We start from the raw sequence: 144,179 nt of genomic DNA on the forward strand, positions 1-144,179 counted from the left end.
GCCACAATTTTCACTAAAGGCAGTAAAATAGTTCACAAATTAGTTCACAGATTCTTACCTGGGTATAAGCTCAGAGTTTCAGGGGAGTGTGTCATGCCTCAGTACATCAACTGATTAAAATGGAAGAGCAGTTCCAAAGGGCAAAAAATAATGAAAAATAATAGTGCGTCATCTTGTTCCTTTGGGTACGTTCAGCAGCCACAGGTCAAGCAAAAGACCTTAAGAAAGCTGGCAATATTCAGGAATGTTTTAATGAAGAAGAAAAGGAAAATCAATGTCTGCCATCAGATGCCCTGGATAGCTCCCAAGGACTTGCATGGCACACCTGTGCATTAGAGAACAAAAGCTGACCCTAAAGTGCCAGTGGAGACTGTGTATCAGCATTCAAAGGGCAAGAAAAGCCATTCGCTCTGCCCTGCTGAGAGCCTTTGCTTGAGAACTGAGCCCTGCGCTTTTTGTTCTACAGTACCAATCTACTGTCTTGCCTAGAAGCTTTCATCAGATCAAATTTATCAGCTTATTCAGCACATTTTCTCCAGTCTGTATCAGAGATGAAGTTTGTCCTGTAGGATCTGTCTGTAATAAAAATTTTAGTGAAATCACAATACGGAATTACACATACCTTCGGTCTTCTTTTAGGAACACTTTTATTTTTTTTTCAAAATAAGAAATCATTCTTTAAAAATAGAAACAAGCAAAAATTGAAATGTCCTAAATTTTAGATCACATTTTATGGTTAAACTTCCACAGCATAACACTGGAAAGAACTTTCAAATAGGATTACATTTCAATGTCTTACAAAAAATGTAGAAATATTTTAACTGAAGAAAATGCTTGATGGAAAATGAAATAGACTATTATTATTGTTTTCAACATAACTTATTTTTAACTAAGTTATTTTATCAAGTGAATTTTGATAGTGTGTATTTTCCAGGATTACATTACAGCAACAAAGAAATCCTAACAAGTCTAAGACATTGGAGGCTTAGTTTACTAATCATAGGGTAATCCTAAGTAGGTAAATATAAAATTTGAACTGTTTGTGCCACAAGAAATTATGAAAACTCATTTCAGAAATTCCATCATATCTTTGACAGTAATGTAAAAAGTTTGTAAGACGAAAATCCAGTTGTAGATACATATGAGAAACTAGATCTTTACAATGACAGCTCCCATTGATTCCACTGGGATCTGGATTAATGCCAAAGTTCATCATAAATAGGTGTATTTAAAGTTTATTAGGCTTTGGCTCCCAATATGAGATATCCTAAAGAACCTATTTTGGAGAAAGGTCATCTTCAGCTCTGCATCAGGTCTCTTTAGAAGGAATGCATCATGCTGGGCATGCCAAACTGAGGCACCAAAAATTAGGAGGTGCTTTTGGAAATATAAATTCAAACTTCTACCTGTAAAAAAAATTTTTTTTGACTTTAAACTCAAAATAATAATTAAAACTTTAAATAATAAATTCTGAATATCTATTTCTGACAGTAGGATGACTCATACTGGAATAATACAACCAGATTTCTTGTGATTCTTTCCTCCTAGAGGTTCATGTTACCAGCACTGCTCTTCTCTAAAAATGACAAAATAAACCTAAAGTCTTCTTCTTCATCATCCTTTTCCATCTCATTATTCTGTGGTAATGCTGTTCCTGACATACAGTAAATATTTCAGGTATGTACGTAGTGTACTGGTAAAGGCTTAACCTGCCTTTACCTTCTGCCTTGAGAAAATCAACATGACCCGGCAGTGTGCATTCACAGCCCAGAAAGCCAACCGTATCCTGGGCTGCATCAAGAGAAGCGTGGCCAGCAGGTTGAGGGAGGTGATTCTGCCCCCCTGCTGCTCTCTGGTGAGACCCCACCTGGAGTCCTGCATCCAGCTCTGGAGCCCTCAGCACAGGAAAGACATGGACCTGTTGGAGTGGGTCCAGAGGAGGGACACAAATATGATCAGAGGGCTGGAACACCTCTCCCATGAGGACAGGCTGAGAGAGTTGGGGCTGTTCAGCCTGGAGAAGAGAAGGCTGTAGGGAGACCTTGTTGTACCCTTTCAATACTTAAATGGGCGTATAAGGAAGTTGGAGAGAGACCTGTTGTGACAGGACAAGGGCTAATGGTTTTAAACTGAAAGAGGGAAGATTTAGATTAGATATAAGGAAGAAATTCTTTACTATGAGGGTGGTGAGGCACTGGAACAGGTTGCCCAGAGAAGCTGTGGCTGCCCCACGTCTGGAAGTGTTCAAGGCCAGGTCTGACAGGGCTTTGAGCAACCTGGTGTGGTGGAAGGTGTCCTGCCCATGGCAGGGGGGTTGGAACTAGATGCTCTGTAAGGTCCTTTACAACCCAAAACGTTCTATGATTCTGTAATAACCTAGATCTCAGCTTGTGTGGGCAGGTACACTTCTGTGAAAGCATCTGTTGTGCTTCAACAGCACCTACTCCCTGTGCAGGTACTGCTTGGGAATTTTTTTTTAAATTGTGTGAGGGAAGCAAGATGACTGGACCTTTGGGAGGTAGGAGAGCTACAAACATACCCACTGTTAGGTAAGAAACTCATACACTGCTGAGTGTGCACAAAGTCTCTTTGTCTGTCAAAGCCAAACTTAGTCTTGTCCTGGATTTCTGTTGCCTTCGACAGTTAATCAGCTTGGACTAACTGCACCAGCTGAGTATTCTTCATTATCAGAATGTGTTAAGATCCACACTTTACCCCAATATGATTTCTGACAAAGCTGACCATTTCCTGGAAAGTACTGAAACAGGTAACAGGCCACTAGTATGAAAAGAGTTAATCACAGTAATAAAAAATTCAACAAACCCTAGCTGCACCTCAAGCAGAAACAGAATAGACAGGATAACAAACAAGACATTTATGAAAAAAATACTAAAATTTAATTCCACCAAGCAGAATTTAGTGAAATGACTACAAAATATTAGAAACAACTCAATGTTTATTGTAAGTATTTTAATAGTACTGTAGGTAAGAAAGACAAGCTTGCAGAGCAGGATCAGTTTAACCAGAGAACTACTTACAAAGGACCTACTTGTGCTCCCACAAATATCAAAAGCATTATACAGGCAGACTTCAAAGAAAACCAAATTTGAGCCTTTGAACTGTTATTGTATTTTTACAAAAGTATGTATCTCAAAGAAGTAATAAAGGACAAAAAAAAGTACCTCCATTCTATGCCTTTTAGGTGTATTCCTACGGAGGATGTCTCTCAGAGTTGCAACAGTCTTCACTTTGTACATTGGTAATCTTTTAAAACTAATGGTCCCCTTGGAATTAATAACAACTGATATAAAGTAAAACAACATAGCCCAAAAAACAGTTTATTGTATAGGCCTCAAAGAAAAGTAGACTGTCAGAAATGCCATAAAAAAATGTCACTCCTACTAAATTTAGGAAAATGCAGTTACCCTCAGTCCTCAACTGTTGCTGTAAATATACAAAAGGGGCCAATATTACATTGGATTTTTACTCTCCTTTGTTGCCTTTTTCAGAATAAAACCATGGTAATGTGCTATTAAAAACGATGTAACTAACTCTTTCATATGTAATTATTTAGTACCTATACTATGTTTGTACCCTCTCAATATATCATGGAATATTTACTTAAGGATATTGTTTTATCAGATACACTGGCTAAATAGTTTTAAATAACATTATTACTGCAATTTCAGACTATGTCAGCTAAGTTCAAGTAATTTTTCATGAGATCTTTTTATTTTAGTATTTTCTGAGATCAAAAGGTAGAAGCAATTTTGGCTTAACAGGTGAATCAGTCCCTCTCTTTGCTGAGATAGGAGCAGTAAATTCATAAGATTAGAGAGACAAAACAAAAACAAAAATTGCAGTTACAACTCCAGTCCTGGCATAGATGAGAAAAATGGTTAAAATCATTCACAATATTTGGGCATACAGACCTGCAAATCTGCATGTATCAAAATATGAGTCTATGACCTAAAAAGCCTAGCTTATAAAAGACTTGTTTGTATCAATATAAAAAGGGAAATTCACCATGTGCTTTACTACAACCTTAAAGCTTTTAAAATGTTATGCCTAATGCCACTCGTAATAGAGCCAATGGTCTTTAGGTAGAGACAAAGTAACTAGATATACTGTGCTTACAGAAAATGCATTTCTGTCACAACCATGACTACGTGATGGTGCATTTCAGTTATTATATCTACTTAAATTTGCATATATCAAAAAAAGATGGCAAAAGTTATTTAGTCCAATCAACACAGTTAGACTCGTAATTTTTAATTTTACACATATATTCTCAAAAAGATTATTTTATGCAGCCTGTAAGAAAACTAAATATTAGTAGCTGATATACTGCTGTTTTTCAGGTTAAGTGAAAGTTTCTGGTCCTGATCACTTTATAGCCTGTAAGAGACTGACCACGCTGGCCCTGCTCCAGTAAAGAAGCATAAGCACATGCTGAATAAAACCCCTGAATTCATTCCATTCCACCACATTTGGCAGATGGCACCTTCCACAACACATTTCTCCTTGTTCTCTGCTAGAACAGGGGAGTACACCACCTACTGAAAAAACACAGGTCTCCCACACAAATCCTGATACAGGAGGGACTACATGCATACACTCACATGCTTTTCTAGAGGAAACCACAATGTACTTTGCAGTGTCATGCCCTTAGAAATAAAAACGTCCACGTACCTTCCTGAAAAGTAAGCTCCTGAACTATCCTTCAGCACCTGATTTCCACAACAGTTTCTAATATCCTTTTCATAATTTAATAGATGCTCTTTCACTTTCATCTGAAAATACCACGTAAGGCAGCAAGTATGGAATGACTGCTGAACTGGCTGCAGTTTGGTACCGTAACTCAGCAATCTATATATAGAATAACCATAAAGTGCTCTAGAATTGTTTCACATGAAAGGTGCAAATAAATATTGTGTCCTCTTACGTGATCTCCCTGGAGACACATAGTCCTGATGAGCCCACACTTGAGAGTATCCTCAAGTTGTTACAGCAATTCAATAATTACACTGATTTCTTACACTGAAGACTGCTTTCTGCAGTATTTACTGGGGTTAGTGTCTCACAGCATCATAGCCAGCAAGCCTGCTGCTTGCCCTCCATTAGCTGTCTCGATGGATCCAAACACACTTATCTGGATGGGTAACAAAAGGTACAGTGCTACTCTGGAGATCTGCACAAAAATGGTCCCTTTAACGTGCAGAGCTTGGGGTTGTTAGCTGATTCCTTCTCATTGCCATTTGCTGAAAAGATGAACTGTCAGCACACTGTGTGTCATCATTTCCCTTTAATAGGCTCAAAATTTCAGGCACTGAGTACAGCACATCTCCACAGTAGAATGCTGATAGGTCTATCTATTGTCAAAATTATCCAGGATTTGGATTATACCATTAAAATATTTCTGACCTATGTCTATATAATGCATGGTGCAGCACTGTAGTGCTTATAATCCCCTGTTCCCAAAAGATCTAACTATAAATGGGAAGCAACTTTATTGCTTTTATATATGAGAAATTGAAGCACCAATGAGCAAGCAAAGTGTGTCAACATAGAGTCGAACCCCTAAATGACTCTACAGATTAGATTCTGTTGCAGTACACAGAACAAGCAGTATGCTATATTTCTACAGAGAAGTTATTTTATACATTAGAGGTAAATCCTTTTCCCACCAAAATCAAGGGAAAACGCCCACTGAATGGAGTATGATCTGGATTTCACATTGTATTTCGAACTAAACTCAAGTACTTTTTCACACATAGCAGAAGTACTAAATAGCCTCACAGCATGCTTGATGCAGTCTATTACAATTCTGAATGATAAAAATGCAATATCAAACACACATTTTGCCTTCTTCAGGTTTTTTCTCTTCACTTTCTTGTGGTTCACATGACTGCTGTTTTCCTTAACCGTGACTACTACAGACTAAAAAGGGAAAAAGAAATAACAAAGAAAACAGAACACAATAAATCCTATTACCCAGTTGACTGAATAAATGTAGATTATCACCATGTCCATATCAAACCACCATCCATGGCTATCATCCTCAAAGTCCACGTAGTCCATCCTGTGAGCAGCATGTGGGAAATGCCTTCTTGTTACAGTATCTGAGCGTCTTTGAAAACCTGCTGAAAAACAAACTAGGAGATAAAAGTCTTCATAAAAGCAACCAGACTGTGTAAAAAGAAAAAAAATGTAACCGCTCTTCTGCCAGTTATTTACAGGATGTACGGAAGCAGGAAATCTGACACCTCACTGTCAGCTATCCTCACTTTGCTGGACAAGCAGCTCTCTGTGGACTTAGATTTTGAGAGATTTAAAAAGTAACCCTGTTTTCCATGTCTTGAAAATAACACATGTGATTGGAAGTGGCACTCTCTAGTATAGTAAAGTAACGCTATCTGCTTATGTTATCCAGACCTGTGAACACCTTTCCCTTGGTGACTTCTTCCACTGAATTTGATTCAGTGATCTAGAAATGAAAGGCTCCATATATTGTAACTAATCTCTTTAGTAACTAATCTCTGGATTCTTTAAGTCTACTCATCTGAATTCTTCAGTAATCGACACACATCTGTGTGTGTACTAATAGTTCAACAGCTCAAATACAACTGAATACCTATTTTTAGTATTTGATTTTTTTTTTCAAAACACTCTTCTAAATAAATCCTGCTTGCTTTAGTATTATGTCTCTATACGATACACACCAGGTTAAAATTAATTTTTTAAATTACTGTTTGTATGCTGATAATACCTTAAAAACATACAGACAGATGCAAACACAGCCTTTCAACTGGAATTAAAAATCCTGTGACTCCAAGAATGGCCTGAGTGTGGGGTCCTGCCAAAAGGTGCTTCCTCTTCATCCGTTCCCTGACTTCTATAGAAGTACTATAGGAGCATAGTTCCTGCATATATCAAGATGCGAGGTTAGAGAAGCATTCGTGCAGCTGTGTTGGACAGCAGGTTGTGGCACAGGAAGAAGGCTGGGAGCAGTGCCGCAAAGGCAGAATATCTGTCCCATTCTGACGAAGGACAAGGAAGGAATGCTGTCGTACTGGTCTGGATTTTTGTTCCATTTTCAGGTAACTTTCAATCTTTATGAAGCATTCTTGGGTTTTGGAAAAGAGGTCCCTGCTGAGCTGCCTAGACTCTTCTCCTCTGCACTGACATCTTGGGTTTTGGTGGGTAGGAAGCGTCCCCTTCACTGTGCACCACTGCACACCAGTGTGCCTTAGTGTGCGTTCCTCAGTTGTAATCTATTACTGTGCTGCCTTACAGTCCAGCTTAATTAAGCTTCCTTAAAGTTCCTCAGTCTTCTGGCTTTGACTAATATAAATAACTGTGAATAACTGGTGTTCACATGCCAGTAATTTCATCTTAACATTCTCAGACCTTATTCAAGATAACCGAGAAACACATTTTTTAAAAAGTCCTAATACAGAACTTTGCTGGTATTTCAGTATTTTTCCTTTTCAGCGGTGGATATTGACTGTTTCTTTGCATTTTTTTCTGAATTAATATTTTGCCCAGAACTTTTGTAGCATAATTGTTTCCATACCTTCCAAAGAAAAGTATTTTCTTTCTTTGCTATCTTTTTTAAGACAGTACATCAGAGACCTTTTGAATGCAAATTACGTAAGTAAACTGGTCCTCCTGTATTCGTTCAATGACTGGCTGATTTAGAAATTTGACTAGACTACTGAGACACAGAAATTCTTCCCCTAGAGAATCACCCATGGTTAGACATTATGATATTATTGCACTTCTTTTTACTTTTAATTTTTAATGACAATTTGGATCAGTTTGTCATGTACAAAGTTTCCAGATCTGTAGACAATAGAATCTCTCTAACATTATTTGTCTTATTTTGTAGACTGTACATGAAATCTTCATACTAGTCCAGAGAGTGATGACCTTTTATGATGGTTTTCAATGACTTCAAGTGGGCTAAGATTTGCCCTACACTAAATAGGCTATACTGACTGTAGGAAAAAAAGAAATTAAAATATTTGAGGGATTTTTATACCACAAAATTTTATGCAAGTGCATGAGCTAAGAATCTGCTTAAAGATGTTGAAGATCTATTTAAAGTATGATGTGGACCCCCTTTTCTTTATGTTATGCTTTAGATTATGTTAATTTAAAATTATGTTAATTTAAAACAGTGACTTTCATTACTGAAAAATAAAATGAGTAATTCTGTAACAAAATTCTGGAAAACGTTAGTCTTCCTTAAATATCTTTCTGCCAAGATGTAATTTACTTGAAAAATGCTCATTTAAAAACTTACCTCAATTTCAGATGCATATTTTTCTTACTTTCTTTTCTAACTCTTTTTAAATATTGTCAGCTAGAAACCTGGATTTATGTTGCTAGGTTCTACTTTTAAAATTTAATTTGCAAATGGCATTAATTTAATCACTAATGCTATATCATTCACTTCACCTTTTACACATGACTTTTAGTATATATTATCCTCTCTGGAGGGTCTTAGTCAAGACTGCTACCCATGCTTTCTTTTTATTTATTTCTATACTTAAAGTAAATACAACATAAAATGCTAGAGGCTGGTTTTGGATCAACAGGGATAATCAAGGAATTACGCAAACATGTAGCTACATTAGGTCTGATTTGGTAGTCCTTGCCTTCTAGAGGATTTGGAGAAATGTTATCCTTGATTTGTATGTTTGTGCAACTCACCTTAAGCAAACCTGCATTGAGTTTATCACAGATTAGACTTTGTAACGTAATCATTTCACACTCAAGCAGAGCAGTTTCAGTATAGGAAACTGACTATTCTCTAATTGCTCTTCCTATAGAAAGCCACAGAAAAATTGTTGGCGCTGTATTAAAAGTACGTATACAATCAGGAACTGCTTACTATACACACGCATAATCCCCGTGGCTTCCTGAATGTGAGTAAAGCTCTTCAAAGTTGACAGACAGTTTTGAGGAATAGATCTCAGTTCTGTTGCTGAAGTAGTCTCTTTTTTACCAACTATAAATTGATTAAGCTTCAGCTGAAAATGTCAACAGTAGGACTATTACATAAACTGAATTCTATGACTGAACAGGATAACCAAGAATGAGAACTCTTTCTTTTTCCTGAAGTATATTGCCAAATAAACTTGGGCACAGTACTGAAACCAAGGATCAGATTTAGAAACCCTGTATGATCATGCACAAAGGTTACTGCAGACTCTATTACTACCATCTTTAATAATTTCTGACATGAAAAATACCTTCAGATGTCTCTCTCTCCTCAGGTAGATTGGAATAAGCCATGCCTCTGCGTTTGATTCTAGCCATCTGTAGATAAAAACTGAGAGCTGTAGAGTTCCTAAAAAACTGTACAGCAACATGGAGCATGGGTCTGAATTACAAAACAGAATAGCTGAGGGAGCTTCAAATCACTTCTAATGTATTCGCTCCTTTTTTAAAAAGAAACCCTATCTTATCTGATCAATACAGTTCCTTAATAATTTCTACACAGGCATGGATTTGTTAAAATATCTATTTTACATCACTTTTTTTGTGGATGCCTGTGTTGCTATATTCTGAACAAGAACTTGCACTCAAATCACATGAATATGCATGCACAGCGCCAGCGGAGTCTGGCAGACTGTTAAGTGGAAACCTGTTACTAGATAACAAAAACAATGTTACGTGCAAATCACACTTTTATACTCACCAAAGCGTGCAAATCAAAAAGGATTTTCACCAGAGCATCAACAGGCACACCTGTTGCATGTGTCTGTGCCAAAGTTTTTGGAAGCTCCTGTTGCGGTACTAGCAATACACAAAATAGGACTACAAACAATTTAAAATATTCTCCCAATTTTATAAATTGACTGACCTCATTTTGCTATGACTAAAGAATATTAGATATGAGATGGAAAATTTTACTCTAAAAATGTGCCCAAATGAGTAATCACAGAATCACAGAATCACAGAATCACAGAATAGTAGGGGTTGGAAGGGACCTCTGTCGGTCATCTAGTCCAACCCTCCTGCCGAAGCAGGGTCACCTACAGCAGGCTGCACAGGACCTTGTCCAGGCGGGTCTTGAATATCTCTAGAGAAGGAGACTCCACAACCTCCCTGGGCAGCCTGTTCCAGTGCTCCGTCACCCTCAGAGGGAAGAAGTTCTTCCTCATGTTCAGACGGAACTTCCTGTGCTTCAGTTTGTGCCCATTGCCCCTTGTCCTGTCACTGGGCACCACTGAAAAGAGCTTGGCCCCATCCTCCTGACACCCACCCTTGAGATATTTATAAGCATTTATGCAAGCTGTAATAACCATTTACATTACTAGTGCTCATGTAAAATTAAATTACCTATGAACAAGTGTTCTTAGGTAATCAGATGTACCAAGATCATTTTGACGCAGTCTCTTCTTTCTGATTGAGCTGCAGCAGGTAGATAGAGCTACTGAAAGACTGTAATAAAAAAGCCAAGTAGAGACCGACACCTTCCCACATCTGCCCTTCCACCAACTTAGGACCCTAGTGCTTTGGAAGCTGTACTCAGAACAATGCCTTAAAATGGTATTGATAGGACTTTCTTTCCTTACTAGTGTCTGTCCATACTTTAGAACCAGATCTCATATTGCCTCCACTTACTGCGCTGTGCGTCCCTTGGTGGAGGAGTCTTACAGCAAATAAATTGATTTCCCTTCAGATGAAACCAAACCAGAAGAGGAGCTCCAAGAGCTCTGATGTGTTCCAGTAATATGCTTCAACCACTAATGGGCCTTTAGCCCTTGGGATTGGAAGTAAGTTGCCCCTGTTCCCTAAAATGCAAACATGGACATCTGGCCCTTGGTGCCAATTGGTTTGCCCTATCTATTACAGCTAACATAACTGCTAATGCAAGAATGCCTCTGAGAGACAGTGAACAATCTTTCCTAAAACATCTTTATGCCATTCATAATTTTATAGACCTCTTGTATCTGTCTTCTGTAATATTCTTTCCAAACAGAAAACCTGTAAATTTCCTTTGTATGGAAAAGCTTCCATACCTCAGATCATAATTTCCGTATTATTTTTCACTGTGCTTTATCCTTCTTTGAGATGATGTAATCTAAAATTATATGCAAAATTGGAGATGTGGGATCACCAGAAATCTAGACAATGACATAATGTTTCCCATTTTGTTATATTCTTAATAATAATTCCTGTTTACCTTTTGACTATAGCTGTGCATTGAATGTTTTCAGAAAACTAATCACAGTATTACCCAGATCTCTTTCTTTAAGTGGCAACAGCTAATTTACATTATTATTATGTAGATTGCATAGCCTCTGTGGGCAACTGCTCTACCACTTGTCTTCCTCATGATGAAAGTGTTCTCTTTACTTGCAGTCTGAACGTCTCATATCCATTATCACTTATCCTCCTAACAATGCACCACTGTGAACAGCTGGTCTGTCCTCTTGATGGTCTCCTTATAGGTATGGTAAGGCTGCCTGGAGATGCTACCAAAGCCTAACCTTCTCCAGACTGAACAAGCCAGTTCCCTCAGCCTCTGTTCACATGACTGGTGCCCCAGGCCCCTGAGCATCCTGATGTCCCTCTGCTAAACCTGCTACAATTTACTGCTGTCTTTGTTGTATTGGGGTAGGGGGAGGGCAAAACTGCAGTATTTTAGATGTGGTCTCCTGAGTAGCAGGGGACAAAAACTTCCCTCATCTACTGCTGTTCATACATTATCCTCCTGTTTATAATGCCCAGGATGCTGTTGGCCTTCTCTGTTGCCAGGGCACACTGGCAGCTCATGTTCAGCTTGCTCTCCATCAGTATGCCCAGGTCCTTTCCAGAGAGCTGCTCCCTAGGGCGTCAGTGCCCAGGTTGTCTCATTGCCAGGGGCTCTTCCTTCCCAGGTGCAGGACTCAGCATTTGTCCTTGTTGAATTTCACAAGGTTCCTTTCAGCACATTTCTCCAGCCTGTCTAGGTTGTCTGAATGGCAGCCCTGCTGCTGAGTCCATCAACCTGTCCTCCCAATTTGTTGTCCTCCACAGATCTGATGAAAGTGCATTCTGTAGCCTCCTTGATGTTGCTGATCAAGAGAACTGTTAGCTATCAAGTTCATATTTACTATCATCAGTGAACTGAATAATTTAGTATCACTAATAAACTTTATCCGATGTATATGTATCACTTTTCCAAATAACATATGAACATTCTGAACTACACAGACTGCTGTGGGATTCCAACAACAATCCAATGTAGTTTGCTAGATGCTCTTTCATATCATATTTTCCATGTTCTAGCTTGTTCTGATTTTCTTTATACATGCCCTGCTGAAAAGGATTTTATCTGCGGAAGCATCTGCTTTGCTATTTCAGCCCATTTCTCCAGCCTGTCTTGATCTCTCTGAATAGCAGTCTCGTCACCTAGTCTACCAACCGCTCCTTCAATTTGTTGTCATCTGGAGACCTGATGACAGGGTGGAGAAATTTTCCAGCATTCTGTACTTTTTTCAAGGATACAGTGTTTTCATACTGCTTTCACAAACAAGGTATCATCCCGAACTTCTTGCGTAAACACCAGCCTTCTCCCATAGGCACATCAGGCAGCCTCATATTCTGGTTACACTAATACAATAGCTAAATTGAAAGATTTGCTCGTTAAAATGAGCTATGAGATCTCTAATTCCAACAAAGAAAAAAGCATATATTGCTAGAGAGGTTTATGTGATGATGGCACTTATCCTAAGTGAATGCCTGCAGCCATGTCCCATTAACTCCCCATCTCATGTCCCAAGCTTTAACTGTGTCTCAAGCTCTCCACCAAACTCCAATGCCAAAAGCATCCAGTTCCTTCCCCAAACTAAGGCCACTCAACTCAATCACCAATGAGATTTTTAGCTTTTCTCCTCCTGCACGAAAAGCTTGAACTTTCCTACCCTCCTGGTTCAGATATTTCAGCTCCACACACCTATTGTCTCCGAACTCAAAGTCTCCTTCTTTTTGCTAGAGAGAGCCCTCGAATTCCAGACTTCTCTTGCCCCAGGATGCTCACCAGAACCTCCAGCTCTCCTATGCTAAAACGTCCATGATCACTTTTCAAGGCCTTTCTCACTACAAAGTCCAATCATCTTCCCACACCTCCCCTGCTGCTCTGCTCCTACCTTCCTCTCACTTTCCCTCCGCTTTCTTTGAATATTTCTCTGCTGTTGTCCTTCTGATTTTACCCATGGGCTCTCATTGGCTGCCAGCAGCTTACATCCATGGATGACTAAACTTACTTGATGGCCTAAACGTCTCTCCAATCCTCTTCCATCACCAAAATCCAAGTCCTACTTTCTGCTAGCAGGTGGGCTTTAGAAAACCTGAACGTAAAATATGCTTAAGTTGGACATAATCCTTATCTGGAACCATTTTTATATTGACTATGATGTCTGTCTTACTAGCTATAAGATTTTTGCAGGACTTTTGGTTTAAATGTTGAAATCTGTGACAGTCCCGGAGAGGTAAACTGTGTGTAAACAGTTATTTGCACAAGCATAAAATGCCATTTATTGTACTCACTATGCATACAATACAGAGCCCTTCTGCACACGAATAATCAGTAGCACGCAGGCAATTTAGCCTGGAATACACAGTAACTGTTTTTCAAGATACAAAAGCATGTTGCCTGCAAAGGATCTAGAAAAGGAACTGATTACTGTGAAAATCTGAAAAAGCCTTGTTCTGAAACCTTTCACATGTGACACAAGATTTGACTACATAAGGGGCACTCCTTTTTATAAGGCAGAGTGGTTAGGAACCACTGTTCTCCACTGTTACAACTAGCATTTTGATTTGTGACTTTCATAAGGCATTTGACATAAGAAAAAGAACATCATGCTACAGACAAAACTATGCAGAAATCCCAAAATGTGGTAATGCCACTAACTGACATACATTCAATCTGTTGAAGCACAAAGCTTATAAAAACTGCAGTCCTACAGAATCAATCACCAGGCAAAAAATGCTTCCTGCTGATCAGTGTCAGCATAACTATTGGTGCTTATCATCTCTACTCTCTTAAAATTTTATAAATCCTACATGGATCTGTGAAAAGAATATGAACAAATGAACCAGAAATCACTTAGCAATTAAAAGAAGAAGAAAAAAAACCCCAAAATCATTCACAGCAGTTCTTGTAGCAGTTAAAGTTCTTACAAATGTTTATTTCATACTGCTCTAACTTTCCACATTATTTTCACAATTATAAATATGGCCATCTATTTCTTTATTTGTGGCTATTCTCTGACTTTTTCTACAGAGATATGTAACCAAAATAAGCCCAGGATTTAAGGTTATATACTACATACATAAAAGCCGTACTTGAGTTCAGCATTTCTTTGGAATGTTTATTGTTAATCACCGAAATTAACACCCCTCAGGCCTTCAGGACAGAGAGGAGGCAAGTTATAATTTGAAGATTTTTTCTTCTCTGAAATACCGTAATTTTGCTTCAATCAGAATTACAAATTTTTATGCTTGACAAAGAGATCTGAGAGTTTTACTCTGAATAGAAATAAAGATGAGATTTTTTTTCCATTCACATACAGTTCATTGAATTTTAGTGAGGATTATTTATAATTGAAGTTTCTGCATGTTCCTACCATTGGTTTGAATTTTAAGACATAAATATACAGTCTCTGCCATAAATTAACAGTAACATTCTGAATATTAAGTAAACAACCAAACAAAAACTTGTGAAGGCAGCTACCTCTTGCTATTTTACAGACTAATAAATCAGCTTTTACCAATAAAAACACAAACCACACAGCTAGCTAGTATATCTTATTAAAGAATCAGGTTATCGGAAAAGTAAACAAGAGAAAGCTTTAAAAATGAATGATAAAATCCAAAAAAGCCATATTAAATGCATGCATACACATTTTACTTCAAATATTTTGCACAACTAACATTTTCACTGATTTATTAAATATGAAATCTATTTACCAATTTTATGAGAAATATTCAACAACTGCCATGCCTGGTCCCTCCCATAAATTCAAAGCAAAACCAGAAGAACGCATGTTTTCTATCTTGGGCTGTTTATTTCCCTGGAAGTAAATGCATCAAGAAGCAAGAGGACTGTGGGAGGGCAGAATGAGCGTAGAAAACATACTCTGTCCAAACATCTGTGATTATTCTATAATTATCAATACTCACAAATACAAGCTAACTGACTAGTTTATGTGCTGGGATGAATACTAAAAGAGGAGTAACTGATCTCACATTTCACAGTGCAAAAAGTCATTTGATTGTGGAAGTCATGAAGGAAATTTGATAGTCAGTCTGCAAGCATATTTTTTTAAGTAATTAAGTGAATTATTTGTTTGTTTTTTCTTTCTTCCCCTAAACCATAACACACTAAGTACCAAATGGGCAGGACACCATATAACAGCTTTTTAAAATGATTTATTGCAAAATCTACTCTCCTACTTTAAAACTAATTTATTTCAAAATTGAATGAAATAAAAATAATATACAGATGAAATAAAAATAATACACAGTAATTGAAATGCATGTCCTTGTTTTTCAGGGTGCAAACTACCTCTATGAATAAATAAAACCCTGGCTTAACTAGCCTCCCTTTGACCATACCTTGTTCTGACTGCAATAGCTGTGATGACTGATACCAAGAAATGAAGCTGCATGGTACCCTGTGAGATCGCGTCATGGATTTAAACACACAGTTTGCACACATTCTAGACCATGAGATGTTTTTCTTTTAAGTTTTCTACATGTATATTGATGACACACGTATCATACAACGGAGAATGGACTGAGAGCAGCCCTGTGGAAACAGACTTGGAGGTGCTGGTTGATGAGAAGCATATTGAGACTCAGCAACGTATGCTGGCAGCCCAGCAGGCCAGCCGTATCCTGGGCTGCATCAAAAGCAGAGTGGCCAGCAGGTCGAGGGAGGGGATTCTGCCCCTCTGCTCTGCTCTGGAGTCCTGCGTCCAGCTCTGGAGCCCTTGGCACAGGAAAGACATGGAGCTGTTGGAGCGGGTCTGGAGGAGGGCCACCAAAATGATCAGAAGGATGGAGCACCTCTCCTCTAATGAAAGGCTGAGAGAGTTGGGGCTGTTCAGCCTGGGGAAGAGCAGGCTGCAGGGAGACCTGATTGTGGCCTTTCTTTCATTACTTAAAAGGAGCCTACAAGAAAGATGGAGAGGGACTTTTTAGAAGGATATGTAGTTATAGGACATGGGGTAATGGCTTTAAACTGAAAGCGGGTAGGTTTAGATTTGATATAAGGAAGAAATTCTTCCCTATGAAGGTGGTGAGGCACTGGCACAGGCTGCCCAGAGAAGCTGTGGCTGCCCCCTCCCTGGCAGCGTTCAAGGCCAGGCTGGATACAGCTTTGAGTAACCTGGTCTGGTGGAAGGTGTCCCTGCCCATGCCAGGCAGTTGGAACGAGATGATCTTTAAGGTCCCTTTAAACCCAAACCATTGTATGATTCACTCTATGATTCTCTAATTACAGTAATTTTCATACATTTGCCTTTAAGATGGGGATTTCTAAATGCTTTTGTTCAGATTTGCATGTAGATAAACTGTATTTTAACAGTGAATTTAACTTGTGGACAACCTCTCTCCTTGTCATGACAGTGGAGACAATGAAAACTAGGGAATCTCAAAGAGCAACCTGAAGTATTTAACTTTCGGTGGTATCTGCACCAATAATCAATATGAAAAGTGAATTTTAAGAAGTATTCAGAATATTCTGACTCTATGAATTTTCTTATTGATTTTTATCTATTTTCCATTTCTATTCCACTGTCTCTGTACTAAATCTCTTACTCATCATGGTCTTGAACCCTGTTTATCACTTACAACCTCTTCTGTTGTTCTTACTTTTTATCACTGAACATTTCTAAAACTCCTGTGGCAATTTTTTGTTTTCTTTATATTTGTCATCTCCCCAGCTCATGAAATACTATATTTCAGCTATCAGCAACTCTTGCTAAATTATTATCATAAATGCCTTCACTCTATTATATTGCTGTAATGGCATCACCTCCCTCTAGCTCCATGCTTCCCTACAACTCCTCTCCAACTACTTACATGGCTTCAGGCTCCATTTGGTTGGACTGTTATGGTACAAAATATGTGGAGGCAAAATCTATTGATGTTTATATGTAAGCTTAATATAATAGCTCAAGATGACTGAATAAGTTTAAAATAGCATTTAAAAGTTTCTCATACCGATGCTTGTCTCTAGCATGCCTGGCACACTGTTCGATTCTTTTTAGATGCTTATTTCATGACTTGCATGATTGCTATATTTTGTTAAACATAATAATATTGATTAAATACTAAAGATCACTTAACAACCACTTTGCAGTTTTGTTATACACTGCTGTCCACAAGCCTTTCAGTGCTTAAGGCTTTAATTTTTGAAGCCGATTTTAGTGGAACACTGTCAGATAACAGTAATGCAAATAATTTCTTAAAAATAAATTCATGAATTGGCTCTACTTGTCTGAAGACAGGCTCAGTCCAACAGCAAAGGACACAGGGAATACACAAGATAGGCATGACAGGGCCTCGCCACATCCCTCTGTAAGACAAGACTGTGTATATCTACACAAAGCATTTAGTTTATTTATAAATCTTGCTGTCTGGCAACGTGCTTCCCTTAATTCCTCCAGGGAAACTGGTGAATGACCTACCTTGGAGCCATGCCATTGTCTTTGAACAAATTCATATTCAGCTTTATCTAATGTCAACCCCAGAAAATCCTATTTCCCATCTAAGCAAACAAAATAAATATTAGTTCCTCCAGAGAATGAAAAACACACAGCACAAGACCGTATTCTGAAAAAGCTGGCATAGTTTTTTCTGAACTTAACCAGTTTTTAGGAAGCTGACCAAGGTTTTAAGGAAAGAGCTGTCTGAAAAGCGTTCACATATATTCAACAGAAAACTAAAAATAAATTTTCACAATGAAAAGTTAGTTAAAATGTTATCAAGAAGAAGATATTTAAAATTAAAAACATATGTTTATGAACTGTTAAAAAAATCCTTCCTTTAATCCGTCATTAAATGTGTAATGGTGGTTATCTGTGACTTTTTCTGGTGCCATTTCAAACACCCATCTTCATCTCTAAGATGATGGGCAAGAACATTCCATCATCTCAGCTAAGACATTCACAAAAGTCTCACGACTTCACTCTGCTGTTTGCTCATTTCTTGCTTCTTTGAGAAGGTATGCTTAATCTGGCTCTGATCTAATAAAAATGCAGTCATGTTTTCTTGCTCATTGTTCTCACACATCACCTTGAGTGCTTTCATACTTCTTCTCTTGCCCCTCATCAAATTCAAATTTCAGCTTTTGCTTTCACTTTTAAAGGTCTCCAAAACTCTGCCTTGCCCAAAAAATGTTGCCTCACTTTTTATGATTACACTATGCAAGCACCACATTCCTGCAGAAATCTTAGCAGTTTTCTAACCAATAAGTGCTCTACGATAAAACTGATCTCGTGTTATTGTCCAAATTTTGCAATGGCGTGGATCTATCTGTGCCCTTGGTACAGATGTATGAAATGGAAATCACGGGCAGAAACCATGTACTTGTTTGTCCTACTTTCCTCTCTGTTAACTCCTTGATAGTGATGAAGCCAACTGATACCTCTACAATCTGTCCTCAGCCAAAAATTCTTTGTTATTCTTACAGTAAATGGGATTTCTATGAGACATCGAACCTAAGGACTGAACACCAGGCAAACTTAACTTTCAAGGTAAGATGTGTTTACACAAGCAGAGTCGAGACTTTTTCGGGGCTAGTCCAGTACAAACCGCTCTCCTACGCAGTGCATTTCAGCGCTAAGTGGATCGGGGGAGTGCGCTGGGGAAGTATATCTGACATGACCTTTACAAAACATAATTAGTTCACAGCTATTTAGGAATACAACCAATTTTACTGCTAATTGCTCAGTGGCCATGATCTCTCTTTTTGTCATTGTATTTGGCATAGCTGGCAAGAATCATTCCCCACTTCCACTAAAATGCATGGAATTAGTACTTGCTAATTCCTGACAGTGATGAAGACAGAAGGCATATTTCCTTCCGAATGTTCACAGAGATTGGTCATAATCTCAACTAGTCTCAGCAGAATCTTACACAAAACATAAGAAAAATCAGACCAAGACATATTTTATACTTTAAACAGATTCTGTGATGAAAGACTATCATGTCAACAAGCTAGTAATTCAAAGTTTACCTAGAGTGGTTTAACCAGGATTATGTATTGCTCTCAATTATCTTTATAGGGCAAATAAATACTTATATAATCTTCTTTGATAAATACATAAAATCCTTTTACAATGCCTACGTTAAAATTGTAATGGAAGACACCATGGTCATCAAATTGTAGGGTAGAACAGGCACACTAAGAGTAGACTAAAGGACTTCCTACCCTATCATTCTTTCTCTGACAAGGTCAAACAATCAGGAATTGGTGAATGGTGAGGAAAGAACATAAGAACAGGGCAAGCATATTGCAATACTTTGCTGGTATTCTCTCTCAGCTCCCAGGGACTTGCAGCTCAAGGATCTCTGCAGGCAAATGTGGTATCTTTGACTTTAATACACTTCACTCCATTTTTCTTCCAAAAATCTGTCATTGTTTGAACCCGTGCTCTGGGGTAATGATAACTTTATTTAATGTCCTCTAGTTCTTTTATTATGAGACTGTGCATAACAGCAGCCCATTCACTTCTGCCATGCCTCTCATGATTTTAATTACTTCTATCATCCTCCCTCTTTAATCATCTCTTGTTCTGGCTGAAGCATTCTAGTCTCTTTACATATTCCTCATCAGGAAGTAATTTAAAACTGACATTCTTATTTATCTTCTCCGCACCATTCCAGTTTACTACCTCCTTTTGGGATGAAAGAACACAATGTAAACATTGCTGAAGATCACTCAGTACTCTGACAGTCTTCTGCTACTGCTTGCACTTGGCTTTCATTTTTATTATGCTGAATATTTCAGTACTGTAAGCAAATGTTATCACCTCCATCTCTAGCAACAAATATAGTACAAACTGTACTGGATAGTACAAACTGTACCATATACCCATCCAGGACCAGACTGCTAATGTCCCTCCAGTGAGAAAAATTAATCACTTTGTTTGATATCTTTTAACCAGCTATTAACAGATGAGAGGACTTTCCCTCTTATCCATAACACTGCTATGTTTTTTCAAGTATCTTCAGAAAAGAACCTTCTTAAAAGACTTTTGGAATTTCTAAGATGCAGGGTGAAAAGCAGAATACTCCTAATACCACTACAAGTTCATTTGGGTCCCTCTGGTACAGCTGTGGGACCATGGCTGCGTAAGAGGTCTAAAATGTTCTTCATTTGTCTTACCAGCCAGTATGAACACTTGGTTGCCTAAGCAGAACTAAAGACACCAATCCAACATCCATTTAGGGACGTGCCAAGAAATATACAGGGAAAAGCTACAGTATGCTTTCTGGCCATGGTCATTCTATCACAATCCTTGGTGTTGCATAATTATAGCTATCAATATTGCTGGTACAGCAGTCTTCTAATATCACAGTTAAATGGAAGCAAGCAATCCTGATGACACATACAGATTAGCTAGAATTTGATTCTCTTCAATGCACCAATGAACCAATAGAGATGACTGAGCAGCCATAATTTCTGAGAGTTATATCACTCTCCTACACAGGCTAGCTCAGGATGCAGTCTCCAGGACTGCAAAAAGGCTACGAAATATATTTTGCAATGGGACTGCAGCTCTGAAGAAGTCTCTAAAGAACAGCCTCTGCAAAACAGCTTAAAAGATAAAGCTACTGATACACAATGCATTGTACTAACACTGTTGGCAAAACAGCAGGGACAGAAAGCGGCAGTGCTAACAGGGCTGAAGCTTAAGACATCTCTGTGGCACTGACCTTTGTACCTTAAAGTTCCCCTTCCATTTTATTTTGTTTTTCTTTCAGATTCACTTCTGCTTGGTGAGGTGCACAAGTGAAGGCTTGAAGGCTAGTCAGAGCACAGCTGCTCCGTGGGACCCAAGAGGGACCTTGGAATCAAGAAATCAGTCTTGTGTTTCTTACCAGTGACCTGCTGGAGTTGAAAGGACTTGTGGGGAAGGAAAATGGTGCAAATGTCAGTGACTGCTGACAAATCAGCAAAATGACAAAGTTCAGTGCAGCTGATCTAAGACACACTCAACCAGCAGTGCTTGGATTCTGTACTTTCTGTCTTGGTGTGCTATAGCCACAACAGATGCTCAAAGACAACACTTCCCAGTAATGTGTGCTTCCTTGAGGTAGGAAAATCACTTACTGTGAAGACTGCAGACTGTAAATGCATCTTGTGAGAAATGCCTATGTGCAAATTAGCTTTTTGTGATTCCACAAGCTATACTGAAGAATGTGATGGATCCTGGCTAAAAAAGCAAAGCTTTCTGGTGAAGAAGCATTGCATGGTCCCACAACTGCAGTCTTGAGTAGTATGATGAGTAGTATGACAAGGGAACAAGCAACTTAAAAGAAAGACATGAGGAAGTAAGGACACTAGATGAAAGAAAAAAGTACAGTAAGGAAGGATGTAAGGGTTATTCTGAGACACTGCTTATACTCCAGCATTACTGTTTACAGATAAAACCAGTGTTGCACCTTCTATTTTCAGTAACGTCTATCTTGTTTCTCTTCTCAGTAGATCACAGCATCAGAAACCTGAAAACCAGTATCACTTTTTTCTTCTTTCTAAACAGAGAAGTATGCACTTAAAACCTAGCTGAGATAATTTTATAGATGCAAATATTCACAGTTGTTAACATTCTTCCTTTATTGTCTGTCTAACTGAAGTCATGATAACAAGAATCTCAAATCAAGAAAGGAGATTTTGAAGTGTTATGCCCAAATGTTAAAGACAGAGAGATACAAAAATGTATCAATAGGTATCACTAAAAGCTTTCATAACATTTCTTCGTTTTTAAAATACATAGGAAATTGCACACCCTTTTCTCTAGAGAATAATTACATAAAAAGACAAGGTAGATGTGACCTACTGAGGTGGTGGGAATTGCCACTGGTATTAGCAGGCATTGAAAACATTGCATCTCGCAATCCTTGACTGATGCAGAAGTTAATAGCTTTTTATTAAGTCACTAAACTGATGACATCAATAAAGAACAAGCACAGATTTCATTGTATGCAACGCTGAGGGAATGTCATCTAGATTAGGCATTTAAAAAAAAGGAGATAAAAAGAATTGCTCTATTTCTAAATAGGCTTTCCCACTTTCAATTTAATAATAATATTTTAAATAAAAACATTAGCATAAAAACAGTTGGAGGGAATTTCCTATTAGCCTAAGAATAATTACATGTTGAAATAGTCACCAACAACTGTCACTCATAGGTTTCATAACCCCCTCTCTAATTCTGAACACCTAGCTATGTACCTGTCTTCAGGGATACGTACAGTCTTTCTCTACACGCAGACAGCCAGCACCTTTTTACAATGTTACCATCACTATCTTGTATTTCTGGTCTCTTCAATGTAGTTCTGTCTCAGATTTATGCAACAGCTTTTGAAGTAATCTTTTTAGGCCCAGTGCACTAACTGTCTCAGTCTGTTTTTTTAATTCTTGCACTTGACTATACCAAAGTCACTGTCAAATTAAGTATCATATTTTCAGTTTAAATGATCCTTCTCACTTCTTTTAGTCCACACTTCTGGTATCAAATTACTTTTGGAGACTTACCCTTAGTTTGTGAACTTTCTGTGACTGTACAGTGTTTATAGAATGTAACTCCAATTTAGTGGCATGCAAAGGCTACACTTCTGATGTTATTAAACTATAAATTGATGATAACAGGATCCAATCGAGCATATTTGCTATTAACTATTCTATTCAAAATACACTATTTATCTATTTTAAAATCTTTTTAAGGAAACTGTTATCTGAGATGTTCTTTTCACTGTGCAATTATATTTTTCAAAAGCTATCAATACTCAAAACAATAGCTAATGTAATATTTTTGTTTATCTGATAAACAGAAGACATTTTAGTAGAATATTTAAAATTAGCTTGTTAACTTTCACATATATTAAAAATCGGACTGGTAAAAGTAGATTGGCTTTCATTCTTGAATAGCATTTCCATTTTATCATTAACCTATCCTTGACCAAATGAAGCACACCATATGCAAAGCAATACCATATGTAAAGTTTATGAAACAAATCGGAATTCTGATAATGATTTCAATTGGAAAAAACCCACAATGCAGTACAAGGACAAACTACTCTGAACCAATTTTCATCAGCTTCAAAGCACAAAACTGCTTCAGTGCTGAGGTTTCTTACTTCTTGTATAAAAACTCAAAAGCTACAGATGTTCAGGGGTTTTTTTTAGTTAGAAGATAATTTTACTCTCCTCGTGGAAATTCTCATATGAAAGAAGACTCACATATTGATTACAAAATCTGTTTGGCTCAGTGAATCAGTTCAAGAAAAAATGTAAGGCAAAAGAAAAGACACTTGATTTTACCTAGCAGTCCTACAATGTTCAGAAAGTCTAAATTGTTCTAACTGTTGAATTTTTTGTGTAATCTAGGCTTCTCAACAGCCATCTTTCCCCCCTTGCATCCCAATCTAATTCTGAGGTCTGATTTTATCAGGTCTAGCATCTCTAATGAGCAGTTTACTATTCAAAGTTTACCATTTTTATGCCTGGAGTATTGAAACGATCTTGTGGAAGAGGTTTTGTCATATGGAAAACTGGAATCATGCAAAGTTTAAAAAGAGCTGTTGGATTCTCAGTGACCACTGAACCTGCTGGATATGAACTAGACAAAAGACCATATGCATTTCTAACAGGGACACAGAATTTCTTCTTTGACAATGGAGTACTGTTTTATAAAAAGGCAGTTATTCTCTCACTCAAAACTATATGTTTTCATTTCTTTCTAAGCACTGTAATGGTATCCCTTTTCACTCCAGTCACTCTACTCATGTATCCACTCTCTTTTTCTTCCCATTCTTTGTATTTTGCCTTCTGCAGCTCTAAGATCTTAGTAGGCTGTTACCATCCTAATTAAACAAAAATTAATCCAAGTAGTCTCTTTTCCCCTACCACTCTCAGTGATATTAGGGCTTGTGGTTGCGAAGGGCATCTATTACTGTGTTAGAAGTCTTTTGCTGCCAGCATGCTCAGACTTCTATGCCCGTAAAGTCCCTGAGAGCCTCCTGAGGTAGGGAACATCAGCAAAGTTAAGAAAACCAAATATCGATCTTTACAGCTGTCAAGCACAATCTGGATGTAAGCCCAAAAAAGCAGTCCAGGAAGAAAATAGTATACACTTGTGTTTTGAACTGACACAAACACTGCAGCAGCTTTTATTTCGATAAAGTCAGAAGAAAGAGACACGGCAGCAACACTTGTATTTAAGACAGCAAAGACAAAGTTTCAGACAGCTATGTGGTCTGGGTTTCCTTGTAACTAGATCTAATTGTGTTCCCACTTAGTGTGGGACTTTCAGGCTATCCTTTGGAGACATGTAAATCCAGCATTCTGAATTACCTTTGTGGAATGACACACTCAGTTTTCAGGTAGCACAGTACTGTACGCAGGAAGTTGTATGACCTCTCCAGATCTTCCTTTTATTTTTAATTATTTATGTTTTGTACAAAGCTCAGCATGGTAGCTTTTCCTATTTGTGAATGACATAATTCGTATGACACTACGGAATATATATGAATTATGTCACATACATAAAGTAATGCATTACAATAAACCAGTAAGCTTGGCACCAACATCCATGCTACATTAACTGCTGTTGGAGAAAACAAATACTTTGTTTTTCCTGCAAACAGCTTCCCCTCTGAGTAATATCAAAGATGATCTACCAGTCCCCAAACTTCTAAAGTCTCCTCATCTTCTATAGAGAGAAGCATTTATGGTTACTTTCAGTACCAAATTGTGACCTTGTGTGACACAGTTTTATAAGTGGAGGACCAGAATTTATCAAATTCGACCTGCAGAAAGGCCTGGGTTGACTCACAAAAGGAATATAAAAAAGATGTCCTGTTTTATTTCTTCCACATACTTTTAGAAGCAATCTGTATTGTTCTTACAAACAGGAAAAATATATCTGCTGGAAAGATCCAGCACTACAGAAGGTAACTGTGTAATTAAGATGAGCCTGGTGAAGAAGGCCATTAGACTGAAAACAAGGAAACATGCATAAACACTGAATCCCACATTTCAGTGGTCTAACTTAAATGTTTTTCAGTTAACAACCAGTTAATAACCACGAAAATGTTTAAGTGTGGAAGTAGCAACAAGAGGACTAAGCTTTCTTCATATAAAAAGCTAACACATGCACACCCTTTACTCCCATTTCACATGTATAAACCAAGCAACACAGAATAATACATATGATATTACTCCAACTTTTTTATATAACTTCTTTCATAAAAGACTGATCCTGATTTTTTTTTTTTGATCGGTTTTTATTTACCACACTCAGAACCAGCAACTTTTTTCCCAGAGTAATTTTAGTTATTCCACTATGCAGACACAAATTTTTCCAAACAGGACACTATATACAATTCTCCTAATAATGTGCACAATGTTAAAGATTTCAGAATAAATAAAACGGTACTCACAGAACTTGTCTTCTTACAATTTGCGGTTTATCTTTATAGTCAGAGCACTGTTTGTGTCTCATCCAAGAGAATTTAACTCCGCTCTACTTTAATAATCACCCATATCTGATTTACTATGGCATGTATTAGCTAGACACTTGTTTTCAACTATTATACTCAAGACTGTGTGAAGTTTAGGGAAAAATTAAAAAAACTTACCTTCAAAAACTCTGAAGGCTTTCTTGCAGCTTGGTAGGGGCCATTTTGCAGAATTTGATTTTTGAAAATTTTCTTTCAACTTCAAATATTCCATAGGGAAAAAAGATTTGGTAGAGTTGTTCAGTTCTACAATAATTAATGAGAAAGAATGTATACATCAACACTGCAAATATAGCAATAATTTGCATAGGTCTACACTACAAAATAAAAATGTCCTATCTACTGTGTAATCCTCTGATTATAACATCTCCTAAATTGTTTTAAAATCACATAAACCCAAGCATTTCCAGATATAGCAAATACAAGTCTTAAACATGCTGTTTTGACTGTGTTCCTCTAAAAAACGCCTTTAGGAAAGACGACGACAAATTCTACCAAAATGAAGTACATAATAAATCAGGCTCTTTAACTGACAAAACAATGATGACCTCTATGAATGAAAATGACATCTACCAAACTGACTGTGGTATTAACTCTCAGTTCATATTGGTTTTCATTTAATATAATAGTCAGTAATATAAAGAGAGGGGAAGAGTCTGAAAATTCTTTTGGAGATTTTTTTAAATGTTGCAGATTAATAGGAATTAAGAACACATTTGCAGGATGATTAATGACACATTGCAAGAGTTGACATAATTTACTAATCTCAGGAAACCACCAGCTTCTCAGGATACAGTTTCGGGAAATACCTACATGGACTGCAACTCAAAACTGTCCAAACTAACCTGTACATGGCAAAACAACAATGGAAGGCAATTTAAAAATAACCATATTTTCTTACCACAGAAGAAAAGTGATGTGCTGAAAACAGAGTTGCAAAGCTAGTAATTAACAGGGAAAACTTCAAAACTCCCCTTTTAGACCCTTCAAACAACCATGGCTCCAGATAAATGCTAGTAATAGCCGCCGCTACCATCATTCTTAAAAGAAAGAAAAGGCCCTCCACAGGTCTTTGAACAAGCTTATGTATTATTACTTTACCTGGTTCATTGCAACTGTGCATACTTTCTCAATAATCAATATTTTATGAAGGATCAAATCATTTTCTCTGGCAAATTTGATAAAGCTAAGTTGTTTGTGAGCACTAGCTTTTTCTACATAAGAGGAAGGCATTAGTGGATTGGAAGCTAAAAAAGTATGCTGGTGTCACTCTAAAAATTCTCTGTATTTCACCGTGTCAGAATGCAGGTAGAGTGAGGCTACACAACACATGCAGAGTACAGAAATCTCTAAATCCTTCCATCTCATTATGTGAGAACATCACTACTGCACGCATAAACCTCTGTCAGCGAAGAGAAAGAGGCTATTTGCTCTCCTAAATATAAAAGGAACAAACTGTGTACTTTTCACTAGCGTTTTTTTATTTTTATGTAAGAGTTTTATATGCTACTGAACATCTTTGGATTAAGTACTATTCGGATTCAGAGAAATAGCCTCTGATCAGACTCTGCTTGCCCCTCACAGCACCAACAGAGAATATTTTGGTTTCCTTCCACAGGCCGTAAAAATCAACTCAATTTCTTTCAATTTTATTGTCCAAATTTAAACACTGAAGCCTCTGGTGAGGCATTTAATTTCTGTTTTTCAGAAAAGGCAGTGGTGACAACTCTTACTGGCTTTTAGCAGGTTGCTTGGTTATGGTTTAAACGAAAGATCCTTTCAGGTTGGCCAGGCCATCTGCCTTTCTGTATGTATGTGATGTGACCCTTTCCCTGCTGCGTGCCTGGACCTCCCGTGCACAACCACGACACTGAAATCTGCGTTTCTGCAAAGTGGTGGATTTATTGCACAAGTGCCTGATCTGCCCCTTCTTGGAAACACTTTACACAAATGAAACTTTGTAGAATGGAAGTACACAAGCCAATCCCTGGCTCACCCCTGCCCCTGACAGAAGAGACATTTAGAAGACAGAGTTACTTGCAGTGGGTTGCTGCAATCAGAGCAAAAGCTGTTGTCTTAGGTGTATCCTGGGCACCCTACCATCTGACCAGATGTGAGTTTACCCTGATGGGAGAAAGGCTTTTAAGAAAGCCTTCAAAAAAGATGGGAATGCATGGTGGACACCACCAGAACAACATATCCAGACTGGAACTCACTTTCAAAGGAACTGATGGAAAAGACTTATTTAATCAGGGCTACAGGCCTGAAGTATCCTCGTGGGTCACATCTGGCTTTGTAGCTCTGGGTTAAACACTCATTCGCTTTGTCATTGGTGGATAATTGACCTTTTAGTCTTCATCATTTTTTTGACGTTACATGCATCCTCCTGTCACAGTTACGTTCAGCTTGCAAAACTGTACAAGCTAAAAAGTGAACTTCTGAATATATCTTTAAATGCTTCCTTTTTGAGATATCCCTCTCAAATAAACTGCAGTTATACAAAAGTAAAGCTGCAGAAAGTATCCAGAATAAATTACTGAGGGAAATAAGACATCATGGCTGTAGCAAGAGAGAAATATGCAAAGAACGCTTGCAACGTTTATTCACTGGCTGCACAAATCTACAGCAGCAGTGACTTTAGCATAACTTTTAAAAGGCTTAATAAATGTCCTGAGTAAAAAAAAAAATATTTATTACCCTTTACACTGGTCTAGCACCATCCATCTTCCTTAATGTGTTCATTTTACTAATTTCGTTACAAATATGATATCATCATCAATATTTCTTGGCTGACTTAAAAGCTGCCTAATGTGTTATGCACTCGGAAACTACAAAATATTTTTCTTGATGTATGTATAATAAGACAAAGTAAATGTAGTGTGTCTATTTTCAAATATCTTGCTAAGTCAAGCATATATTGCTATATACTGAATAGCAACATACAAATAGCTGCTGTAAGGCCATACGGATTTCTCTCATCTGAAGCTGTTCGTACTAAACACATCTCATGTACTGTTATGGCTCTCTATTTACAGTAGACTCTATTTACATATTTATGACACTGTATTTACATTTTAGCCACAAAAATCCTTTTCCTCAAAAAAACTACATACCTTTTCAATATTTCCACAGAATGGGTTAGGTTGGAAGGGATGTCTTGAGATCAACTAGTCCACCCCACTGTGCAAGCAGGGTCAGCTAAAGCAGGTTGCCCAGGAGCATGTCTGGTTGGGTTTTGATTGTCTCCACAGACGGAGACACCAAAGCCTCTCTGGGCAACTTGTTTGACCACCCTCACAGGACTAAAGTGATTTCTTGTGTTCAGATGGCATTTCATGTGTTTCAATTTGTGCCCACTGTCAGCAGGCACCACTGAGAAAAGTCTGGCTCCCTCTTCTTCTTACCCTCCTGTCAGGTATTCATACACGTTGTATACTCAATAAGTACAAATATTACTCCTGGTAATATTTCACTTAAATGACAGTACTTTAAATGTGTTGAAGAGTTTTGCAAATACATTTTGCCAAGCATTTATCTTCTTTCTTTATGCTCCCCCAAAAGTATTTTACTGCAACAAATCTGTTAAATAGCTTTCTAAAAATTTAAATAGCCCTAAAAACACTAGAAGTAATTCTCTATTGGTGAAACACACTTGATCTGTACATCAAATCCAAAGGAGCATCAAACACTAAGCAAGTGAAATGAGAACAGCTTGAAACCTCTATACACCAGCCAGGCAGGGTGCCAGGAGTGCTCAGGCTGCAGCTTTCCACACATTTTCTCTGCCACAGTGCTGACATAGTCAGTCCCTATCCCTGGCCACCAGCAGCTCCTCAGTGAACGATCCTGCAGCAATTAGTTTGTCTAAAAAATACCTCCTTCCCACCCAAATGAGTTCTTATTTAGCCCAGTCAGTTCCTTGAACTGGTCTGCCACCAAATTATACAAGGTTGTACCTATGCAGAGGACTGGTGCACAACCAGAAATAGAAGCTGGGCAGCTCTGCTGATCAATGTGAAATCACACTTTAATCTGCATCCCCAACCTGTCATCATTGCAGCACTCTCCCAGTTTAAAGGGGATCGCTGCAAGATCTCTACAGCTTGCAAAAATAAACAAACACTCCTGCATAGCTGAGTCATTTCCATTACTTTGTAACCTGTCTATGCACAGTTTTAACTGCTGTAATCGGCCTAGGACCATATATCATAGTGCAATTTTATCCATGGTGATTGAATTTACCTTTTTAAGCTCCAGGCATAAAAGACTGACTCCTGCTGTTCCAGGTATCTCATCTGCAGCACTGCTTACCCTCTTCTATCCCTGTACCTGTTCTGACATCAAACACCCCTTACACACCATGTTTTCCTAGTGCTAAAAGTCAGGAACACTAGAGATGAGGGTCTAAGAGGCCAGGAAGGGAGAATTTAAAAATCAGATTAGCTAGGGGGATTATATAGTTCTGCCAGCCTTTATTTTCACTTGTAGCTAAATTAAAGCCATAAAACCAAAATAAGAGATTTCTTTTTGTGTGTATCATTAAGCTCGAAATTTTAAAAACGCTTTTATGGTAGTATATTTTGGGAAAATGTTTATAATGTTTGGAATTTGTGATTACTTGGGAAGCAGAAACCAAAGAAATGTAAAGTATCAAAACCTCATTACTGAAGAAAGCCTGCGTGGAATAGTTCTAGGAAGAGTTAAATGTAAAGAAAACCTCACAGTGGATTAACACCACCAAATTTTGTTCTGCATGCATTTTGGATGTGGTTCCTTCCTTCCTTCCTTCCTTCCTTCCTTCCTTCCTTCCTTCCTTCCTTCCTTCCTTCCTTCCTTCCTTCCTTCCTTCCTTCCTTCCCTCCTTCCTTCCCTCCCTCCTCCCCTCCTCCCTGTCATCTCCCTGTTGTCTCCCGTCTCCCTGTCTCACTGTCTCCCTGTCTTTGTCTCTTTCTCTCTTTCTCTCTTTCTTCTTTTTATGACTACATTTGGTGAGCACGGTTTTACTACACAGTTAACTACATATTTATTCTAGCCAGAAATACAGGAAGGAAAGCTACAAATATTTTTCTGAATTGTAAAAGCTTTCATTTTCATACCTGTTTGGAAAAAGACTCTGGCAATTGTAGTGCGACACAGTGGACATGGAGTGTGGGCTGGATTGTCTTTGGCAAGCATCCTTAAGCAAGGTTCACAAAAGATGTGGTGGCATGGATAGCACATGTAAGGATTGAAATAAACATCCAGGCACACTGCACAGAGATAGCTTTCTTTATCTCCTCTGAGTTCATGCTCATCATCTGTATGCAGGTTATCATTCGCAGTCTGCAAGAAGAAAAAGAAGAAGAAAATATCTTTTCACAGCTCAGCTCGTAACTATTTTGGATAAACCAATCAGCAAGAAGGTGACTTTAAATAACGCTTAAGAAGTTGGTACACACTGGTGATATTCTTAATTTTTAATACAAGTTACTTTTAGCAAGATGATGAAACATACTGATAAGACACAAATGTCACAACAAGCACTCTGTGGGAAAGGAGAACAAACATCATATGAGACAGTAGAAGAAGGATATAACAAAACCAAAAAGGCCGAGTAAAACTGTACTATGACCAGATTTCCTCTTTTAAAACAAATTTTAACTATCTGCAACTTTATTACCAAAATACCTGTTACTTTGCCAAGAACAGCAAAACAAAATAACCTGTGGATTTTTCTGCCTTTGAGAGGTAATTTGTGAAGGGCATGCTTCAGCAACAATAATGGCCCACAGTTTGAAAAAAGTCACAATTTTATTACTACAATGCAGAATCTACAGCTTTGGAGTAGACAGTCTAGGAACCCCTAACGTCTTTGGTAACTGCTTGGTCTTGCTAGCACATACGCTCTGAATTTCCTTGGATTGATGTATTTGTAGGGAGACACAGCTGGACTTCCCAAATGATGTACCTACCATAAGAGTGTAATAAGTTGTGTACATTACCAGGTTCCTGCTTTGCTCTTGTAAGATGACTAAACCTTTCCATGTAATCTGACGATCTTATACTAATGGCATCCAAGGTTTTTGGCTTAAAAAGTTTTTTTTTTCAATCCCTGTGGAAGCCATACAAGATACATTGACTTTGCTATAGCTCCTCAATCTATCCTCTCTGTTTCACAGCTAACAGAACCCAACATAGCCCAATATCCAAGACACATACAACTCTGCTAAAGCAGATGCTAGATTTGCATCTAATTTGCATACCTACTAGCTGTATATTACACAGGACACTTTTGACACTCGTAGGCCATGGCAGACAACCACTGCCTGATACTGGTATATCAAATATTAACGACAATTGTTCTTTTGTGCCTGCTGTAGAGGTGGGAGTATCTAGATCTGTTTCAGAGACAATTACATGCATGGCTTACTGGTTTGGATTTCTGTTGTCTCTCATTATAGCCAGTCCTCTTGTACTTGGCATACTAAATACTACAAATAATGTATAAGCACTAACAAGATGGGTAGTGTGGAATGCATTTAAAAATACAGAGCAGAAGGATTTATCCAGAATTTATCAGTTCTGGATAAGCACTCGTCCTGCCAGTCTGGCTCAGCCTTCACATCACACTTTCCAGAATACCAAGTGCCAAGAGGGCTTATAAATCCTGGCCGGTTGTGACACAAATGCACGGCGACAGTTTGGGTTTAGCACTGTGTTCAAATGTACACTCTTGTGCAACCTTAAGCATCAATAACTGTGTGGCTCCTGCAGCACTTACCTCAGCACTTATTACTCCAGCTTGATCTCCTCCGTGCCAGACTTGAGATGGGCCCAGAAAACTTCAATGTGTGGTGAAACTTACTGCAGAGGCGACTAGGCTGTACTGACAAGCAGCCAGTGTAGGTCTGGCTGGGACCAGCTCTTTAGCATCTATAGAAGCTAGTCCCAGACAGTAACAACTGGTGCTATTACTTGTAGCTCCTTGCTGTAGGAAAAAGCATTAGAGCAGCACTGAATTACAGCTAATCAATAACACTGTTTAACCTAGACTGTCTCGATACTTACAGCGCAGACAACCTGCACCAGAACAGAATGGCAAAAGGTAATTCAGAGTTGATTACAGCTAGGCAATTTTAGAATGAAGGAAGCCTCACAATACCACTTCTTTAACAAAAGGTGGAAACCAGTTTGGCACAGAAAGCAGTCTGATCTTCATACATGACAGAGATGACTTCAGCAGAAATTAGGAAACACTAATACATTGTGACGACAACAACCCCCTCCAACCCTGCCACGCGGACTTGGCAGTGTTAGCGCAACGGTTGGACTCGATGATCTTAAAGGTCTTTTCCAACCTAAATGATTCCATGATTCCATGTAAGGACAAAATCATAGTTAAAAGCTAGCACAAAATCAAAAGATGGGGAGAGGGGGAAGCAAGCTTTTGCTGACTGGTTTTGAGGAGCACTGATATGTGTATAGTGGAGCTGCATGCCTCACTGGCTGCAAGTCAAACATCTTGCATGAGCCAATTAAGTAGATGAGGGAGCTAGAGGCAAAAAGGCTGAGGACTCAAGGGTAACAGCTGGTTCTGAGACAGGTTTGTAATTACGGTAAGAGGCACAGACAGGAGAATCTCAGAGCCAACTGCAGTTAGAAAGAAGATCAAAATTATTCTAATGTGCAAACTAGACTCTAATTAAGAGTAATTTCCTTAGTGGATCAGAAGAAAAGCTTTTCTACAGCTTTGCACCCCTTCTCAAAAGACCTGTTTAGGCACATGGCATCATTTAGTACTACAAAGCTAAAATCAGAGCAACTTCCTATGTAAAAAGCTAATGCACAATAATTTAAACATGCATTATTTTTCATTTGCAATTAAGCAATGCCCGTATGTTCCAACTAGAGCCAGGGCTCTGCTGTTTGAGAGCTTTCCAAGCATAAAACAGAGTGTTGTTCTTGCAGAATTATAGTGCAGACGAAACTGGGAAAGTCCATGCAGACATGAACAACAGTAACGGGAGTAAAATGTTGCCAAATACTAACAGGAAAACCTTGAAAGCAAAACTATTACTCCTAACAAATGGAAGAACGGTAAGAGCCTTCAAAAGTTTCCACCTTCCCAAGTCACTTGGGAACTGTTAATACTGACTGTATCAGATGATGGTAATCCCTGACATTTCACTGGTTGGATGGCAGAAGGATGTTAACAAAACAGAAAGAGGAACAGAGGATCAACTTCTTTTGAAAAGCCTATAAAGAAGTCTAATGAGGAGTCTAACATAGTTTTGCTGGACTACACGGAAGTATTTGATTCAGCCCCACATTCAGAGAGAACACATGCACCAATGGATAACATGATATTTAATGTAAAGTTTACCCGTAATCATGCGAAAGACCCAGAACTAGTGGATGTAGACATTAACAAGAAAAGATTCTACATGTAGGCTGCCAGCAAAAGGAGCTTCAGAGTAAAACCTGAGAGTATGATCAGAACAGTGACAAAACTAAATAACGCACATATAACATGTGCCCCAAGATGCCAAACTATGAAAAAACCTTGCAAAACTCTTCATTTTAAATCGACCAATTTAGAATGCTTTGTAAGCTCAAAAATGCCCACAGTTAATGATGACCAAGGAAAAAAACAGTTTTATACTTCACATTACTATCTTGCAAAGATGACTGCCTGGAATAAAACTTGGAAAAAATACATACAACTGTATTTCACAGAAAATATTAATGCAGCAAAAATTAACAAAGGTGGAATTTTTTAAAAGGCCTTGAAGTTCAGTAAACATTAGAGGAAGTTTCCCATGTATTTCACTTCTTAAGCAAAAGAATGAGATCCTAAAGTTACCTGTGGATGCTTTGTCAATGCAAATACAACTGCAAGTTAATTAGTAGTTGACTTACTATTAGTGCACAATAATTGTGCCAATAAATTGCCCTGAAATGACAGCAGAAGAAGAATCTAAATGCCTCATAGGGCTACATTCTTCTAGTAACCAAGTGTTAAAATGGGAGAATGCCATGAACTTCCTTTCCCCATCTAAATTAAATTAGTGTGAAAGCAGAGTCAGGGATAAATGATTCAGCATGGACATGACATTTTCAGTGGAATGCTCTGCAGTGTTGTAGTACTAAAAATGAGAAATCATCTGTGTAGTCTGGGATTGGATGTGCTAAGCAGAACAAGTGTGGTGTAACATGCAGGACTAGATAAACACCTAGCAGCATGAGATACTGGCCTGAGTAGCAATGTGCACTGTGAAATGGCTGGGCATTAAATAGCACAAGACGGTGCAGAAAATTGTGTAAGAATGATGGAGAGCCCAGTGGAACAGAGACTGGGAAACAATACAGACGCATTATTAGTATGTGGCCCACCAAATACATCTAAAAGCTGTCCTAAAATGAGGCAGGTTATTCATCCTTGCCACAAAACTGTGAAGAACCCATTCCAGACTGCACTTGTAACATAATGGTGACTACATGCTCCACTGGACAATTCTAATATTTTCAGTAATACCTTACTGAAATACACTGATATATGTGGTGATCAGAATATATATTCCGTCAGATGTTACACAGACTCTTCAGGAGGCGAAGAAGTTTCTTTCTATCCTTGTATACTTACAGTAAAGGTAGATAAAACTGTAGTCTCTTTGCAGAGGCAACTCCTTCACTGTTCTTTTACACAAACAGTACCTCAAAAGGGGAACAGTGGTGTGGGAGGCTCAAGCCACTTTTTCAACCTCACCAACCAGGAGGAAGACCTGATTCGCTGCACATTCATATGTCTCACATTTTGAAAGAGCACAGTATGCATATTCTCCTTTGTTCATTTGGAAGTTGCTTCTCAGTGATCTGTTCCACGCTATTCGTAAGCTGTACATAAATAAATTTACAATCATTTGCAGCTCTAAAATAGACTTCAAGCCTTCAGCTCTACTAAATAACCAGAATCATACACCCCAGGTCTGAAAAAGTTTGAAAGAATGAATATAGATTCTGTTTTGTACAGAAATGGATCAAAAAGAAATAATTACTTCCTGGTTGTTGCTGGGAAAAAAAAAATCATCAGTGAGTTTAGCCTGATTTCCAACATAAATGCAGCTTATGGGAGTGCCATGTCTATCCATCTGTCAGGTCATCCCACAACAGCTTTTGAACTCAATAGTCAATTGTAACCAAATCTGACACACGGGTTGTGACCTTAGGTATACCGGCTTCCTGAAAATGTCATAAAAATTGTACAACTAGATTGAGTAGAGAGACTGAAATGAGTGCCATCGCTATGGGGAAGTCTGCAGGTGCTCTGTTGCCTGGAACAGAACTTATCTAGCCTAATTTCTGCAGACTAAATTGGTGACTTATTATGAAATTTCAAAAGCAAACTCAGGAAACAAATTCAAGTCCAATTTTAAAATGTAGGAAAAACCCTACCAAACGTCATTATTAGCTAAACTAAGTTTTTCCAAATTGGGCCATCAGGTCCACCAGGGTTTATATGCCTTTGAGCACTCTGTTTTGGTTGACTGGTACAATGAATGCAAAAGAACATCTTTTCCGGTGTCTGGCAAACCTAAGCTTCAAACATACAAATAATAATAGGGCAGAGGTGCCAATGCCGATGGCTTATATATCTGTACAAATCAATAAATCAGCCTGAACTCCCTGCATTCTAAATTTCTCCCTATACAACATTTCAGAAAAATTCAAAGGCAAGCCAAAAACTTCAAAGCAGAGCAAAGCAGCTTAAGCAGCTCTCTGGAGCTACCTACTGCGCTGTCCTCCATTGAGACCCTCTCAGCTGCATTTGGATTGGATAAGTTACTCAACAGGAAACAACTGAAAGACATTTTCTTCATTCTTCTTCTAGAGAAGCTTTGTTTAAAGCTAACAGTGTATTTTTTTTTTTATTCTGTATCATTTAGAAGTAGCTTTAGGTAGTGGAGTTGGTCATCTTGTGTGATTAACTGCTTTGCAGACCAAGGCTTCTAAGGCAGCTACTGACAGGACACCTATACTCTTTTTTATATGGTCCTCTAAAGAGACAATAATAAAAGAATAAACAGTAAAAGTGAAAATCACAATATTCTTAACAGATATTTGCACTCTAAGCTCTAGTTAGTCTCTTCCATGTTCCAGAGAAAATAAATCACCTGTCTTCCTGCTTCTCAGAGAAGATATGCTCCTTAACACTCTAATTCCCTTTCCCTCTCTATTTGAGTTACCAAAGGTTGTTCTGAGGTCATGTTTCTTCATGAGGACTACTGCTTTTCAGACCTGAAAGACTTTTTGACCTCCAAACTTTGTTTTTTCCACACTATAGTAGTTTGCCTAATCAAATTTGCTTTATATATTTAATCAAATATATGTACACATACTAATTTCTCTCTATCAATCTCCAATCATTTCTACCTTTAGCTAATGATGGCTACAACAGTATTACTTTCTTAATCCTGAATAATCTCATAGTGAACAACACAGGCAGGTAAATTTCTTATCTAGTTAATTTTTACTAATTATTATGCATAGGCCATAGCTGAGAAAATTAAGTATCAGGTTTTTAATGTTCACTGTACCCACCTATTACATACGCTACAAACAGATCTAGGTCAATAACTCTATGAGTTTATCCCACTGTTGCCTAAGGTAATTATCCAGTCTATTATTTTAGTATCTGAGCACTTCATGAGTGCAACTCATCACAACTTGTTTGGTTTGCTGATTTCACTTGTTCTAATATGCATTAAATTTATTGTATTTGCCTACTGTGACTTTGTACTATTGCCAGCCTACTCAGCTATGATAAACTCATGAAGTTCTGCACAGTGCTGTTTGGACTTGACTAGGTAACTGCCTTTGCACAAATCACTGGTGAGTCATTAGAAGGTCCAAGTCTGTTAGCCACAAATTAAAATGCACACGGAAAAATTGGATAGTGTACAGAAAAGATACTAGAGATTAAAACAGTGAGCCAATAGCCTGAAGATGAGATGCTCACAGAGAGCAAATGATGCTTGTTAGTTATGCACCCTAATGCATGAGCTGGCACTAGTACTGTTTTGTTTTGTTCAGGTGCAATAAGACGCAGCTCGGAGGAAGGATCAAAGGGGCTGACAAGGCTGCACATAGTCAACAGATCTTTGAGAATTCTTCTGACTGCTCTTCCCAAGAGTTAAAAAATGTGTTGTGCACCCTGAAATACAATTTATTCTTCTCATATGCTGGCCTGGAAAAGTTAGCTTGAAGATACTGTTGAAGCATAAAGAAGGAGATAGGAAAGGAGACAATTTTTTTTGTCTCAGACGGAAACACTTGGCATGACTGGCAACTAGGAGCTGAGCAACTGATATACGTGGACACAGGGCCTTGCTTCAGTGCTTACAAACACCATCTGCAGCAGCTGTACTGGAAACTATTCCTTACGACTGGTAAGCAAGAAGTCAAGTGTCCAGAGCCAAGCAATTACGTATTTCATTTAATTCATGTGATGTTGCCCTTTGAGGAGGCCATTCACATCGTGGGCAGAGCAGAGACCTCACTAATGGAAGATGTAGAGAAATAAAATACCTGCCAATTCTGTGAAGCCTTGTGAGGCCAAAAAATTCTTCAAGTATTGAATGCCAGGACACCTTCATAACCACAGGATAAACTTAGATGTAGTAAACCATTGCCAGAATATAGCCTGTGCTTGCCCAAAAGGAATTTCTTCTTTTGCTGCCCACAATGACTGCTTTTAAAGGCTCTCCTGAAGTTCTGTACAGGTTGTTACTGAGATTTTTTTCTAGAATGGCATACCCAAGTTTAAACATCTACAATCTAAAATCGACATTGAAAACCAGAGAGGGCAGAACAAAAACATTCAAAAGCCTCAAACACATCCTACAACAGAAGGCAAAGGAATTCAATGAACCTGATTTTTTAAAATCTACCATAAAAAGGAATAGTAAGATGCCACATCTTGCAGATGCAATTAACACTTCAAACAAGGCATTTCTTTTAAATGAGAACAGTAACAATTTCAATGGGTTATAAATGTGATAAACACTCTACCATTTACAGCCTATATATTTGGACTATTTTTTCCAAAATAGCTAATCTCACAGCCTGTAAGATACAGGGATAGGTACAAGACACTGAGTGCAAAACCTATGTGAGGCTATTCATATTACAGCCCAGCTGCAGGCAGAAGTTAACTAAGAGACAGTACCAGCACTGAAATGGCTGGATTAATTCAGCACTCTATGGAACATAAAGCGGATCTTCATACATGGGCACTTCACTGGAGTCTAAGTAGGTTCAGTCTGCATTTTTCTTCTCTGTAGAAGCAGTTACATTCAAAAAAAATCAAGGTAATCTGACAATATCTGACTTTCATAGGTCTAGATTACAAAGAAACAATAAAAACCATGACTTACTCAGAATGCATTTAAAGTTTTACAGAGTATTTAATCTGATTATTCAAGGAACCATGCCCTTTTCACACACTTCATTTGTTACCAAATTAATTAATGAACATTTAGAGCTTTTTTTAAACTTCTGGTTAGACATTCATTGAGAGTTACAGAACTGTAACAACCTCAATAGCCTGTTAATAACAAACATTCTTTAATATTAGTTAAATGCACTGCTAATATGATTTAAGTAAAAGGACAATTTGAGGACATAACTAGAGTACTTTAAGAAAAATAAATTTATAAAATGCCTTGCTACATGGCAAGTTAACCAATTTGTCTCTCTGAAATATTTTTGTGGAAGAAGTGAAAAATAGAAAAACAGATAAAGAAGAAGAAAATGATCTAATACCTTTTCTTTTTATTCCTGTATACAATTGACAGAATGAGAATAATTACTATTTTATTGTATTATCAATTCATACTATTTTAATCAGGTTGAAACAGGCCACACAGAACTGAATAGCCCTTTTGCTAGATGTTGTACATGGGTATGATGCACTTACCCCTTTTCTTTCCAAGCATCTTGTATAACACATTTTAGATTGTTATGATGGATTTTCAATTATTTAAGCATTTTTTGTTATGCAATTTGGTTAATCTCTGCAGTTCCTTGTATGGAGCAATTGAGCCTTTAAGCTTTTAGAAGCCATATCTAAACTGGCAGCTCTAGATATTCTTACCCTCTTGGATATTTCTCTTAGGAGAAGCATATTTATTGTTTAAGGCACATCTGTAAACACAGCATTTATGCAGATCTCTTGAAGATCATGGCAATTACTTCATTGACTTAACATAAAGTATTATTTCTATTAAAATTGATTATCAAGAGGAATTCAGAGACAGGCCACTGGAATAAGTATTACTCAAAGTACCTGTATCGCAATCAACTTAATGCTTTAATATTTATAGCCACCCCAAAACTACTATATAGGAAATAACTGCCAAATTACAAGCTTATCTTCGTTTTTATTTTGATTTTGTTTTTAATAAAACACACACGTTCTTTATTCAGGCATTTAAGAGAATGATGTGAGCATTATAATTAAGTTGGCAAATCAAGCTTCATGCCAATAATAAATATGCAGAATAGAACATCCAGGCACAGCTATTAGTGTCACTGCACCTAAGAATAAAGCAAATATTAATAATCATTCATCTTTATTGTAACCAGTATTTCAAACATAGAGAAGGAAGATTCATTCGCAGAGGCCTACAGAAATTTCTATGAACTGCCTTGATGCAATGCCTAAATAACAGATATAAGGCTGTGTCGGCACTTCTGGTGTGAACTTCATGCAGTGAAAACATTTACTTTTTACAGCTTCTTTCTTTTACTGAAGCTTGCCTGCAGTTAGTTAGATCAAAGCAGTTGCTATCTAGATCTGAAGAGCCCTCATCTTTAGTACAACAAGAATACAACTGCTCTCTAGCACAACCTAGTAGTTGTTCTGGTACATGGTAAAAAGACAGTGTCTTGTCAATTCACATACATATAAAGCTAGAGAATCAATAACATGTATCTCTTGAAATATTAATTTTATACCTGTAGAAATAGCATAACTTTAATTTTAACAAAGAGACTTGCAGCACTGAAATAACATAATTGTATGCATTTATTTTTCCATTCTATGTCTACATGTTGCGTGAATGTATATACTATCACACTGTCAGGGAAAATACTCATAACAAAATGTCTGTAAAAGAATGTCTAGAACAGTGCTGCTATATTTTGGCAGCTTTGCATAAATATAGTCACAGTATATCAAACAACGCAGCTGAAATTCTTCTTGTCATTCAGCATAAATCTAAAGCAAGTTACAGTGATGCGTGACACAATCTGAGTTAATAGACAGCATACAAAAGGCCCTTTTTTGCAGAACACCTACTCTTCTTGAAATAGGTCTCTTCCCCAGCACTATGCGGCAGAAAGTGGAGTAGACAACATGGGAAAAGTGGTGGGTAGAGATGGAGGTCCACTCCTGTTCTGAACAGCATTTACAAACTGTTTATAACTCAATGTATCTCTACTTCTGGAACACAGCTTTATAAATAACAACATCAGTCTACAGAGTTTAAGTTTCCTACCAAAGCTTCATTGCTCCTGGGATTTGCCAGGCAGCCATTGAATCTGACATCCTTCTCTCTGGGCTGGGTGCCCACAGTGTCCTTTCCATTGGGCTAGGACATGGCTACCTCTCATCCCAAAACAAATATACAAACAGGACACCCTAGGTTTATGGACCTCCAAGTACCCTCTGTTTCCATAACTGAGGCATAGTCTGTGACATATTAGAGTAAAAGAAGGATTCACCTAGTGAGATGAATTGCTTTAAAATAAGCCACCCCAAAGTTAGGAACCTAAAACTGTATTTAGATATTTAAATAATTGTCCCATTTTTCAAAAGTTTCCTTTATCTGGATGGAGCAACTGGGTGATCATCTTGCTCGGAACAATTAGGCCATCTATTTAAAGTGTCTTGGCTGAATTTCTTAAACTCAGTTTCATTTATTTATTACATAAACAGACTCCATCTATAACCAGCATTTAAAAGGGTTTCAAAGAAAAATACATCTGAGAAACTTAGGGGAATGGTAATCAGGTGTCATCACTATTGCTTAATTTTTTATACCTAGTAAGATCACTACTGAATAATCCTGACTTCATCAGAATCAAATCTTTGAATTCATATCATATACATTTTTTCCTTAAGATGCAAACAAACAAATCACCGAAATACATATGTTTTTAATTCAAAAAAACCAGGAAAATGATGATACATTTTCTATTTCTACAGATTTGCAACAAGTCCAAATCTATTTTATTTCCTACAGGACTTGTATTGCTTTTTGGGAGATTTTCTCTAAGTTGAAAAGTAAAAACAAAAACAATAGGCAGGATATTTTTCTCCATTTTGATTACATAGTTACTCTGACTCAGTAAAACCTGCAGTTTGTAATCCATCTGTAGCAGACATTGTAATGCAGAATTGAAACAATAAACCACCAAATTACAAAAGTGTTTCAGATGTCTTTGTGTAGCAATAGAAAAAAAAAGTCCCTTTTGTTTCTCCTTTGCATGCAACCTTTGGAGAGTGACATTGAAATGTGATCCTGTGCTGTTCAAAAAAAAAAAAATCCAGGAGGATCTGTAGTAACAAAATGCAATCCAATTGTTCCATATATTGCTTTTCTCACAAATAATATCTAGATATTCAATTTGATTAACCAATCTCCCCTTAACTCTTATTCTCTATGATATTTTATGAGAAAATTTATCAGAAATTTTATTGTAAACTATGCTTCTGTGATGGCAGCTGTCAGCAACAAGCATTATATTCCTTCCTTGGTATTTTATTCAGTCATATCCAAAGTCATTCAAGCTGTGTAAAAGCTTGTTTTCCTCAGTTTAACCATTACATGCCTCAGTTTGGAAGTGCTGAACATGGATGGCTTCAAAGGGGTCAGCTGTCAGTACACTGATACCTAAACAAATTCTCTTTCCAGAAACTTGATTTAAGTTGCTGTTACCCAAACCTCTCATCTGATAAATACAGCAGAGATTATTGCTTCTTTTTTATTTCTCAGTATAAGTGAAAAATCTTGTATGCACGCACGCAGATTTCTGTAATAATCAGTAATGTCTGAGCATACTACATTCACTGAACAGGTATGACAACATTCAGACTTTATTTTATGCAAGACATGAATTTTCTGTGTTGCATAAGCAACATATTGCATCTTACTTCATTCTGCTCAGAAGTCATTTATGCAGATGGTAGGGCCATTTTAAATTTTAGGGTGGCAATGTTTCTCATAAGCCTTCCTACAAAATCCTTGAGGGGACTGAATAATGACCTCTGATGTATTTAAACTTTTTTTTCTCTCTGTTATAGTTTAATACTGCAGATTTCCCTTCTAGCGAAGTCTTTCACAAAGCTTCTCAGAAACTGAATACGAAAATCCACTCCCCCCCCCAAAAAAAACCCCACCCAAAACAGAGAGGTTAAAGCTTTCTTCTGGCATGACAGGATGCTGAAATAGAAAAATCGAGCTGAACATCTGCTATTTCACATTTCTCGAAAAAAAAAAAAAGCAGGATGCAACTATTAATGTTCGTGCAACATACTCACCAACAGAAAGATTTAAGTATTACTGTGCTGAAGTCTATAACTGACTATAAACAGGATTAGAGGAGAAAGAAAACAACCTCAATATAATTGGTGACTGTGTAATAGAGAAAACAAATGGATAAAAAAATCCCAGACCATTTATCCTTGACCATCACTTCTCAAACATTGTTTCCTTCGCAATAACTTGCTTAAAACATAATCATTACAAATGGTCTAGACATTCCACAGATTGAAGCTTTCTGAATTTTAAGCAGCAGACTGATAACAAGATCTTTTGACAAGCCCTGCCAGCTGTCCCCCTCTCTAGTACAGAAATCTCTTCACTTGTTAGCAGTGGGCTAAGCATGATATGCGGCACCTCTTTAACTGGGAAAAACTTGTTATACACAGTTTAATTTATAATACACATGCTACTAAGCTCATTATTATGCCATAAGTTTCTGTTTAAACAACATGTGGCTACGAGACTAGACTTCTGGATTAAACAAATCAAAAGAACAGCGATGCTGTAAAATTTTTTTTCTACCTGCATTGCTGTTGGAATTTTATTAGGAAAGGAAACAAGCACTTGACTACATTTGCACAGGAATTTAATTCAAAATCTCTCGTCTTTGTATAAAGGGAACATAGCCCTGTGAATGAGATAGAAGGGGTAGAAAAAGTTTTGCAAAGAATGAGCTGGATAAGGAAATAACAAAACCTGTCTTCTGCTCAGCATTTCAGGGTACTCTGATACAGGCGATATTTAGGAGGTAGAATTAGACGTCTGCTTGCGCAGGACATCTTGGACAACAACCTCCCAGAGGAAGCCTCACTGCCAGCTACTAAGCTGTAATCCATTGCTTGTAACATTGCAGTTTCACTCTTGACAAGATCCACTGCTACAAGCTGATGTCGACTGAACCTAATTCACCTCCTGTGACTCACAGAGCATGGGACAAGAGATCTGCCTCAAGACAGGCTCCAACGTCTCTCTCTTCAGAGAGGATGTGAAATGCAAAGACAAGTCAGAGGAAGGGCCACCATGGAGCACTGCTGTTGCAATGCTCAACAAAAAAAATTACTTTTTTGGTGGGAAGGTGGAGCTGAATTGGTTGTCTTGTTCTAACCAAAATAATTCAGATTCTAATTAGCTGTTTAAAACAGTGGAAACAAATGATTCTTTATTTTTGAGACAACATGTCTACCAGTAAGTTATGATTCTGCTACTGTGGGTGCTCTTTCATTCAGGTGTATTTTGTGTATTTCTTGTAACATTTACATTCATACTGCAGACTAACCTGGAATTTATCTTTCCATTATTAGCAAAATATAAACCAGCAATATATTTCATTAATGAAGGGATATGCATAGAAATGTTCTTTGTGTCCTCATTTTCACCTACAAATTGTTCTCTTGATAAAATAATGTCTTTGTAAAAAAAAAAATGTGCTTAAAACCTTGTGAATTGATTACATTGCAACAGAAATTTTAATACAGTGCTTTAATCACATCATCTCCAGAAACTGAAGCTACTCCAACACATTCTGTTATAATAGAAGAATTCCAATTTCTTGGTAATTTTATGTGGCAAATACGTTTCATCTATATTCATCTCCAAACAGAGCTCCAACTAACTTTCTTCCTTCCCATTTTATTTACAGGCACAAATAATTAAAATGATAAATCTTCCTTACAAAAAGAACAAAAATGCTTTGGTAAATGACAGTGAGTAATAAAAGATCACCTACAAAAAGGTTAGAAAAAACTCAATGGACAAATTCAGTCCTAAAACAGTGACAAACTCTATAGCTAATTAAATTGCCATCTTCATCAGCCTTTGCTGAAGCTATCGTACAGACTGGTTAGGTCAGTCTTCTCAAAGTTCCTTTACAAAGGTGTTCCAGGGATTCCACTTCATGTACTGACCTCCTTAAGAGTTAAAGAAAATTACAGTCAACTAGAACATACAGGGAACACAAATTTCTAATTAAGAATAAAGAAAACAACAAATTCTTAATTTAGCTATCTGGAACTGCTAAAAAAAGAATAAGAAGAAAATGCTCAAACATAATTTTAGCACTCCAAGAAAATACAGCTGATACAAAATAGTAATAAATAGAATTTGAAAACAATGCTCATACTTCTGGCTACAACACTGAGCACACAGAGACACAGAATAATAGCAAATAATTTTGATATTCAACTAACCAATTAGTCAGTGTCTGGAGAACTCTCTAGTTAAACAGAACCAGCAGACAAATAAAGGCTAAGTTAAAAAAACAAGTATACCTGGAAGAGTGGAATAAGCTTTGAGGAAAAAACCAAACCCTCCACTTTACAGCAGTTAGTTAAATTTAACAGACTCTCCTCCTTCCCTCTCCTCTTCAAAGCCCACGAAAGAAAGAAGAGAAAAGTTTCTTTTCAACAGAGTGACCTAATTTGGACTTCCACATAGAAATTGTAATTGAGGAACCTTAAGCAGTAATGCATGTTAGTGCACTGCTCTGCACAAGCTAATAAACTTTTCCTCTCAATGGGGTAATTACTGTGGGCATAAGGCAGCCTTATTAGTGTGGACAGAATAATTCCTGTTCCATAGATAACTTGAGTATACCCACACTCCACTCTACCTTGCATTGCAGGCATAGTCAATGCCATTTACTTGTAGTAGCTCCATTAACTTTTTTCAAGAATCGCATAATACAGAAAAATCTGTGCTGAAGCAGGCAAACAGGAATTTAGCACAGAAATGTGTATTCAGGCTACATCAACAGAGGAAGCTAGAGAAAGCTTCCTTCATACTTTGTAAACTGAAAAGATGAGAAATACATCAGGCATAATCTTCCTGTTGTTGCTGACATCAATACAGCTTCAACAGAGGTAGAAACTTCATGAAAATTAGTGTAACTGGCCAGATAAAGTCAAGATCAAGGCTGATTATAACTGCCCTGGTAAAGAGCTGTGACACTGATTTAGACATTCATCACTGTCCATCCCTCACATACCCTGGGCACTTTGTGTGTCAACATCTGTAAAGATACAGGACACACAAAACAATAGGAGTTTGGCCAGACTTTCTATAATGCTGAAATGCTCAGATGAAAATGCTGCAGAAGGGTAACTGTGGACATACAGAACTGTGTGTGCACCAAACTGCTGGAGAAAGATACCATCTGGTGTTAAAAAAAACACACTTAAAATTACTCCTGCTCTTTCATGGGAGTTTAGCCTGCATCACAACAGAAAGGAGTCAATGAAGAGACACTGCCCTTTGAAAGGGATACGATTCATTCTACTACTCCTCATTTCTGACATTTATTTCACACAGGTTCTTTTTGTTACTGAATTTACTGGTAATACACCACTTCAGTCAAACAGTATTTTTCAATCAAAAAAATCGTAATCAGATGTTAGTACAACCTCTTATTGGAAAAATCCACTTCAAAGCTGTGTTACATACGAACACTGTCATAGTTAAGAGGCAGAGACAATTTCCATTGGGATCCTTCACCACTTTCAAAAGCTTGCTGGGCCCTATCTTTCAAGACCCAAGAGAACATGCAGGAAGTAAGTTAATGGGCCAGAATTAATTTCTTTTATTGAAAAACTGCAATACAATACAGGATGAGACTACAGGAAACAAAGCGATTTAATTCTATCAAACAGCAAGTATACATTTATAAAATGCACAAAATCTTCTGCAGTTACAGCCATGTGTTTTAAAGCCACAGTACTTTTGGCACATTAGGGTAAACAATAGCGTGAAACTGATGTCCCATTAAAGGCACCTGAACAGGCGTAGGATTTTGTTCTGCAGCATTAGATAAGAAGAGTAAGCAAGCTGGTAGGAATTGATTACAGCATTATAGCATGCATTCGTTAAGAACTACTACACAAAAAAACTACTTTTATAAATGTATAGGTTGTAGCTACCAATTTTGTGATATAAATGGAGGTTCACAGTAATTATTAGCAGTTATTAATCTTTAAACAAAAGCAATGTTACCACAAAATATTATTTGTGATCCTTAGATGCAGGCAGGATTCTTACTTCAGAGTTGAAATTTTTCAAAAAGTAGTCCAGAAAAAAAAACCTTAAACATTGTCATCTTCTCATATCTAAAATGGCTCTCAAGCTTTTGAATTTATCTTGGCACTGGTACACCTTATCCGAAAAGCTTAACTCCTCATGCAGCAAAACCACCATATGCATTCATTAAAAGTCTCAAGATACCTGGATTCACACAAGTGAATACACTGTCCTGTACTTCACGCATTTGACTCAACTTAGATATCTCTCAAAACGAATACTCAGATCTGACTATGGTAGCCAACATACAAAAAAATGCATCATTAGTAGTCAAAGCATCTCAAAAATTTCACTGCTGACGGCCTGAAACTCCTTGCAAGACTGACACCAAGAAGGTGTAACAGTTTGGAAATGTGTGAAAATATAAGCAAAACTGGAACACATAGCTTACAATGTTTCCATGTGAAGAACAGTTCAAAATACACTCAAGGAAAAAAGAAACATCAGAAAGGGTTATTTCAGACCCATTGCTCTAAATGATGCAAAATGGACTGTAAATTATTTTTGTGGCAAAGCACTGTGTTCTAGTTGCTATCAGAATATATATCCCCTTTTTGAAAAATTCAATAGATTTCTAATACGGTCCACTACTATTAACACATTAAAGCTGGTTTAACTTTCAATTATCTGTGCTGACAGTAAGAAAGGACACTACTTCCTACTTCGCATCTAGTAAAACAGTGGGTGAAAAAAAGGAGAAACAATCAAAATAATCTTACTAGACTTCAGCAAAGGACAGATCTTGCAGAAGAAGATCCCTTATAATTCAGGACTGTCAAGTGAGGTCTTGAGAACTTTCTGATGTTAGCTACTAATTATAATTTCCTTAATGTGGGCAGTATCCTATGTCCTAGTTTAGCAGAACAGAAAGCACCTTTTCTGATGAGGAAACATAACAGATAAAGACAAAAGACCCAATACAGTGAAGCACACAAAGCGAATCAGCGCCATTTAGTTTGACTGTGCTGGACTGGTTGCCGTCTTAATGGAAGTTTGTAGCTGATAAACTGTGATCATTTTTAGGTGGATTATTTGTATTAGTTCTTCAGGCAAAAGCAGGGCATATATACAGCAATAAAGCTCACTTTTTAATTGTTTGAAGACCTGCCTATCTTCAAAAGAAATAAAACTTGTTAGGTTACATACTTCTCATTTTATGGCTTTCACAGTGCATTCAGTGGGAGGCTAGGACTTTATTTTGGCTCTTAAAGGCTGCAAGCTAAAGCCCTCAAGCAGAACATCTGACATAAAGCCTTTGTGAAGGGTACAACCAGCACAAATACTCAGAGCACACATGACAAAATCAAATCCTCTAGCACCCAACATTTTGCTGCTGAAAAGAAGTTCTGAGCCCTCATTCTGCAGATAAACCTTCAAAAGTAATAAAATTTAACTGGTGGAGACAACCTGAAAGAAAAACCCAGTGATGCGAACTCTGCCCTTCTTAAGCCTGAATGCAGTCTTAGCTCTGAAGTCCATCACTGTCAACTTTAGTCACTTAACTACAGATCATTTAGTGGATACATGGGGTATGAAATGGCAATGAAATGGACTCAGCTGGAAACTGGAGATATTGCTGGGAAGAAAACACAGTGAAAAGCACAAAGGTGTGGCAACAAACAACCACCAACGAGAGAAACAAGAAAATCTCTTCATAGCAGTCCATATGTGTCTGTGCTTTGCATTTGTGGCCCAAACAGTGCTGATAACACACCAGTGTTTTGGCTGTTGCTGAACAGTGCTTGTGCAGTGTCAATGCTTCTTTTCTTCTCATCCACTGCAAGTAGGCTGGGGGTGGACTGGAGGCTGGGAGTGGATATAGCCAAGAGAGTTGACTCATACCACAGGATGTCGCACTCTGCAATAAATCCTCAGGGAGACGAGAAGGAAGATGGGACATCTGTGGTTATGACATTTCTCTGTGCAAGCAACCATTATTGTGCTGAGGCCCTGCTTCCCAGGAAGCAGCTGGACATCTGCCTGCTGACAGGAAGGGGTGAATAAATTCATTTTTGATTTGCTTGTGCACATAGCTTTTACTTTCCCTATTAAACTGTCACTATGTCGATCCATGAGTCTTCTTGCCTTCCTTCTATTTCCTCTCCCTCTGCAGGAGAAAGGAGTGAGCGAGAAGCTGAGTGGGTGTTTGGCTTCTGGATGGGGTCAGCCCACCACAGCTCTGAAGGTACTGAGCAGATATTACTACATAAGTTTAATGAAGCTTCCAAAGACTGTACCTTGTCAGGAATAGAAAGGCAAACAGATCACAAAATAAATTTCTTTGAAAAAGAAAAAAAAATAAATCAAACAAAAACCAGTTCACCTGTTGCATAACTATGGAGGAGAATTATACAATTAAAGAATATACGAAAGCATAAATTTTGCTCTGTGAGCTAAAGTAAATGATGTACACAAGTTTTTAACAGTTCTCCAGTCTGCAGTCACAGTGCATTCACACATCACTGTAAAATTTGAGTTTCAACAGCTATATTTTAAATGCCAGAAAGCCAACCATGATTCTGAGTGGTGATTCTGCCCCTCTACTCCGCTCTGGTGAGAGCCCACCTGGAGTCCTGCATCCAGCTCTGGAGACCTCAGCGCATGAAAGACATGCAGCTGTTGAAGCAGGTCCAGAGGAGGGCCACCAAAATGATTCAAGGGCTGGAGCACCTCTGCTGTAAGGAAAGGCTGAGAGAGTTGGGGCTTTTCAGCCGGGAGAAGAGAAGGCTGTGGGGAGACCTGATTGCAGCCTTTCAGTACTTAAAATGGGCCTAGAAGAAAGTTGGAGACAAACTTTTTACAAGAGCTTTAAACTAAAAGAGGTGAGATTTAGATGACATAGAAGGAAGAAATTCTTCACCATCACGATGGTGAGGCACAGGCACAGGTTGCCCAGAGAAGCTATGGATGCCCCCTCCCTGGCAGCGTTCAAGGCCAGGCTGGATGGGGCTTTGAGCAACCTGGTCTGGTGGAAGGTGTCCCTGCCCATGGCACGGGGGTTGGAATGAGGTGATCTTTAAGGCCCCTTACAACCCAAACCATTCTATGATTCTATAAAATGATATTGTATCTTACACATGTGACAAGTGCTTAGAAGCACTGCATTCTAAATACATGTATTAATTTTGCCATAATTAGCTTACAGATAGGAGAACAATTTGTAATCAAGAGTAGTTAAGAAAAAAAAAATATTTTTGCAGGAGAAACTGTGGCATAAGGGAAAGGGGAGAACAACACATATTCCTTTATACAACTTTGGGTCCCTAGTATCATCCCATATGCTCAGGCAATACTCTCAGACATGCAAAACCTACTCATAGTTCCATGTAGTAAAAATCACCACGCTGGTATGCTGTAGCATACATAGCCACTTTGACCTGACAAAGGAGACATCCAAGATCTGACTACATCTTCAGACTGCAGGGCACCATCTGGGGCTCTGACACAGAGCCAAGTGATTTGCAGGATGGACACAACTAGTATGTTCTGGGGAGAGTGAGCTCTAAGCAGAGTGACAGGACCAGGGCCACCAGGCTTTAGGTTAGAGGATGACTGCTTGGCCCTCCTTCAGCAATCTGACCAGTAGGTCTAAATGTCTGACCTAGATCTATATGAACTAGTGCAGGGTGGAAAGATGGTCTGCAGTGGGTAGCAGGTCTTAGAATTACATAAAATACAGCCGAAAGACTCTCTGGATCACGAGTCCGGTATTCTAAAATTGTGAGTAATAAGACAGGAGGTCCACAGACTGCCTCCCCCACAGCCACAGATCCTAAACTCCATTCCAATATCCTGAAACAAGTTCTAGATTTGTACTGAAAGGCAAAAGCAAAAATGACAACCTAGCAAATTAAGAGGAATGAAATCAATGAAAGATAATATTGGGAAGGAAACTATGAACTTGTCCAGAGGTCTGTACTACGTACCTGCTTTCATCAGTTCAACCTGCCTGAAAAATATCATCCTGGCACCAAACCTAGTCATTAGCTTACTCCTGAGAGTGCAAAGATGACCCATCAACACAGAATCTGAGAAATTAATGTTGAAACATTCTGCCTGCCACATCTCTAGGTGTGGCAGATTTCCAGTGCTTGGTGACTTTCTAAGTGCCCAAGTGCAGTACAAACAAAAACTCCAATCCAATGGTATAAAAAATAAATCTCTCCTACGCCTGCCATGACACTTTGAAAAGACTTCACACACTGCCTTCCACAAAAGGTTTCTTTAGAGTATGACTTGCTCTTTTTTTTCACAAAAAGAACATTTAATTTTCTGCATTTACAAGAAATGCACATAATCTGACTATCTGAATGATACACTTTATGAAGTCTGTATTTCAAAAGCAATTTGCAAGTATTAGCCAGCAAACAACTCATCTCTTAAAACTTGAAATCTATTATCTGAACTAGAGCCTCTTAAGTACCTCTCATTTTTATAATTATTTTCACAGAATAGACCTTTTGTCAAGTTTCAGATTACACTTTCTTTTCGAATGTACTAATTTACGCATACTCAACATTAAATATTCATTAATATATTTAAAATGCAGATAATAGCTATGTGAAAGCATGTATCATCTCCTATAACATAACCAATTAAAAACTATTTTACCTGCCAAGTGAAACTAAATTAATAATTCAGACTGCTCCATAATACCACAATCAATGCAGCAGCTTTTAACCCCACTGAGAAAAATACTTTGTAAGATTACGATCTTTCAAATCAGAGATGATTTGTGGTTTGCACCAGGCATATACTTACATATATATATACATATTTATATATAAAAGAAAATAACCACAATTCGGCAAGATGGTCATGTAAGAAAACAAGAATACCCCAAATGCCTTGCAAAGCAAACATATCATTGCTTCTTGAAATTTAACCTTCTGTAACATGGATAACACTGGAAATATGTGAAAAATCACTAGCCACTGTCCGCTGCCACTCTGACACAGACTAGTCTTGCAATCTGCATGGGCAGCTATCTGTTTCTGGGATGTCTGTTCAGGTTGTGATTAACTCATCCACACAAAGACAATTGGATTTTTGCAGTCATTTATATCCAGCAGGTCTCATACGACAGAACCAGAATCACATGAAGGCTGATCTTAAGCTTTCAGCTTGAGCTGCATAAATGAGCAGTCTAGCCACTTTCATACTGTGTGAAGAAATAAATTTAGCACATCAGAGACACTTCTGTGCAATGTTAGCTCAAATACTTCTGCATGATGAACTCAGAAATGGGAATGTATGGTGAAGACATCTGAGTGATCCTGCCTGGATTCAGGCTGATTCATACAGAAGCACTCAGATGGTCCTGCATCATGCTCTTTCTAGACACTGCAAACCGCGGAATCAGCTTGTATGTAGCCTCCAGCACACTCATGCTAATCACAGAATGGTTTGGCTTGAAGGGACCTTAAAGCTCATCTGGTTCCAACCCCCCTGCCACGGGCAGGGACACCTTCCACTAGACCAGGTTGCTCAAAGCCCCATCCAACCTTGAACACTTCCAGGGAGGGGGCAGCCACAGCTTCTCTGGGCAGCCTGGGCAAGTGCCTCGCCACCCTCATAGTAAAGAATTTCTTCCCAATATCTAACCTAAATCTACCCTCTTTTTGCCTAAAGTCATTACTCCTTGACCTATCACTACACACCCTTGTAAAAAGTTCCTCTCCAACTTTCTTGTAGGGTCCTTCTAAGTACTCAAATAAAGGCCGCAGTCAGGCCTCCCTGCAGCCTTCTCCAGGCTGAACAGCCCCAGCTCTCTCAGCCTTTCCTCACAAGGAGGGGTGTTCCAGCCCTTTGATGATTATTGTCGCCCTCCTCTGGACCCACTCCAAGAGGTCCATGTCTTTCGTGCGCTGAGGTCTCCAGAGCTGGATGCAGGACTCCAGGTGGGCTCTCACCAGAGCGGAGCAGCGAGGCAACCTGCTGGCCATGCTGCTTCTGATTCAGCCGGGATACGGCTGGCCTTCGGGGCTGCGAGCGCACATTGCTGGGTCATGTTAAGCTTCTCATCAACTAGTACCCCCAAGTCCCTCTCCTCAGGGCTGCCCTCAATCCCTTCTCTGCCCAGCCTGTATTTGTGCTTGGGATTGCCCCAACCCATGTGCAGGACCTTGCACTTTGTTCTTGCACCAATTGTCCTGTGATGCTGTAGAGGACAGCAAAGGAACGCAGCAACACCTGCAAAATTCTCCTTGCTCCCCGACAGCTTTCTCGGACCTCAGTTCAGCACTGGCCATGCCAGATCCAGAATGATTACATGCACAACAACTGAAATGCCTTTTCAGCATGGCTGAAGAATCCATTTTACTTCAGTTTTTTATTATTTCCATTCTTTGAAATACCCCAGGATTCCTAGTGCTCCACATCAAGTACCTATGCTGTGCTCAGTATTCTCAAAGACAAATGTCTGCCTGGAAAACGTGATACACTTAGTTTTGCATCAGATCAAATTTAAATTTGAATTAGCATACCTAATCTATCCTATCACACTGTCAGTGTTTCTAGCCCAAACACAGTTGTCTTTTTTCTCCCACAAGTTTCTGAAAACTTCTTCTCCCACTGTAACCTCCCTGAACTGTCTAATCATTAGTCTCCATAGCACTTACTCCAGCCACAATGAGCAAAGAATACACCATGTATTTCTAATTTTTCTAACTAAATTCAGTTGGTCCTGTGCCACTTCATACACAAGGTGTTACTGAGCATTTAATTTAATTTCTCCAATTTTTATTCTTCACTTCAGCTGATCTTCACCCTTCTATTTGGCTGTTCTGTTAAGCTGAATCATTACTTAAAGTAAACTGTATGCCCTTGAGGTAGCGACTATTGAGTTTACCTACACTGAAAAGCATCTAACACTTCTAAAGTTGTCTAAAACAAATAAAGATGCTAGGATACTCTGCCTCCTAAAGCTTTCATTGAAAATGCTACAAATCACTTCTACAGAAAAGCTACACTCTAAACAAAATATTGCTTACAAATCAAATGGTTTTGCATGAACTTAGCATTAAAAAAAAGGTAAAGCAGTTTTTATGGGGAGCTCTTAAAGTTCTATGCTCTCAGCCACCATCACTGTGTATTTAGTGTGACTGCACACTGTATACTGGTACATTTCTACATTTAGCTTCTTCTCCGTCCTTCCAGAATGTGATGTCCTTTCTTCCAATTTGTGACTAGCATAAGCAAGATCAAGAAGTAATATAACTTATGGGCTATAAATCATCTGTGACAACGGCTATTGTTTAGATATACAGCAGTCTTCTCCAAAACAACTCTATAGGAAAAAAGAATTTGAAATAATTTTTATAGGCTTTGGAAGGAATGTCTAATGCAGTATGATGAAGCTAGGCTAAGCCAAGTACAGCATCCTACTGTGTAATACAATTGTTATTAATGAGGTAGTGCAATAGCTAAAGCTATGCTAGTATTCCCAATACACATTCTCTTTCAGAGCATATTTTCAGAAATTCCTACATAGCATTAAAAATTTTCTACAGAGATAAAATTAAAATGCCACTGACTGAAGTTCTCTAAAATATGGCTGGACATTTTTTCTGCTATCAAATGATAAAAATATAATAACTTCCATAGTTTCAGATTAGTTTTAAAAGTACTTGTAGAGAGCAGTTAATTGTAACTATCTTTATGATGTACTGCCATGTCCACTCAGGCTACATTTAGCACAAAGTAAGGAGCCAAACATGAGAGTGAAAATCTGTCTTTCCTAGAATCAACTGAAGACTAAGTTTGACCTCAGGATACATCTTCAGACTTTGGTTATCCAATGTTATCAAGCACATAGGTCACCCAAGTACAATTACTAGGTAGGATGCTCCTGTACATTGTTCTTGCACTACCTGATCTAGTTAGTGGTGTCCCTGCTCGCTGCGGGGGGGTTGGACTAGATGACCTCTAGGGGTCCCTTCCCACCCAAAACTTTCTATGATTCTATGATTCTATGATTTACATGTAACAGTCATAGCCTCTGGAGAGCCTGCTCCACTTCACCTCACTCTCCTTTCTTCCTTATAATCCAGCTTCAAAACAAAGCCCCATAGAAGCAAGAAAGGTACATGCATTTGCACTCCAGCTCCACTACCTTTTGATCTTCTCTGTTCATCTCCAGGTGCAATCCTATCCAACGCAGCAGGAGCATGCCAAGAGACAGCTCAAGAAAAAAACCCTGTATTTCCTCTACTCTCTTAGGCTAAGCAGTCTCACTTTTGGACACAAGACTCACAGTTTGTCACTGAACTTCCAGTCAGCTCCATCTGTGCCAGGTCTCTTCCCTCTCCACAGACAAAGGACCCCTTACAAACCAGTATCTGGGGCACAAATGAGTAGAGAAGGTGACATGTGAGCTACATTTGGGCCATAGTTTACTAGTTGAAGGGTTTTGCTGCAGAGATTTCAATACCCATGGCACTAAAATGTGCCATTTTAGTGCACATTCTGTACATCATCTATTCAGCTAGGAAAATACTGAGAAACATTTTTTACAGTATCCATTTTGATGTTTAAGAATTGGTTTTCTCCACTGTGCTCAAAATCACACTTTCTGATTGCTTTTCATGAAGAACTATTTGAACAATTGAACTCTACCTGTAATAAATTATAATAAAAAGCACACTGCACGCAAAAATACAGCAAGTCTGTTCCCACAAAACATGCACACCCATGTACGAAAAATGACAGAATACTGATGTAAGACAAGTAGAAAAAACCCAACTTGTCTTAAAGTGCAAATAAGAATTGAAGATAAGATGATGAGAAAATGCACATGAGACTTAAAAAAAGCAAAGGCAGTGGTCCAAAGCCTGTAGCGTATGGAAGGGCAAAAAGAGACAAACTGCTGCCAACGGCACAGGGACAAAATTAGGTAGAGAAACTTAGAACAGACAAACAGATACTCTGAATTTCATCTAACCAGACCACTGTATTTGCTGAGATTCCAAATGCTGAACAAAATGTTTTGGAAGCAAGAGGAAAATGTATCTTTGTGGCTGAAGGTGATGAAATAGTGGTTTAGATAAAATGAAACAGACAATTCATATAACGTGCTGCTAGAGATAAAATTCAGTAAGATCTTCCACTGCTATTGGCTGAGACAGGTTTCAAAGAAGCTCAATATAGGGAACATGCAGAGAACAACTGGGAGCCCATCTCAGCACTCTGGCTGAGCAACCACCTCCTACCTCAGCACTCCATTAAAAAGTGAGATTATATCTTACTAACAGTGGATCAAGTTAATCCCAAGAGATCCTCATCACATTCTGTCCCCATTGTGGCAGGTCACATACTGTACTTCTCAGCATATGTCTCTAAAATTCAGTACTGCTCACAAATTCATACAAAAATAGTTTCAGTGCACTAGTTCATGCCACATTTATACTTAAGCTAAAGGGAACTGGGATATTTTTCGAATAAAGAAACCCAAAAGACAGACATCCACACAGTGGTTAATATCATTCTAAATACAGAAATATTCCATAGCTTAACAGATTTCAATCCAGAAAGATTCATCTAGTAGTAATTCCAATGCATTATTTATATACTCCTAAACCAGCTTACTTTTAGAAGCCAGACTGGTCTGTTGTGCTGTGCTGTGCTGCAGAGGGCAACAACATATTGCCACAGCAACTATAAAAATGGTGTTCTGCTTTTCAGTTTAGTAGTTTCCTGTAGGAGAGATCTGATCATCCAAAAGAAACCTGTTTCGGTTCAGCAGTTTTTCTAATGTGTAACGACAAAATTCAGTTTGCTGCTATACCAAAATCAGTATTCCTCTTTACTGTAACATAACTAACATTCTCATTTCGGTGTGGATTTTGGACTGGCCTCAAGTGAAGTACTACTTAACAGTACAGAGCTCTGTCATTATGCATCAAAGAGGAACTACCAGTCTGCCTCTATCTAATCCTAAAACACTGCCGTCACGTATCTTTTCATACGACCTTGCCTGTTTTGCAGCAACTGAGATTGAGTACCAAACCCACTTGACACCTTGAAAAAATGCAAATAATAAAAACCAAATGCAATTGTCCATATGCAATGCTACATTTTTCTCTTTGCTATTCCAGAATCCTACTTTTCTAATGTTGTCAGTAAAACAGAGAAGTAGCTCTCTAAACCATAGAAACTGCGCCAACTCTGCTGCTAACAGGGCAGAATATACTTAATAGTATCTGCTTCTGTAACATGCAAGATTAAGTCTGTGATCTTAACACCTATGATAAGTATATTCAGTACACATCAGACTTTAGGAATATAAGCAAATTAATCTGACTGAAGAACAGCAGGTCCTGTCTAGGACATGCTGCTTCTGATGTGCCAGTGCTGCCAGGGCTGCTACCATGGGGCTTGGTTTCTACAGATTTTCTGTTTATGACTGGTATTTTTTTCCATTTTCAAAGTTCATGTACACCACTTCCCACGTTAGTGCACTCAAGTCTCCTACGTTTACCTACTGTGCTGGTTTTGGCACCGAAGCCTGGTCCTGCTCTACTGACTGAGTGGACTTTGCACCACCTCTCCTACCCTGAAAGACTCCTATGACAGATGGAACCCAAAGTCATGGACTAAATTAACTCAATGGACATTTTGGAGGGATGGCCCATAGACTAAGGGAATGATATCTGTGTGTATATATCAAAAGACAGGAAAAGTGGTGGTGATTTATTAGAAAGTGTTGGACCAGAGCATGACATAGACGGTACAGAATCAGGGGTGGATAATGTTCTGGTTTCAGCTGGGATAGAGTTAATTTTCCTCTCAGTATCTGCTATGTTTTGAATTCAGTACAAGATGAATGTTGATAACTTGGATGTTTTCAGTTGTTGCTATGAAATCAAGGGTTTATTTCCAGTCTCCCGTATTCAGCCAACGAGCAGGTGTCCAGGAGCTGGGAGGGAATACAGCCAGGCAGGCAGCCCAAGCTGGCCAGCGGAAATATTCCGTACCATAGATGGCATGCTCAGTTTAGGAATGGAGGTTGGCAGGGGGGCATGAATTTTTCTTTCTTGTTTCTGTGGGTTTGAGTCCTCTCTTGTCTTGCAGTTTGAACTTTTCTTGGAGTTCGGTCTTTTTTTGGAATTTCACGAAATCCACAATTTCCAGGTTCCACAATTGCTGCTCGGGGACTGGATGCAAAATTGGTTGTCAGGCGGTGAGAAAACTGTATAGTATACAGTTTGTTTTCCTTATTCATTATTATCAGTATTATTATTAGTATTAGTATTTCCTTTGTTGTTTTATTAAACTGTCTTTATCTCAATGCATGAGATTTCCCTTTTGTCCATTTCTTCGCCCCACCCTGCTGGGGGAAGAAGGGGACGGGTGAGCGACTGGCTGTCTAGTGCTTAGCCACCAGCTGCTGGGTCAAACTACGACACCTACCTTTCTAAAATTTTCCTAACCATGAGCAGTTATCTGAAGATAAAACTTGCCACATCATAAATTGTGCCTGAAATTAACAAAGTGGTTAAAAAATACTGAGAAAACACACAAAAACAAAGAATGTACATTTGTTTCCATATGAATTACTGTTACCCAGTTTTACCTCTTTCCAGAATCTCAAGTGTAATGTTTCATTCTAATCATATACGCCATTTACTCTTACAATAAACCTTCTGCTATATCCAGCTGGAAAACAGAACACTCTTAAGTCATCCACTCTTTCCAATTCAGGGAGCCCACAGAATGTAACACTACACATTGCATGGTTACTTTCACTACTTGATGTTTTTCCTTCCTTCACCATGTCTGCAGTTAAGCCCTTCGTTATGTTTTAATGAATGTTTTTGCTCTGTTTCTTATGAATTAAATAGCTTTCTATGACTTATTTTCTTAACCAGTGGATTGCTTTGCATGAAAACTAATATGACAAGAACAATAGTGGAGTAGGCACACAGTTGGAGTTTTGTTTATCCACTGAAGTGCATTTCAGAGTTGCACATAATTCTAGCTCTCCTTTTCCTAAGATACACTAATTTTAACCTGAAAATGGAAGCTGAGATACTCTAAAATAGATCTATTTTGATCCTCTAATTTTATTTTTAAAAAAAGTCCATGAAACTCTTTTTTCTTAGCCCTCTTTTTTTTTTTTTTTTGTTAGACATTTCTTCATTTTCTATACAGTTTCTACCAAACCATGAATTAAAATTTTTGCATTTATGGAATAATTACAGAATTATCTTTCTTCACCAGTTGCTTCCTCTCAGACTCCCTTAGCTAAGACCACATTTTAGTTCTCAAGCTGCTAGCTAATTAACTGCAATTTGCTTCAGAATCTGTATTAGCAGTGCACTTTAGCAATAAGTCTAAATCACAGTCAAAATTCAAAATGGCTTTTAAAAGCTATTGAATGAAATACAAATGAAATAGATAACACCATTAAAAGTTGGGAGAGGCATCAAATGCTTTCTTTGAGTAAGTGCTCATAATGTTAAACATTTATTTACTTCTATATACTTTTACTAATCATACAAAATTGATTAGCAAAAGTAATGCAAGCTCTCCTCACTGTATATGCAGAATAAAATGAGATACACAAAGATTGAAATATGATCACTTAAACTTTTTCTTTTCGAGCTACAAAAGATTAAGATTTTATTAACCATTTGTCAAACTGTTGGATTTCTTTTATGAGGACTACGGGCAGGAAGCCTTACTTAATGAAGATGAATATGTTTCTTTCTAATTGATGGCATTTTCAAAAATGTGACATCGTTACTGAATCTGAACTAACCATAATCACACTCTTAAAATTTCAGTTATACGAAGAATAAATTCTTGGCTTTATACACACAATGTGTATTTCTTCTTTGCCCATAAACAAGATGTGAGTGTAGCACCCTGCAGACTTGCTGCTCAGTGGCTCTTAAACCACTAATGCTATAGCACCATCCATGCAATACTACTGTTTCAGCAAGAGTAAATCATAGATGTATCAGGCCAGGGACTGTGAACTCTGCAACTGCATGTTAACACAGAAGCACTTCAGTCATCTTTATTTCAAACTTTATTGTGCTGTAAACATAAGTTCAATCAGTTAAGTATGGAACTTAAAAATTGCCAGGTTATTTTGAGAACTTATCCACACCAGGAGTCGTTTTGAACACTGAAATCAGAGTTTCCACCCTTCCCGAGTTGGATAGGTTTCCATTAATATTTGATCTCCAGTGCTTTTATAATCACTCAAGGAAGTCAATGAATAAAGCTGATGCAGATACAGCACAAGCCGCACAGAGTCAAAATGCGCTCCCACTATTGCATCCCTCCATCTTAATTCTGAGAATTCACAGCTAGTCAGTCACTGCAACTGAGTATTACTCCATATTAAATCCACTGCCGTTTGGTACAGAACTCAGGCTACGGGATTAGGTCTGTTCCCTCTTTCCTTAATTTACGCATCTTCTCCAGGGCCTCATATTTCCCTAACAAGGGTCATAGTTGAGACCTTGTAGTTACTGCTTGCCTTCTCCAGATGTGATTTCATTTAATTTCATGTCCTTCTCTTCCTGCTTCACTTTGGTACCAACACTAAATAATGCTTTTAGCCCTCCAACAACCGAGGAATCCATGAGCAGTCTGAGGGTAATCCTTGTTACCAGTATCATCATGGAAAGCGTGACTGCAATCCAAATACACAAACACATGACAAGACACCTGAAGGATTTACAGTTTAAATACAAACATGACAGTGCAAGAAAAAGAATTATAAACTAATGTACAAATGAAAAAGACAAGCATACATCTAGTAAACTAAGGTCACAAGTTAAACCTTTGAAGCCTAGTGCCTTCACTACAACACTGTTATCTGCTAGAGAACATCTGCATGGACTTCAAAACTCAAGGCTGCAGGGCAAGATATCCACACCTGACAGTGTGGGTAAACAATGCAGTGTATCTCACCCATCTGTTTATCTTGAGTTCCGATTAACACTGGGAGCATGAAAGCAAACTCATTTCATGGAAACTGACCACTTAGCTACCTTTGTAAGATAAAACTTTCATGTCTTACAAAAGATAGAAAGGAACTGGTGATATGTCAAGTTACAAAATGAAGCAAAAAGGCCAATAACCTTTCTGATGGATCGGGAGTATTCACAAGAGGATACTGCAGTTCTGAAGCTGGCTATATAGTTTTCCTCTACGCAAAATGATTGTGAAGAAAAATGAAACAAAACTGGAGGCACAGTTCTGTCCAAGATCTTTCAGAAAATTATTACAAGATTCAGACATCAGCAAACAATGCAAACTTGCAACAAGATACATGCAAATGGGAATTCATAACAGAAATACTTCTTCTGAGTTACAGCAACAATAACAAGAATCATTATTAATACTGGCAATTCCTAGACTTAAGCAGTTATTATCACACCCTAGCAATACACCAGAAACCTAAAAACCTCCCACGAACACACGCGTGCGTACATACGCACACACACACAAAGCGCAGGCATCCCCCTCGCAGGCACTAAGAGCTCTCTCCGCAGAGCAGGCGGAGGAAGGCTGCGTCCCTCCGCTGTCAGCAGGCTGGCTCGGTCCCACACCCACACCGCACAGCCTGCACCAGCGCAGGCCTCCGGGATCAAGGGTGGCTCTGGAGCTCACATAATCACTTCTATTCACAGTCCAAGTTTACATACTTCAACTTCATAATAGTCTGCATTCTGTCACAACACCATGTTTACGGGCGCATTTTGGCTTATAGCAAGACAGTAAAAATGTTTGACAGACAAAGTCATATTACAAAATAAATTCAGGAAAGCAGCCTATGCATTTACAAAGAAAGTCCAAAGCCTCAACAGGTCTGTTCTCCTGGACCGCTCTCAAGCTTCAATTAAAGGTAAAACTGAGATGCACAGTTCCTTTAACAGAGAGAGCTTAGAAAAGATTCACCTCACATTAGAGTCCTGCTGCACTGAAGTACTTCTCAAAAAAGCACTTAAATGGAATACTTCCCATTGTCATTTATTAAAACTCTTTCATTCCATCCACTCAGAGGTTTACGAGTTTTTCTCGTTGTGAAGTTTCACTATCTGATTGCTTATGCCTACGTGGTAAGTATGCTGGAAACCATGGTTACAAAGTACTACAGATCAGCTTTCTATTGTAAGTGCCACTGTAACAAAATGTACCATTTTTACAAGGAGGGGTGTCAGAACGCTGAAAAAAAAGGAGGACAAGTGGTACTTGCAAGAAAAGGGTGGATACCTACACTGGCACACAAGAGCAGAGCAGCCACCAAAAAAAGTACGTGGCAGATGAGCACCTCCTTTTGCGACAAGTCAGACCATATAGAGGAAGCGATTTTCTAGATCCACATTTTCCTGGGAAGGTACCACAGTGATGGGAAACACAACTGCACTAGTCACATGTGCTGCTTGACACAGATTCTGAGAAGTAGGCCTGTTTAAATTTTCCATACCATGATCACAGAATTTCACCAGCGTTAAAGAAATCAGTGCAATACCAAAATATCTTCACCTTAAAACTACTATTTGAAACCAGGTGATGTGTTTTGCATAGTTATTTTTTAACTGTTTGTACTTTGAAAACCTTATTCTTACTGATTAGACATACCACATTGAACAACTATCATTTGCTGTTTGAAACTTCAAAATAATGTGGGAATTGGTTAAACATGGTTTAAAAAGAAAAAATCTAAAAGTGTATTTTTCTTTCTCAGCTATCAGAGACTTGGAAAATTTGTACATTTTACTCTTGAAAGTAACATCTAACAAAGATTAAAGTGGCTGGAGAGACTGCAGATGACATCACTGTGTAAATGCTCATACACGCTGTGCTTCTGCATGATCATTTCATTTAACAGAAACAGCGAGGCCTGGAATTTTTAAAGCCGTTTTAGGGACTCGGACACGTAAGCATCTTCAGACTTCTTAGAAAACAAGTATTCAATATTCAGACATCCAGATCTTGGAAACGTTCTTTACTCTCAGTTTCAGAGAAGCAATTTACAAAATAAGAAGAAGTTTTCATGATATCACCATGAAAATTTAAATCTTTCTTAAAAAAAAGCACCTTACCAAAGACGAAAGAATATATGCACGCCATACTGAAAAGTCTCATAATATGTCCCAGACCCTTCTCATTTTCAAGCTGGTTCTTACATTTAATTGAGAGAAACAGCCTCTATGTATCTCTCTCTCAATCCTGAATTCACTGCTCTGCTTCAGCATTGTACTATATTCTAAAGGCTCTGTTGACTGTATGTAGGAAAGAGCTTGAAGTTACTTGGTGCCTGAGCGGAGTGGAACTGAGTAAGGATAGCAGAATATTAAGGGTGAAAATCATTCAGGAGCAAAGAACTAATGAAAGATCCATACATGAATTATTTCCTATATACCCTATTGCACTAAACACAAACCAATGAAAACAATGTAATATCTAACCTAAGCACAGTCCACTCAGAAAAGTTTAGTATTTCTCAATAAGGCATAGATATTAAATTAGACTTGACGGTTATAAAATGTAAAGCAATCTCATTTAAAAAAAAATCTGTAAAATAAGGTTTACGTGAGCTTTACATGTCACTACACTTCAGCAATGGAATATTCACAATGGCATACCTACCTGAAGTGGCAATGATTTCTTGAGTAGATACTACTCTGATGAAAGTTAGTATGTTAGCTCTTGCTGGCCACACAGTATTTTGTAGCAGGAATTTTATGATGAGAAATTTTCTTTTCAAGGCATACATATCATTAGTCTTTCTACTGAACTCCAGAGCTAATAAAAACTGTGGTATTCATTTTAAGATACATTCCCAGACTTTCTCCCCTTCCCCTCACCAAAAACTGCATGACCATCTGCGGTCTTTAATTCTGTTCTCTTTTAGATGGTTTGAAGAAGGAAACCATGGTTGTATAATTGATAAGAATATGTATCATTGCTGTTAGATTTGCAGACAAAATATTTACCTGCTAAAGACTTTTATGTTAAATAGCAACAATCAATTCTTCACTCAAAGAGAAAATATTTGTGTTACAATAAATAATAAAGACAAACATCTTTTAAAACACAGATTTTTCTTAACTGTGAAGTTAATCCAAAATGCCTTTAATTAGAAGTTAGGAAATCCTGAAATGCTAGAGATTCTCAATTAGAACATTTGAACATTTAGTTTTCTTGTAATCACATTGATTAAATTTTACTGTATTTTTTCACACTTCAAACTTATTATTATATTACAAAACAACAAGAAGGCCAACAGAAAGTACTCATATATACATACCAAGGTTTGATTTTACACAGAGAAACCTGATTGCGTTGAATTGGAAAAACTACACGTAGCAAGAGGTCATAAATCCTTGTCTGAAGGATACCTGACTCTAGATAGTACCACATTAAACCAGTATTAAGAGACAGCATGAAAAAAAAGTCAGAATGATTCATAATAGCAGGCCAAACTTTATAAAAAAGTACCCTAACTAACTTTAAACACCTACTTGCTTCTGTAGCCACCATTCTCCCCTTCTTTGTTTTCTCCTTAAGCTTTTCAACTTGTTTCTTTCTCTCTTACTCAGCTTTTGGTGGAATGAAATACTGATAGGCTGCACAAGACCAACAGCTGTGATGTACTGTTCCTCTTCTACAGCACTCGTAGGTGAAGAAAGGTTCATTACAAAAGGTGACCCATCAGCAACGTTACTCCCAGAAGATTGTCCAGTAGCTTCAAAATCACACTCACTTTCTGCTTCTCTGTGTACTAATGTGGAAAAGGAAGCAACTCGAAACCTTTTCAGTAGTTTGTCAGCACTGAAACCACATAGGTCCTGAAAAGAACTACCATCTTTCCTACCAGACTCCAATTGCAAGTCACTGCTTGTGTCAATAGGTGGATTTTCATTTCGGCTACGGTAAATTGTTTCCATACTGCAAGCTTCATATAACGCAGGTGACAAAACAAGTGTCTCTCTGATATTTAAATCCAAACTACGTGATCTTCTGTGAAAATGTTTTACAGTGCATGCATCATTCACAGGACAGGAAGCAGAAAGATTTCTTTTTTTATTTAATGCCTTTAAGGGAAGTTTTTCACTTTCCACCTCAAATCCAGGAGCTCTTACTTCTAGAGAAAGTGCTTCTGTTAATCTTTCAGTACCATTATTATTTCTGGTCATGTATGAAAGACCTTGATTTTTGATTTCCAAAGTTGCAGTTCCCGCTTCACGAAAGGTATCCTTGCTAAAACCAGACTGGATTTTGAGGCAAGGTAAGTGTTTTCCTGGTGATTTTGCCAATTTAATAGAGAAAGCTGGCTGACAGTCAGTCCGACTTTTGCAGAAATGTATGTTTACTAACTGTCCACAGGAACATTTTGTGTTGCAAACAAAGCCCCCTAAGCAGGCCTCACAGAACGGACAGTGCAGTTTTCCAATTGTCCACTGTGCCTATTGACAAGAAAAGAAGAAAAACACCCAACACATTCATTGTAAATAAACGATTAAGAAATCCTTACTAGAGTTACATTTCTCCTTTAATGAAAGGGTTTGCTTTTTGTTTTTCAAACACAATAAAAGAGACTTCACAGCAGAAAGAAAAAACACCATAAATAATATTCTGGTCAAAACTCTGCTTACTGCAGTGATAACTAATGCTAAGAAATCTCGACTATACACTTCAAAATGCAGGGACTTTGAAATATGTTTAAAATATGTTCACAGATAGAATAATGCTGCAACACTAATGAAAACACTAGATCCTTTAAAGCGGTGAAATCAATTTACCATGTTAATCTGGAATTGGCAAGCACATTTTCCCAGCTGAGTGTTCTGAGTGCTGATACATTTCTTGCATACTAAGTACAGTGGAAGGAGATTTCTTACAAAGAGAATACAGCTTTTTACTTTGCTTACCCCACTAAAGCTTGAAGTGGTACTTGTATTTCAGTGTATGTAGTATTAAAACAATCCGAGTGCAGATACCATGACAATCCTTAATACTCTATCTAAAAGGAGACAGTTATTTTCATTATCTGAAATTCTATAAATTTAATTTTAATCCTAAAGGCACTTTTTCAAAAGAAAATATGTATCAAAGACCTACAAACTCCTACATATTTGCAAAACTAATAGTATTTTCAGTAAATATATTAATCTGTCAGCAGAAACATTTTTGAGGATTAAAGTTATACTAGTATTTGCAGGACCAAAGCCCAGATGAGGAACAACATTATCAACTCCAGTCATGCATTACTCACTAGTGTGCCTAAACTGGGGTTGAGCCATGAATGCAGAAGCTGCCCAACATTTCTACTTAAAGCACTGCTTTCAGTTGCAAATGTCTCTCAAGGCAGTTTGGGAAGATCATTCCATGACTGAAGCTTGTCTGACTCAAAGCTTCAGAAAGTTTCAGTAAAACCAATTCTGCAGTTTCAGAAAAAAAAAACAAACTTGTGCGGAAGAAAGGTTACTATTCACATGCAATGCTACAGAAAGTTCTGGAAACTCTTACTGGAGAAACTTACTCCTGCCTTGTGGATTAAAACCTCACAACATCAAATACATGCCTTTCATTGCACCTATGAGAATCTTTTTAAACCTGGACATGTTTTTAAGTCAGAGAAAAAAAATCTTGGTTTACATGTGCCCAAGGGCTTTCAAATTCCTGAAGATTCCTTGAACATGCATAGTCTCTCTCAGTTTATAGTGATGACCAACTTATGCATATGCCATTCCCAAAGAAGAATGAAGCTGGTTCAGAGATTCACTGTAAGTCTCCCACACTCCATTTCCCAGATGCTATGCGCTAGGCATTAAAATTCAGGGAAAAGCGCTTTCTAGTGCCTTTAGTAAGTCTTTCTGGGCACTCAAGCACTATGGAATAGTAAGCGGGATCTCCAAATGGAGAGGAGGGGTGATTCGTGAAGGTTAGGGAAGAAGGCTAGGAGCCTGGCAAAAATCGGAATGCAAGAGATGGTCTATGTCCTATGTGCACAGAGACCAGAAGAAGAGGTGCAGTACAAGGAAGTCCAGGACTAATTTAGCATGAGTTTGGCAACGGACTGTAGAAGCATTGACTCAGTAAGAGAAGTAACAGCCTACTAGTGGAGGAGGTGGTAGGGGGAAAATCAGCAAGATCTGAAAAGGAGCTAAGGGTACACATATTTAATGACGGACTGCATAAAGAGGAGAAACTAGGAAGCGTTAGCCAAAGCAGCTAAAACAAGTGATGAGTGATGGGGAAAAGAAAAGGCAAGTCAATAAAGGTCACTAGCAGCACTAGCTAGATATTTGTAATTATTGACGATTATCCATACACTTACACGTGTATGAAACCCAAAGAGATTGGTTAAGAACAGGGACAGATGGCAAAAAAGAGCTGGCTGGGAAGCAGTGGGTTGTTACAGCCTGCAAATAGACTTTGTGCTTATGTAAAATGATTTAGCCTTTGATTCAGGAGTCATACAGGAGAAAACAACACATGATCGCAAAATTATTCTGAGCCCAGGAGGATCTGGGGAATCTCAGAATTGTTTAAAAAACGCACACACTTCTCCATAAACCCACAGGATCTTTCCAGAGAAATCAAAAGTGAAAAAGGCAAGAGTTCCCAGGATATTAAAGGACAAAATGAACACCAAGATATTGAAGGTGTTCACTGAGAATTGCATTCTCTGCCTCTGCCACCAAAGGAGCATTGGTCCCCTGCAACCTTGAGCAAACCTATTAAGCCTTTTTATAGGTAGACTATGGGGTTTTTTATCTCCCAGGTCTCCAACCTGACCCTCTAGGCTTTCAAATGCATAAGGCTGACCATTTACAGCTAAAGGCCAAATGAATTAATTCTAGTATCAATATTGAATCAAATTTTACTGAAATACTGTAACATGCAAAGTACTGTAAAAAACTGCATCCTTACGATCCGGCATTCAAGAATAGGCAATTCTGTAACGTGGGGAAATACCTCATCACCCCTAATACCTACACACCCTCTCAAGCTTAATCTTTCTGAAACAGAGACACTATTCTGTCATGCACTATTGAAGCATAAGAGATCATTAATTTTAAAAAGAGTTTCATTAATGTTTAACAAAATAAAACAGAGCAAAACAATGAAGGAAGATGAAACAAATTTTCTTGATTTTTGAATGCTTAATTTTACAGTCATAACAATTTTTTTCTTTGTGCACCATTTTCAGGGCAGATTTGCTTAGATCAGAAGTTACTTGCAATATAGCAAAACTTTGACACTAAAGTCTAACCAGAAAGGAATGCAGATATCATTTGCCTCAAAATCAAAGACTCATCAGAGAAATACTGTAGGACAAAACAAAGCCACTGTTTCTGCTTATTATATCTGTGCAACAACATTAACTTCTAGACACAAAATAACTTCAAAAAAGTACTCAAGTAAAGCAATCAGTACAACAGGAAAGTTGTGAGACGGTTCGTAATTTCAAACGGGCAGTCAAAACTCAAAAGCAGTGACACCGGCATGTTATCAGACCTTTGCAGAAAGGCAGCTACTTTCTATTTGCATTACATAATAGCATATGAACTATAAATGACATCACATCATATTCCAACAACTGGTCTACAACAAACCCACAATCCAGTTTTACGGAGAAAAATGCTTCTTACTGTCACTGTCAATATACGTGTTAGTACTTCAAGATACAATGATTAAGACAAACCAAAACCCAGAGCCTAGGTAATTAATATAATTTTAAGCATTGACAGAATATGCAGAAGTGTCCATGACAGTTATCTGAACAAACATAAATACATTCTTCTACAAATCAGGAGGAATGGAATTTATCACGTGCAGGTTTTGTGCACACATGAAAAAAAAGCATGTAAGAGGGAAAAAAGCCTCTGCAAATGGCAATGATAGAAGTTACTGAGCAAAATTCCCTCAGTTAGAAGGTCTCTGTAATATACATGAACCTTGGCAGAACAGCACCCTTGAAATTTGTTCTCCTTACTTATCTCACATTTTGATCAATGATAAAGATGCAAGGAAAAAAACATCTACCTTTTCAATGTCACAATTCACCCATGCTGGAATGGATTCCAGGTTCCCATGCCACATGTTGCAAGACTCCTGAGTAGCAGCTGAAGGCTGTGATGTCTGCTAAAATAAGAATTATTGTAACGATATTCAACATTCATGTAAGTTTTTTTTTGTTTCAATATAGCCAGAAGTCAGGTTCCCAAATTCAGTAAATATTTTATTAACAAATGATAAAACTCAAAGCTGTTGGTGCATTCTTTAAGCTAAGTTGTCAATACTTCTCTCTTTCTCAATCTAAGGACATTGGTCAGACTCCACTGTGGAGATGGAGGCATCTGGAGGTGGTTTGATTTTGTTTACAAGAACAGAAACTGTGCAATTGTTATCTTCCCAGTATATTCAGAAACTGATTTCAGAAGCACTATCAGCTGGCACAATTTTCCAATAAAGACATGAAAATTTAAGTTCTAGTTTACATGAGGACTGTGGTCAGTACTGCACAGCTATGCCACAAATAGCTTTAAATTAATTTTCTAATGCTTGTTAGAATAACTAGCAGAGAAACCAGGGACTGTTAGCAACTTTTGACTTTTTACTGCAATGATGTTACCAACTGAAGAGAAAACAAAATCCAAAAAAAGCTGTAACATTTCACTAACTGATATTAAAATAAAAACAATTACCTAACTACCTTTTAGCACAGAAGTGATACAAGTGAAATGAAATCTTTTAATATGGTTTAGAATGTCAGTAAAGTTATAAAGATGGCTAAAAATATAACAAAACTCTGGTGAGTGTTAACGTCTTAAAATCAGTTGTTAACATTTATGAATATGGAAAATTGTTGACTCTTATGTTATGAAACTCATGGGAATAAAGGTTTTATTATGCTGAAAATTGAAAGCAGGGCTAAGCTTTTAAAAATTCTCCAAGTAATGACAGCAGACAGATAGATCTGTTTGCTGTGTCCATGCTATCATCTTCCTCCTATGTATGCAGAGTACCTGTACTTCAATTTGCATATAATTCTGATTTAAAGTGTTTATACTGCATTCGTCACTTCAGCATTTGGTTTTAAGATTTGTTCTAATATTTTTCTCTTTCACTCCTATTTCAGCTATATCTTTGACTGAAGGTCTAAAATTCATCACTGAAAGTCAACATACTGAAAACACTACTCTTCTCATCTTCGTACAATCTTTGCCTCCAAAAGTCTCGGGAAGTAGCATTAAATTACTTTTTGTTTATCTGTTATCTACACAATTAGAGAAGGAGCTCCTTAACTCTTGCACACAATGAAGGTGGACCTGCATTAGCCACCAAAAGCTCCACCATGGGTCATGGACAAGGATACCTCCTTCTTTTCACTACATTTTTTCCATCAAAGGAGGTGAAATTTCCCCACACCCCCCCAAAAACTGCTTCAAACCATGCACAGAAGAAAAATCCCTCAAGTATAAAGCATGAAAAATATTCCAGACCCTCAATCTCTGTAAGCAGAGTGATTAAAGCGGAGTTTACTAATAACACTAATTATATCAGGCTCTTAAAAAATAACGTTGTTGCTCTACTGGTTATACACTTCTTCAGTGCCAAAAAGAACGTTGCTGCATTTCTAGTGCTTTAATAAAAAAGATCAACACCTTCCCTTCTATTGGCTTTTTTCACTTTGATTCAAGATCACAGGATGTAAGCAGTCTTCTTAGCATATTTGGAAAGACTCTAACTCTTTACAATTACTAACTGCCATTATAAAGTACCAGGAAATACTCTGTCATTGTTTTATTCTGTATGATTATTTTTCTGTTTAATTTAATAAAGGTGAAGTAAATTATTAAGTTGTATTTTAGCCTTGCAGGGCACCTCCCTGCTCAGGGCAGGCTAATCTTCTGAAATATGTTCGCGCACAGACTATCCGCAACTTTTTCAAAATGAAGAGAAAATCTTTCTGATGTAGAAATATTTGAGACACAGTTAACTACAGCAGTGGAAAGCAGTATCAATATTTAAAACATACCTTAGAAAACACGAGTTCTTTGTTGAGAGACATTAAAACAAAAAACGACTGCATTAAAACTCAAAAACAGAACCCATTTTCATATGAAAAATGGTAACACTATACACTCTACACAATCTAGCAGTCAAATGTACCTGGAATACCAGCCTTTATGTCACAGAACATAAAAATGATCACTGCCTGCTCAGCTTCAGTAGCACTACTGCTTACATTACTCACCATGGAATTGTCCATGTATTTGTGCTTATCTTCACAGAAGATTAATTAATAAGTGAGGGCAAGTCTAATACCTCTCCTTTATTTAAAACCAACTGCACTGGAAAAAGTTGCAAACCCCCTCCAGACACTATACTTACTTCGGACAGTCCTTTTCCATGACATTTTGCAAGGCAAACGGAATTTGCTATATATTTTCTACATCTCCAGCAACGTAGCACATCAGCCTCTTGGTTACTCATTTTAACTTGTGATTCTTCAGCTCTGTATGTCTATTTGTAAAGACCACAAAAACATACTATTCAGTCAGCTGCTGAAATCACACATGCCTCCTCTTGCAACCCAGAAATGTATCCGTAGTCTCTTCGCCATAGAGGAGACTACCACTTAATTTACATTCTCTTGTATAGCATGTCACCCAGATGCTTTAAATAGCAAAGTGAAACAGTTGGTTTTGTTTCCAGGTTGCATACAGAACCAGAAAGCAACAACAACAACAAAACAAATTAAAAAAATTAACCAACTTCCTCAATGTTTAGACAAAAGACTAGAGAACTCCAGTATTCCCAGAATACATCCACTGAAATAAGTCACTGCTGTCCTACACATTAAACATGCACACACATACATGCGTTGTCACATAACAACAATGAATGCCAACATAAAATCACAGAAGACAAAGACTGTTCTCTCAGTATACCCCTGGAGGCTTGCTCCCTTAATTTTGTGTGGGATGATCAGCTTTTCACAGACTTGAATTGACTTCCTTGTAAAACAGAGACCTAAATTAAGACAACCAGAAGGACACGACACATGTTTTTTCTTTCTTTGTGCCCTGTTGTGTTCTGATGTCTCTCTGGTCTTCTCTAATCTGTTCCCAAAGCCTTCCCTTTTCACCATTCTTCCTCCAAAGGTCCTCCAACTCTTCTTTTTACCTGCTTCTGTTTTCACGCCCTTGTGCTACCTACGTGAAAAAAAAAATAAAATCTTTTACATCTACACACTCAACTCAAGCACTATGCTAGGGTTATGCCTACTCAGAGTGCTGATGTGCACAGCACTTACTGACAGGGAAACTGAAGCACAAAACTTAAAACCACTATTAAAATAATCTCTGTACTTCTACTGTCCAATCATCTGATTCTGCAATTCTTTCAACAATTTAATTTTTATTTAGTTTTCACTAACTAAAGAAACTTTGAGGTTCTCAGTACAGGCTGTCTGAAGAGTAGTTTGATTTATCAAGCCATATAGACTTTTGCATTTTCCCCATTTTTACATTTCCCTTTTCTGCCTTGGTTCTGAATTATTCAAAGCCTATGAAACACACACAGAGAGGCTATTAATTATTTTTCATTTATATCCGAGATCTTCTTTCAGCAGATTTCCTATACTTTCTAAACATGTAAAGAGTCTGAAATACAGTTTGACTAGGAAGAACAGAAACAACGTGCATACATCAGAGTCCTAGCTCAAGTGTACATGCAGCTTTGAATAACCAGACCCATGATAAGCTTAGAAAGTTAAATTAAGGCATATACTAAATCTTTTCTTGCAATGTCACAATAAATTAAAATGAACTTTTGTTAAGATTCTATTAACATATTGTAACATACGTAAAGATAGCCAAGCAAAATATTGTGGAAGAGACACTTACAGAAAAGGCAGAATTAACACTGGAAACCTGTTCTGCTCATGACAAAAATGTGATGATTCAAACACCTTGGCTTAAACATAATGTCTCTCAAGTTTTTATTAATGTTGCTACTTTCTCTATCAGACTCATTTTGAAGGTGGAATGTATAAAAATGCTGGATCTCTCTATGAATGACTTTTTTAAAAAAAAAAAGTAAATTCAGGCTCTGAAAGACTTTCACAAGCAGTGTGTAACCCTTTGCTGTCACGCATGCAGCTTTAGACTTCACAGAATATTGAAGGAGTGATTACAAGTTATGAATCTGTTTGTCTCACCCAAACACCTCAAAGCTGTTCTACTTCATTTATTCTTCACAGTTTCATAACACACTTCTAGAATGAATTTAATCTTACAACAGCTCAGTGAGAACCTCAACTCTAAGACCAGCCAGGAAGGACTGAAAGACTTCTTGCGTAAGGCTAGCTCAGACATGCATTTCAGGTACAGCCATATCCCCATGTACTGAAATACACTCTTGAAATGTACTAGAGTTAGTGATACACATCTTGCACAGCTTATCTGCTGTATAAGTGTATTCAAATGGTATATATTTCAGTCTCCGTATACATTCTGTTCCCCTTATGCTAATTGTTATAGAAGAAGCTGTTTCGCTATCTCTTGAACAGCTGCGTTATTTGAGGCTGATGATGCTTACTGGAGCGGGGTATAAAACAAAGGGTTATAGACCTCTGAACCAACAGATAAAGGACTGATGGATAAATGCACTTGCTATATTTAAAAGACAAGGTTCAAGTCATGCAAACAAAAGCTGTCTAAGGATCACTGGCATTCGAAGTGATGTAAACACCTCCCCTCACCTGAACAACATCTAGCAAGCAAGCACTCTTTTACTGCAAAATAATTTTTTTTCTTAATTTCTACATTTTAAAAGTGTCTTCTTAGTTCTGCACATACTTTTAATTTTAAAACACACTCTCATAAGAGAAATAAATATATAGTATATAATATACATAATAACTCACACAGCACAGGTTGTATTTTGAGAAATCGAGAATGCTGATAGCAAACTACGTGGAAAAAAAACCACCTCAAAGTGCAAATACTTTTCAATACTCTTTCACAGTAGGCTTAAGTGTTCTTCTGGCCTAGCAGAAATTAAAAAGGAAAATTCCTGTAGGTCTGTTCAAATTCTGCAGGTATGTACCTTTTGCACTTCTTACAGAGAAGAAACGCTACAAATGCACACCAACACTTTGCAGAGGTTCCTACATTGTATCACGCTAGAAAACAGCAAACGAGACTTTCCTGATTTGTCACATAAACCTTCTTTTCTATTTCGATTTGCACATAACTTCAACAGGAACTCAAATAAAAGCATACAAACACAGGATTTTGAAATGTTTTTATAGTTAAATGCAGTTTAATCGTAGTGTTCTGTATATATTTTAATAAGCTTTTAGCTGTCTTGTTTTGGATCTAAAACTATTAAAAGGCATCCTGTTCTCACTTTGCTTTGTCTTTCAGCCAAAAATGCCAACATAAAGATAAAAGATTCCAATGTGGCACTCAGAAACTAGATAGTGTCACTCTCAGTGGGCCTTTTCAGCTTGGCATGGGGCCATGTTTGTTGTGGCTGTACTGCTTTCAGATCAGTCGCTTTGTGTGAGCTCATGTTTGCCTCCAAAATAGCATGTAAACCTATCCTGGTGTTAAAAAGGCTATGCTTCTGTGGCTCTTATTTTACATCCTCCAAATATTTTTCTATGATTCAGTCCAAGAAAAGCCAGGGGCAGAGGGTCCTGAGACTTCCTTCCCAAGCCAGAATCTCAGTTTCCTTTCTTGAAAACTATTTGTCTAACCTTTTCTTACAGACCTTTGATGTGGATTTCACAGCCTTCCCAAACTATTAAATTACCTTCTTATTGTCTGTTATTTTAACTTTCCCCCTACCATCTAACCCTAATTTTCTTCCAATTTCGCTTATTTGCTGTGAATACAGAGAACAAAACAGCTCCTTTTCTTCCATGCAAGAACATTTTACTACTTTAAACATTTATTACATATTAGATCCCCTTCAAACTTGTCTTTGGGCTAAATAATTCCAGTTCTTTCCCTCTTTCCTTACAGATCATGCTTTCTTGATCTCCAGCTGTCACTGCTATTTTGTGAACTCTTTCTCATGGGTCAGCTGTTCTCGCACAGCAATGTTCACATCCGGATGCAGAACTCAAGAGTTTTACCAGCACTGAGCAGACTAGACAGCTTATGTAAATTTTCAAGGGAAAAAAAAAGAATGAAGAATGTCTTACTAGGGTGGAAACTAACACAAAATTCACTAGATTCCTTTGAAAATGTTGTTTATTATGTTTATAAGGGCAGGAAACACTGGAAGATTAAATAACAACTCCCCAGCAGCAAGCTGTTTTCAAGTACTTTCAGCATGAGATCCTTCAGATTCTCAGATTCATACATACTCATCAATATGTAAGGAAGAGGACACAACAATTGTATTTTTTCCCCCTCCTCTCACTTTGTCTGGAAAACCTATGAGCAACACCACAGAAAGCCAGTGGAACTATTCACAAAGCAAACAACAACAAAAAAAGATGAAAGATCAAGCAACAGACATAGCAGCCATAGAAATGATACAGAGCGGATCAGCTTCCAGTTTATTGATCACTTCTTGAATGGGACACTTCTCCTTCTGGAATCCCCTCACTAGAAGGAAGTCCCCTCTGATAGCTAGATCTAAGTTTCTTATACAATCCGAAAAGTATGATGTATTAAGCTTTGGCCATTTCTTCTTCAAAAAGATTGCTAGAAAAAATGTATTAAAAGACCCCAACAAAAAATCCTCAAATGGTCTAAGTGAAGAACTAAACACAAACTCCCAAAATTTCTGTTGAAAACCTGGTCTAGAATTTCTCCTCAGCTAGCTTGCTCCTTGACACAATACGCATAAAAATAAGAAAATGAGTACAGCAGGACAAGCGTTTCTCAGTGCCCTTTTTGTTCAAAAGTCACCTATGACACCTTCAGAACACTTCAGCCACAAAGATTACAATAATAATTGCGTTGCAGCAAGAAACTCGGGCTCAGAAACTTCAGCATTAGTTACCCGGAGTCTTGAAAATTAGTAGATGAATGGCAGCTTTGAAGGAGGATAACAGAGAGAAGCTAGATGAGGTGTCCTAGTCAGCAAGTGTCCGTACCAGAAGTTCCTGCTCCCAGAAAGGGAGGAACTGACACTTCACCGCACACAGAAACAGTCCTGGGAGGCATTCAGGCACACATAAAAACTTGCTGCTAGCTTCTGATCTCAAAAGTATTTCTGCTTGAAGAGAGACTTTTGAAAGCATACTTAACCTGTGTTTCTCAATAAAGTAGCACTTCGATGAGAAAGCAGAACAGAAAATTTAAAAGACAGCCTCCAGTCTGCCAGCGCAGCAAAGCAGCGAGACGCGCGAAGAGCTGTGCCACCTGCTCCTGTGCCAGCTCCTGCTCCATCACGGGCTGTTCTGCCAGTTCAGCTATTGTGCTGTGGTCAGCTTCCATATCGCGGTTCGCTGGCTGATGAGAGAGGGTGTCCAGTGCGTCACACTCTTGTAGCGAGGGCAGCCCGTGTAATTAAGAGGCATAGAGATGGGAACGAACGTTGCTGGCAATGTACTGCTTAACTTGCTAAGAAATCCTACTGAGGTCAACAGGTCTACCAGCTACAGCAGGAGAACGCGAGGTGTGAATCGCTTTGACGGGGACCAGACCCCACAGGTCAGCGGAGAGCGGTGGATCCCTCGAGAGACCCCGCAGACCGGCTCCGCCTGCCCCTCGCACGCACAAACACCAGCTGTCGCGCAAAATAAAGGGCTCAGCCCGCAGGAGCACGGTGCCCACGCCCCAGCACAACGCGAGCTCCCGACCGCGAGTCACCAGTCAGCGCGGCCGCAGCAGCCGCCCCGCCGCTGCCCGGACGCCTGCGCCCGCCCAGGCCCCGCCGCGGGGCAGCGTCGCCGGTGCGAGCCCGCCCAGCAGCCGGGCACCGGCCGCCTCCCGGCCGCGCCTCGGCTGGGCAGAAGGGGGCGGCGGCGGGCGAGGCAGCGGAGCGGCGCGGCGCGGGCAGGACGCGGCCGGGCCGGCGCCCCGCGGTGCCCCGCACGCCGGAGGGCTCCCGGAGCGTCTCGGGTGCCGAGGGCCGGCGGCGGCACCGCCGAGTCAACTCCGAGGAGAAGCCGGGGCCGCCGCCGCGCTTCGGCGCCCCCTCAGGCAGGCGCTGGGCTCGCCCTGGGGCGGGCGGCCCCGCAGCCTCCCGGCTCCGGGCAGGTGTCCGCAGCTCAGCGCTCAGCCCGCGGCCCCAGCGACCGCTGCCCGCCGTCCCCCCCCTCCCCCCCCCAGCCCAGCGACCGGCTCGGCCCGGCCTGACGGGCGGCCGCGCCCCCGCCCCCCCCCGACCCCGCTCCGCTTACCGGGCCGCGCCGTCCGAGGCAGAGAGGAGGAGGCGACGCCGCCGGGGCCAGCGGGCGGGGAAGGGTTGCGCAGCAGCAGCTGCCACCGCGAACGGGAAGAGACGGGAGACAAACGGCGGCGGAAAGCGCTCTGCTAGCTCGGCGCCGGCCCGGCCCGGCCGGCCGTGGAAGTCACCGCGGGGCAGGCCGGCGCTCTCCGGCGGCTGCTGCGTCCCTCGTCGCCGCCGGAGGCCGCGCCCGTCGCCGGCTGCGGGGCCAGCCTCCTGTCGCCGGGGGAGAGGGCAGCGGCGGCGGCAGCCTGCGCCGGAGTGTGGCACGTCCTGTGCTCCCTGGCTGGCAGCGGTGGGGCCGGGGAGGGGTCAGCCCCGGCGGCCAGCTGTCGCGAGGACCGAGGGACGCGGCGCTCTGAATGAAAACTATTCAGTAAAAACTGGGGCAAAAAAACCCTGCGTTCCTCCAGGGCCGAGGAACGAGCCGGGACCCAGAGAGCTTACAGCCAAGGAGTGGGGCCAGGGGCATCAGGGGGACCGATGAGTGCCAGCAAGCCATCACACGCTGGGCAGGGTGTCATCGGTAGCCCTGGCTCATTTAATAAGCAGCAAGAGTGAAGGGGAAGCTTTAAATGAAATATGGAGGGTGGGGAAATGAACTTGTGAACTTGTGAACCTTTGTGGGGAGTTGGTGCAAATGGTGGGCTGCATGGAGCAGGCGGCAGGCACACCGCCCCGAAGGCCGTGGGCAGCGGGCCCCTCGCCGGCAGGCGTCGGCACCTCAACGGGGACCGAAGCTGAGCTCGGTGGGACCTGTTTCCACCTCAGTGATGTTTTGGCCTTTCGTGATGGTACTCTGGACTGGTCAGGAGCTGACATGCTCTCGTAGCTGACAATCTGCTCGTCGTAGTTGCTCCACTGCAAACGCGTGAAGGGACCGGAGTTATCAGAGCAGTGTGAACGTGAGAGGGTGGAATACTGCTGAGGAAAAAGAGTTGAGAGTCTGCCTGTGGAGGCAGTCTGTAACACCGAAAGCCCCGTTTCACTGCTTCTACTACACTGTGATATTTCTCTTGCATTTCAGTCTGCAGTTCCCTGTCGGTCAAGACAAGGTCGTGTTACAAGGTACCTACTTTGGGCTACGAGGCACTCGCCGTAAGATCTGGGTGCCTGTCGATGCAGAAGTGCACTACCACCAAATTTTTAAGTGCTCTCATTTGCCTGTTGTTATTCTAACAGACTGCCTTGTAACAGCAGAATTATTTAGTCTGTTTTTTAATGAAGTTTGCTTTTGCTCTGCCATAATTGTACAGTAATTTTATGTACAAGAGACAGACTTATTTTGAAATAATTTCTAGTGTGGTACAGTATGCTCAAATTTAAACTGAAAGGACTATTTAGAGATAGCACTATTTATCATTCATAAAGAGTTGCAGGTTATATGACATTTTCTAGCAAACAATTGGTAAAGGCGTATACAAACAAGCAAAATAGGGAGATGAATGGAGGAAGTAAAATACAGGTTAAAATTACTAGCTGCTAATTTAAGACTTCACCTTCTGACAGAAAAGAATATTGAAACTATCAGGGGAGAGAGCTTTTAAATGTTGTTGTCTCATTTGCTTCTGCTAAAGCAAGATGTAGGCTTGTACTATTTGAATTTAATGGCATCCCATGCTGAAGGAGAAATAGCAGTGAAGATGACACTGGGGGAAAGAAATGAAAGGCACTGTATGGCTCATGTCAGAGCAACAGCAGATAGAATGAGATAGAATAAAACCTTGCTGCTGCTGTAAGATTGTATTTTGGGAATTTTATTCAGCAGTTTGATTTTATTAAGCAAGGGGAATGTGCCGTTGAGCTGTGTGGTTAGCTGCATTTGTTGTCAGTTGTGGGATGAGGAGAGGGCAGCTGGCCTGTACGAGGTTAAGAGTGGGTAAAATGATCTCTAAGAAGGTTAATGGTACTGCTTGTACTGTGGCTTTGGGAGACATGACAGCCTGGTGCAGAAGCTAGTTCGAAGGCAGAATATATGTGAAGTGTTTTTTATGGAGATAGCCCCTTGAGTCTATGGTGAGCAGTCCAAGGATCAGTGCCAAACTGACACACAGTTAATCAGAAACCAGTGAGTATTTTTGACATGCTGTTCTGAGACAAGGGTGGTATAGCTGGAAGACTAGATTGAAGGCTGTATGCAGTGCATCAGTGAACACTGAAACACACTGTGGTGGTGTAGTGACTCGTGCATGGACAGTGGCTCATACTGTTTTCCTGTCCATGGCACATGGGTGGTATATCACAGAATCACAGAATGGTAGGGGTTGGAAGGGACCTCTGTGGGTCATCTAGTCCAACCCTCCTGCTGAAGCAGGGTCACCTACAGCAGGCTGCACAGGACCTTGTCCAGGTGGGTCTTGAATATCTCCAGAGAAGGAGACTCCACAACCTCCCTGGGCAGCCTGTTCCAGGGCTCTGTCACCCTCAGAGGGAAGAAGTTCTTCCTCATGTTCAGACGGAACTTCCTGTGCTTCAGTTTGTGCCCATTGCCCCTTGTCCTGTCTCTGGGCACCACTGAAAAGAGTCTGGCCCCATCCTCCTGACACCCACCCTTGAGATATTTATAAGCATTTATAAGATCTCCTTGCAGCCTTCTCTTCTTCAGGCTAAACAAGCCCAGCTCCCTCAGCCTGTCCTCATAGGAGAGACGCTCCAGTCCCCTCATCATCTTTGTGGCCCTCCGGTGGACTCTCTCCAGTAGCTCCTCATCTTTCTTGAACTGGGGAGCCCAGAACTGGACTGAGTACTCCAAATGGGGCCTCATTAGGGCAGTGTAGAGGGGAAGGAGAACCTCCCTCGACCTGCTGGCCACACTCCTCTTAATGCACCCCAGGATCCCATTAGCTTTCTTGGCAGCCGGGGCACACTGCTGGCTCATGGTCAACCTGTCATCCACCAGGACACCCAGGTCCCTTTCCACAGAGCTGCTCTCCAGCAGGTCCTCCCCAAGCCTGTACAGATGCATGGGGTTATTCCTCCCCAGGTGCAGGACCCTGCACTTGCCCTTGTTGAACCTCATCAGGTTCCTCTCTGCCCAACTTTCCAGCCTGTCCAGGTCACGCTGAATGGCAGCACAGCCTTCTGGTTTATCTACCACTCTTCCCAGTTTGGAGTCATCAGCAAACTTGCTGAGGGTACACTCTGACTCTTCATCCAGGTCATTGATGAAGAAGTTAAACAAGACTGGGCCCAGTACTGACCCCTGGGGGACACCACTAGTTACAGGCCTCCAACTAGACTCCGCGCCACTGATGACAACCCTCTGTTATATCCAGTTCACAGGTGCTCCATGAACACTTGTAACAACTGGTGGTGCATTCCAATAGCCACAACTGGGACAAGTTGTTTTCCTTGCCAATAGTGTTGATGAAGCTGGAAAAAATAATCCTTAGCTGCCTAGGAAGGTGGATGACCTGAGTTTCACTCCTGTAGAGTTCCTTTGTTTACCAAAATACATCTTCTCCAACAGAAGAGTTTACATTTTCTCCAGGTATTCAATAACGCACTAATGACTACCGTAGGCATTAACCCAGTTCCATAGTCTCTGGTCCTTTGACCTGTTAGGCTGTCCCCATCAGGTGAGGTCATCTCCAATACCTACATACCTGTTATTTGATCATCTGTGCTGGAGGAAAGCATCTTTGAAAATGTCCAGAGAGGGTTCCTTAGGACAGATGAATGAAGAAATGGAAGCTGTTGGGTAGAACTGTTGGGACATGATTCTGAACACAGGAGGAAATTTGTTGTTGCCATTACCTATTTCTTTCCCGAAGCAGCTCGCGTACTTGAACAGCAATGTATTTGGAGAGGCCCAGTGAGCAACCCTGGCCTGTTTCACTCTTCAGTGTAGAATTCGTTGTTGGAAAAACTTTGGTCACACTAGGCATTACAATAACCATAAAGCATAACATTTCATTGTATGGAGATTATAATCTTTTTGCATTTTATTGTCCTTTCAAATATACACCCTGATTTTCAGTTAAACTTATCATTGAAGAGCTTCTCCTATTACAAAGAAAACTGTAAGAAAATGACATTTCTTCCCTGTTCCCTTGAAGATAATAGTTTATATTTGCAGTTAAGGTTCCAAATCTGATTTGTAAAACTCCTATGCAGAATATCTGTCTGTTAACAAACCCTTTGCTTTCCTTCTGCTTCTTTTTGAAAAGCAATCAAATCAGGCTAAAATTCCTCTGTATGGTCATAGCCTGTATGAGAGCTAGGGAAAGCATTTTTTAAGTAAGTCACTTAGGACTAGATCTAATAAATTACTTCCTGATACTGTTTTCTTATCTTGTAGTCGCTTGTTCCCTGGAATGGAATTCAGAAATGTGTTAAACACAGGGATCCTCTCTGTGCTTCAGAACCCAGCTGATCAGGGAATCCTGCTATCTTGAGGTAGGATAAAAGAAAATGCCATAAAGAAGACACGTTCTGCAAATGAGCAAGGTCAGTGAAGTTTATTAGATGTGTTCTCTTTATCACCTGTTGGGAACTATTTCCTAGAAGAGAAAGTACTCCTATGGAAAAAAGACCTAAGATCGCTTCTCTCTACAACTTTCTTATTCATCCCATATTTCCCATAACTTGGGACAACATAGTCGTTACTCAGCTAAAGATAAAAACACATTTTCTTTTTCTTCACAGTGGAATAGCTTCAAAGAATTTATGATCTGTGGGACTATAAGGGATGGAAGAGAACATGACTGTACCCAAAGAATTGTAGAACTCACATGGGAAAGGGAGTTTCAGGACTCTTCAAGGGTCAACTTAAGTGTTTTACACTAAGCAGACATGTAAAAATACAGTAATAATCCTCTGAAGGGGGCTTTGTACTGTTTTATATTTAGTTTGAGTAAATAATGAAAACATTACAGTTAAGCCAGTCATTGTAAATTTTGATCAGGGCTTTTGATTAAGTTAATTCAGTTTAGATTAAATGGAAAGACAAAGAAAAGTAGGTCTTCAGGTAAAGTACTTGACTTGAAGAGTGAGCTTAGATAAGCTAAAGAAACTGCAGTGATAACTCTGCCAGTCTGAACTGTTCAGGAATTTGACTCAAGAGAATATCAGAAATGGAAGTTAAATTTATGAAAAATACCAAAAATTCATATCTGAGCAAGGAAAAGACTTTCAGAAATAATGCCAGACCTAAATGAGTAGTTACTTAACAAAAGATTTTAGAAATACATGGGCACATAAAAGGAATAGGAAAGAACAGAAAGAAATTAAAAAGGACTGATCAGCAAATAAAGTTATTTCTTAGCATGTGGAGCAGGAATAAAAACTGTTTAAAACGAAGCTGAATTAGGACGTGCAAAGAATATTAAGAAAGAGCTTTACCACCTTGGCTATAAGAGAAGTAGAAAATGAGTGAGATTCAGGTGAATAACGCGGAAGATTGTGCACTTGGAGGCTGCTGACAAGAATTTATGCGATCAGCTGAGGACTCACCAAATGAAGAGGAGAAGTATTGGAGTATACTAATTGGTCACAGGATGTCTGTGCATTGACAGTGTGATGTAGTTCTGACAAGGAAAACTGTGACCTGGACTGTGGGTGTATTTCCAGTATATACAGAGGTATATCAATGCTCCGGTAATTCTTTATTTGAAATAATACATGGAGTTGTAATAATCCATTTTTCAAGAAAGAAACTGCGGCTAGAGTAGACACAAAGAAGTAGTACTAAGATGATCAAAATGGATAAAGCCTGCCTTATGGGAAGACAGAAAAAGCTTTGCTTACTCAGTTCAGCAAAACAAAAACCGAGAAAAGTTTTTCTTGATAGGTCATCAGTGAGGAAATAAAAGATTATGGCAGCCTTACATAACCTAGAAGATGTATGTAAAAAAAGTAGGTATGAATTGGCCATTAAGAAATTTAGGGTGGAAGATGGAAGGTTGTAGCTGTTCTACCATGGAGATTGCTGGAAAAGCTTCCCAGGAAAAGTGTTGGAGAAAAACACGAACTAATGTGAAGATGAAGTAGAGTTGTATGATATGAAGCTTACAGCAGTTGGTGGTGGGACTTGAAGATAGTGAAGGTTCTTTGCAATACTTGCTTACTATACTCCCAGCTGGTTTTTTTTTTTTAAATTTGTTTTAATCTTACAGTTTCTGGGAAAAGAAGATTATCCTTGGTAATTTGCTGCCTTGTGACCGAGTGTGTCTGTGTGCTTAGTCCCGATTTTCCTGTCCCATGAGAGGCACTGCCTTGCCAGTGCTTAATATGTATGTAAAAATAAAATTTCCTAAGAAGTGTAAAAATATCTTTTATATCCTTCAGAAAGGATGTAAATGAGTTTGTTTTTTTTTTATGCTGCTGTCATTCAAACATGCTGAACAGCTCTGCACAGTAATTTCTATTTGGTGAAGTTTTAGCTTTCATAAGACTCCAGCATCTGCTGTTTTACCATTGTCTAAATTAAATCTTTGCAAGTATTTTGTTATTCCAGCGTTATATCGTTTATGAGAGCAGCCTGAAATTAATTCCCTTTCTAGAATTACCAAATTCACTTTTTCAGTATGAATTGATAGAAAGCAGTGAAAGTTTCTTTCATCCATTAGTGCTAGTGCCTGCACGGAACAGGCTTGTTCTCAGACTGATACAAGTAAATTAATTACCTTCTTAAACTGAAAATTGTTTTTAGTGTATAGGATCATTAAATCAGGTTAGCTTTTAAGCAGTGTTTTTGTTTTTTAGAAATGCATGTATGTCTGATATTTAATCATATCGTACAAATATGAAATAGAGAGGAAGTAGAGAGAATAATCAATTTGCCTGACTGCTGAAAAAAACAGTGTAATCTGTTTTTCATTTTAGAAGACACCCTTGGTTAAGGTATCCCACTCTCCTTGAGAACACATCAAAACATTAATTTTAAAAGACCTGTTTAAGTGGACATGTACTGTAAACAAGTATTTTTGCACAAATAATGATTGACACAGATATTGCAATTGTATTAAATTCTTTTTTATTTTCTATTATTGACATTCTGAACTCTTTTAAGTGTTTTAAATTGCTGGAATTTACCAACTAATAGATCAATAGGCAATAAAATAATCTCTAAATTACTTAAGAGTTAGCTTGTTTATATACATGTTCCAGTTTAAGTTATCTAATTGCAATGTTCAATTACGAAAGACTTGTCTTATGCTCAGAGGACCATATCCTCATTCAGATATGAATTTCAGCTGAGGACATAGGTAATTTAAAAGTAATCTCTAGCTTTACTTTTTAGAAAATTATGTTAATTATTTGTATTCCACTGTTGCTGAGTTGAGAATTGTGGTCTGACAAATGCTGTGTTGTACTTGGTATTTGCAATTTGACAGCATAACAAAAGCAAAACAGAGGCCTTTGAAACTTTCTTTTTCTAACATGGTACTGTGTTCAAATACTCTTTTGTGGTAGTCAAAAGAACCACCTACACTCATGTCTGATTATGCACGTTTTTACTATTACTGAAATACGATGCCTGTGAATTCTCCTGCCAGATCTCACAGAGGTCCAAAATTCTCTTCTTGTCATATAGTGATCTAAAATGTGTAATATAATAAGATGCTACAGTAACAATGGCAATCAGTCTGTGCTGTCTTCTCATCTCCCCAGTGTTTGCAAGTGTGTGTGTGGCCTTTTCCGGGGAGAGATCTGCTCTTGGTTTCCACCTTGGTGTTCAGAACTGATGCCTGAAGCCAGAAGTAACATGCCTGGGGGTTTGTTCTGACCTGACAGTGGAAAAAGTGCATGGTTCACAAAAGCAATGGAAGTTGAACTGTGCCATCATCTGGTCTGTCGCTGATGTCTGATGTCTCCCCCGCATGCCCTCCTGTCACTGTTCTCCCCACTTCGGAGCCAACAACTAATACATAATTTCTGGAAGAAGGTGTCAAAAATCTGCCTTTAGATTAATAAACCAGTAAGAACCACTGTTTCGAAATGTAAGTTGTTAAGTGGCCATGTCGGGACATAGTTGGGAAAAACATGATCTCTTCCCTGGGATTTTTATGCCCAGAGACAACTTCCAGCAGTTGCAAAGGTGATGCAGAACTTGTAATGCAGTTTGATGTCATACATAACTTCCCTCATTTGTCTATATAATAAAAAATATGCACATGAATTGAATCATGAAACTTAAATTATGCTGAGGCTATGAACGTTGCTTAGTGTTGAAATTTCTTGCGAGTAACAAAACACTGACATAATAACTGCTGTTAATTGTAGGGAAAAAATCTGCAGATAAAAATCATTCCGCAGAAGATAATGAAAATGTTATTGTGCAGCACACTGTTCTTCTGTAAGATAACAGTTTTCTGTGGTGAAGTTTTATTTCTATCTGCATTCACTCCCCTGACTGCTGGTTGCTTTGCCAAACCTAGACTTGAAACTTACTCGGTATGTTAAACAGCTTTCGTTAGCCCTTTCGTTAGTCAATAGGATTGACTATTCATATGCATCATTTATGTTCCACACTATGAGAAGTGTGCTTTCCTGTCAGTCTCTCAGGACACAGGTGCTGTTGAACGAGTCCAAAATAAGTAGTAGTCAGTCATAATGATTTAAACACAAGACTTCCCAAATACTAAAAAGATGTCAGGATTTATCACAAGCTGATCAGCTGATGAATATTTGACACTGTTCAGCAGAATCTTCAAAAGATATGAGGTAGAAATTTATGGCAGACTGAATTACAAGGAACCTTTCCTGTCTTTCCCCATTCTGTATGCAATTTGACCTAATTATCATGATTACAGTAAAATAAATAAATTTTTAAGATGGAAAGGAAGAAGAAAAGAAAACAAGGAAAAAGAGAGGGCAAAGGAAAGAAGGAGGAGAGGAAGAAAAAAGGAGAAAGGAAAAAGAAAACAGTTCATGCAATGTCTGTACATGGTAGCAAGGCATATTGACACATCCAGGCATATAAAATGTTTTTGTATGTATGGGGACAAAGAACAATTTTTTTAACTTTGGAGTGTGAACACTGCTATAGAGGGATTAACTTCGGTACAAAACAAATATCCAGGCACTCTAACTTCCCTAACAAATTACTGTATTTCTCAAGCCTTAATAACATAGCGATGCTCATTATTTTAAAAAATAGTCTTGGCTTTTACGTATGGAGTTTCTACCTGAAAAAATAGAGGATTTGGACTCAAAGCCTTGTTTATGACAAATCTGTATTTCTGTAAGAGATTTTTCTTTTCACAGTAATCAGCCAAAGACCATTCTACCATGGGAAAACAAGTCCATCGGGAAACATATGTTAGCACATCTTAGACAGATTAAATACCTCCAGAAATGTTTGAGTTCATAAATACCAGGTACAAATAAAAGGTGGGAAAATGAGTCTTTACTTATTAAGAATTTGAATTTACTAAAATTATCGAACTCAAAAGAAGAATTGTTCATTCACACATAAAGCATTGGAGGTTAGGCAGTTAATTAAAAGATTTTCTTACTTTCAATTGTTCCCATAGTTTTTCCCTGTTAGTAAATTTGCCGTTCAGTTGTCTTCTTTTAACCAAACTAACAATGGTAGAAGAATTTATTTTGTCACAGTAGAAGTTCAGTTTGTTGACACATAGGAAAAATAACATGAAACACAAAATCTTCACAACCTAATCTTTACAACCAACATGATCTGTACACTTCTTATAACATAATAGTACATGCAACTCCCACTTCCCACATGCACTCAGACGGTCCACTCACATTTCTCAAACTGAAAATCCTCAGGACAGGTGCAGTGATTTTTTGGTGTAACTTCAGGGATGAACGTGTCAGAGACTGGATCTGTGACTGGAATTCTGAAATGATGCTCCTGTATAACAGTAGCAATGCAATATACATTTGGCATGTAATCATAATTTTATACTCAGTGGCAATCTTCAGCCAATGCTTTATCCTCTGGTCCATGATATCACTGTTTCAGAATGTGCCAAATGCTTGCTACAGCACCTCTTTTTCTCTGCTGCAGGAATCTAAGATCTGTGATTGTGTATGTTTCAGGTTTTTGTTTTGATGCATTTTTTCCCATTTGGTTAGATTATAAATATTAATGACATATGAGAAATAATATTTGATGATTTTGTATTAACACTGTTATATTTTACAAGGGAGCCTGGTTCCTCATGCTAAGTGCAGCACAGCAAAATCATTGTAAATTAATATGCAATGTAAATAATTTAAGAAGTTGTTCTTTAATTTTAATAATGAGTAGTAAAATCCTTCTGTACTTCTGTACTTCCAGAAAACTGTTTAATTCTTCTTACCCGTTGTAAAGTGAGGTGAACTGATAAGAGCTGTTAGTACTTTGCAAGCAAATGTAGTTTGTTACAGCAGTCTGTGTCCAGTTAATGGGGCTATAGAAATGCACATAGTAACCATTTACGGTCCTTTAAAGCTGAATACTTGAAAGTGTAATTCTGCATTAATAAAAAGGACAAAGAAAATGGTTTGATATTGTATTGAAGACAGGGATTCATTTAAAACATTGGGGAAAATTATTTCTTTAAAAGATTCAAACAGATGGCTAAAAGAATCTAAATAATGTCAGAAGTCCTCTGTGCTCTGCATGTTCTCACAGCCGGGCAATGAGCCAAGGAGAAGCAAAGTGATGGGTCAAGGAATCTCATTCTCTACCTGGAGTATTTATAGCTTGTGTCAGGTTGTCAGTGAGAGACTGCATGGCCTAGTACTTGGAGAGCTCCAGGAGAACAGCTGAAGAAATTTGTGGACTGGAGTTCTCCCTCCTAGGCACACGCTTGCCCTTCAGTTTTCTGCTCCCGATTAGTAACTGTGTGTGGGCAGCACATAAGTCACTGCTCTGGATCCTTCTGAATGATCCTGGAACACAGGCACCTTCTGAAGCTACCCACCTGTGGTGTGGCATTAAAGTGTCACTGCACTGACCAAAAGAGCTAAAGATACTGTTTCTGCACCTGAGGGTAGGAACAACTAAATATGATTAGCAGATTTGTGCCCATAACCGTGTTCGCACATCTTCCAACCTAAGCAATCAGATGTGTGCTTTGCCACTTTTTAACAATGTTTTTTAAATAAAGTAGAAATGTTAGTAAAATTGCATTTTCAGCTGTCCATAGTCTTCCCAGAGGCTGAACTGTCAATGATCAGGAGCAGTACTGCCCTGACCTAAACTGATGGTCCTGCAGAGTTACAATCCTGCACTACACAGGATATGTACATTTCTTACACTGCCTTGTAGAAAACGCATATTTAGGGTAGCCACAGAATCCAGCTCTAGGTATCTGCCTTTTTTTTTTTGTATTTTCCATGGTTCTCATGACTGCATTTTTTAATGCTCTTTTTGATACCTGCTTAGCCTTTGTATGTTTTCAATAGTAATAGTTTTAAAACATTTTTTGTCCCTTTTGCAATCTTTTATATTTCTTATCTTGCCAAAGTACTAATATTCTTGTGTTCGTTTTTTTATCTACCCTTTTCTTATTTGTGTTCAGTAATTTTTTTTTTTTTGTCTTGCACAACGTTTCTTCTTTTATTTGTTTACCGAGTATCTCCTCTCTCCGTTAAACCTCTCCCTCGCTCAATTTTCTGAGCTGAACAGAAACATGCGGACAGCATCTCTTGCTCTCTATAAAACTACGTATGAGATTGCTTTATGTACAGGAAAAGTACTGGCTGTGCTTCTAGACAGCGGGCCACCAAACAGACGGGAAAAGATAAAGTCGCAGATGAGATCTGTCTGGCGAACGCTGGACTGAGATTGTGAGCGGTGATAGCAAGAGGCTCCAATAACCAGCAGAGGGAGAGGTTTCCACAGCCAAAGCCCCTTGGTTAGGGATGCCCCACGGTTGCGGGTGCCCCTGGCTCCAGCCCCACAGAACCAGCATCAGGGTGTCAGCAGAGGCACGAGCGGAGAGCTTGGGAGGAGCTGTGTTAAAAAAACCAGGAGGCTAAAGCAAAGCATGTTAACTCCCGAAACAGAAAGCACTGTCCTGAAATGGCTGCAATGCTTACTTAAAGTCGTAAAAAGTTTGAGGAATTTAGGGGGTAAAAATAAAGAAATAAAGGTTAGCTCTCTAGAGCTGTAAGACATTACCAAGGAAATAATTTTAATTAATGGTGGTGATATTTATCTTCATGATTGCTACAAATCAAGTATTGATGAAGTGAGATTAAGTCTTTAATAGGGAAATCTATTTCATTACTGGAATGTGTAATTTTTCATATGAGTTCATTAGAGTGTAACCTGAAATGATCCGTCTTCTTGCTGAAATGCTTACTGGTTAACAAAAATTTCGCCACTAACAATGGAAATGGAGTAAACAAATGATAAAAAGAAACAGCTCGTAAAAGCCAGCCTGTGTAATGACTAATTAATTAACTGGTAGGTCCTGGAACATTATGAATCTCATTTCGATCGGTGTGTCCTGACCAAGTAGCAAGGTAAAAATCTCTAGCTGTTTTTGCAGAATGTTTGTTCCTAATGATTCTAAAGACTTTCCTGAAGTACATTCCTGGGAATGAATGGGAAAGGCAGGTTGACTTATCCATGAGCTGTCAGCATTTTGCAAGCAGTCATTGACCTCTAGGTGTAATGAGCTCTCAGAAAGGTGTGGCCTGTGCTGACATACTTAGCTATTGGTTTCTCTCAGCTTTTACTGGAAACAGAGAAGGACGAATAGAGATGAGATACAGACAAAATGGACTGACCTGAGTAACAGCCCAGCCATTAAACTGATGCAAAACAGCTTGCGATTATGTTTGATATCCTCCCTTCCTTCCATAATTTACTGAAATAAATTTTCAGTTCTATTAAAAATATGGCTGCTGGGCAACAGTGCTTTTGTGCCTGTAGATTAAAAACAAAATTAATGGGCTAGGTTATTATGAGCTAAAGAATAATTACTCAAAATAATTGTGGGGAGGTAAGTGTCAGGATTGAACAAAAAGTCAATATTGGGAACAAAACCATTCAATATGCCTTGTTAATGATTCAAATAACATTTTAATTTATGGAATGGCAATGTTCTAGGATGCCATTTTAGATTAAAGCACAAGATGAAAGAAAATTGTAGAATAGTGTGTAGTTTTCAGAAAGCATATTGTAACAAAATTTATTAACAATAGGCAATACTAAATCACAACCCAAAACACACCCAGTGGAGTTCTGGGTGAGTAATCCAATCTGTAATATGTACAGACTGGTTGAATCTTGACTGAAGCAAGGAGGCTTACTGTTGTTGATGTTTACGTCATGCCAAATGCCAAAGTAATATTTACCTGGACTGTTGTCATTGTGATGGGAAGTGAAAGGATATTTTTCTTTGTTTGGGGGGGGTTACTTTGTTTTGATAGTATTTTCTCAATATATCAGAAACTTATTGTAAACTGTGCACATAAATTACTCATTTAATATGTGGAAATACTCCTAGAATTCAATACAAAGAAGACAGAACCCCTTGGCAAATCCATTTGAAAACGATCAACATTGCTTAATTACCTACTATATATTTGTTTAGCACCTGCCACAACAGAATTTAGCATGGCTGTGGTCATTAGGAGATGGTTTAAGGATATCTAGTAATAACTTTCAAAGGGACAATATACAAACATCTTGCTTACCATAATTAATTACAAAATATTATAGTAATGTCACAGTAGCTGCAGCTGAGGGAGGGAGGCCTAGCCTATTGTGCTTGGTACCATATTGCGACAGAATGCTTCTCCTAAAAATGCCATTCCAAGCTGGGAACCATCAGTGATGTAGCAAAATCCTGCAGGTATTGTTATCTCATAAAAATGAAGCATGAAATCAAGTGATAGACGCCTGTCACTCTTATTTGTAACTGTCTGTTGCAGTCTGTAAATAAGGCTCAGAATTTGCAGTTTGATAACATCAGCCAAATATGTGTTCTCCTCAGAAAGGGAGGTGATACTAGGTAATGTTTTCATCTTAATTTCTTTTCATGACTAGAATACATGCAATTCAGATCTTAGCAGAAAATTAAAATTTCAGAAGATAAGGGAAATTGAAATTGTTAGTAGTGAAAAACATTAAAAATGAAGTATTAAGGGATGGCAAAGACTGTATGCACTGGCACTCTCAAAAGATCATTAAGATTAATATAAAGATTTCTATGTTACTACATTGAGTCCAGTCAACATGTAACATCCACAAAGCAAACTTAAATATTGGCAAGGAGATGGCTGGTGTGTGACCTACTAGCTATTTTTGACTCTAGCTGCTGTGATTATTTGGATAGAATTAAATAAGCCAATTCTTGTGAATGTTTGTATAGATATGGGGTTTGAAAGACATAATGTGATATTAAATATATGAAGGACTATTTCTGACAGAATGAGTGTTTGGAAGTGTTTTGCCAGCAAGTGTCATTTTTAGGATTTTAAATTTGAGATAGTTCCTTCTCTCTGGGGGGAACAGGTTTCTAGGGAGGCTTAATAGCTTATCTTAGACTGACGGATGTGATCAGAAAAAAATGAAGCGGTGTTCCAGAACGATGACCTTCTTTAAAAAGAAACATCATCAGACTGCAGGCAACATCCCAGTGTCAGGATATAAATGGCTTAAGTATTTGTGAGAACAAGACCAAGACAGAGACTTTTTATTCAGACAGGTTGCTATACTTACTTACTTCTTCTGCACCCACAGCAGTATTTTCATCAATGACAGGAATTTTCACTGATTTTCGGGCATCAAAAAGTATATCCCACATGCACCACCCGAAGTTTAATTCACTTTGATAGATTTGTCTAATAAAATTTATTTTTTTTAAAGTGAGATATATCAATGGTACTTTAATCATGTATGTTAACTCCTACCATTGTCTCACCATCAAACTGCCTCTGAAATATCCTGGTATTGTTTGCATTGTGGAGATATTTTTTTTCCAAGGTAATAATGCATGGTGGAAAAGACCATTAATACAAATTGACTAAAAAGCATATATTCAACTTTTATATGTTTTTGAAAGGACATCACATTTGTGGTTACAGAACAGTCAGAATGACTGCCACATTGTTTTTTCTCTGATTTTTCTGGGAACTAATAACATCATTTGATAGATACTTTTGGCAGGCTTCAAAAGAGATTTGAATCGACTGAAAGAAATTGGGAAAGATAGTATTTATAATTAGATCTTTCCAAAAACATCTAAAACTAGTAAAAACGGGTATTTCTCTGTGATGGACATGTTATTTCCACATTACTGCTCCGCAAAGAGCATTCCTTGCTCTGGAGTGCATTGTTCTAGACATTCACCTAAGGTATTTTTGGTGCTTTCATTATTCCTGCTTCTGTAGTCACCATTTCATATTTGGTATAATTAGCTGTTGGCTCACTATGAGTAGTATTTACCTTGGAAAGAACTTGTCGTAGCTGAAAAATATGAAGGTGGATGTTATTGCTTGTTTTGTATATTGACTTGTATGTCAACTCACAAACTTTATTTATTGCCTGGGAGCCCACTGTTAGTGGGAGCATCATGTGGTAGCAATGTGCTTGCCAAAGTACAGTAATTGTGCGGTTTCTAAAAGCTCTAAGGGAGCAACGTTTAAGAAAGTGAGGTCCAATATTTGAGAGAAATTATGAACGTGTGAATATATGCTTCATAAGCATTTGCACACACAGATATTAGTTGAATAAATATCTTACATTCCAAAGCAAAGGTGTGGTAAGAGTTGGCACTCAGGTTTCTCCTTTTCATAACTAGTTCAGAAAGTCGTTTGTCCACTCTCCTAGATCAGACAGAATCCTTCACTCAGTATACTCTCCAGCTCATACAGGGGTGCTTTTCTACAGGCTATTAAAGATTACCACTTGCTCTAAACTACAGAGATACACCAAACCTGGCGTGAGAAAACCAAGAGCTGTCCACTCAGTTCAGCACTGGGTTAAGCACAGGTGTTTACCAGGCTAAATGTAGCTTCTGCTGAGCTGTGTGACTGTGGTTAGGCTGTCAAAGGTTCCCAAGCTAGCTTCTTTGAAGGTAGCATGGTGGTTGCTAGTACTGGTACTGAAGGGTGCTGAGTAAGAGCAGACATGTATACTTGAGGGTTTCTCAAGCATCATTGCAGTATGCTTTCACTGTGAAATGTGGTTTCCATTTCTGTTATTGTAATTTGTTCAAAAGCTACTTTTATTTGTAAGGTGCCATGATAGGAAATTTACGTGAAGCCTTGTGTTTCTGACTGATTTTTGTCAGAATTTACCCTTGTGGCATGACAAGTGTTTTCAGGTGTTATACTTCAAAAATATAGGAAACTTGAAGAATAACCCATCTTTTGGCACCTCTTAGTATGTAGTGTGTCATTTTATTTTAAATGCAAACTGTAATGTGTGTCAGCAATGGATGCTCAGAGTGGGGATTTAGTAATTCTTACTGGCTCTGGAAGGTTCCATGTGTAAAGCATGTACTGATTTGAGTGGGCTGTGATTGCCCTCTCCAGCAAGTCTGCCAGAAATTTAGTGTTTATATCACACTAAACAAACAGAACAAATAAATACACAACTCTGATTATTAGCTGTGTTATGCTGTCCAGAAGTCACATATTTTTCCCTGAATACAAAAAGACCATGTTTAGACATCAGTAATGTGCATAAACGTCTTTCATTCCAGAATATTGATGGGAGAAAAAACCCAAACTAGGTCCTTGAAAAGGTGGATTCCCCTTTTCCTCAACCAAACCAAACCAAATGAAAACCAGGAAAGGCGATGATTTTTATGGGTCAGCCTAGGGTACTTTGTAGCTCAACACAGGCAGCACCACAACCACTGTTTTTGTTGGTCCATAGGCTAAGGGAATGAAACACAAACCCTTTTTTAAGGGCTAGATGCTGGCCATCCTTTTCCTCATTCTAAAGGTATGCAGGAGAACACTGAGCCACAAGGTGTCAAACAGAGCCTCTTCTCAGATTTCTAGAAGTGATACAGAAATAGTAGATGTCTTCTGGGCTGCTTTTATTGCAAATATATTTCTGACTTTCAATGAGATATACTAATTCTCTTTCTTGTTTTGCAGCCTCGTGACAGGCCCTTACTTCTTCAGGGAAATAAAAATACCTTTGGCTTTATCTTTGGCTGAATGTTTTTACCTTTTGGCTGCTCCTCTTGCAATTGTTGAAGTCAATTACCTGAAATGGAGAAAGAGAAAGACAAGAAGGGGATGAGGGGATGGAGGAAGAATAGGAATAATGGTACCGCATCTTCAAATGAAGAGACACAAAGGAGACACCTGTCTAGCAGTCCACCCGGGAAGGCTTCCAGAAGTTGCCAGCTGCCTTATGGATTTGAGTCTGTAGCTAAATGCTAATACTAGTGCTAATTAATGCTAATTTAGTGTTAATGTTCTTAAAAGCTTATAGTGGCCCTTTAACCCATTCTTTGGAGAATTCAAATCCCAGGGTACAGCATATCAAAAACTATATAAAGAAATCAATTTAATCATTTCTTTTATATAATTTTAACTTTTGATCTGGTACCATCTTTACATTAAGGATGAGTCCGCTGCTTATTGCTCTTTTGCAACCTGACTTGGATGCATTACGCTGAGCCCTAATCCTTCTTGCATTCAAATAGAGTTTTATCAGTAATCAAAACATAAGGATAGTAAAATAGAAGCAGCACATATGGTAATAAATCCCATGAAAAGAACACAGACTGTAGCATAAATCTACCATCTGCTCCTAGATTTGCAGACTCCCTTTTTGCTTACTAGATGACAAACAGATAGATTACCCCCCTTGTTAGCCCATGTTGAAAGGGATTTTTCCACTGTCTAGTAACAAAATTAGCTGAGCTGAAATTTGCCTTGTACCTATTCTTGCCCGTCGGAACCTCCTCAGTGTATGGAAGAAGTCTAATTTGTTAGTTCTAGAAAACAATCTCACCTCAAACAGAAGCGTATTGTAACATCTAGTGGTTTCTCAAAGAACAGTAAAAGGGAGGAGCAAAAGTTTCACTAATGAGGCAAATCAGCTGTAAACCCACATTTACAATTTAGAAAGGCAACAGAATGAGAGCACGGCACTGTCTTCTTTAGCTAATACTTCACCTTGCTATGGCTATTTTTTTACCACTGGGATGTCTGCGCATTGAGGCCCTTTTGTTCCAGGTGTTATCCAGCAACCTAACTTAGTTACTTCTACATGTAAGTGAGATTTACCTCTGTGCAAAAAGAGGTCAGTTCAGTGTTTTGTATTTTCCAAAACTTCAGTTAGAAGTCCTTCCTTTCTGAGCTGGAGTTTCACGCAGCAGAGCAAGACTGGAAAGAAGCTATTTTCCACCTCTTCTGAAGTGGCAGCGATTTCCTTGCTTTCAGCAGAAGCCTGCTCCACACGCATGCATTTGCTGCCAGGACTGCTGGAAACATGTGGAAGAATCTCAGTTTCTCTAGAAGGAATCAGACTCAGTATCTCCAAAGCTTAACTCTTCTGTTTCTATCCTCTGCTAACTGTGATCAATTAACTGGAGGACAGGAGTCCCCAACGGAGAGCAGGTACAACAGCGTAATGTCTACTCTGCCTCCAGTTCTGCAACTGGTAATTGTGCTCCTAGTGAGGTGTAACACTCGCAAGACCTAATGTGTTGTTGTCCCTCTGGAATGTCCTTTCAGATTAATTTTTCACCTCTGAATATAACATAATTGACAGAACTGGTATTTCAAATGTCTGCTTTTGACTCCAGAGTTAAGACCTCAGACATAAATGAGGTAACTTCAACTCTTTTCACTGAAATCTTGTTCCACATCGCTGATCTGCATTCTCATTTTGATCACACATGGGTTTCAAACACAGAGCCACAGCTGCAGATGGAGGAAGTAGGATCTGAAAGGCCCTATCTGCAAAACTGCTAAGCACACAAAATCTAAGGAAGTCTTGATAGAAACCTTTGAAACTCAGAAAACATATGGAAAGTTGTTCACCTTCAGTAAGAAAACAAAAAAACAAAACAAAATGGAAAGAGAAAGAGGGGAGGTTTAGGTACTAGGCAAAATTTTAAGAAATATTAAAAAAACACAGATAAACCATTAATCTGTTTGGTTGAACTGGATTTCCGTAACATTTTATGCTTATCTTTCTTAGAGTGTTTTCTCATTGGTTAAGGTCTTGTACACTTCCAATCTGAAAGCATCTTAAGTAAGACAGTATTTTATTTGTTATTCTGCGTCCTTGATGATTTCTGCTAGAAAGCTCATTTTTTTCTGCTTTTTCCTTGTTTCAGAATTCTCAGGCTCATATTAAATTACAAGACACTGTAGAAGGTGGATGGGAATAAAAATTTTCCATTCTGAGTACATCCTTTTCATCTCTAAGACACTTCTTTTCAAAAATGCAGCTTTGGCAGTAATGCTCCAAATACTTTTAACTTTTAGATCAGCAGAAAGGTATGGATCATAAAGACACACTTAAGTCAGTTAGCCTTCTCTAATGTCAGCCATTTTCTTTTGGTCAGAATTTCTTTGAGAATTCAGAGTGCTTCTGATTAGGCTTTTTTCCTCTTGAGTCTTCTGCAAATTTTCAGGAAACTCTGGAGAACTTTTGCTGCGTCACAGACTGGCTGGCTTTCTGGAACTCTTGACAAGTGTGAATGGGAATGCTGGAAAAAACCCTTTGATACTGTTTACCATGTAGCTATTATTGTTGCACAGAAATGGTCGCTAATTGCTCATGCAAGGATTGAAATTGTGTATGTTACTTTCTTGAAAACAAAAACAATGAGCAATTCCATTTTTATTTCAGTGCGATGACTACCTAACACAGTCTTTGTCTTAATGATTGTTATTCTGTTCAGGAAGTAAATGTAGCCATGACACTTCATGTACACAGGCACTTCCCTCACTGTCTATATTACATCAATGCTTAAAAGGGGTGAAAGAACCTCACCGTTATCATCAATTTTCTTTTTGAAACCTACTAGTAAATTGAACAGTGCAGGGAAACTCTCCTGAGCACTGAAATTTGATTGTACATGCTGTGAAATTTTTAGTGTGGTTCCTAGCATATTTTTGGCCCATGTGAGCTTGCACTGTTCCAAACAATTTCCAAGCCCAGATTCTGATTTATTATGGATTATTTCCATTAGGCAGTTTGTAGCTGCCCATGCTGCTTTAAAGGCTATGATAATTTAGTGTTGGAAGTGAGATGTTCTTCCTGGTTGGCGTCGGCAACTGGTGCGCAGAGTCACTTAACTAAACTTACGGTATATCGAGTGACACAAGACAGACTGCATCACTGTGTTCATTGACATAATGAAGGCCCAGCAACAATCTCACTTTGTAAGGTTCACTACTTCCTGTTTTCAGAGTAGCCATCCAGAATGACCTTGACTCCTTGACATCTGGCTGAGCATCATAAGACCAGCTGATGCACAAATCTGCTTACCTCCTTCCCTCACATTTCGACCAGAAGTGGTGGTGCTCACTGTAACAAAGTCTTTGCATACTAGTGCACAGAAAGTGTTGCCAGCTCTCAGTCACAGGATTTACTAGTGTGAAAACATTGATCTTGCTTCTGAAAATGCATCTGGGAGTGTGTTTTCTCACTCCAACTAGGCAATAAAAAACAAACTAAAAGTGTAAATGCACCCTAAAAATCACAGACAACATACGTTACTGCAGGAAACTTCGTCAGGCGTTATGAGGTAAGAGAGAGAGATCCCAAAGACATAAACCAGGCAGAATACAAGCTATGTCTCTGAGTATCACTCTAAAACTGGTGCCTGCTCTGTGTGTACCTACCCAGTTTAGGCCAACTAGTACAGATGCTAAAAGTGCAGACTGCTCAGACCTAAGGTACTCTGAGAAGCTAATTTAGCTTGACTTGAAAGCAACTGCTAATACAGTGATGTAGCTGTATGAAAATAATCAACTCATATTCTCAAGGGCAGTTTTCTACATGTTTGAATATAAAGATATTGAAGAAACTCTTGAACACATAGAAGGCAAGAGATTTGTTTATCACACCTGTTGAAGTTAAATAGGTTCTGCAGAATTCTGAGAAAAGTAGTCCAGTATTTCATGTCCTCACTAGTGATGTAAATGGAATTGCCTCTTTAAGACCAATTGAAATCTATTTTTCATCAAATCCTGAAAGCCACTGAAGCACTGGCTGAAGTCTTGAGTTTCATATCATTATTTCTAATTTTTCAAGCAGTCTTTATCCATCATCCTGATGTCTTCTTACGTTCTGGAGTGATCTCATTCTTCCTGGATAACACAGTATTCTGCTTGCCATATACTATGCCTGTGCTGCTGCAGATACTAGCTGGAAAAATCAAAGAGCCAAATAATGAAAGTACAGAATCAAGAGTAGCTGAAAGGTTATTGCCACAAACGTGGGAAGATCTGGAAGTATTTCTGAACAGTATTCCTTACACTTGTCTGGAAAACAGTTTAAAGACTTCAGTAATTTCACATATTATCTGTTTGAAGATTTTAGCTTCAAAGTATAAGAAACTTAATATAAGGTATAAATAAATCTTGAATAGGGATTGCATATTAGCGTAGTGTCTGTCCATCAAGAATATCTGTGTTTGCATTTTAGCTGCTTATTATTTTTAAAGCTATGCATATTTCCTTCATGCACCTTATAATTAACGTCAGGCTAAAACTGCACACGGGTGGGATATGATACAGTTAATTGCTTGTGGATTTGTAGAAGGGGAGGCAAAAATGCCATGATTCTTCTGACTGTAAGTCATGTGTTCCAGAAATTATAGTGAACACCTCAGAAAAAGAGTACAACTACTTTAGTTAAACAAACAACCTTGTTTTTTCCACAGCTGCTCTTGCAATCTTCCCTCAGTTGTATCTTTCCATCACTCCCAGGCTAGTGTACCCTGAATAGAGGCTATGTGCAAAAGCAGTTGGAGTCACAGATAGAAAAGGCTTTTGAGATTTGGAGGATAAGGAGAGATCCGTTGCTCCTTCTCCTCGTGTGAAGTCTGCTGTATAGCTCTGGAGAGGTGTGCAGGAAGCTGACTGATCACCACAGTTCAAAGCATGAGTAAGAAAAGTGAGAATCTCCGGACTAAGAACTTTCAGTCTGAACACACATAAAAAACGATGGATGAGGAAAGGGAATGCAATATGTAGTCTCAAATGCTAATTTCTGTGTACAGCTGTACGGATTATGAATTATAATAAGAAGGCTAGCAAGTTTGTCTCACTGCTAATATTCACTGAACTCTTGACAGCTGAGCTTGATCATTATGGCTTTTTTGTTACTGATATCCATGGGAGTCAGGCTGTATATGTGGCCTATGAAGTTGAATAAAAACAAAAGCAAACATCCTTCCTTGCTTTTTAAATAAAAAAACACTGGCTTAGCAGTATCCTAATAATTGCACACTCCACTCTCATACGGAGCTGCAACAAGAGCATGTCTTTAACAATGGTAGTATTTTGATGATTCTCTTGGAGTTGAACTGTGACTTTGTATGTGAATTCTGATATTTCTGATTTTTTAATTTCTGATTTCCAGAGTGAACTCTTCAGGCAGTTAGATCAAGGCATGACATTATGGCCACAGAACAAGCTGAACAATAGAGATACAGTCAAAATATTCTTATGAGAACACTCTTTGGAATAACAATAAACCAGATTTTGTATACAGCCTTGACTTGGAAGTAACAGCTCTTCTGAAGGTCAGATTTACTAGTGAAGTCACAAATAAAAAAGAAATCCCTTCTTACCAGTTTGGTTACAGTCCCAGTGTGCTGAAGTGCCCTTTTTGTTATTCCATTTAAGAGATTATCTGTAAGGGCCAGAGTTCATATTTTCCAAAGGTTCTGTCAATGTTCCTAATTTCTGAAAAAGTAACTGTGAAGGACGTAGAAAAGTATTGTAGAATGAAACAAATCATTTGAAGAATAATCTATAGGTGAGCTAACTGGCAGAAATGGCAACCATCAAAAACGAAAAATGGTGTGAGAAAGAGAAATTATCAACAATCTGTTGGTTTACATCAATTAATTATAAATTCTTCTCTGTATAAATCCCAACTTATTTTTTAATATGAAAAGCAAGAGTTTGTTTCTTCATTGTTAAATATGTTCGGATTTCTCTTCTTCATCCTCATCTGATGGAGTTTTGATCCTTTTTCTGCTTCTGCAGCTTTCACCTGGTCTCATGGTAAAGAGCTGCACACAGTAAGGTAGGCAGCCCTTTTGGACTTTTAAAATTATTATTTGTCTTAGCTAAGCTAAAGACTTTGATTCCACAGGTTTTCTTCATCCTGTTTTAATATCAAGTTTCAGTAAGTATAGTAAACATAATTATACAACTACTGTTTATGATTCAATGCATGGAAATTCTGCTTCAGTAGTGGATTAGTTGTTACGGAATCACAGAATTGCAGAATTGCAGAATGGCTGACGCTGGAAGAGATCTCTAGAAGTCACCCTGTCCACAACTCCACTGCTCAGGCAGGGTCACCTAGAGCTGGCTGTCCTGGATCATGTCCTTTGGCTTTTGGATAGAATCATAGAATCTTTTAGGTTGGAAAAGACCCTTAAGATCATCGAGTCCAACTCTTAACCCAACACTGCCAAGTCCACCACTAAACCATGGCCCTAAGTGCCACACCTATACATCTTTTCGATACCTCCAGGGATGGTGTCTCAACCACTTCCCTGGGCAGCCTGTTCCAATGCTTGATAACGCTTTTGGTGAAGAAATTTTTCCAAAAGACCAATCTAAATCTCTCCTGGTGCGACTTCAGGTGATTTCCTCTTGTCTTATCGCTAGTTACTTGAGAGAAGAGACCAATACCCACCTTGCTACAACCACCTTTCGGGTAGTTGTAGAGGGCAATAAGGTCTCCCTTCAGCCTCCTTTTGTCTCAGTTCCCTCAGCTACTCCTCATAAGACTTTTTCTCTAGACCCTTCACCAGCTTCATTGGTCTTCATTAGATGCACTTCAGCACCTCAGTTTTTCTCTTGGAGTGAGGGGCCCAAGACTGAACACAATATTTGAGGTGTGGTCTCAATATCTGCAAGGAGGAAGACTCCACAACCTCCCTGGGCAACTTGTGCAGGTGCGCAGTCGCCCTCACAGTAAAACAGTGTTTCCTGATGTTCAGAGGGAGCCTCCTGTGTTTCTGTTTGTGCCCATTGCCACTTGTGCTGTCACTGAGCATCACTGGAAAGAACCTGGCTCCGTCCTCTTTGCATCCTCCATCTGATAGCTATTGTGAAATATGTTATTTTAATTGGTAGAGTCCACTGTGTTCAACACACTGTTATTTCAAACATCACAATGAGTTCTTAACCAGGGAAATATCTCTAAATGTGTCATAGTTGTTTCGGCATTGAATCTGTTTGGTTTAGGTTTTTTTCCCCTATTTTTATGTGCAAACACAACTGCGATCAGAAAATCAAAGTGTATTCTTTTCTTCCAATATTCAGCAAAGTTGTAGTTCTGCATAGGTCACATCTGACTGATGAGGAGTTAAATCCTGCTTTCTGCTCCGTAGCTGAACAGCTCTGTTGCACTAATAGACACAGGAGAGATTTAGCCTTTTCTTTATATCAGATTTTCTAATGCTTCAGTGAATGCGACCCTGTACAATGAAGGCAGAATTTAGATCTCAGAAGAATAAAATTGGTGGATTATACACATCAGTCACTGAAGGAGCTATGTTCTTTTATCGGTATTGAAAGAATACAAAATGGTAAAAGACTGCAGTCTGTGGCCCATTACAGTAGTTTTCTTCCAGCATCTTTCTGCAAAGCTGCCCTGAAAGAAGATGTAGCTTTTAAAGGTTTCAGTTGTGTTGGTACCATGCTCCACCAGGCCCTTGCATGGAGCCTACGTCATTGAGGATTGATTCTAGATTCAAAAGTGGTGCCAGTGCTGGGTAGAAGGTACACTAGGCTGAATAACAAAATTTCTCTAATCTCCATATGTGTAAAACAAGCAAAAAAACCCCAAATTTATCCGAGGACTAAGAAACAAAAAAATAGTTTCATGATGCGTGTAGATCACCTAAACTAAGCAACATGTCTCACGGGAACAGGAGACATTAGAACATAATCATCCTGCTTCTACAAAGAACTCCATGTATATATAACATTTTCAAAAGAAGTAACATGCTTTAAACTCACAGGTTGCTATTTTAACAGTCCTGTGCTTAAGCCACACTTCATTAACAGCTGTAAAGAAATACCCAAATTAAGAGAAGAAAATTATTCCCAACTGAGAAGGGGTCAGGCTACAAGCAGACTCAGCTGTCCACATGAAGAAAACAGTTGAAGAGGGCTCTTGTGCGGATCTTTACTGGATATTGGAAATGATTATGAATATTTACATCAGTTGTCTGTTTGGCAAGATGTATGAGCAAAATAAAAATTGCTGAATTTGTCTCTTCCACTAAAATGACTATGAAATGATAAGAGAGGATTGTCAGGTTATCTATTCAAGATTCTACTCTTTACAAATAATTTGGAGGTATTTTCCTCTTTTTGATGTATCAACCTGTTCTACTCAAGAAAATTTTTTAGAATAGAGTCTGATATAATTTCCTCTGTTACTGAACTGGTCATTGTATTTCTGCACACTTCTCTTCAAGAAGGTGCAAAAGGTGCCCAAGAGAGATAGCCAGCATAAAAAGTTCTGCAATTGAGGAGATTTCTTATTTTCATGGACAGGGGATTTTCCACATGTGGGAGAGCATTTAACAACAGATTTGCCTGGCTGTGTGTATCAGTAGATATACAAGAAGCCATCTCTTTAAAATTATAACCTCTATAATTTGCCCATAAAAACGTTGACCTTTTCTGACACCTCACTTATACAACATTGCATAGTCTTGCCTATATGTTTGGATATGTATTTCAATTTCATCTTCATGCCTATCCATTCAAACCACTGAGTCACAATTCCTTAGCACAAACTGCAGTAACCTTGATTCTTTCAGTTACAAAAGTTCTCCATTTTGTCCTTGTGTGTTGAGCAGGCGGCAGCCTTTGCAAACTGAGATCCCTTTGGGTTGCCTGCATGTCTAAAATGTTGCAGCAGCATAAATGAAAGCATCTTACACAGAGCAGCTGAAAGGCCTAAAAAAATATGCTTGAGGTATTTTGATTATTGTTTAACTGAATTAATTTGAGTAAGCAAGTTACCTGTGCAAAATAGCCATAAGCACATGTTCAGCTAATTTGAGTGTCTGTAAGAAGGGCCTTTTTAGAGTTTGGTGAGCAGTAGGGAAAGATCTGAAAATGTTCATCTTCAAAGGCTCAGAAAACAGGAGTCTAGTAAACGTGATTTTTACTTTGACTTCAGAAATGCAATCTTATTTGGACTACTTGTCAATAGTACATAGCAGTAAAATATTTTCCAATGAAAAATGTTGTCCTTGTTTTTTTGCAATACGGTACCTAAAGATTACGTGGCTATGCTTAAAGTTTGTGATTAAAATTAAGATTTCCCTGTGCTGATATCATAGGCTGCACTCTGATAAACCTTATAAATCACAGTTTGCCTGACGCTTACAGATTACCAGTTAAGTTCTGTGTGATTAATCTAAAACTCCTGTTGCAAACTATTTTGTTATTGTAATGATCTTTGATAGAGTAGGGTCACAGGGTATTTTTGTACTGGTTCCCTTCTCTGTGTATGTGTATGTCCAGGCAAAACTGGGATTTTTTTTTTAATACATATTAATTAATATTTTTAAAATAGCATTTAAAAAATCTAGAACAGACATTTTGTATTTTGAATGCATTAGGTAGTCAAGAAAAACTCTTATCTCAAGGATTTTATTCTTCCAGATTTCCTTTTGACAAAATCTAACATGTTAGATTACAATTTGCCTTTAAAAAGTGACAGATTTAAGAAGTGTTAGCCAGCACCCTAAGAAAGAAGCACAACCACTGACTGTTGTGCTCTGAGGTGACTATTGCATAGTTGCTTTAATCTGACCTAAATGCCCTGTTCTCTATCTGCAGCCACTTGTTCCTGGTCCCTTTCTTGTGCAGATCTTCACATTGAGGTGAGTGAGCTGAGCCTGGGAAGTGATCCAGCTGGAAACAGCAAAATAAAAAAGTAACTTAAAAGATTAATTTTCAGCTGGATCAGTTTCCTGTTCTGATTCATCGAATGATAAAACAAATGTTCATGTGTGCTGTGAATGTGTTGATGAGGTTGTGTGGATAATGTAAATCACTTTCTTCAGTAGCAACCTGTATTTATGTTGGAATTAAAGTAATATGAAACCACATTGTAAATGTACCCAGCAAAAGTCTTAGCCAGTAATGATGGACATCTGGCTCCACTGACATTTATTGGGAAGTAATCCTAGTTATGTCTTACCTTATAATACTAAATAGCCAAATGCTATGTTTAGCACTAAAAAATAATTACATTGGATTTGCTGTTTCATTGATGTTTCAGTCTTTCTTGTCATTTTGGGACCTACTTAACAAGAAGAAGGACCAGCCCAAAGCTTTAGTGTGTAGTACATGTAGCATGACGTATGCCACCAGAGTCTGTAAATCATGTAAGCATTATATAATGTGACAAAAGTGGATTTGTCCATAAAAGGAAGAGATTTTATCTTTGGCTCTTCCCTCTTTCAGCTTCACCTGCCTCTTCTCCACTTTTTTCCAGCACTGAGTCTGCATCGTTTCTATTACTTTTTTACAAAATTATGGAATATGACACAGCTGATTCAGCCTTGCTGGATGTGTTTGATCTAGTAGTCTGATATAAACACCATGCACTGATTCTCAGAGGAATCACTGCCACAGTGAGTACAAAGCTCCCAGAAAGATTGTATCTGCTTTTCCTGACTTATTCCCAGCTCCTCTTGGAAGTGAAATTATAAAAAATGGCATCCTGCTGCTGTCCTCATGGTACAGTAGTTTTTTACATCATTATAAGCTGTAACCACTGGGAAAATTGGTCAGCAATTGATGTGTTCTCTTTTAAAACAGTTAAACATCTTGAGCAATAGATTGCCAGTGGGAATTTTCTGGATGAAAAGTGAAAATGAAATATTTAAATATAGTAAATATTTAAACATTTAAATAGAATAGAATAGAATAGAATAGAAATATAAAATCTCTGAGAGTTTGACCAAGGAAAATATGTTAGTACTGTTATCCTCACACTATCACGTGTTTTGTTCTCGAGTATACTTGGCCCTTGAGTTTCAACATCGTCATCTAGCTATTAAGATGTTCTTAATACCCCTCAACCTGACCATAAGTCCTAAACTGAGAACCTGTTTTCTAGTACATGTGAAACCTGAGGTATAAATAAAGAATAAAATCTTGCAATAATGGAATTTTTTGATTCCCTGGTAATATGAAAGACAGTGACCTTTCTGCTAGCATTTCTTAGGTATTCAGCTCTCCAGGTGCATTTAAATTCCTCCAATTTCTTTTTTTAAAAAGTTCACATCAAGTGAACTTCTCTTCATGTCAGATTCTACTGGCTTTTTCAGAAGTAACGTTTATGGGAGAAATATTAACAGAACTTCATGGAAAAGTGATTGCCCCATTGAGGCTTTTTATAATCATCCAAGACCATACAATTATTTAAATAAAATCCTTTTGGGGGGATGTTTTTATAGAATACAAATCATAGCTTGTTTGAGTAATTTCTGCAATGTGATTTTCTAATCTCTTGCTTGATTTTCTTCACTTTTGCATTCCATAGGACTTTCCTAGGGAGCTTGCTATTACTCTAAGCAACTCACAACAGCATGAATCATAACAGACATCTGGATATTGAAAAACTGTTTTTTATTACAAGAAATAAAAATTCATTGGATCTAGAAGACTATGCAACTTTAGCCAGGATTAATGCCAACATCAAGATTTTTTTCTCTTTTACTTAGGCCAAAACAGAAAATGTATAACTTTTCCTGAGACTTTGATGACTCTGTGCTTTCTAATTGTCTAGATAGTCAGGTTATAGATATACAGAAAACTGTCTTCATAAAGAACTGTGCTACAGTATGTTTTTTATGGAGCTTTATGAGCAAGAAAATAACCAATACTTTTGGGGGAATAAATTGATTTAGATTTATCTAATTGTAGTTGTCTAAAGGTGACTGGATTTTGAAGGTGAAAAAACTCTGGCAAATGTTTAAAACAGAAATATCAGGGAAAAGTTACCACAGTCGTAGCAGCAAAGCAGAGGGAAATTGAAAGAAAGATAGGTGTTCAAGGGACAACACAGTCTTGCACTGTAATTTTATGATTCTCTGCCAGTGAACAGCCTAGGAGAGATCAGGTTGGACAAACAGAGGTGAAGAGGATATCAACATAGATCAACCATGAATTTCAATCAAATAAAGGAAAAATGTGCAGAACCACGTTTCTATTAATGCACAGAGAATTCTGTAATGACAGGAAAATTTACTCAGCTATGATCTAAAGAGAATGAATGTTCGTACTGTGTATACAGATAAAGTGTGAAAATACACAATCTTTTCATTGCTAGGACTATAAGCAAGTCCAACTTTGAGCAGGAAGTGCTTAATTATTTTCACTGCTGAGAAGTGTGTACAGTGAAAATGCAACTGCTCATTTTTTTAATATACTTTTTACATTTTGTTCTCCAATTTTATCTATGCTTAACTGTCCAAGTTTCAGTGCAATTTACTGTGGTTTCTGTCTGCTCTTTCAGACTTTAGGAAAATATTTCCTGTACATATTTCACTGAGGTGCTGTCTTTCTTCATGCCAGGCCCTTGCCCTCTTATGTACTGGTGGCATAAAAATTTACTTGTTAGCATTTGCTGATGTTACAGAATCTACCTATTCAGTGGCAAACATTAAGAGTGAGGTCACTTGACTGATGGAAAAACAGACCCTGAAGTTCTCATGGGAAGAGTAGATGAAACACATTAGCATGCAGGCATTGACTTGCTCCTCAGCTCACAGATAATACTGAAAGTTTTGTTCCTAGAAGACTATGCCACAAATATGCCTGTGTAGGTCGTTGTGAATGAGAAAACTGACAAGTACGTTTGGGCTTTCAAAGTGACTTACATTTCTCGAGTTATAACTGTATAAAGTTGACTGTGTGATGGAGGCAAATGTCAAAATCAAGGACACAGGGAGAAGGCTGAAAGAACACAGCAGTTGAGGGGTGGAAGGGGGAGAGAGGGCAAGCATCTTGCCACAGATTAAATAATTTAGTTTGAACTGGTTTGATGAAGCACAGAATTAGCACCTATTGTTTTTTTCTGTGCAGGTTTTTTCTGAAAGGGCCATGTCTCATGTGTTTGCCCCTCAGAACAGATCCTAAGGAGAAGACACAAAAGATGGCATCTCCAGGAGTTATGTAACTCACCTAAAATCCCCAGACACAGTCTTGGGTACTGGAAGGAAAAAAACCAGCTGTTCAACAGGAGTGGGTATGACTTGTAAGACTCAGACTGTCTTGTAAAGATATGCTGGAGTTAGCAGATTCCTTCTGAATCTACACCTGACGAATGTTAATGACCAGAGGCAGGATTGCTCCCACAGGCCAAAGCTACTGCTGACTCACTGTACTGCTATTTGCATTATCTAGGGCACATGGAAATAAGCCTTCGGAAAATGCTAATAAAACAAGTGAAGACCTGTGAATGAATGAGTCCTGTCAAACATTTGGGTCCAATACTCCCGAAAGAACTACAGTCCACCTGTGGTATTAGCATGGTCTACAGGTTCCTGCCTACAAGAACAGAATGGCTGCCCTGTTTTGAAGGACAACACACTGCATATGGTACAGATATACTGGGCAGGAAAGAGGAGCAGTGTAAGAGGTTTCTGCTCCCCTGTTAATGGAACTGATTTGTAGCAAGCACTGTCACTATTGGAAAGAGAGTTTTATTTTTGTGTTGTGTATCTAGCTGTGTGTTTACTGTGTCTCTGCCTGTATAAAGTCTGTTATAGTTTTGAGAAGCTGTAGCTGCCTTATTCTTTCTAGCATCCTGTGAAGTCAGAAAAATATGGAGAAACAATGAAACAAATAAATCTCTGGTATATGTATCTAATAGGTTTATTTAACTAAGTTTCAATCTTGACTATTTTTTTTATTATTTTAGTGATTCTATGCAGATAGAGAGGGTTCCAGTAGAAAGTGATTCATCACTGAACATGATTTCCATTGCAGAGACTATTGCACAATGTCTGAATAAATCTGTTTTAAAGAATATACACTCCCTGCATGTGATATATGGCATGCAGCAGTATACTATTTTTACAATCAGTAAATACAGGGAGACTTCGAAAAGATTAGACACCTCCGAAGACGTTGCTCACAGCCTTTAAGTGCTTCATACCAGGAGTGACTGACAGTCTTTAGGCAGACAGAAATTACAAACTCTGAGTGTCATTTTTCTATTCACATTTAAGAAATGGTGAAATAAAACCTTCTTCTATATTGTTACATTTTATATGGAGATTAGGTCCTTAAAAGAATAATTCTCTATTACACTGCACTATGTGGTATTTGTCAAAGCAAAAAGAAGCATAAAATACTGTCATCCGATCTTGGCAACATTTCAGCATTTGCAATGTATTATTGTATTACATGTATGAGGTGGTTAAGATTATATGTTTACCTTTGTAATATCTTAGCACAAGTCTGTACATTCTTCCCTCTTACAATGTGCATGTATGATTTACATAGCGTAAAGACAAAACATAAAGGTGTAAAAATTTGCATTCATCCCTTTAGTGTTAGCAGAACCCAGAAGTCCTTAGAGAGAGACAAATAGCGTTTTAAGCTTTCACTAACTGGCCTGTCTCAGAGGTGAGGTAAAACTTGGCTGCTGCTAAAGTTCGAACTAGTCTTGAAGAAGACATATGTGTTTATATACATATATATATCTATATGGATTTTTCAGCAAGTCCACTGCTAACCAAAGTCCTAATCTAATGGCTCCATATAGCTGAAATGTGCACTAGTGCTAAGCAAGTTGCCAAAATTCGCTTCCTTTGGGCACTGTGAGATGTGTGTTGTCAGAGCAAAACAAGAAAGCTTACCATCCTAACCTTGCTGCTTAGCTCCTTGATAGCGCTGCTTCCTCTGAAGCAAACCCACCTGAACAGTCATGAATCAGCTCAGTTTTCACTCAGCCTACTAAGTTAAGCCTCACTTCACACAAATGCAAACAGGTGGATACGAGAAATATTGTCTATGTCAGACACCACACCAGAACACTTTACCTATCAATCATGTGATTGTTCAGCTAATTTCTACCATAATGCATAAGTAACCTACAGACTACAAGTCTGTTACCTTTTGGCTGGAATCACCTGTGATTGCTTGAGATAGGGTATAGTATAATTTCTTCTCTTACTTTATTTGTTTTCTTCCAATACTGAATGAATCTGATACTATTCTGAATTGGTGGCTGGAGTCTTATCTAGGAGGAGCCAACAGATAATCAGAAAAAACAGCAGGAGGTGTTTGCTAATATGTTATACCAGAGAACTAATGGGAATGACAATACTGTTGAAGACAATGAAAATTCCTTAAGGAACAGAAATTACTAAATAGCAAGTAGAAACTGTTTAGATTTGCATATTTATTAGTCACAATCATGCATGCAGAAAAGTACAAATGTAGATGTAAAAAAGCTTCCATTTACCTTGGGAATTGGGAGTACTTTAATGTAGAACGGATTTCAGCTGTTCTTATGTTCCTGAAAGGAGACCTGAATGAATGCAAAGAACTGGTCTATGGGGTCTTAGAGTGATCATTTCAAGATATGTGAGAGAAAGTAATTAGTGAAAGAAACTTTATTGAAATCAGAATGGCACACTGACCTGCTATGGAGAAAAAACAGTAGGTAACATATACAGGGAGAAGTATGGCTGCGTCTGTCTTTCTTGAATGGACAAGCAAGCACTGGCATATAAGGACAAAATTCAAAAGACTAAAATTGACAAAAAGTGACACAAAAAATCATCAAGAAACAGACATTGTTGTGGAAGAGAATGGAACAGATAGGCCTATTCTCTGAAGGGTAGTGGTGGTTAAATAATCACAGTTACAGAAAAGGAAGAAACGTTGTCTCAGAGCTGTTTATTACCACTTGGTTAATGAACTTTTCTTTATGAGGGTAAACAAACCATAACACAAAGGAAAATGAAATGTGCATATATGCTGTACGACTACAAGGGCTGGTGCGTATATGCTGTATGTTGCAAGGGCTGGTGAATCTCAGTTTGGTTTGCTGAAGATATCCTGAACAACCTTGGAATCAGTAGAGATTATCACTTTGAATCTGGAAAGGATAAGGCAAATATGGCATACCTTGAAAAGGAGCAGGGAAATACTTGGAGAATTGTAGGTGTGTCAACCTAATGTTAGTATTGGTTAAAGGGCTAGAAAAATCAATTTTGTGAGCACCAATGTTTTAATAATGCTGATTAAGTTATTCAGTGTAGATTTGTAAAGATCAGATAGTGGAAGCCAATGTGATTTTCTCTTCTGGTGGGAGAAGCGTTCTAATAAGCGAGGGAGAAGCAATTTATATGATATACTGGCTTCAGTAAGACTTGTCACTGTCCTGCATGACCTTCTCATTTGCAAATTGAGGAAATACAGTCCCAGTGAAATAAAGTAGTGATCCAGTGGGGAAACACAATGCGATTCTCAATGGTATGCTCTTATTCCGGGAGGTCATTTCAGGAGTACTGCACAAATCTGTCTAGGGCATGCTTCTGTTCAAGAATTTCATTAATGGTCTGTATGGTGAAATAAAGAACATATTGAGAAAGTCTGCAGATATTGCTGGACTACAATGGGTTTTAAATACCCTGGAGGAAAGACAGGAGGACTGGAATTTAGAGAGTTCTTGCAATACTAAAGAGTCCAAACTCAAAAGAGCATTCCTTTTTTAAAATCACATCCATGAAACAAATGTAAGTAATGTTCCCTTTATTTATATATATTCTATTTTAAAGGTTAGCTTCTTCTTTAAATCCAAAGCAGGATTGTGTAGACACTAGGGGAAAATACCTTAATAAGCACTCACTAATCTTCGCAGAATGGAGAGACACTGGAATTTACTGAACCAAACTGCACAAAATGACAGCAGAAGTGTACATATTTTCTGAGGAATACATGAGTAAGATTTTCATAATTCGTTAAGCAACTGATGTGATTAGAAGCTATTTTTTCCTTAACCTAGAGAAACAAACCAGGCCAGACAGATGAAATAAACTGTGGTGAGAGTTTAGGAACAAGCAGTCAAGCATAATCACACAGAAGATACATGGATATAATTCACAGAATTGGGTGCTCTAGGGCGAGATACTAATGGAACATGATGGGAGGTGAACAGAACGGAATAGAACTGATGAAGTCCATTATTACAGAACTACAGTGGAAAAGCACATTTAAAATAACAGCTAACATCATGGTACGCAACAAGCCATATTGTTAACACTAGGGGAGAAGATGCATAAACCCACCATCAGGCTGTCTAGACTGGCAACACCAGTTTATACACACAGAGAATAATTTCATCACAGCAAAACAAGATATTCCTGATACCTGTTTTTACTTTGTGTTTTTTCTCTGTGGAAGAGGACTCCTGAAATGGACCGTGAACTTTTCCACAGCTGTGTTTGGTATTACAGGCTGTTGACTCCTTTTGTGCTTCCCTAGTGGAGCTGTGTTAGTTTTTTGGAAATCCATCAGTGGATCCACTCAGGCACGTCTGACCATCTGCTGTTTGCTGTGAAATGGAGGAATACAGCCTGCAGTGGTGTTTCATGAGGTGTGACTCCAGATCTTCTCATTAAAATAAAGGGGGATGGGGTATCCCTTTAATATTTCTGATTGGGGTTTTTATTGTTTGTTTTCTGGTCTGAAAGGACGAGATACTGGTGGAACCATATGTGCTTTCTGTATTGTAAATCATTAAATAGGTAGAATTTTTGGTCTGGTCTTACTGTGAGGGATGTGATGAAAGTGATTCGAGACCAGGAAAGCTGTGTGGCTGGAAACGTTCCTTCAACCACTGCATGACACTCCTCATTCATGCGTAATGTGAAAAATAGTTATCACAAAAAGATTGCAGAATTCTTTATCACAGGAAACAGATCATCTGTTTTTTAAATTAGTGTGAAGAGAGGGTAGAAGAGTAGAGCAGAACACTGTCCTGCTTACACAATCCCTAACTCAAAGAAAGATTCCAGTTTATTACAGCCATTCTGTACTTGAGGAGGCAAGGGAGTGGATATTTTAAGTATCTGTATGTGTATATAGGAGAAGAGATGATATTTGACTTAGCCACTACCCCGCAGTCCTAAACTTTGAATAATGGGAGATTTTTCCAGCCCTTACTGGAAATTCCCATCAGACATCAGTTAGAATAATAGTGAGATAATTGTACCACAGATACCTCTTTAATGGCTGTTGTTTTAAACTGTCTCACTCCAGAGTGAGGCCACAGTTTCACAGTCATCAATACCACATAAATACATTATTGAATCACTCATTTATAAGAAATTGATCCAAATCAAACATGCAGTTTATGGCTGTGTTTATGTTGCTTCAGCTGGAGCACACTGTGAAATTCATGACTGGTGTTATGTGAAAAGCCAGATACAGGAAGCCAGGTGATGCTTGTCTCATAGTAAAAAGTCAGCCCATCAAAACACGTGTGAAAACATCCCAAGCTCCAATGAATTTGTGCTGGATCAGTGTCTTTGTGTCATGTGATGGTAGTGATTTTGGTCTGGAACTGGGAGCCCTAAAGCCAGACTCAGAGTGTCATGGAACTATGGACTGATGGCATAGTTGCAGCTATTTTCCGAAGTGTATTCCAGCCGGTATAAAAAATTTCCTCCTGCTTTGCTTGTGGATGCATGTTCTTGTTTCTACATTGCAGTTTGTCTGATGACCTCACTTTTGGCAGTGCCAGAATACATGAAGTGTGCTGCACCTTTGGCCATGGGAAGGAAGTTTCCCTCAAAATATTGTTGCTTGTGTATTCTTTTTTAAACTGGGCGATCTCAGTGATTCAATTTGCAGTGGGACTCCACTAAGCTGTGCAAAAACAGCTGAGGAGTGATGCCTCGTGGCATGAGGTAGGAATGAGTAGCCAGAGTCACTACTGAGTCTGACTGCAGCCAAATCCTCAGCTTTGCCCTGAGCCTACAAGATCTTGAATTGTCTCAAATAACCAGTACTCTGCAGCTGACGCAAAGTCTGCTGCTTTGCAGTGGAATCAGCATAGCAGAATTACTGAACATTACAGATTTATATTTTTTTTAGTATTTGGAGAAGTGCTGTGTATTAAATATGCATTTATCATACCCAGAGAGTATGAATATCCTTCACAAATTATGATAGCATCACAGACTGGAATAGGCTTTGTTAAGGTTGAAAATATAATCGGTCTCCATTTTCCTTGAAAATAAAAAGTGATTTTGAATGTTTTTATTTTCAAAATGAGTGAGTACTTTAGTGTTCAAACAATGAATCAAGGGCAGCAGCTGTTTGCTTATGAACAGATGCAGAAACACCTCCAAAACTGCTAGTGAATATGACCCTTGTGAATGGAGAAGTACGGCGGAAAAATGTGCCGCAAACTTTTTTAAAGAGTTTTTCCAAAATGGGAGAGATGACTGTTCTGAAAGTTACTACAATCTTTTCATTTCTTCTTTGAAATATCCTACAGCTGAAAAATCTCTTCTTTGACAGTAAAGGAAAAAATTGTTAAGAAGTGTAATTGCTGTAAATTAGAACTGGAAGCTGGAATGAGAGTAATTCAAACTGGATTTGAAGTATAGGCTTTAACAATGAAGGTGTAAGATACTGGAACAAACTGTCAAAGTCCTTTTTTTTAGAAATAAAATTGAATAATAAATTATTTGGATAAGTATATGGGTAATTGGCAGAAATAAAATAGCCATGTCATGCAGAAGACCAGGCTAAATGATCAGAAATTCCTTCAGGATTGAATTTTATAATCTGTGGAAAAATTCTTTCTTTACTACTGCCAAACCTGCCCTTTCTCTAGATGAGGATCCTGCATAACCAGTTCTTGCATATTTTGTCATTTTATGGATATTGCTAATTTCAGCAACATCCCGTTACAGCAATCTTATACCAAAGACTAGTGACTGCAGCCTAGTTTGGTGCCAAAGTCCAACAAAATGAAAGAAAGAAAATCTGGGTGTGGAAAGAAAGTAGATGATTGACAAAATTTAGAATTGTATGAATTTTGTATCTGTTTAGATACAGGAGGAGTCCTTACTCTTCTAGAGTCCGGGCAGTTTATCACAGAAGATTCTTGAAGTGTGCAATTGTAACTGTTCAGATTTACACATACGTGTGTGTGTGTGTGTGTGTGTGTGTGTGTGTGTGAGATCAGACATCAAATTATGATTGTAGCAATGCACCTGAATTCTGCAGCTACATCCACCACTGCAGTTTACAACTTCCCAAACTGCTAAGCAGTAGCCCAAACATTCCCATGTACCAGAGTATCTTCCCTTCTACTGCATGAGCTTTCCCTGGGATGCCTTCAGCTCTGGTCATTTACCACTTCCAGAGAATTCCTGTGCCTTCTCTGGGACTGTTACTAAAAGGCTTACTGCATGCAACTACCGTTTTCTGGGTGCTAAGAGAGTTTGTTAGCATAGCTGTGGGCCTTTTTGCACATTTCACTTCAGTGCCCAAAAGCATTCCCATTTAACTGACTAGAACAGACAGTGTGAGCTGCCTGTCTTGGTCTTTGTTGTATGTGGTTGCAGAACTGGGTGCTGTCAATGGCTGATGCTGCCCAAACTCTTTAAATTATTAATAGAAAATAATAACTAAAGCAGTAATTAAATATATTTAAATGCCTACTTGTTCTGTTACTACCTTCTTTCCATTAGGGAAGCATTTTCAAATGTACTAAGTGTTAGCCTACTTTTTCTCCCCTGCCATCCATGAAATTCCCAGCCCTTAAATACGCAGCATCTACAAAAATGTGTGTTTTATTTTATATCAAATATGACCCCGTATCTTAGAGTGACAAATAGTGGATATGTGGAGCTAAAAATTGGTCAGACATACTTCTGTCCAGTTTCTGGCCATTTATCAAAACCAGTCTGGCTTGCTGAGGGAAGATGATACTAGAGAGTGCATATACATGTGAGTTTGCTGTCCCCTAGTCCCTCCGCACAGCCAGAATCTACATTGTTTGTCCTCTATGCCTACGGGAATAAGAAACGTACTAAGTGTGAGCAGGAAGAGTTTCTGGATGAGAGATTGCTAAATAGCTGTGGTTTGTCTGCTTTTTCCTCAGAAGCTCCAATACTTGCATATATACCATACGATCACTATCACCCAGATAGAGCAATTTCACCATTTCCCTTCTAAAGGAAGGACTGTTGTTTAAACTACCACTTTCTTTGATGGTGAATTATATTCATTCAGGCCAGTCAGTTTTATTGTACTTCTTTCAACTCTAGCTATAAAAAACATATAACATAAAACCTTGACCAGGCTATTAAAAGTTGAGCTACTAGTGATTTAGTGAGAGAAGTTCTTCCCAACTTCATTCTGTTACGCTACAAAGACTTCTTCGCATTCATACCATAATAGCTTGTATTTGTTCATTTATTTTTTTCAGCATTTGCACCCTGTGTATATGAGGAACATTTGGTACGTTCTCAGACAAAAAATGACTTTTATCAGCTCAAGTCAGCCAAGACACTGACTTGTTTCATACAAGTGCTGAGGAGTTTTTTCTTCTAGAATGCGAAAACTATGCTTGTTCTTTCTATTGTTTTTGCACAACAGACTTCCTGAGGTCTGTAGTCAATTGGTTACGTTTCTCTTTAAAGAGTTACTAAGATATATTCACCTGGTCCGATATGCATTACTTCCAAATATATTTGTTACTTTATCACCAGATAAATCCCCCTCAAGCCCCAAACAAGCAAAAGAATGACTTCTGTTAAAACCGAAGCAGTGTGTGAAATTTCCCACTTCGATTTTAAACCCGTTCAGTGTTTTCACCTGCACATGAGGGTACTGGCAGCATTTCTGTCAATTCTTTTATCTCACTGCAGCCCATGCAGCAGCTGAGATCTGGTTTAATCTTAGGATTACTACCTGAACTGGAATGACGACTAAGAGCCAGCAAGCTCTATAGGAAGCTTAAAAAATGCTATTTGCCGGACTCAAAATGGACTGGTTTCATCCTGGAGCTGCTGAGGATTATGTATTACATACTCTAAGGCTTCTTGCATTTTACCTATTAACTGATTCTTAATCACAGGTGGCTGAAATAAAAATTTAGAGATACCTGTCTGAAGTACGATCAAATGTTGGTTCATTCTGACCACTGCTTGTACACAGATATTTAAAGGTCATTCTCACCTACCCATGGTTTAGGACTGCGGCTCTAGTAATTCTCTCTTGTGTCCACATCACCATTTAATGTGTTGATCTGATTTAGAGATTTGACAGATTTATCTGCTTCTCTGAGGCAGAAACACCACTGAAATTAGTAAAGAGTACTGGCCTGTATCCTAAAGCAAACATGCAGCTATGTGATTTCATTCAGCAGCACTGAAGAAAGTAAATGCTGGCTAGTTTGAACATTTTTTCAAGCATTTTGCTGAATCAGGAGTTATCTCTAAGCATAAAAATAGTTCCACTGAGGTCCCTGGAATCACCTGAAGTTAAAGGATATGCCTTGCTACTATAATTGTGAGCTTTAAACTCTTCACAAAAATATTTGCCAAAAGCAGGACATTTACTAGTCCACTTTAATCTGCATGTTATCCCTTTTTGATGAGAATTTGTATAGCTTTTGCTGCTTCCTTGCTCTTCTTCATAGCTATAAGCTGACTTTCAAATGAAATTCACAAAATTCGGATTGCCTTCTTGCAGTTGAGTTGTATTCAAAAATTAGGCAAAGCGGTGGTTTCTGATTGCCAGCTAGAATACATTTAGGCACATTTTAATTTTATTTCAAAAAGTGGAGTTTTTTTCTTCTGCCTTTTTACCTGATGCATTCCAACAACGTAATTTTTTTGCAGTGAATAAAATATATTTTGTCTTTCTAAAGTTATGCATTAATGGAACTTACAGTGTTCTTGTTTAAAATCTTGCCTGGCTCTGACTAGGAGAGCTGCTCACATCTATGTTTAGTGCAGAATTTTCACCTAGTGAAACTGGATGGGAACTCCGAATTTTGATGGAACTAGGATTTTTATTCACAAGTTTCATACTCTTATCTGTGAGATTTCTTTTCTTTTCATGCTTCCAAGTCCTTTTTTTTTCCTTTCTCTGACTTTTCCATATGGTTCATGTCAAGTGCTCAAAACATTGGCCTCTACATTTTCATATGCAATTGTGTGTTGGCAGTTGTTTGACATATGATGTCTTTGCAGGAAAAACAAGCTCAGCGTTGTGGTCCTGAGCAACAAATAAGACATTTAGTCTTAGCTATAGAAACTAAGACAGCAGACCTGGCAGGGTTTGCTACATTATTTTCATACATTTTGAACTGCTGAATGCTTCCTGCCAGTTAAACCATCAGTGCAGAAAACCATTGTCATTGATAGTGACTTATAAAAGACATGTGGACAGTCTTTGCTTAGACAGAACTTTAATCTAGGACAGGGGTCTTCGAAGTGGGGGGTGTATACTCCAGGGGATGCACAAGATAAGCTGTTAGGGTGTGAGAAGAAAATATTTTTTGTACCATTAATAAATAAAACAAAACAATTTTTAAAAATGTCTTTATTTCATCTTTATCTTATCCTTTTTAATTTATATTTTTATATGCATTTTATAATGTGCATAATATATTAGTACAGTAGTACATGTATACAATTTATAATTGAAAAATAAATAAACATATATTGGGGGTGCGCAATCAAAAATGTTTTGAGACAACTACTGTAAGACAGAATCCTAGACAGATGGCAGAGTAGTATGCGGATGATCATACAGTTGATTTTGCTTTTACCTATTCCAATTTTAAACCAAAGTGGTTCTAGCTGAAGTATTTCTCATTCTGATTCCAGTGTCAGATCATTGTCCTGCCATTCGTAGCTGGAAAAGTGGGGCCTTAATGCAAATGGAAACATTAGGTCAGCTGCAGGTTTGAAGCTGCTGAATCATGAATAGAAGTGTCTTAGATCTCAACAGCATGCTGTGAGCTTGGTTTTCGTCACCTTGTTTTAATCTAGAAGTGCATTGAATTATACTGGAGTAAATCTGGTGCATGGGAAAGAAACAAATGCCTAGTCACTCTAAGGGTATCTATCTGTGGCTGAAAGCATCTAGAGACTTGACAGAGACTGTGCTCCTAGGAATTCATTTTTGGGACTGAGATTTTATAGGACAAGTTATGGTCTGCAGTTTGATTTTTTGAAAAACAGATTTTTTGAAAAAGGGTTATTATCCAGTGCACAGATAAAAAGCCACCACTACATACCTGCACTTAGGGAGTATTAGCCGTTTGGTCCAATGAAGGATCGTGTTGTGAAAGAAGAAGTTCCAGCCTTCAGGTATCCAAAGCTTCTGGTGTCTCACACCACTCATGGTTTGCCAGTCTAAAATCGTGAATGTGGAGACAAGTGCTTGTCCTTGGCCTTTGCAAACAGGCTGTTGCTGTGACAAATTCAGAGAGAGATGTTGAATTACCGAATGTGCAACAGAATCTGAGGCTGCCAGGAAGGAAATACCTGTCTAGCCTGGACTGTTCTAGCTTTTTTGGGAAAACTCCCTCCTGGTGCAAAAATGCAACTTACTGATTAATCCAGAGCCTGAAAAGAGACCTCCCATCTCAGTTCAGCAAATAATGGTCTGGCCGTGAAAGATGTTATACTGCTTGATAGTCAGATAAACTGCCATGAAGATGTGGGAGATCTATGGCTATTGAGAAAACAGTCATTACCCATGGCTACTATGGATAGCAATTATCTGTGATAACTACTGACTTTTTTCAGCTTGGAAAAAGGCTGCCTGCTTTACTGTTTGTTAGGCTAGAACTTGTCAGGGTTAGAATTTAAAGGAGTTGGATTTCCGTGACAGTCTGACTTGTCTTCAGCAAACTCTCTCAGACACCAAGACTACAGAATGTGACATTGGAGGAAAAAATATTGACATGAAGAATAATTTCATTTCAGGATAGAAGTACAGATTTAGGGTAGTATCTGTAGCAAGGAAAGTAATATTTAGATGAAATCACTTTTCCTCAGAAAAGGCCTGAAACTGAAAAAATCTTCTAATTGACAGCTGGATCAATAGGATATATCCCTTAGGTCTTGAACACGTGGACTGAAGTCCTCCAAACTCTGCTTAATTTATGGGATAAACTTGAACTTAGGTCTTCTCCATGCTCAGAAGGCATCCTGGCCGTGAGGCTATTGGCTATGCTGAAGTAAGGCACTTTTCATCTCATGGTGGAGGTATTTGACAGCTTGTTAGAGCTGTGCCACTTTGTATAAACAATTAACTTGTCATAGGGATAGGGGTCTGAAACCACTTTACAGCTATATGCACAGAGCCACTGAAACATTATCCCTAAGGACTAATGGATATCTATTTATTTACAGAAAGTAAAGTAATCAAGAGACAATTAGAGAGACAAACACTGACTATACTTTCCCTTGCTAACCTTCTTCTATTTAGGAAATGAACAATCAGCTAGTATTAACAATAACTTAATAGAAGCACCATTATTTGAATTAGGGTGACCACTGAGTCTCATCGTCTTTTAGATTTAGCCAGCTGTGTTATTTGCTGTTAATACTAGTGATTCATATTAATTTTTACAAAGTACTTTTGAATTGGGGATTTTGATGTTCTGGGAAAATAAAAGAGAATCTATTCCAACAGATGATAAACATGAAAAGAAAAAGTTGAAAGAAAGCCTGTCCTCGCTGAAGACAATGTGAAGAACTTCAGTGCAAAAAAATCTTGCTTTTAACATGGCCAGAGCTTCATCCATTGTTTCCCCGTGAATTCTGAATATCTGTGAGATATAATATGTGTTGGCTTTCCCATAAATCTCAGTGGGACATACCCATGCAAACTGACCTGTATGTTTGCTAAGCATTATATATGTACTTAAAATACTTTGCAAAATCTGCACCCTCAACTGCCTCTGGCTGAATCGAATTCACTTCATGAACAGAATAAAATAATTTGTGGTTTGAACAAAGACTCTTATTCCAAGAGTCCATTTATGGATGGAATTTTGCTTGCCATAATCTTTATTTTCATGTGGTTCTAAAGAAAATTGGTATTATGAAGCTGTCCACATATACTTGGTAAACACGTAGCCCTTATAAATGCAGAACTTCCATTAAAATCGGTGGGGATTTTCCTGAGGAGTGAGCTGCTTTAACTTACAGCTGTCTTCATCTGGTGTCCATTCTGTGAACATCATCCTCAGGAGAACTGGAACATCCACCTCAGGTATGAAGAAAACCAGGAGCCTAGTATAACCACAGAAGAAAGAAGCTGATAAAGATCCATCTTCAGTGAAACTCAACAGAAGACAAATCAAAAATGGAAAAAGGAGTTAGAAAAAGTGACATGTACATACCAGAACTTCTCTTAAGGTGGTTTTCATGACAATGACCCCCAATAGAGCAGGCAAAAGGAGCTGCCATACAGGTAACAACTATTACAGAAAGAGCATTTGCTAAAAGCTGATTAGAATGCCATGATAAACATTACAGCAAAAAAGGGCAGATACCCAAAGTCAGGAATGTACCCAAAGTCAGGAATGTAGCCCTAACAGCAGTGATCTTGTGGATGAAGACTGATGGGTGCAGGGTTACTGTCATCAGGCAGCAGAGCTGATATTCCAACACTGTCTCCTAGAACAGTTTGCAGTTATTTTCATGGTCTTGGATGTATGCATTCCTATACTGCCTGTATTTTAAAGGAATGACACATTTGCATCCAGTTTCTTGTGTCTGACAATACCACCCTCATTTGCATCTCAGTAAGAAAGGTGGGATATGCCTTATTAGATGAAAAAGGTGCAAATATTATTGTGGTACAGAGTAACCAAGAAACCATTTCCTTTCAACAGCAAATTTTTCAGCCTACCTGTTTTCCTCCATTCAACTACCTTAAAAATGCAGAATAACGGGATATTATTTACAGCAGCCAAGATCTTTAACCTGCACTTGGTGACAAAGTGCAATGGAAACCAGTATTACATTTTTGTCTGTGCTCATTTGACAGAGTATATTCTAATTTAGTTGTCACAGACTTCTTTGAATCTTACTATGTTCTCAGTTTTTGTAAGATTTATGGCCATTGTTAACTACATTTTGATTTAACTATCCTGATTTACAGCAGCTGGGAAGGCAAACCCACATCTCTCAATAATGACATTTATTCTAACTAATTTCCACTGTTCTTAATCCAGAAACTTTTTTTGACTTTTAAATTTAAATACTGATTATTACTTTCTATCTTCACTTATGATTAATAATACGACCTATGCTATTACATATTGAAAAGGCTTGAAATCCATTTCTCTACTTAACCACCAGAAAGATGGATGCAAGAAGAACCAAATATTATGCAGAAGTAGGAGTTTGCTTCAGACTATATATGCATTGAGTAAGGTAGTTCAAGGAGAGCGAAGAGCTGTTTATAGAGTTAGTTACTGATAATGCTCTTCTGAAAATTGAAACTAGACGCAAGTAAATTAGTTTCTCAGGTGGAAATTTCACATCTGCCGAAGTGAATCCTCTCAGAAAAAAAAGAACTTTACGGGCTCTCTTCTCCTGGGACAATGCTTCCAAGAGACACAACAGGTACTCCAGTTTTGAGAAGAGCTTAGAGAGCTAGGAAAGCTTCCCTATGATGTGAAGAAACTGGAGTAATTCTATTCAGACAGAACCTCTTTAGGAAGATGTATAAGAGGTAGAAAAAATAAGGGTATAGAAGGTATTTCGGGCTTTTCTTAATGCACAAATACAAGGCTTGCTAATAAAAACATAAAAATCCATTTATAATACTTTACACAACATATAATTAAACTATTCAAGTTGTTGGCAAATGTGAAATAAAGGGCATGAGCAAGATATGCTTCCTTTTTGAACCTGACATTTTTATGACCTTAATTACATTAGGGTAAATATTTATGTAAAGATATATGAATAGATTCTGTCTTTTTTTTTTGAACATACATTAATCATTAACTGTGTGGGACTGCAAAATCTTTCAGTAATTTCTCCAGTAGGTATATTGCTCATAATTGTCCAACAAGGTTTTATGCCTTCCTCTGAAACTCCAGTTTGTGGCCACTGACAAATAAAAATGCATCACTTGTCTGAATGAGTGGAGCTGCTCCCAGCTGCAGGTTGCACTTAGCCTACATGGACTTCAGAATAAAAGGGGAAGAGGCCAAATCTCCCTCTGAGTTATCCTGACAAAACCCCTTGGACTTCAATAATTTCAATCCAATCAACTCCACTTTTTGTAGATTAATAGGAAAAAAATGCACTTAATTATTGGGAAGAGCCAGACACAATGTCCTGACCCCATGTCGCCTTCGTTGGCGTGGCGACCCCCCATAAGACTTAAAGGCAGGATTTCTGGTGGCAGAAATGAAGCAAAGGCATTTCTCCCTCTCTGAACCTTAAGTACTTACCTACCACTTAGTGAATGATCAGATAGAAGTCCCCACAGAGGATGATGCAGCCACAGTCTAAAATGTGAGTCCCTAAATGAACATCCAGGATTTGATCGGTGTGAGGAATAGAATGGGTAATTATTTTTTTCCTGTGATCTTCTGTTGTGTGGTTTAAAGCCAGACAGATTATTAACTTGAATGATAATGCGGACACAAAGAATCATAAATACCACCTTCTTCAGCTCTAGTCTCTCTCATTGTCTTGTAATAATCAAATACAAGTAAATTTGTCCCTGTGGTGACAATGTTACTCTGACACCAAGATAAACAAAAACAGATATGTGCATTTCTGCAGAAAATTATTTACTCCCCTTTTTGTTTGAAAAACCTTAGCCAGCATAATTACTTATGAAAGTCCTGCAGAAACAGAAATGGAGAATAAGCAAAAAGTAATTGAATTCAAGGGCGATATCATAATATTGATTTCTTACTAAAAAAGGAATATGATGCAGAAGACGATACAAAGTGAAGAGATACATGAAGTATATGTATGGCTGTAATGTTAATTTTCGTGGAACCCTCTTTGGAAAAATCTAAGAATAACTTCTTTCGATTAGTGGATGAACTATGTTGTTTCTTGATTCACATAATCAGGATGTTGGATGGAGATAGGAGAATGTCCCACAGATATTCAGACAGGGAGGAAAAAAGAGCTTTTTGCCATAGTCCTCTTGCTTCTAAAGGAGATGGACATAAACAGGTAACAACTGTCCATTTACTTTCTCCTCCAGAGAAGTGGAAAGGAGAAAATTAATTGCTTCTCTCAGAGGCATAATTGTATGCTTCTTTACAATAATACAATTATATATTGCACCAGAGTACAGGTGAAAGAAAACTTATCTAGCCTTGCATGACTAACATAAAAGCATCTTCACAAGAAAAACTCTGATGACCTTGAGGGATACATGAGGTACTGGATACATAAAACACATTGTGACTCTTTTGTATGAACAGTGGTGAAGATAATATTTTTGGAGAGAATAGAGAAGAAGGGTCTAGTTTGTTAGAATTTTCTTAATGTCTTGTTCTCAGACATTGTTTTGTAGTGGTAAAGACACCTGTGCTAGAATGCTGAGGTCTTGAATGTAACTAATTGGACACCACATCTAACAGAAGTAGTAAGGGCTAGCTTTCAGCCAAGTTCATTACTGCAACATGTGCCTATGGGCAAAATTTTGATCCTCACAAAACCTGCTGTAGATGAAGATTCCTGAAACTGTTGGCAGGATGCTGTGCACTACAATACACTTTACAGCCTCCATGGTTGTGATCGGCCTTTCAGATAGTTTGAGGACCTCAAAATCTGATCCTATCTGGTCAGATGAGATTAAAAATTAGGAACTGACAACTAGGTGATGTCAGGCAGAAAAACCTGCCCGATTTTACTTAATTTGAGCTTAACTCAGCTGTAACAGAAACTGTGAAGAGGGAGTTCAGATGGCCATTGCAACTAGAAAGGAATGGTGAATGTCTGTGGCAGATGTGATGAAGCTCCTAAGAGCACAGAAATTTTGCCTAGCACTTAGGAGCTTATAAAAAGTGATTAATGGGATAGGAGAGCAGAGAAGAAAAAAACATTGGGAAAGATCTAATGTCATCAAGGAACAGCACTAGCACCCAAGAAATAACACAACATCCCCCATACTGTTACGGTGATGTTTAAGATCTGATCAAATCTCACTTAACTGTACCTTCATTAGCTTTGTTTCTTTGTAGTAGACAGGGTCTGTTTAGCTTATTTTGGTAGTAAACTCACCCATTAGGTTATGCAACGTGTTACTCTCTTTGTGTCTCTAAGTGCTGTGGTTAGCCAAAATATCTATTTCCCCTCATTGTATGTTTTCCCTTGCTGGCCTCCTTTAAGAATCATCTGGTGAATGGACTGAAAGTGAGGTGGGGAGCAGTGGCCTGCACTGCTCATCTGTGTCCTGGACTTTTCCACTGATCTGTTCTCCACTGGTGACTTCATTGGTTAACTTCAGAGAGCCTTCATTGTTACTGTGATGAATACACAGAACTGGTTATGTCCTGGCAAGACCAAGCTCACATCTAAGCTCCAGCTGGATTCCCAGACTGTCCAGCAAGTTTATTTTGAACTAACCTAATCCCATACAAACATAATCAAGAGGAGGTAGTAGTGGTGCCTCCCACCATGTTATACCCCAAAACTCAGGACTTTTAAAACTATTTGACAGTAGACAGCAACTTCCTGAGGTTTCTAGTTCTGCTGATGGAATTATGTATCTGAACTACCTTGGTGAGAACAGGCTAAGTAACCCCCTTCTCCCTAGCATTTGCTATTGGGAGGATTAAGAGGCTGTACTCTCAATGTGCCAACTTTAGTGGATGTTTTTGGGGGATCTCTGAACTCCATTTGTTTCATAGGAATCCTGGGTGATTAACTTAACCTGAACCCTGCTAGGTAGCAGAGTGCTTAGAAGTTAACGAACAGCAACAACGGGTCAACCCTTACAAACTGACCTCAAGTACAGGATGCTGCTAAAAGGGGTGTTTCTGCCTTGTCCTTTGCCATATACTCCAGCTGCCTCGATGGGACTAGCATTTGTGCATGGTGCAGTGATCGTACTAGGAAAACTCACAAAGAAAAATAAGGGGTTTGCAGCTAATTCCTCAAGAGCACATTTACTTCCAGCAAGAAAAGAAGACAACTTTCATCCACGAGCAGAGTCCCAGGTTCCTGGGAAGACGTTGTGGTTTAGTGCTGTGCCAACTGATGCCTTAGGTAAAGAAGGTAAATAGATCTGGAAAGACAATATCCTCATAGCCTTTGTCAAGGTCACTCTGAAAGCAGAGTCATGTGGGCCTCTATGACTGGACGTGACTTGTTTCTGGGTAGATAAAATAAATTGATTTTCATTTAAAAGGAAAAAGTTAGTCTGCAAAGGCAAGACCTTCCTAAGATTCAGTGTCTGCACAGCAGCCCTACTTTCTCCAAATGGTATTTTGTATAAGAGTATTATATTTATTTTAATGTAAGGAAATTAAAATTAAATCATAATAACTTCTTTTTTTAAAAAGTGCACTTGGATTAAAATACTATTGAATTGCAGTCAATATTGTTGAGCTCCAGTCAGTGTGCATCAAGTAGGAAAGTTTATATCCTTTATAAGCAATGATGTTGAAATCCTAGCTGCCCTCTTTATCGATTAAAGAGACAATGATGCTATGCAATTTACTTTTGATCTCTAGTGTAGCAGTGAAGCTCTGACATGGTAAGAGCAGGGGAAGTCATCAGTTGCTACGCCTGCAACTCAATTGTAAGATTCAAGTACCTTAACGTTGTTTTGGAAAATAGTGATGAACTTATTTAAATTGGCCTGATATTTAAAGCTGTGTCCTGTAGCAGTTTAGCTAGAGAAATGAGCTCTTTTTTCATAACTTACTGTTATTAGAGAATAATTTGCCTCTTACTTTGTCTCCTCTGAAGTGAAATAATACAAATATATAAAAGCGGCAAAAATGACCCTTGCAATAAAAACCTTTGGAGCATAAATCTCCTTAAGCTAAAATTTATTTGGAAGTCTTTTAAAGCTCATTGTATAAAATTCCTTCTCATCTAGAAGCTAGTCCATACCTTTTTGGGGTGGGGGGGTGGAGAGAACAAAACAAAAAGAGCTTGAATGTGTCCACTAAAATATATCCATAAATAAAGTAACAAATAAGAGAAAAATATAGAAATGCTTGCAAAGTTTGGAATAGACCGGCAGTCCTTATTTGAACAATGATGCAAATATTCTTTAATACCTGGAACAATTACATAAGATTTGGAATAATACTGGAATCTGGTATGTAATGCTTTAAGCCACTTGTTATTTTGATATAAGATGAATACGAATGCTAAGTAAATAGATGGAATAATCTTAATTAGCTACAAGAAAAAGTGTGACTTAACCAAGAAGCTGCTCAGTGCTAGTCAGCAATTTTAGAATGGTTGTTATTAAGATGATTTATTTTGCAAACTTTGTTTGAGAAAAAATTACTGGTGAGCTAGTATTTTTAATTAAATTGCAAGTAGCAGATTACGGTTTTTAAGAAACCATTTATCCATTTTCTGGATTCTTGGGACTGTATTGCACCACGCAGGTGATTCTTAAGTAGTTACAAAATCTTTCTTCACAGAGACAGCTCCTAATGCACCAGCTCTGTGTACTGCTCTCTCCCTTGTCTCTGACATGGGAGATGTACTGATAAAAACCTCAGCATAGCTGGAACATTGCTTTGTTCTCCACAGCATGATTAGACTCCACTAAATAGATTTTCCCAGAGTTTCTTTGAGTTCAAATCCGTGCTTAGCAGCTTAAGTATCAAGAAAATATCAAGAATATGCACTAATGGTTAAGAAACAATCTTCTGGCTCTTTCTTCATCACAGCTGCACTGCGTATAGAAGGCGCAACACAGAAAATTTTGCCTAAAGTTGAGTTTTCCCCTAATGTCAAAATTCTGAGAATTTTCTATAAACTTACGAAAACTTATGTTTGAACAAATCTGCTTGAAAGTCTCTTTCCTTCACAGAGGTACAATATTAAAGTGAACATCTTTCAAAATTCATCTTAAACTCAAAAGCTGCCCATGAGTTTGATAGCAGGCATCACCAGTAACAGTTTCATTTCAGTGATGCTGCTTGAATATACATAACATTGATTCACTTTGGATGAAATATTTACCTATTCTATAACTTGCAAGACTGTGACATAGAATGAATTATCCCCTTTTGTGGGTTATGCTGAATTATGTTATAATTTCAGTTACTACTGTAAGCTCTTGGCAGAGAAAGGCAGAAGTGGCGAATAAATACTTGTATATGTGAATAATTTGTTTCTGGCCTTAATAAAAATGATGAACATGAGAGTTGTGGTAAGGCAGCTGAACGGAATGAGAATGGGACTGTGGAACTTGCAGTTGGCTCACCATTTTCTAGGATGATAGTGGTGACCGGCATATCTGAGGCAAACAGAAAACATGATTAATAACGTGGGAAACGTAATAGACAGGCACTCTAGCATTCTGAGATGGTGGTTATCCCTGCGTGTTCCAAGTCGTTCCTCTGTGTTATCGAGCCCAGATTATTGACCTGGTTCTAACTATGAAATGAAGAGAGGCCAGAAATCTGACAGGGTTCGGTGCAGAGCCACCAGAAGCTGAATTAGCAGCATGTGAACCCAGCTGTACCACTCCCAAGACCTCTTCAAGCCATGAAGCAGCACTGCTGCTTTGACATGACTGGCACCGGAGCTAGCAGATCGTATCAGGCCTGACCTTGGCTGTCACTGTCCTGTGTCTGCAGAACTGGGAGTGTTAAGGGGCAGGTTGAGAGACATCTCACTGCCATGCAGGACCTAAGTCAGCCTGAAGCTAAGTGTTGTGCTGATACTGTCACCTCTGTTAGAGACAAGTTGATGCTTGCAGAGCTACTGGGATGTCCCAGCGCTGCAGAGCTCCTAGTGGGCCACAGCCAGCCAGCTCTGAGCTGCCTGGACAGGGCTGCAGTGAGAACTAGCTTCCGTGCCCCAAAAGGGACAAGATAATGAGATGGCACAAAGGCGATCCAGAATTTGAGAACATAGGCTTGCTTACTGTGCTATTGCACTGCATTTGGAGTCCACTGATTCTGAGCAGATGAACTGTAGGATTCAAGTGGGATTTTTTTCCCCCTCTTCATATATACGAGTTGGACGTGCAGGGCTTCACACACTGGCCATAGCTAGAAACAGGACACAGGGAACAGTTCTGCTACTGGTACTGAAAGTTACTTAAATTCCTGGCTGGTTCATCTTGTCCACAAAGCCAGCACTAAACAGACGGCCACATTTGGACTCATTTTGAGCCAGAGCAATCTGGCTGAGATCTATGCAGCTACGACACTAGCAACGGCCTGAAACTTCTCTGTCCCCTTCCTATAGCTTTTGCTCTTTTACAGTACAAAGCTTAAATATACTAATGTACTGTGAAATGTTTTGTGCTTTATGAAAGGTGGAAGCAGGTATCCTGAAGTGAATCTCTTAGCAAAATGCGTGTGCTTGTGTGAAAGCGATGAGTTTCAACGATATAGTCACTTCAGCCATTAAATTCTTGTTTGATTTCCTGTATTTTAAAGTCATAGCTATTCTTCAGAACGTTTTGAACAGTGTGGAGTAGTGCTAATTCCTGTTGGCTGTATTGCCAAGATGCCTAAAGAGAAAATTGAAGAAGGCTGTAGTTGGTAGGTTGTCTCTTGGCAGTTTTCCTTCCACCCGTTTGGAACTTCTCTCACAGAAAACTGCACCTACTGGATCAGTTTCAGTGAACTGAAATCGTTAATTTCCTTAGCACCCTATTAAAGCCTATTCATTTTGAAACCATTACTGGAATATAATTTCTTTAATAACAGAAATGTGGTGTCTTATTCTGGTGAATAGTAAAAACCCCAAGAACAAAATCCTTTTCAAATCGAAGTATAACAGGCAACTACATGAAAAAAATGATGCGATCAAATTGTATCATTTCAGTTTTACTTTGGCAAATAGATAATACAATCATAGTGTGAGAGCATGAAGAATATGTAGCTCTCCCTTTTTTTGAAATGTGTAGAATGACATTGCTCAGGAAAACATCTTCCACCACAGTTGATAATGCTTTTTCTTTTTATACTTACTAAGGAATCTGTTGTTTGCTGCAGCTGTGTCATAGCTGAATAACATTAATATTTTAATTGGACTTTTTAAGGGTGTGTGGTGTTAGGGTTTCATTTGTTCTCAAGTCAGCTTGGATTTTATGAGGCTATGGCTTTCCTTAAAGAACTGCCCTAGGTGCTTCACCTAGGTTATCTAAAGACATTAGCACATCATTTAGTTGCTTGAAAGTTTAACCAGCGTTTTGCTGTTCAAATGCTTAGTAGGATTAAAGACATTATCACATCAAAAGACCGAGTTTTGCCTTCGTCTGCATCTTCCACCTCCTACTCCCTCCCCTTCCTCCATGACTGCCTAAATTGCCTCTCAATTTAATTCAGAGTGAATTGACTTTCAGTCTCTGAACAAAAAATAAAAAAGTAAAGCCGATTTAAAAGATTTCAATTGAAAAAGAATCCTGTCGACTTTTCCCCACTGGAATTTCTCGACAAGAAGTGTCGGGGATTGACTTCGCTTGGCCGTGTCAGCGCAAAACACTTCTGGAAACAGTTTCCTCAAGAGCTCTTCGTGGACTCCTAAAACCTGCATCCCCCCCGGCTTTGAAACGCTAATTTCAGGCTAATCTAATTAGGCTAATGACTTGCACGCCACCGTGCAAAAAAGCTGGGACAATCCTCGAGATTTTCCTGCCTCCCAGACTTGCACTTTCTTCGTTGAATCCGGCTGGCTCTGAACAGCAAGAAGTACAAACTTCCATTTCACTGGAGGGAACGGGTCTTGAAATAGGCGGGCTGCTTAGCAGCCATCCTTGCCCTGCAGTTGAGGGAGACGTTGAAAAGAAAGTAGGTTTTGGTGGTGAAGGAGCAAAGCATACTTAAATATCGATTACGTATTGTCTGTGTCTCAGCAGGTTTGTCTGTTTCTCAGCGGGGTGAGTCTTCATTCAGCAGGGCACAAAGCTAGTGAGATCGGCCAACACAACGGGCGCGCAGGAGCCGGCTCTGCTCCGCCCTGCGCCTGCATCGTTTACAGCAAAGATCGCAAGCCTAGGCGTGGAGAAAGGTAGCCTGGTCCCCTCGTAAAGAGGAACGGGCCAAAATCTGTCCAAACGCTGAGCAAGTTGTGAACTCATCCTTCTTTTTAAGTGCCGACCGGGAGGAGTAAACCTGAGCGTGTGCAAGCCAGGCTCTGCGCTCCTTGTCCCAAGTTTGATTAACTTAGAATCTGGCAAGTCTTCCCGTTCGGCATTTACTTACTTGGCTTTCTGCGTTTTCTGAGCTTGCGTGGCACAATCACAAAGCAGACCGAAAGATCTCATATCGTTAAAAATATTGAGCCGCAAGGTAGCGGAAAGCCGGCCACAGAAGTTATGTCAAAGGACTTTCGTTTACCTCTCACGGACAGCCAGAGTCAAGCCTGTCAATAACGCCCCCACCCCCCCCTTAAAATGACAGATGTTTCCCAGGTTTGTGACTGTTTGTTCTGTTTACTGGATATTAACTGATTTGCTTATGATGTGTCAGCCCGACACTCTTTCTTTTCTTCAAGATCGTTCCCAGAGATATTTTTCTCATTTCTCTTTCAGACTCAGCCTTTCCCCCTCCTGCCGGGAGGAAATGTAACGCGTTTTATTTATTTTTTCTTTTCTTTTATTTTTTTTTTCTTATCTTTGTTGCTGCCTCGAGAGCCCGGTGACTCCAACCGCACGTCGCACTGTAGTTCGTCCGCCCCGCCGCCCCCCCCTCCCCGGGCATCGCCGGGGTGCGCGGTGCCCCCCGCCCCGGCCACAGACAGCCCCTCCCCGCCCCGCACAACACAGCGTTGGTCCCGAGGGGAAGCCCCCCCCCCCCCCAAGGGCACCCGCTGCCCGGGGCGGAGCTGCGGGGAGGAGATTTGGAGGGGGCGGGGGCTGGTTTGGGGGGGGGAGCCGCGGTGGGTTTCTCAGCGGTGTGTCGTGTTCCGTCCCCGTCCCCGTCCCCCCCAGAGGGGAGGAGGCGGCGGGGAGTGATGGACAGCGGCGGCCGCGGGGCCGCTCCGCCGGCGGCGCCGGGGGACGGAGGGGACCCGGCAAGACACCCCCCCCCCCCCCCCCCCCGCCGCGGAAGGGCGGGATGGAGGGGGGGGGGACGGAAGGGGAGGGGAAGGGGGGAGGGAGAAGGCGAGGGGAGAGCGGAGCGGCAGAGCAGGTGGGAGCGGCGCGGGAGAGCGGCGGAGCGAGGGGGCAGCGGCTCGGCGAGCGGCGCCGGGAGGGCCGCCCCCGCCGCCCGGGGCTGCGCGCTGGGCAGGGGCGGTGGGGATGGGCGGGCGCGGGGCGGCTCAGACAGCCGCCGTCCTCCGAGCCCCGGCCGCCTCCCGCCGCGCTATATAGGGGAGGGAGGGGTGGCGGAGGACGGGGGGGGTTGCCCGGCGTGGCCGAAGCGCACGGGGCGGAGATGCCTCCTGCCCGGGGAGCGCACAAGCGACTGGCGCCTCTTCCCATGCCCGTCTCCTGAAGGGACCCCTCCTCACCCCCCCTCCCCGGACCCCTGCCCGGCATGGATGTGGCCAACAACACTACCTCCCCAGCGCGGTCCCCCGAGGGGCCCGGCGGCCCCGGCCTCGCCGAGGTGACCCTGGGCTACCAGCTGCTCACCTCCCTGCTCCTGGGCACGCTCATCCTGTGCGCCGTCAGCGGCAACGCCTGCGTGATCGCGGCCATCGCCCTGGAGCGCTCCCTGCAAACAGTGGCCAACTATCTCATCGGCTCGCTGGCCGTCACCGACCTCATGGTGTCCGTGCTGGTGCTGCCCATGGCGGCCCTCTACCAGGTGCTGAACAAGTGGACGCTGGGGCAGGTCACCTGCGACATCTTCATCTCGCTGGACGTGCTGTGCTGCACCTCTTCCATCCTGCACCTGTGCGCCATCGCCTTGGACAGGTACTGGGCCATCACGGACCCCATCGACTATGTCAACAAGCGGACTCCCCGGAGGGCCGCCGCGCTCATCAGCCTGACCTGGCTCATCGGCTTCCTGATCTCCATCCCGCCCATGCTGGGCTGGAGGACGCCCGAGGACCGCTCGGACCCCGATGCCTGCACCATCAGCAAGGACCACGGGTACACCATCTACTCCACCTTCGGCGCCTTCTACATCCCTCTCTTCCTCATGCTGGTGCTCTACGGCCGCATCTTTAAGGCGGCCCGCTTCAGGATCCGCAAGACCGTCAAGAAAGCTGAGAAGAAGAGGATGGCCGACACCTGCCTCACCCTCTCCCCGGCCGCCCTGCAGAAGAAGAGCAACGGGGAGCCCGGCAAGAGCTGGCGGCGGACGGTGGAGCCCAAGCCCGGCGCCTGTGTCAACGGCGCGGTGCGACTGGGCGAGGACGGGGCCGCCCTTGAGATCATCGAGGTCCAGCGCTGCGGCAGCTCCTCCAAGACTCACCTGCCGCTGCCCAGCGAAGCGTGTGGCTCCCCGCCGCCCCCCTCCTTCGAGAGGCGCAACGAGAAGAACACGGAGGCCAAGCGGAGGATGGCTCTGTCCCGCGAGAGGAAGACTGTCAAGACCCTGGGCATCATCATGGGGACCTTCATCCTCTGCTGGCTGCCGTTCTTCATCGTGGCGCTGGTCCTACCCTTTTGTGACAGTAAGTGCTACATGCCCGAGTGGCTGGGGGCAGTCATCAACTGGCTGGGCTACTCCAACTCCCTCCTCAACCCCATCATCTATGCCTATTTCAACAAAGACTTCCAAAGTGCTTTTAAGAAAATTATCAAGTGCAAGTTCTGCAGGCAGTGAAGCCCGATGCTCCGGGACGGGGGCAGCGGGGGTCGTGCCGCTCACTCCATCCGCCCGGCTGTCCCCGCCGCGGTGTCCCTTCCTCCCCCGCCCAGCCCCCCCCCCCCCCCGACGCCAGCAGAAGAGCGGGGGGCTCCTGGATCCCCCCCTCGGCATCGTGCCCGAGTACCCTCGCTCCTCCGCCCGTCGGACAAGCCCCGCGGGGCAGGGCAGGGGTCCACCGGGGACGGCGGGGGGACCCTCGGGCCGGGGAGGGGCGGCTTCGCGGCGGCGATATATTGGGGGTGCGCAATCAAAAATGTTTTGAGACAACTACTGTAAGACAGAATCCTAGACAGATGGCAGAGTAGTATGCGGATGATCATACAGTTGATTTTGCTTTTACCTATTCCAATTTTAAACCAAAGTGGTTCTAGCTGAAGTATTTCTCATTCTGATTCCAGTGTCAGATCATTGTCCTGCCATTCGTAGCTGGAAAAGTGGGGCCTTAATGCAAATGGAAACATTAGGTCAGCTGCAGGTTTGAAGCTGCTGAATCATGAATAGAAGTGTCTTAGATCTCAACAGCATGCTGTGAGCTTGGTTTTCGTCACCTTGTTTTAATCTAGAAGTGCATTGAATTATACTGGAGTAAATCTGGTGCATGGGAAAGAAACAAATGCCTAGTCACTCTAAGGGTATCTATCTGTGGCTGAAAGCATCTAGAGACTTGACAGAGACTGTGCTCCTAGGAATTCATTTTTGGGACTGAGATTTTATAGGACAAGTTATGGTCTGCAGTTTGATTTTTTGAAAAACAGATTTTTTGAAAAAGGGTTATTATCCAGTGCACAGATAAAAAGCCACCACTACATACCTGCACTTAGGGAGTATTAGCCGTTTGGTCCAATGAAGGATCGTGTTGTGAAAGAAGAAGTTCCAGCCTTCAGGTATCCAAAGCTTCTGGTGTCTCACACCACTCATGGTTTGCCAGTCTAAAATCGTGAATGTGGAGACAAGTGCTTGTCCTTGGCCTTTGCAAACAGGCTGTTGCTGTGACAAATTCAGAGAGAGATGTTGAATTACCGAATGTGCAACAGAATCTGAGGCTGCCAGGAAGGAAATACCTGTCTAGCCTGGACTGTTCTAGCTTTTTTGGGAAAACTCCCTCCTGGTGCAAAAATGCAACTTACTGATTAATCCAGAGCCTGAAAAGAGACCTCCCATCTCAGTTCAGCAAATAATGGTCTGGCCGTGAAAGATGTTATACTGCTTGATAGTCAGATAAACTGCCATGAAGATGTGGGAGATCTATGGCTATTGAGAAAACAGTCATTACCCATGGCTACTATGGATAGCAATTATCTGTGATAACTACTGACTTTTTTCAGCTTGGAAAAAGGCTGCCTGCTTTACTGTTTGTTAGGCTAGAACTTGTCAGGGTTAGAATTTAAAGGAGTTGGATTTCCGTGACAGTCTGACTTGTCTTCAGCAAACTCTCTCAGACACCAAGACTACAGAATGTGACATTGGAGGAAAAAATATTGACATGAAGAATAATTTCATTTCAGGATAGAAGTACAGATTTAGGGTAGTATCTGTAGCAAGGAAAGTAATATTTAGATGAAATCACTTTTCCTCAGAAAAGGCCTGAAACTGAAAAAATCTTCTAATTGACAGCTGGATCAATAGGATATATCCCTTAGGTCTTGAACACGTGGACTGAAGTCCTCCAAACTCTGCTTAATTTATGGGATAAACTTGAACTTAGGTCTTCTCCATGCTCAGAAGGCATCCTGGCCGTGAGGCTATTGGCTATGCTGAAGTAAGGCACTTTTCATCTCATGGTGGAGGTATTTGACAGCTTGTTAGAGCTGTGCCACTTTGTATAAACAATTAACTTGTCATAGGGATAGGGGTCTGAAACCACTTTACAGCTATATGCACAGAGCCACTGAAACATTATCCCTAAGGACTAATGGATATCTATTTATTTACAGAAAGTAAAGTAATCAAGAGACAATTAGAGAGACAAACACTGACTATACTTTCCCTTGCTAACCTTCTTCTATTTAGGAAATGAACAATCAGCTAGTATTAACAATAACTTAATAGAAGCACCATTATTTGAATTAGGGTGACCACTGAGTCTCATCGTCTTTTAGATTTAGCCAGCTGTGTTATTTGCTGTTAATACTAGTGATTCATATTAATTTTTACAAAGTACTTTTGAATTGGGGATTTTGATGTTCTGGGAAAATAAAAGAGAATCTATTCCAACAGATGATAAACATGAAAAGAAAAAGTTGAAAGAAAGCCTGTCCTCGCTGAAGACAATGTGAAGAACTTCAGTGCAAAAAAATCTTGCTTTTAACATGGCCAGAGCTTCATCCATTGTTTCCCCGTGAATTCTGAATATCTGTGAGATATAATATGTGTTGGCTTTCCCATAAATCTCAGTGGGACATACCCATGCAAACTGACCTGTATGTTTGCTAAGCATTATATATGTACTTAAAATACTTTGCAAAATCTGCACCCTCAACTGCCTCTGGCTGAATCGAATTCACTTCATGAACAGAATAAAATAATTTGTGGTTTGAACAAAGACTCTTATTCCAAGAGTCCATTTATGGATGGAATTTTGCTTGCCATAATCTTTATTTTCATGTGGTTCTAAAGAAAATTGGTATTATGAAGCTGTCCACATATACTTGGTAAACACGTAGCCCTTATAAATGCAGAACTTCCATTAAAATCGGTGGGGATTTTCCTGAGGAGTGAGCTGCTTTAACTTACAGCTGTCTTCATCTGGTGTCCATTCTGTGAACATCATCCTCAGGAGAACTGGAACATCCACCTCAGGTATGAAGAAAACCAGGAGCCTAGTATAACCACAGAAGAAAGAAGCTGATAAAGATCCATCTTCAGTGAAACTCAACAGAAGACAAATCAAAAATGGAAAAAGGAGTTAGAAAAAGTGACATGTACATACCAGAACTTCTCTTAAGGTGGTTTTCATGACAATGACCCCCAATAGAGCAGGCAAAAGGAGCTGCCATACAGGTAACAACTATTACAGAAAGAGCATTTGCTAAAAGCTGATTAGAATGCCATGATAAACATTACAGCAAAAAAGGGCAGATACCCAAAGTCAGGAATGTACCCAAAGTCAGGAATGTAGCCCTAACAGCAGTGATCTTGTGGATGAAGACTGATGGGTGCAGGGTTACTGTCATCAGGCAGCAGAGCTGATATTCCAACACTGTCTCCTAGAACAGTTTGCAGTTATTTTCATGGTCTTGGATGTATGCATTCCTATACTGCCTGTATTTTAAAGGAATGACACATTTGCATCCAGTTTCTTGTGTCTGACAATACCACCCTCATTTGCATCTCAGTAAGAAAGGTGGGATATGCCTTATTAGATGAAAAAGGTGCAAATATTATTGTGGTACAGAGTAACCAAGAAACCATTTCCTTTCAACAGCAAATTTTTCAGCCTACCTGTTTTCCTCCATTCAACTACCTTAAAAATGCAGAATAACGGGATATTATTTACAGCAGCCAAGATCTTTAACCTGCACTTGGTGACAAAGTGCAATGGAAACCAGTATTACATTTTTGTCTGTGCTCATTTGACAGAGTATATTCTAATTTAGTTGTCACAGACTTCTTTGAATCTTACTATGTTCTCAGTTTTTGTAAGATTTATGGCCATTGTTAACTACATTTTGATTTAACTATCCTGATTTACAGCAGCTGGGAAGGCAAACCCACATCTCTCAATAATGACATTTATTCTAACTAATTTCCACTGTTCTTAATCCAGAAACTTTTTTTGACTTTTAAATTTAAATACTGATTATTACTTTCTATCTTCACTTATGATTAATAATACGACCTATGCTATTACATATTGAAAAGGCTTGAAATCCATTTCTCTACTTAACCACCAGAAAGATGGATGCAAGAAGAACCAAATATTATGCAGAAGTAGGAGTTTGCTTCAGACTATATATGCATTGAGTAAGGTAGTTCAAGGAGAGCGAAGAGCTGTTTATAGAGTTAGTTACTGATAATGCTCTTCTGAAAATTGAAACTAGACGCAAGTAAATTAGTTTCTCAGGTGGAAATTTCACATCTGCCGAAGTGAATCCTCTCAGAAAAAAAAGAACTTTACGGGCTCTCTTCTCCTGGGACAATGCTTCCAAGAGACACAACAGGTACTCCAGTTTTGAGAAGAGCTTAGAGAGCTAGGAAAGCTTCCCTATGATGTGAAGAAACTGGAGTAATTCTATTCAGACAGAACCTCTTTAGGAAGATGTATAAGAGGTAGAAAAAATAAGGGTATAGAAGGTATTTCGGGCTTTTCTTAATGCACAAATACAAGGCTTGCTAATAAAAACATAAAAATCCATTTATAATACTTTACACAACATATAATTAAACTATTCAAGTTGTTGGCAAATGTGAAATAAAGGGCATGAGCAAGATATGCTTCCTTTTTGAACCTGACATTTTTATGACCTTAATTACATTAGGGTAAATATTTATGTAAAGATATATGAATAGATTCTGTCTTTTTTTTTTGAACATACATTAATCATTAACTGTGTGGGACTGCAAAATCTTTCAGTAATTTCTCCAGTAGGTATATTGCTCATAATTGTCCAACAAGGTTTTATGCCTTCCTCTGAAACTCCAGTTTGTGGCCACTGACAAATAAAAATGCATCACTTGTCTGAATGAGTGGAGCTGCTCCCAGCTGCAGGTTGCACTTAGCCTACATGGACTTCAGAATAAAAGGGGAAGAGGCCAAATCTCCCTCTGAGTTATCCTGACAAAACCCCTTGGACTTCAATAATTTCAATCCAATCAACTCCACTTTTTGTAGATTAATAGGAAAAAAATGCACTTAATTATTGGGAAGAGCCAGACACAATGTCCTGACCCCATGTCGCCTTCGTTGGCGTGGCGACCCCCCATAAGACTTAAAGGCAGGATTTCTGGTGGCAGAAATGAAGCAAAGGCATTTCTCCCTCTCTGAACCTTAAGTACTTACCTACCACTTAGTGAATGATCAGATAGAAGTCCCCACAGAGGATGATGCAGCCACAGTCTAAAATGTGAGTCCCTAAATGAACATCCAGGATTTGATCGGTGTGAGGAATAGAATGGGTAATTATTTTTTTCCTGTGATCTTCTGTTGTGTGGTTTAAAGCCAGACAGATTATTAACTTGAATGATAATGCGGACACAAAGAATCATAAATACCACCTTCTTCAGCTCTAGTCTCTCTCATTGTCTTGTAATAATCAAATACAAGTAAATTTGTCCCTGTGGTGACAATGTTACTCTGACACCAAGATAAACAAAAACAGATATGTGCATTTCTGCAGAAAATTATTTACTCCCCTTTTTGTTTGAAAAACCTTAGCCAGCATAATTACTTATGAAAGTCCTGCAGAAACAGAAATGGAGAATAAGCAAAAAGTAATTGAATTCAAGGGCGATATCATAATATTGATTTCTTACTAAAAAAGGAATATGATGCAGAAGACGATACAAAGTGAAGAGATACATGAAGTATATGTATGGCTGTAATGTTAATTTTCGTGGAACCCTCTTTGGAAAAATCTAAGAATAACTTCTTTCGATTAGTGGATGAACTATGTTGTTTCTTGATTCACATAATCAGGATGTTGGATGGAGATAGGAGAATGTCCCACAGATATTCAGACAGGGAGGAAAAAAGAGCTTTTTGCCATAGTCCTCTTGCTTCTAAAGGAGATGGACATAAACAGGTAACAACTGTCCATTTACTTTCTCCTCCAGAGAAGTGGAAAGGAGAAAATTAATTGCTTCTCTCAGAGGCATAATTGTATGCTTCTTTACAATAATACAATTATATATTGCACCAGAGTACAGGTGAAAGAAAACTTATCTAGCCTTGCATGACTAACATAAAAGCATCTTCACAAGAAAAACTCTGATGACCTTGAGGGATACATGAGGTACTGGATACATAAAACACATTGTGACTCTTTTGTATGAACAGTGGTGAAGATAATATTTTTGGAGAGAATAGAGAAGAAGGGTCTAGTTTGTTAGAATTTTCTTAATGTCTTGTTCTCAGACATTGTTTTGTAGTGGTAAAGACACCTGTGCTAGAATGCTGAGGTCTTGAATGTAACTAATTGGACACCACATCTAACAGAAGTAGTAAGGGCTAGCTTTCAGCCAAGTTCATTACTGCAACATGTGCCTATGGGCAAAATTTTGATCCTCACAAAACCTGCTGTAGATGAAGATTCCTGAAACTGTTGGCAGGATGCTGTGCACTACAATACACTTTACAGCCTCCATGGTTGTGATCGGCCTTTCAGATAGTTTGAGGACCTCAAAATCTGATCCTATCTGGTCAGATGAGATTAAAAATTAGGAACTGACAACTAGGTGATGTCAGGCAGAAAAACCTGCCCGATTTTACTTAATTTGAGCTTAACTCAGCTGTAACAGAAACTGTGAAGAGGGAGTTCAGATGGCCATTGCAACTAGAAAGGAATGGTGAATGTCTGTGGCAGATGTGATGAAGCTCCTAAGAGCACAGAAATTTTGCCTAGCACTTAGGAGCTTATAAAAAGTGATTAATGGGATAGGAGAGCAGAGAAGAAAAAAACATTGGGAAAGATCTAATGTCATCAAGGAACAGCACTAGCACCCAAGAAATAACACAACATCCCCCATACTGTTACGGTGATGTTTAAGATCTGATCAAATCTCACTTAACTGTACCTTCATTAGCTTTGTTTCTTTGTAGTAGACAGGGTCTGTTTAGCTTATTTTGGTAGTAAACTCACCCATTAGGTTATGCAACGTGTTACTCTCTTTGTGTCTCTAAGTGCTGTGGTTAGCCAAAATATCTATTTCCCCTCATTGTATGTTTTCCCTTGCTGGCCTCCTTTAAGAATCATCTGGTGAATGGACTGAAAGTGAGGTGGGGAGCAGTGGCCTGCACTGCTCATCTGTGTCCTGGACTTTTCCACTGATCTGTTCTCCACTGGTGACTTCATTGGTTAACTTCAGAGAGCCTTCATTGTTACTGTGATGAATACACAGAACTGGTTATGTCCTGGCAAGACCAAGCTCACATCTAAGCTCCAGCTGGATTCCCAGACTGTCCAGCAAGTTTATTTTGAACTAACCTAATCCCATACAAACATAATCAAGAGGAGGTAGTAGTGGTGCCTCCCACCATGTTATACCCCAAAACTCAGGACTTTTAAAACTATTTGACAGTAGACAGCAACTTCCTGAGGTTTCTAGTTCTGCTGATGGAATTATGTATCTGAACTACCTTGGTGAGAACAGGCTAAGTAACCCCCTTCTCCCTAGCATTTGCTATTGGGAGGATTAAGAGGCTGTACTCTCAATGTGCCAACTTTAGTGGATGTTTTTGGGGGATCTCTGAACTCCATTTGTTTCATAGGAATCCTGGGTGATTAACTTAACCTGAACCCTGCTAGGTAGCAGAGTGCTTAGAAGTTAACGAACAGCAACAACGGGTCAACCCTTACAAACTGACCTCAAGTACAGGATGCTGCTAAAAGGGGTGTTTCTGCCTTGTCCTTTGCCATATACTCCAGCTGCCTCGATGGGACTAGCATTTGTGCATGGTGCAGTGATCGTACTAGGAAAACTCACAAAGAAAAATAAGGGGTTTGCAGCTAATTCCTCAAGAGCACATTTACTTCCAGCAAGAAAAGAAGACAACTTTCATCCACGAGCAGAGTCCCAGGTTCCTGGGAAGACGTTGTGGTTTAGTGCTGTGCCAACTGATGCCTTAGGTAAAGAAGGTAAATAGATCTGGAAAGACAATATCCTCATAGCCTTTGTCAAGGTCACTCTGAAAGCAGAGTCATGTGGGCCTCTATGACTGGACGTGACTTGTTTCTGGGTAGATAAAATAAATTGATTTTCATTTAAAAGGAAAAAGTTAGTCTGCAAAGGCAAGACCTTCCTAAGATTCAGTGTCTGCACAGCAGCCCTACTTTCTCCAAATGGTATTTTGTATAAGAGTATTATATTTATTTTAATGTAAGGAAATTAAAATTAAATCATAATAACTTCTTTTTTTAAAAAGTGCACTTGGATTAAAATACTATTGAATTGCAGTCAATATTGTTGAGCTCCAGTCAGTGTGCATCAAGTAGGAAAGTTTATATCCTTTATAAGCAATGATGTTGAAATCCTAGCTGCCCTCTTTATCGATTAAAGAGACAATGATGCTATGCAATTTACTTTTGATCTCTAGTGTAGCAGTGAAGCTCTGACATGGTAAGAGCAGGGGAAGTCATCAGTTGCTACGCCTGCAACTCAATTGTAAGATTCAAGTACCTTAACGTTGTTTTGGAAAATAGTGATGAACTTATTTAAATTGGCCTGATATTTAAAGCTGTGTCCTGTAGCAGTTTAGCTAGAGAAATGAGCTCTTTTTTCATAACTTACTGTTATTAGAGAATAATTTGCCTCTTACTTTGTCTCCTCTGAAGTGAAATAATACAAATATATAAAAGCGGCAAAAATGACCCTTGCAATAAAAACCTTTGGAGCATAAATCTCCTTAAGCTAAAATTTATTTGGAAGTCTTTTAAAGCTCATTGTATAAAATTCCTTCTCATCTAGAAGCTAGTCCATACCTTTTTGGGGTGGGGGGGTGGAGAGAACAAAACAAAAAGAGCTTGAATGTGTCCACTAAAATATATCCATAAATAAAGTAACAAATAAGAGAAAAATATAGAAATGCTTGCAAAGTTTGGAATAGACCGGCAGTCCTTATTTGAACAATGATGCAAATATTCTTTAATACCTGGAACAATTACATAAGATTTGGAATAATACTGGAATCTGGTATGTAATGCTTTAAGCCACTTGTTATTTTGATATAAGATGAATACGAATGCTAAGTAAATAGATGGAATAATCTTAATTAGCTACAAGAAAAAGTGTGACTTAACCAAGAAGCTGCTCAGTGCTAGTCAGCAATTTTAGAATGGTTGTTATTAAGATGATTTATTTTGCAAACTTTGTTTGAGAAAAAATTACTGGTGAGCTAGTATTTTTAATTAAATTGCAAGTAGCAGATTACGGTTTTTAAGAAACCATTTATCCATTTTCTGGATTCTTGGGACTGTATTGCACCACGCAGGTGATTCTTAAGTAGTTACAAAATCTTTCTTCACAGAGACAGCTCCTAATGCACCAGCTCTGTGTACTGCTCTCTCCCTTGTCTCTGACATGGGAGATGTACTGATAAAAACCTCAGCATAGCTGGAACATTGCTTTGTTCTCCACAGCATGATTAGACTCCACTAAATAGATTTTCCCAGAGTTTCTTTGAGTTCAAATCCGTGCTTAGCAGCTTAAGTATCAAGAAAATATCAAGAATATGCACTAATGGTTAAGAAACAATCTTCTGGCTCTTTCTTCATCACAGCTGCACTGCGTATAGAAGGCGCAACACAGAAAATTTTGCCTAAAGTTGAGTTTTCCCCTAATGTCAAAATTCTGAGAATTTTCTATAAACTTACGAAAACTTATGTTTGAACAAATCTGCTTGAAAGTCTCTTTCCTTCACAGAGGTACAATATTAAAGTGAACATCTTTCAAAATTCATCTTAAACTCAAAAGCTGCCCATGAGTTTGATAGCAGGCATCACCAGTAACAGTTTCATTTCAGTGATGCTGCTTGAATATACATAACATTGATTCACTTTGGATGAAATATTTACCTATTCTATAACTTGCAAGACTGTGACATAGAATGAATTATCCCCTTTTGTGGGTTATGCTGAATTATGTTATAATTTCAGTTACTACTGTAAGCTCTTGGCAGAGAAAGGCAGAAGTGGCGAATAAATACTTGTATATGTGAATAATTTGTTTCTGGCCTTAATAAAAATGATGAACATGAGAGTTGTGGTAAGGCAGCTGAACGGAATGAGAATGGGACTGTGGAACTTGCAGTTGGCTCACCATTTTCTAGGATGATAGTGGTGACCGGCATATCTGAGGCAAACAGAAAACATGATTAATAACGTGGGAAACGTAATAGACAGGCACTCTAGCATTCTGAGATGGTGGTTATCCCTGCGTGTTCCAAGTCGTTCCTCTGTGTTATCGAGCCCAGATTATTGACCTGGTTCTAACTATGAAATGAAGAGAGGCCAGAAATCTGACAGGGTTCGGTGCAGAGCCACCAGAAGCTGAATTAGCAGCATGTGAACCCAGCTGTACCACTCCCAAGACCTCTTCAAGCCATGAAGCAGCACTGCTGCTTT

At 39.1% G+C, this 144,179-nt stretch overlaps 2 protein-coding genes across 7 annotated transcripts; one reads left to right on the plus strand and one right to left on the minus strand.

Moving 5' to 3' along the window:
* Positions 1-2,709: 2,709 nt before the first annotated feature.
* RNF180 (ring finger protein 180) lies at positions 2,710-77,921 on the minus strand. 6 transcript variants are annotated; one of them, XM_075447309.1, is made up of 7 exons: positions 77,761-77,921; positions 71,781-71,912; positions 69,429-69,524; positions 64,898-65,842; positions 30,855-31,080; positions 25,879-26,004; positions 2,710-6,143 (listed from the first exon to the last, which is right to left on the minus strand). In XM_075447309.1, the coding sequence occupies exons 2-7, from the start codon at positions 71,880-71,882 to the stop codon at positions 5,941-5,943; spliced, it is 1,698 nt and encodes a 565-aa protein (XP_075303424.1). In that variant the 5' UTR covers positions 71,883-71,912; positions 77,761-77,921; the 3' UTR covers positions 2,710-5,940. The 6 variants fall into 6 exon arrangements, with proteins under 6 accessions (XP_075303424.1, XP_075303423.1, XP_075303422.1 ...); XM_075447308.1 differs by having other exon boundaries at positions 69,429-69,527; XM_075447307.1 differs by having other exon boundaries at positions 2,710-6,140; positions 77,761-77,838.
* Positions 77,922-132,419: 54,498 nt separating this feature from the next.
* Positions 132,420-136,407, plus strand: HTR1A (5-hydroxytryptamine receptor 1A). The gene has a single exon (XM_075410590.1). It carries the CDS (start codon positions 132,616-132,618, stop codon positions 133,855-133,857), a length of 1,242 nt encoding a protein of 413 aa, XP_075266705.1. The 5' UTR covers positions 132,420-132,615; the 3' UTR covers positions 133,858-136,407.
* Positions 136,408-144,179: the final 7,772 nt, after the last annotated feature.

This window comes from Opisthocomus hoazin, chromosome Z, assembly GCF_030867145.1.
Source record: "Opisthocomus hoazin isolate bOpiHoa1 chromosome Z, bOpiHoa1.hap1, whole genome shotgun sequence".
In the NCBI taxonomy this organism is placed as follows: domain Eukaryota; kingdom Metazoa; phylum Chordata; class Aves; order Opisthocomiformes; family Opisthocomidae; genus Opisthocomus; species Opisthocomus hoazin.

What these genes read in the sequence shown, in the direction of transcription:
- RNF180 (XM_075447308.1), bottom strand. Translation starts at nt 71,882, where the DNA reads ATGAGTAACCAAGAGGCTGATGTGCTACGTTGCTGGAGATGTAGAAAA. An exon ending in ATGGAAAAGGACTGTCCGAA is followed by an intron (nt 69,528 to 71,780) that starts GTAAGTATAGTG and finishes TTCTTATTTTAG; the next exon opens with CAGACATCACAGCCTTCAGC. An exon ending in AATGGTGGCTACAGAAGCAA is followed by an intron (nt 31,081 to 64,897) that starts GTAGGTGTTTAA and finishes TTCTTCTTGCAG; the next exon opens with ACTGCGAATGATAACCTGCA.
- HTR1A (XM_075410590.1), top strand. Translation starts at nt 132,616, where the DNA reads ATGGATGTGGCCAACAACACTACCTCCCCAGCGCGGTCCCCCGAGGGG.